Source organism: Ruditapes philippinarum, unplaced genomic scaffold (genome assembly GCF_026571515.1).
Source record: "Ruditapes philippinarum isolate M1 unplaced genomic scaffold, ASM2657151v2 ctg3062_1_1_1_1, whole genome shotgun sequence".
NCBI lineage: Eukaryota > Metazoa > Mollusca > Bivalvia > Venerida > Veneridae > Ruditapes > Ruditapes philippinarum.
Window position 1 is genome coordinate 451,812 of NW_026852595.1, and position 138,843 is coordinate 590,654.

The 138,843-nt window shown below is 32.7% G+C and overlaps 7 protein-coding genes across 13 annotated transcripts in view; 3 read left to right on the plus strand and 4 right to left on the minus strand.

Annotated features, from left to right (window-relative positions):
* Positions 1-1,022, minus strand: part of LOC132718264 (brain-specific homeobox/POU domain protein 3-like) — a 23,232-nt gene extending 22,210 nt beyond the window's left edge. The window contains exon 1 of the mRNA XM_060701947.1: positions 859-1,022. Within this exon, the coding sequence (XP_060557930.1) occupies positions 859-888 (30 nt within the window). The 5' untranslated portion in view covers positions 889-1,022. The remainder of the gene's footprint in view (positions 1-858) is intronic.
* Positions 1,023-23,026: 22,004 nt separating this feature from the next.
* On the minus strand, positions 23,027-28,393 carry LOC132718273 (uncharacterized). The gene is made up of 3 exons (XM_060701959.1): positions 28,240-28,393; positions 26,852-27,023; positions 23,027-26,416 (listed from the first exon to the last, which is right to left on the minus strand). Exons 2-3 carry the CDS (start codon positions 26,963-26,965, stop codon positions 25,505-25,507), a joined length of 1,026 nt encoding a protein of 341 aa, XP_060557942.1. The 5' UTR covers positions 26,966-27,023; positions 28,240-28,393; the 3' UTR covers positions 23,027-25,504.
* An 853-nt stretch (positions 28,394-29,246) lies between these two features.
* Positions 29,247-51,806, minus strand: LOC132718280 (motile sperm domain-containing protein 2-like). 3 transcript variants are annotated; one of them, XM_060701984.1, is made up of 18 exons: positions 51,712-51,806; positions 51,568-51,622; positions 49,917-50,075; positions 49,252-49,338; positions 48,102-48,256; positions 47,602-47,662; positions 47,106-47,144; positions 46,450-46,574; positions 45,560-45,658; positions 45,106-45,123; positions 41,204-41,275; positions 40,106-40,236; positions 39,254-39,353; positions 38,573-38,669; positions 38,164-38,287; positions 37,764-37,863; positions 36,680-36,832; positions 29,247-36,039 (listed from the first exon to the last, which is right to left on the minus strand). In XM_060701984.1, exons 1-18 carry the CDS (start codon positions 51,733-51,735, stop codon positions 36,022-36,024), a joined length of 1,617 nt encoding a protein of 538 aa, XP_060557967.1. In that variant the 5' UTR covers positions 51,736-51,806; the 3' UTR covers positions 29,247-36,021. The 3 variants fall into 3 exon arrangements, with proteins under 3 accessions (XP_060557967.1, XP_060557953.1, XP_060557960.1); XM_060701970.1 differs by lacking the exon at positions 29,247-36,039 and having other exon boundaries at positions 36,417-36,832; XM_060701977.1 differs by lacking the exons at positions 29,247-36,039; positions 45,106-45,123 and having other exon boundaries at positions 36,417-36,832.
* On the plus strand, positions 51,803-68,075 carry LOC132718301 (aminoacyl tRNA synthase complex-interacting multifunctional protein 1-like). Of its 2 annotated transcripts, none has more exons than XM_060701997.1 (7): positions 51,803-51,833; positions 56,154-56,268; positions 57,262-57,375; positions 62,864-63,037; positions 63,851-64,059; positions 65,169-65,337; positions 67,845-68,075. In XM_060701997.1, the coding sequence occupies exons 2-7, from the start codon at positions 56,163-56,165 to the stop codon at positions 68,009-68,011; spliced, it is 939 nt and encodes a 312-aa protein (XP_060557980.1). In that variant the 5' UTR covers positions 51,803-51,833; positions 56,154-56,162; the 3' UTR covers positions 68,012-68,075. The 2 variants fall into 2 exon arrangements, with proteins under 2 accessions (XP_060557980.1, XP_060557988.1); XM_060702005.1 differs by having other exon boundaries at positions 63,854-64,059.
* A 10,152-nt stretch (positions 68,076-78,227) lies between these two features.
* LOC132718310 (ceramide phosphoethanolamine synthase-like) lies at positions 78,228-87,472 on the plus strand. Of its 3 annotated transcripts, none has more exons than XM_060702030.1 (5): positions 78,228-78,498; positions 81,310-82,632; positions 84,376-84,498; positions 85,722-85,802; positions 86,381-87,472. In XM_060702030.1, the coding sequence occupies exons 2-5, from the start codon at positions 81,820-81,822 to the stop codon at positions 86,402-86,404; spliced, it is 1,041 nt and encodes a 346-aa protein (XP_060558013.1). In that variant the 5' UTR covers positions 78,228-78,498; positions 81,310-81,819; the 3' UTR covers positions 86,405-87,472. The 3 variants fall into 3 exon arrangements, with proteins under 3 accessions (XP_060558013.1, XP_060558006.1, XP_060558000.1); XM_060702023.1 differs by having other exon boundaries at positions 78,228-78,494; XM_060702017.1 differs by lacking the exon at positions 78,228-78,498 and adding an exon at positions 79,443-79,766.
* A 12,578-nt stretch (positions 87,473-100,050) lies between these two features.
* Positions 100,051-117,852, minus strand: LOC132718335 (GDP-fucose transporter 1-like). Its single transcript, XM_060702040.1, has 6 exons — positions 117,560-117,852; positions 115,451-115,511; positions 107,754-107,894; positions 104,831-104,947; positions 104,330-104,438; positions 100,051-103,703 (listed from the first exon to the last, which is right to left on the minus strand). The coding sequence occupies exons 1-6, from the start codon at positions 117,649-117,651 to the stop codon at positions 103,180-103,182; spliced, it is 1,044 nt and encodes a 347-aa protein (XP_060558023.1). The 5' UTR covers positions 117,652-117,852; the 3' UTR covers positions 100,051-103,179.
* A 135-nt stretch (positions 117,853-117,987) lies between these two features.
* Positions 117,988-135,558, plus strand: LOC132718347 (dolichol-phosphate mannosyltransferase subunit 3-like). Of its 2 annotated transcripts, none has more exons than XM_060702054.1 (5): positions 117,988-118,116; positions 125,599-125,718; positions 126,470-126,499; positions 128,875-128,952; positions 130,584-135,558. In XM_060702054.1, the coding sequence occupies exons 1-5, from the start codon at positions 118,114-118,116 to the stop codon at positions 130,635-130,637; spliced, it is 285 nt and encodes a 94-aa protein (XP_060558037.1). In that variant the 5' UTR covers positions 117,988-118,113; the 3' UTR covers positions 130,638-135,558. The 2 variants fall into 2 exon arrangements, with proteins under 2 accessions (XP_060558037.1, XP_060558030.1); XM_060702047.1 differs by lacking the exon at positions 117,988-118,116 and adding an exon at positions 124,495-124,616.
* Positions 135,559-138,843: the final 3,285 nt, after the last annotated feature.

The following is a 138,843-nucleotide window of genomic DNA, read 5'->3' on the forward strand; positions in this document are numbered from 1 at the left end:
TATACAGTTAAGAAATTAAACAACACGGATGTATTTGGTCTTTTTTAATTTATCAAAATTGACGCGCGGATAAAGTTATATCTATAGATTTAATTAAATGATATGAATAAAAATTATTTCAATTTTTTTAATTAATTGACGAAACGATGAAGTATTAAGTATAACTTCATCAGGAAATTTGTATACCGAAATCGAAATACAACCAGTATATATTGAAAATTCTTAACAGTTAAAACAAAACCTACCGGTATTTATATTTTGTAATATTTTCCAATTTTATCAAGACTTAGTCAGAAATAAAACACAAGTTATCACATAAAAGTATTAAAGTATCAAAGTTCCATTTATATTTTAAAAAGAAAAATAAACTATGTTAATGTCCAGACTAAAAAACACTAAATGGATTGTTTTCTATTATTTTCAAACTAAACGTGTTTATTTACTAAGTGTTTACCATACTGAGCTAAAATAATCTTATTTTAATTTAACTAATTAAGATACTAAAAATAACTTTAGATATAGAATTAATAGATTCAGTTCATCTCCTTAATGTACTATTAACATACAGTTTAAATATTTACCGGATTAATGGGAGAGAGAAGCTATTTAGAATTTATTACACCGTAAGAATGTATAAATAAATAAATGAATTATTCTTTCAGGTCTGCCGTGGTAACAGTGTGAGACAGAAATCAAAATTTCATAGAATCATTCATAAAAAATGAGAACGTCTTACTGCAAGCCCAGCAGAAGAATTCTACTCATTAATTAAGCAGAAATTTACTTAACCCGCGATTAATAATTAAAAATGACCGGATGGATAATAAAAATACGAAACTACGACACTGCATTTCTTACCTGGTGATGATATAGACCGTACGAAGACATTTATTTAAATTTTAGCACTAATTCCAAAATGTTTCAAGCAAAAAATACTAAATACAGTAACCCTACATTTACTTATAGGTCGACAGAAAAGCGGAAATATGGTATATAATGGCCGTGGTTCGTGGTACCAAGATATTCTCCGACATTAATAATATTACACTTTTCCAAATCAATCAGATGTCTTCGGAGCCTGATTGGAGGAAAATTAGCATTATGCCTGCAAAAGGGCGTCTCGGTTACCTTAGCAATCACGAGATCAAAGACCACGCGCGATCTCATTCGGGACGTTTCGCACCTGTTCGCAGAAACATGCTACCTGGGCCGATAAATGTACAATACCTGTTGGGTAGTAGTGGAAATTGTTGCTTTAAATTAAATCTAACGGTAAAAGAAAGGAAGACGGCCATTTCTGTGACATATGTTATTCGGACAAATATCGCACCATTAGATCTCGGTATCGGAAATACAATATTACACATGGTCTATGTGAACCTGTGCTATAATTGCTCGCTTATTTTATTACAGGAAATTGATCAAGTCTTATAGATAATCTGTTCATCAAGAAAAGTAAAGGACCTGCCTCTTAGATGATAACATTTCAAGTTTTTTAACTGCTAATGAGATTTTTGTACAACAAAGCCTATGTAACTTTTAATGTTTGTAAAGAAAACGACTGGATTTCAGTCAGAAAAAAGTTAGATCTTGATTTTTCAATTACCAGGTTACTTTAAGTTTTCCTTTTTCAGTCACATAAATGTACAAATAATTAGAAATGTTATTTGTCTGCGTAAGAAATCATTTTTTTTTCTTGTTATTATTATTATTATTATTATTATTATTATTATTATTATTATTATTATTTTATTTTATTTTATTTTATTTAACTTAGGTTTGTTATTATAAGAGTTATGTTATTTCTTTCTAAAAAAAATATATATCCTGTTCAATAATTTATTGCTTGAGATTTATCTTTAAAGCACATTACTTTATCTATCTATTTAAACTTCGACAAAATATTATTATTATGTCCCAGATATATATAAACATAGTATTAAGGTATCGTATGTGCCAACCAAAACGAAATTGTTGCTCAAATATAATATATCTTTTTTCTACATTACAGTGCATAAAGTAATAAAATTGATTCAAAAATTATTAATTTTACTTCGAAAAAGAATACATCCAAAATACCTGTTGACAGAAATACTGTATACTCGTACATGTATTTCCTTAAAAGCAAATAGTTCACGCACGAAATATTTGCTAACAGTTAAAACCCTACTAAAATAGCAATATAATAATTTGTTCCAGAACATTTTATTCTGTTTCCATACAATTTTCACATATGTCAAATGTCAAAGACTTTCTATGCTTCAACACTTCGAAGAATTAACCATAAGATAGCCGAAACAATATAATTTCCATGTTCATAAATTTTATGAAATATTTTCATAAGATATAGATGTCCTCTTTTTACAAATATTTGCAAAACTTATTGTCGTAATTTTTTACTTAGATCGGTTTAGTTGGTTTAAACATATTTATTTAAGCTGGAATGAGAAACAAATTTTTACAACTTATATTAATCGCATTCGAGTCCGCTTCCTGGAACCAACCAGCGCTGGTGTCATATGAAGAAACATGGTTGTGACCTTATAAGGGCTCGAACCCATGATCCATAGGTTGAGAGGCTGACACCTTAACAGCTAGGCCACCGCTCTACTTAAGTTAGTCATGCCAGTGTGATTACATACACACGTACCTGGTCATGCTGACGCTTCATTGGGCTGTTAACTAATGACCTAATGGTTGTCCTTCTGCTTAATTTACGGCATAAAAGGGCCTTCTGTATATGAATGTAACTCATTGTAATGAATACGGAAAATTTTATTGATATGTTAAGGAAATAATCACAAAATTTGAAATACACACTCACATTCTTTAAAATTAGGTGTTTCTCTCTATTTTGTTAAGATGATATTTTTATGTTTATGCTATGCCTCTTTATGTACTGTATGGATGTTTATGTCATACACTGTTCGTTATTGTGCATGTTTTATGTCCTCATGGTCTTTAAAGCCTTTTGGAATAAAATAAAATAAAATGTCTACTGTCTACTGTTTATATTCTATAGCTCATATTGTCGTGTGTCTACATGAATTAAATTCTGGAAAAAAAAACTTTGAAACTTTGTATGCTATGTTACTATGATACACTATTTCAGAAACCGGACTTGCGGCGGGAAGGTGCGCGGACCCGGACTATCCACATAAGGCTACTGAGCCTTCAACTTAGATAAACAATAACTTCAATTTTTTTAAATAGAAAGAGAAAGACATCAATTTTAATGTAAGTCAATTTATAATTCACCCGCTTACCAATTTATTAAAAAACAACAGTTATAATTATGTTTCAATTATATGACAGTGTGGTATAAATCTTCATGCTTGCTAAATTAATCATAAATAAGGAAAGTTTAAATCATTATGATCCAATAAATTACATTCTTAAACATATAACTATTCTAAAAACTAGATTAACTTTTAATTTGAATACGCTTGTTACATCGATTTTCATTGGACAGTCGTGACGTTTATATATCTTATATACACGTCTGGTACACATTTGTGAATTTAAAAGTCAAAAAGGCATTTAAGGGGGAATATAGTTAATCCGTTATGAAGACCTTTGACAGGTTATGCGACCTTTAAAAAACGTGTTACATAACACTTGCATAGCTGTTCGGTTCATATTTGTAAATGCGTTATATTTTTCTTTGGATATATCTACTTGCATTTATTAATGAAACATCATTTAAAACAAAGTCCATATGGCTTTACTTGTTGATTAATAGATGAGATGAACGCAACAGATACTGGCCAAGTAACGGGACGCTCAAAAAAGTTACAAATCACAATTCGGATTTTTTCATCTTTGCGCTTTTTACAGGAAAACAAAATAATAATCATTTTTTTACAAAAATAACCTTTGTAGAGTGAAATCATTTCTGCATATTTTGATCTCAAATTTTGCTTCTATTTTGCTTATGTTTGTATGTAAAATTTCCAAAGAAACAGTTTCTTTTTGCAACTGAGTATAATTATATATGATTGACATTTGTGTTAATAAAATATTAAATTGTGAATTAACTAAGTAATTTAGCGATTGATACACCTTTATAATTTATACAAGCAGTTCAATCACCTACTCTCATGTATCAATGATTCGTTTATCATTAAAATAAGTACTAACACAATCACAATAAATCTACTGCACAAGGGATTCGAGAAACTAGGTAATTGTGTCGCTTCAAAATCACCTTTTTTCACTTAAATATCATCATGGGAAAATGGGCATATATTATATGTTAATGTTCAAACGGTACAGATCATATTATCGAGATATCACGTTGAGTGATCCAATATTTTATAGAGTAAATCATGACATTGTTTAAAGTTTCCCTCATATATAAAATGGACAGGCACCATAAGTTCAGAAATGTCAAGAGAAGATCAAAGATTATCTTATACTCTTAATCAGAAACTTAAGAGTTGATGCGATCGTCGTATTGTCGGTTTTGAGATCCGTCACCTATTGTTCTAAAAGATATTCCTCGACCACTAATGCAATAATATTCAAAGATAAATTTTATTTTCACTACATAATTTTGTTGTTGGGAAACGTTATGAATAAAATAAAACATATTGCTTTATTATATATTTTTTCATAAATATCATTAGTTATGTCCCTAAGCTTAAGCAATTCAACCATCACCTTTCAAACAATCTATTTATCATCATATGCCTCAAACAGATTATTCAACTGGGCAAGCAGTGAGGGCCACAATACCGTCAACAAAACCGACGTAAGGTGTTCTTTACACCGAATATCTGATTTGTCTATTCTTATAATTAAGTGTTGTCAGTGAACTATTTGGAACACAATGTGCACCCTTCCAACCTTTAATCTCATTTTCTTCTGCGTAGAAAGATAAGAAAAAAACTTTTAAAGATGTCGAGACGAAGACATGAATAACATAAAAATTACGGAAGATGCCAAAAACGAAGACAAGAAAAAATGATAAATTTCAGAAAAAAAATCCCATATATAAATCACCAGTGGCAGTTATGATATGAACTCTTTATCTTGGTGACAAATAGAAAACCAGCTAAGAAATAAGTTGATGGTAGAAAAATAATAAGAAGATGAATATCTTTGTAAAGTTGAAAAAATAAGTGACAAATCAGTAAGAGTAAATGATCATATCTGCAACAAGGACCTGCAACAGATACAGAGTCAAAACTCACAGACATAGGTTAAAGCAACTAAAACAGAATTTTCTTGTCTTCACCATATTGATAGAATTACTATAAAATATCAATCTTTGAAACCTTACATAAAAATGTATATTGTTCTTTAAAGCGAATTATTTGACATTATAAAGTCTACATAAAAAATCACTTGATTTTTGTTTTGTTTTAAAGGAGAAAAAATTGGCTGCTATACGTCGTCACCTTATCATAAATCATTAGCAGATGGCAATGTAAAAAAAAAACTAACTGGAATACATGTACATGTATTTCCTTATACTGGATATGAAAGGTTAAAGAAATTAAAGAAAACTTTAAATTTTATCTCAATCTTCAGCATGTTATCAACGGCAATAACGAGTTAACTCCTGTTAACTTTAATAGAAGTTAACCCTTTATTGCTCTCTAGTGATGGTATGTGCTACCACATATTGAAATCAATATGGCAATTCTATACACATGATAAATTGCCGAATATTCCTTTTTCGACCGACTGTCTTAATGAGTTTAAATAAAATATTAGTGGAGGTTAAGACAACATTACATCTGTTCGTGCCGAGTCGTATGTTTTTGCCGGTTTTAGTCGGTGATATACATGCAAATACCGTTGTTGTCAATATCATATATTTCTATAACGGTATTTATAAAATGATGAGTACGAAATAAATGGGCCAGTATTGCTGTGGACACAATTGTTCTTCTGAGGAGAGTCAAACAATACTAATGCTTCTTTAAGAGAGAGAACATGTGATGATTCTATAATGCCCTTCCTACCCACCATTCCAGCTCAAATTGAAGCGTCAAGCGAATTACTGACACTGTTTGAATGTAATTGTTGTTTAATGATACTTATTTTATTGTTTTGCTTGTTTAGGTCATGAGGCGTAGAAACAAGAAATATGTTTTTTGCCTGACCTTGGGTGTTATAATCTTCAAAGCAACACCAGGGGTCAAAACCATCGCAGCTGCTGAAGCTAAGAAAAGCATAGCCTTCCGTTATTAAGTCCCATTAAGTCGCCTCTTATGATCACGTAGGGATAAACGATGGCTGCAATTCTGATGCCTCAACCATTAAAGAGACTGTTTGAATGTAATAGTTGTGTAATGGTACGTTTTTGTTTGTTTTGTTTGTGAAGGTCATGTGGCGTAGAAACATGAAATATGTTTCTAGCTAACGTCGGGTGTTACAATCTTTTAAGTCAAAACCATCCAAGCTGCTGGAGCTAAGAATTCATTGACTTCAGTTATTCAATCCAATTTAGTCGCCTCTGAAAATCATGGAGTGATAAACGGTGTGCCCAAACCTTTAAAGACAACCCCTCAGCCACAAGGGGGATTCAACTTTTGGTGGATTATTTTACAGCAAATATGTTATAGAATTTTTAAATTATTTATCACATGCCCATGATGTGCACAGAGCTTAATTGCCTAATACTCTGAATAGAAAGAAATACTTACACCCGACCGAATCTTTTTATGTTTCTAAATGTGTTATTCATTTTCATTCATGTCAATTGACTCCTTGTTAAAAGCAATTTTGTTTCATTTCTGATGCCATTGGACAGTTCTAAAGCATGATTTCATTACCTGCGCTTTTTGATATAAACAAATTATATTAAGAAAAACGGAAAAGTTCGTAAGAACTGTAATGACAAAAATAAAAACGTAACAGATGTCTTCAGTTGTGTTTATGTGTATTTTGGATCTAATTATCACCTTGAGAAAGTAACGGGCCATTTACCGTTGTAAAAATATTGGATTGTCAGGGACTCTAACAATTATTTGGATCTGTTTAATGACTCAAGAAAGGAAAATGCCAAATGGTAGAGTCGCATCTTGATTAAAGGTGCTTTAATTACTGTCGACTGTCTTAAACCAGTGTAATTATGACTTCAAAAAAGACGCAGTGAATTTTGCGATTAGTTTCTTGGGAAAAGATATCAAACTGTCCTTTGTTTTGATTAATTTTGGTTTAATCTGGGCCACATGTGCCCAGGTTAGGATAGATCAATGCTTGATTATTGCCAATCACGCAACGACTTTAAGCGTTCTATTGGGACGCCGATGTTAAGATTTTATTTATGTACAGTAGAGTTCGGATAGTACAAGATGTTCGTTTTTTTTCTCTAAGAAGTCACGGGATTCTTAAACAATTTTTTCCTATCAAATGCTAAATCGCAGCAGAAAATCTGTTGTTTTTTTCGGGTAGCACGAACTGTTTTGTTTTCCTTCAGTTTAAAGCTTAGCAAGGTTTCGTGCATTTGGTATTCACAAATCTACATAGTATCTAAAGAACATAGTCATAATGTTAAAAATACATAGATTTCAAAACTATTCTACATTACTTCATCACGAAATAGATATAGCGTAAATGACAACGCATCATTGACCCTAGTTTCAAGTATTTGGCATGTATAGAATGAACAGCTTTTGGACTGCATAACGAACAATGACTAAAAATAAATCTAACTGTTGAATATATATAATCCACGAAAATAAAAACAGGGTTACAGGCACGCATTGTGTGCGTGGTATTCTGGAATATCTAAAGAAAATATAGTTCTCTCTTTTTATTTGCAAAAAAATAAGAGATATCTATTTATATATATATAAAAAAGAAATTCGTTAAAAAATACAAGTTTTAAAACTAGAAAAACATGTACAATCATATTTTGACAATATTTTTTTAAGCTTAATGTGTTTAGAAATTTCTTGCAAATTAAATACATGTATTTCTCTTTTGTCGTCAATCTTGTGATAAAAAAAAATCATTAGAGTTACTTCTACCTATTTATGCCAATAAGCTTACATTATTGGTTCAATCTTTCTATGAAATGACCACGGAAATAGGACATAGAAATTTTGTAAGTTTCTTTATCAATATGTCCGAATAATGGAGTGACTCTATAATAATTATTAAGTTTACTTTATGAAATACCGTTTGGCTGATAAACCCATGAGATCAACATTTAATCATACACATGACAAGACAAATTGTATAAAAATAATTGTGTCATCGTCATACAAACACATTAGAGAATGTTTGAATAAAATTACTATTTAAACCTACTTAATCACAGAATGCGACAGAAAATGTTTCAGTGTCAAAAAATAAGCTTATTTTGAATAGGACTTTTAAATTTACATAAAACCTTTATAAAAAGAGAGACAAAATATATAAAATGTTAAATTATGATAATGATAGTAAAGATAATATGTCCATTTTGCAGAGACCGTATTGCTTAGAATGCAGGCATATGACGTTTCTGTGGATGTATTGTATATTATAATTTGCACTTACATGTACATTTATTTATCTACAAGATAATTTAGAACCTAACCTGAAAAATTATGAGTGTCAGTCGACATGGTGTTAAAATATGAGTGATATTCCTATAATTCGATATACCTTAGTTTTATTTGTGGAAAAAATGTATTTTGAGCTAAACCTAAAATGAAAGTTTACTAAACTATGAAATTTATAACAAAAAATAAATAAATAAATAATAATTTGTTTAATTTGTTTAGAAGTTTAGACGTACCATGATAATCATATAAAGTAGATTTAGCACGGCACTTTTTTTACTAGTTTTTTAAGTGCATTAGGTCAGTGATTAACTGCAAAGGACAAATATTGTGTACGCATTGATCAGGTAAAAACCACGTACATACTATATTGTTCTTTTAAAATTCAATTTTAGTTTCCACAACCTCTACTGAAGCTCGAACCTATGAATCTTCAACCCATATTTCATTCGATTATATGTGGTTTATGCAGAATTAACTTTAGTATGATATCAATATTGAAATGTATGATAAATTGAATTTTATTGATTCAGCGATGTCGTTTGGTAAATGAGACATCAGATGGGAGGAACCGTCCTGTTCAATATGCAAATTATTCACGTGACAGGAAAGTTAAAACGCTAATTGTTTAAAAAAAAATCCCTACGTCATGCCACGGTTTTTTACCGACTAATAGCACTCGAGTTTTAATTGAACGCATTAAAAGCACAGCCACGCAGTAAATACAACAAATTTGTTAGGTAGCGGTAAAAATTCCTATGGGACTTTGACGGGTTTATGATACTTATGGGTACCACTTCATAATTCGACACCGTGGCTATACCTTTATGTTCATAGTTAGCTGTGTTATTGTATGTTTTATAGTAAAAAGCTAGTTATCATCCAGGTACAAATCCCTAGGGTCTACATAACGGTGAAAACGCATGAAATTATAATGAAAATAGTTAATAAACTATTGTAGAATGTAAAAATTGATGGGCCATGCAATCCGATTCTGGGTTCGCCCGTCATTTCGGTTTGAAATATTCATGAAAATACCAAAGCATGTTTGAAAACGATACGTGTCATTGCATTTACGTCGAGTATTTTACCTTATCAGTAAAAGGCAATTTTGCAGGTTAATATTTTATTTATAATTCTAAATTGGCATCAGGAGTGACATGCATTAGGTGTTCTCTATATCATTTTTGGATTCCATGGCATGGCAGAGATCCGGCACAGATTAGACGTAATATTTTCTCGGAATCAATTGATAATGTTATAAAATGATGTATTAATATTTCTAATTAAAAAATTAGTCTCAATATTTTCCCATTCATTTCTCGCATTCGAATATCTAATTCTATCAAATCAAATAGGTCTCAATTAATTAGAATCAAATATGATTAGTTGTTTTTTGTTGTTGTTTTTTAATTATTAAATTAGAAATTTTTGAAGGAAAAAAAAAACACACACAATAGTAGCTGCAGCTGTCTTAATGTATTTTCTGGAGTGTTTTTTAAAGTTGCTGTCCTTTATGTGTATTTACTCCGGATATTGTGTCTGATTTCAACTTTGTTTCAATCATGTACCTGCTGTTATTAACAGTTACACTACATTACATTACTCAATTCAGTTTATATCACCATCACTTGGCCTACAACATTCCATTCGCTATAAGGCCGGCAGGATATAAAATTTAACATTACATTAAAGGCACATTATGCGTCAGAAATCTGCATTATTTCAATTCTCTTAAAATATCAAACATGTGTTAACATTGTTTTAATAGTGATTACAATGATTTAGAGCATATCAGATGTCTTACAATTGAAAAAGAAGCACAGAATGTGTAGTAATGTGTTATAATTATAGAAAATGTAAACAAAGTAGTATTTTGGCTTCCATACATGTATAGAATACTTCACTGTTATTATACTAACTGCCAGCAGGGGAAAAGCAACAGATAGTTCAACTATGTGGCAAATAGGTAACTTTTTGAAACTGTAACAAGATACCAAAAAAAAGTTTCTGATTAATAAATATGATTTCATTTCTGGGGCATACACAAAGAAATTGCCGCAAATAACTAAACATAATCAAATTCATATATGGTGTAATTCGCTTCTTAAATGCCTTACAAGTAACCATGTATTTGGTGGCAATTCTTTCAACCCATGCGACCAATGCAGACAGATCAGCAGGCACACATAAATAGTATATCAATTGCCCAAATTCATATTCAGAATATAGCCGTATTAAACAAACTAATAAAAAAACAAATGTCAGACAAAGTCATAAAAATCATACAATTATAACTGATATTCTTTTTGTTGTGTCTTTATAATGCATTTATTTAATGTTATTTTTTATATAATCTATGCAGCAATTTTGGCGAATAAATAAAGATACTTGAACTTTGTACATGTATAATCAACATAAGCATCCCGGCAATAGATTCTTATTTAATTATAGTTATAGAACAGAACAGAACTTTTTTCAGACTTGTACAAAGTACATCATCGTACAAAGTATAAGCATTCAAAAAAGGCATATTCCATAACCATGTCATAGTAAAATGTCACAATCCATGTGTTTATACTGTACACTTTCAATAATTTTCATATAATTAGATAAATCAATCAGTGTATCGGCCAATTGTTTATATCTTACTGTTCCTGATTAAAATGTTTCACTTTATTTTTCTTAACATATTTTTTCTGCATAGTACTTAAAGCTACATGCCTCTAGATGAGTCAAAATATTTCAATAAAATCAAACTTGAGAAAAATGTACTAAGATGTAAGGAAAAGTTAAAAGTTTCAAGATTCAAGTAATATTTTACAATTTTACATATTATATGTGATTATTGACTCATTTTTTAGTATTTGCAACTATAGTTTTACTGCGTTACTAACGCAGTAAAGGTTATTTATATATTTTTACCACTTTTTGGTAATTTACGTGGAGTTTGTAAGTTCCATTGATAATGCGTAAATTGCTTCCTTTTCGTTACTTCGCAATACTACACATTCAAATACATTTTAAAAAAATAAATCATAAAAATAGCATGAGTCTGGAGGCGTGCTGCTTTAAAGGGTATAAATGGCTATGTTTAATAAAATATTTACATAAAATTCAAAAACGCTAAAATTATATGTTCCATTATCTTACAGTCGATTCTCGAAAGAGTTTTAACATAGAATGGTTCTGTTAATTAACACATGGGTATTGTACGTAAACAGAATAAAAAATATTAGGTAACAAAATATTATGCCGCAGTTTTAGTTTTACATGTTTGGTAATGATTTCGTGCATGTGTCATTGCTTTTGAGGAAATATACCAACACATTTTTTATTTTTTTAATCTTAATTGTTGTTCAAAACTAAAACATTTTTTTTCTATTTTGTAGGCAGCAGTGATATAGCTTCATACACTAATCAGTGCCATTCAGAAATAAAGTATATGTTCTGTTTATATTTCAATAGTTCTTCAAACCAAATAGAAATTTCACGAATGCTGACAATTTATCAACATTATAATGAGAAAAGTAGTGTTAAATAATATACTAGTAATTCAAAATTATTATATAAAAACGCTGCTTTTAAGAACTAACGAACCTATTCCAAAAATTCTATTCTCGTGCATGTGGTGGATAGACAAAACCCCTCGACCTTCGATTGATTGTTATGAAAAGAATGGCAAATAGCCACTCGTTGAAAATTGTGAAATGACCAAAATCCCCTTCTTGATTAGTTTAAACCCCTATATCAAAAATTGCAAAATGACCATTACCCAATGATAGGTGGACAAATGCCTTTCGACCTAAGATAGCAAAATAATCAAAAGCCCCTCGATTAGGTAGGGGGGGGGGTAAGATTCCCTAAATCAAAAAGCGATTAAAGTGATAGTATTGCACTGCTTGTGCCTCAAATTCTCAATTTTAGAAATGTGTGCAAAAACTTGAGACTTAATGACTTTAAATAAAGTCATGTGGCAATATGGAGTTATTGGTGCTAAACAGTTTGATACTAATTAGTGACAGTAGAAGATGCGAGTCTTACCATGATTATTATGTTTCTTTTTCCTGCTTTTAAAGTCTTTGTTATGTTTTATCATTTCAACAACTGCGGTAATTCAGTACCAAATATTATAGCAATGGCATAAACTTTTTACAATTATTACAATAACATAATACCATTTTTGTAATCGAAGGGTTTTTAGTCATCATGCTTTATTTTGCTGCGTGGTTTTTGGCCACCAATCGAGGGGCGATTAGTGAATATAAGAGACCAACTTCCAGGAACATTTGAATTGAAATATATGCCTTGTATATTTCACACTGAATATAATTATCTACTTTTAATAATAAATAAAATATCTCTTTCATTTTTTGATAAAGTTGTTTTGTACATGTGTGCAAAAATAAAAGACAAATTCTGCAACTGAACTTACCTTCTGCTTTGTTCATATTAAGTACTTTTGTTCAGCAGTATAACAAAATATCTTCTTGCTGAAGTCATGCTTCTGTATGCATGTTAATCTGTCAAAAAACCTGAAAATACAAAAAACAAATAAGCATAAACATATTAAGGATCTAAAGGAATTCGGTCATGTTGAAGCTATTAACGATTTTCATGTACAACAGCTACTTTCGTTGCTTTTACATGTCCAGAAGACAACAGTTGCTTCTTGTACAGTCATAATATATCTAAAAGATTTCGTCTGATGGTCAACTTTCATGTTTGAGTGAGTAAGTAATAAGTAAGTATTACTAAGTAAAGTAAAGTAAAGTTAAGTAAGTTAGTAAATTAAGTTAGTAAAGTACAGTAAGTAATTGAATGAATGAATGAATGAATGAATGAATGAATGAAATGAATGAAATGAATGAATGAATGAATGAATGAATGAATGAAAGGAAGGAAGGAAGGAAGGAAGAAGGAAGGAAGGAAGGAAGGAAGGAAGGAAGGAAGGACGGAAGCAAGCAAGAAAGCAAGAAAGCAAGCAAAGCAAGGAAGCAAGATAGGAAGAAAGGAATCAAGAAAGGAAGATAGGAAGGAAGGAATCAAGAAAGGAAGGAAGGAAGGAAGGAAGGAAGGAAGGAATGAAGGAAGGAATGAAGGAAGAAAGCAAGCAAGAAAGGAAGGAATCAAGAAAGGAAGATAGGAAGGAAGGAATCAAGAAAGGAAGATAGGAAGGAAGGAATCAAGAAAGGAAGATAGGAAGGAAGGAATAAAGAAAGAAAGGAAGGAAGGAAGGAAGCAAGCAAGCAAGAAAGGAAGGAAGGAAGGAAGGAATCAAGAAAGGAAAATAGGAAGGAAGGAATCAAGAAAGGAAGGATGGAAGGAAGGAATCAAGAAAGGAAGGAAGGAAGGAATCAAGAAAGGAAGGAAGGAAGGAATCAAGAAAGAAAGGAAGGAAGGAATCAAGAAAGGAAGGAAGGAATCAAGAAAGGAAGGAAGGAATCAAGAAAAAGAAAAAAAGGAGGAATGAAGGAAGGAAATAGCAAATAAGCAAGCCAGCCCGTCCGTCCGTCCGTCAATTAGTCAGTCGGTAAATTAGTAATTTCATGTATACACTCGTAATATCGTAATATGAGCATAGTTTCATCACGGTATGTATCCAGATTATCAAGGCTTTATAATAATGCCGGTCTCTGATGATGAGGATGATGATGATGATAATAGGTTTAAAGTCTAGTCTAGTCTCATCATCATCATCATTTTTATTATTAATATTTTATTATTATTGTTGTTGTTGTTGTTGTTATTATTATTATTATTATTATTATTATTATAATCATCATCATCATCATCATCATCATCATCATCATCATCATCATCATCATCATCATCATCATCATCATCATCATCATCATCATCATTTTGTTTGTTTGTAATATTCATTCAATGATCAAATATGGAGAGAGTTTATAACTAAAGATGTTTCTTGTATTTAACGCATATTTTCTTAATAAGAGAAGGAAAGAAAAAATTCCATAACAAAATATTCATGCACATGATCTCCTTGTGGTCAACTTGGCTGCGTGCCTCCAGATGAACGAAAGTATTTTAAGAAAATCAAATTTGAGAGAAAAAAGTGCTGAGATTTAAAGAAAAAAGTAAAACAAAATCTCAAGAGAAAATTAATAATTATCACGTTATGTGCGGTTTATTACCAACTTTGTAGTATTTTTCACCATATTTCTACTGCGCTAGTAACGCATTAAAAGCTATTTTAAGTTCTTTTTGGTAATTTACATTGGTTGTAAATGTTGTTTGCAATTTGAAAATAATTTTCTTTGTTCACTTCACAATATTCTACTTTTTAAAACATTTTCAAAATTTAAATGAAAATTAGCGGGAATCAGGAGGCATGCTGCTTTCTGTTCTGTAATCAATAAGTACGTGTTTTGTTTATCCGGTATCGATTAATTACCCCAAATCTTTGCGACTTTCTTTTTTGGAACAAAAAATACAGTTACGTCAGCAATCAAATTTGTGTGAAAATGAATAGTTAAATTATATTTCAAATTAACATTTCATATTTTAGGGTTTTGTATAATTTAATGATAAGTATGATAATATTCAAATGTTTAATATTTATTTACGCGTTTCGCTAAAAATCTTTATGATAAATTTAACGAAAGTTTTGTTGTTTTGTTTTGTTGTTTTTGTTCTGTTTAGTCACGTAGACGGCAGATACAAATCTGAATTCATATTTATTATTTAATTTCAAGTATAAAATGAAACTAAGCCAATCTGTGTAGGATAACCGCATCTACTGTATTTCTCGGAAAGTGTTACCTTAATTTGTGAGGTGTATTGGATGATTGTAAAAAATGCGCTTTTATTCTTTAATAAAACTTACTGGTCTTTTGAAATGTTCAGTTATGAAAACAGATACCCTTATTGTTCATTGTTTATATGTCTTCTTACTAGTATATTGCAAAAAGGAAATGTCGAATTCAGGAAAAAAAAAAATTTAACAGTTCATCTGTGACCATAAAATGATTATCCGTTAACCTAAAATGTAACATTTTTTAAACAATGAATTTCTTGTTTGGATATTTTCAACAATTATATCATCACGACTCATCAAAACTCACAAAACTCAATAGAAACGAAAGAAATACATTTATACTATTTATCAAAAGCGCAATTGCTTAAGAGTGGTCAAGCTATGAAACGACATTTGAATGATGTAATTTTCAATTTTATTATATAAAAATACTTAAGTTAGCCTTGTCGTAAAAAAGGACCTCGCGCTCGCGTGCCTAAATACGTTACAAAATTACGAAGTTTATATTACCTGTAATCAAATTGAAAACAAAAAATGCTGGAAAAAGATAATGTCCGAGTGAAAAAAATAGTGTCCATAACTATCAACCACAATGTATCAAACTTATTTACGAAATGACTAGGGCATTTGAAGCTGGTTACTAAGGTAGCGTTAAATACTGAAAATTTTATTAGATCTGCCTATATTTTATTCAAGAATTCTCGACTATCTTTCGTTAGACACTGTTAATTCATCGGCTAAGCCTTGTTAAAATTCTCTATCCTCATGTTAATATAATGATCAAGTTTATAAAATTTTGATTCGTTTTCTTTTATTCTGTTTCCATTCAAGTAACAAGAACAAAACAAGGGTAACGGGTCCTTTGGCCGGGACAACAAAGCAAGTGTTGAAACAAAAACTGTTTTTGTTTATTTATTTATAAATATACACTGAAAATTGTCCTTAAATAATAGATGTGTTTTTGTTTTGTTTTTTATTTCAACGAGTCAAATACCACGTATCAGTATATAATCAGTTAGATACATGTATCAACTTCATGTGTGTTGTTTTTTTTATAATGATACTTTTGTTAAAATATGAATCATTCCATGCATTTTCAGGGAATTCTTGGTGAAATTCTTGGAAGATAAAAAGAAAAGTCTTATTTTGAAATTTCATTTTAACTGTACAATTTAAGTTCACAAGTAATCATGACCGCCTACCTAAACTCAAAGGAAAAGGAAACTTTTACAAATTTGAGAGAAAATAGAATTTCGTGGAAAACTATTAGGCTTTTTCTTTTGACGGGAATTGACTTTGTTCTTGAAGCTTTTGAAGGTAAAATCTATAAATTACACGGTGTGTCAGAATATATGCTTTCTACTTGTATAAGTACCCCGGATGTCAGGTAAACAAACCATTATCTCCTGGTTACCTGAGATCCCCTGAGACTTCCCATTAAACCAAGCAACACCGTAAAAGGCTTCGAATCTACCTGTCTATCGAAAACACGAAGGAAAACCCTTCAATTATTCATATCCACCGACATATTGTGATCGTGGAAAGTCTCTGAAGACAATAAATAGAGCCAATATATATTCCGCGCAACCATTCTTCGTCTCACGTTTGTTATTTGGCTACCCGTTTGCGACTCACTGCGCATGAATATTGGATGAGTAAAATGGAGGATTGTTTTATTGGCAAATTATCTAGTGAAAGACTTCCAGCTGACGAGATTTCAACAATTAAAACCCGTTATTTCCAATTAGTAATGATTTGAACACTTTATAATAGGTATTATACCGGTTGATGAAGCTAATTTTCCCCGGAATATACGCAATATACGCAAGTCACGTGACTAGACCTAGTTTATTGGCGGCTAGAATTGAGGAAATTGAAGAGAAATTGCCATAAGAAGTTTTTTTGGTGTTCTACTCCATACTCTTGATGACTTTAAGAATACATAAACCATTCAATATTAGCATTTCATGATGTTAACACTTGATTGCAATACGATAACATTTCATACAGACATTTTATAAAAAATAGTAAAACAGTTGTAGGGTGGATTATTTTTCCTTTTGCGATTGAACAACTCTGATGTTTTCGTTTGATAAAAAATCTAGAAAGAAAATCAGATCACTAATTCATATGCTTCAAGCTATATCAAATTTCAAGACTAATGTTCTAAGTGGGTGTGTTTTTTATTCAATATAGGGTGCGGTTTGGTAAAGATTGAAATAAACCTGAAGTTTTTAGACGAGTAGGAACCTGAAGTAAGAGCCTAAAGTGTTGTTATAGTACTTTCCACTTTAAAATACTAGATAAAAAAAACAAATGACTAGTAGAAACAACTTTTTTTCAAAATTTCAAGAAAGGTATGTGCTATTATAATGAGCAGTTGTATTAAAGAATTTATCACAAACAAGACTATACAAATAAACAACTACTCGTATATCTGAAAAAGTCTTGGATGTGAATGGTACTGTATACATAATTTAACTCTAAATATATTGCGTCTTTTATGTGACCTGATTTTGAAAGTACAAGCGACACTTTAGCAGCGTTTCACCAGTTGCTTGATAATTTAAACGAATTCGGACTGGTCTGGCTTGTTGGACAGGAGTCGTCAGGTTGGTTCATACTGGTCGGCATCACTCATGTTTAACAAGTCAATAAATTCTATTAGGGATCGAGAAAACAAACGCACAAGAAGCGGTCGGATATTGTTTCTAGTAAATAATAATAATAATAATCGTAAAATGTTATAATTTGATCGTGAATAAAAGAAACTCCGCCAGTATTCCCCAAACATCTTGATCTGTAGCCGAACTGGTCAAATAACCATCGTGTATAGGTCAGTTCGGACAAGTCTGTCAATTTGAAGAGGAGTAGTATGTGGTGTGGTCTATACCGCCGAGTATCAGTCGAGATGACGCCAAAGTAAACATGAACAAGAAAGCATCTTGAAGGAATCATGCTTGGAGATATGAACGGACAAAATTCGTGTGGATGTCGCACAGCAGTTGTGGTTGCTTGTGTGTTGGCCGTGTAAGGCCGTGTTGGAGTCGAGTAACGTTTTCAGAAATAGTCTTTGATGAAATAAGCAGGCGACATTCTGCTTTCTACATGCTCAGAATATTGCCTCGTCATGTGTCATAGTTCAACGGTTCTGAGTGTTTCGGTGAAAGCTACCTTAAACACTTGGAGTCATGGGTGAAAATTACCTTTTATGGAACGATATCCTATTCATCCCCGAAAATATATTTCAAGTGATATCAAAAATCAATCTTTTACCTGCTGGTGTAATCAAGCAGACGTGTTCTGTAAGTCTGAATTTGGAATTATCTGGTAGTAGTAGAAAATTAATGAAAAGATGATTTAACTGAGCAGCCGACAGTACACAATTGACTCTTTGTTGAGGTTATGGATTGGCTGTCTCAAATATCGTTCATGTATGCGTGTGTATATCTGTCAAAATTATAGCCTTCCGTAATTTATATTTATGTATTCATTGACCATCTTTTGCAAGAATGTGAATGAAGTTCCCAAAAACGAAGCTGAAGCATCAAAAATCTCTTTAGTTTTAAAAAGTGTCAGAGGCATACGAGGCAATACTTTATGCTACACCATTTGTGGTACAATTTGACAATGACAGCGTTCCATATATGTTTCCTAAAGCCTGATCTTGTTTTGTAATTAAACGACAATATTTACTCTCAACTAAAACATAAATTAATCGCGACAGAACGACTGCAGGCAAATGCGTTATCAAACTTTTAATTTGTATATTCTACGCTCGTAGGGTCTCCGAAGTAATTTATCATTAAGAAGTAGATGGTCCCGTGGGGGCGGGCAAATCAAATCAAGCTCTTCCCGATCGCATCTATACCTATTAAATAAAACGCAGAGAAACGTAGGAAATCACGTTTTATCATTTAATTATATTTGTATTTTTTACACACGGTGTCTCTATTTGCCTATAGCGCAGGGGCAAATATTCATCAAAAGATTCGGATTATAGCTGAATCACTCAATTCTGATTATAGCTTTAAGTGAAGTATTCCGAATGACTTTCATCGTGTTTTCCCTACCTTGGGAATTCTGTTGAAATGGAAAATCATTTCCTGCAAATAACACTTGTACATCAACGATATCTTTGAACTGTAGCGACAAAAGGTGGCCCGGGTATACTTTATGATTATACGCCTTTGGAGTTTTGCACAGATAAGAGTTTGAAATGAGAAAATACGGATAAGTGAAGGATAAGTGGTAGTAATTAGTACTTTAATTATCATTAAAAGCTGTTTTGAAACTCAATTTGTTTTAGAAAAATGCATAGATATATTATTCATGCAATGCCATTTACGTTTTCCAAGTGTACATTCATGCTCTAAAGTCTTGAATAAAATCTCGAGATTATGTCCTTTTAACCGGTGTCTTCAAAAAGATTCTTTTGGCGACGTATTGGAGAAAGAAATAAAGGAATGTCATAATTCACAAAGGTAGTTCAAAACATAACGATAAAATAAAGGAAGATATGCCTTAATCATTCATTCAAACTTATATTACCGTCCTTTAAGTCTCAATAAGTAAGTGAAAATGCAATTATCTATTCCCCTTTCACATCAACTTGGCGTTTTTACGGCGACCTTTACCGGTATATAATATTGTCGGAAAACGCTGTACTAGGAACCCTGGGTGCCCTTTTACCGACAAAGGCGGTCGTAAGTGCGACCAACTCTTAGCTACGACTGGCCTGTAGGACCATGTGATAAAACGGCATCCCGGTGATTTGTTGCAACAAAAATAGCATCTGCCTGCACTACAACACCTTTCAAACTGGAATTTTCTACTCTTGAAAAATGCATAAACCTTACAAAAGATTTTACTTGGTCTTCAGAAATTGAGCACATTCAAGATAAATGTTCTTTCTGTTTAAATTTTCGTATTGATGTATATTAGTCTTTATAATGCAAAGCCTTTGAAGTGGTTTTCTTTTCAAATTGTTCATCATGTTACATTGTGAGCTTTGTATTTATATGAAAATGGGCTTTTACTTTGGACCCTCTCAGTGAAAATCAAACATGTCTGACAGTGCCCAATCGCCTTAAGTCGTTCCAGACTCTACCCTTTGGCGACCCTGAGGCGTTTGCACTGCGTCCTAGGTCACCCTGCGAACACAATAAGGTCGAAAGTCCGGTGTAACAGGGGAATTTGTTAATCTGACCATAGAGCCACGAAAATTACTAACTTTAGCCTTTTAACAACTAGGCACATTGTAGACAGATTTATTTGACTGCTTTTATAAATGACAACCATGCTGCAACAAAAAAGCAAGAAACGAAGTGCTCATAATATGATTTATTCCGATCTACCGTTATTATGTTAAATACTATAAAAGAGCTGATGATATTTAAAATATCTCTAAAATATTGGTACAAAATCTCAATGACTTACAACATTTATCTCTAAATTCGAGGCCAGAATTGTTCATTACAAAATTTTAGAAGGGTATATAGGAATTTAAAAAAAACGACAACAAATGTCCTGTACACATAGTTTACAATTTTTTTATTTTTGGAAAAGCACCGAAAGATTTGACAATGTGATAATTTCCCTGTCGACAATGTAGTTTCCTGACACAAATTGGTTTAAGGCACGGTTTCTCCCAACAACCACTGCTATTAAATAAGCAATTGAAGCACCACTGCTGATACTAGAAGATGGAATTCCCACACTTCTACTAATTTGGTTTTGGCCACACCTAGAGAAATAGTTAACAAATTAGTACTGGTTAATTGCCCGCCGGTGGATAATTGAGGCACATTTGGGAATACTTACTGGATCTACATCAAAACAGAAATTGACAACAAAAACCCATTTCACTTTCATATTTCGAAGACGTAGATAATAAATTTAATTTGTGCAGATAATTAAATTAATTCCTATAAGTTTACAGACATGGACATAAATATCATTGATTTCGATCATTGATTTTTCCAAATCCTGAACTAAATTTACAATTTTCTAATTAAATTAAACGTGTTATATGTAATCCCCATCCCCAGAGGGACCCCCTCACAAGCTGAAACCAGAAACACGGGAATGTCACGTTGTTACAACTTACATACTTGTAAGTTTTATTGTTTTATCAACAACATAATAATACAAAGAAGCTGACATTCGTTTTAAGACGAACAATCTCAATTACATTTGTACTTGTATCGAAATTGACGTCATGTGTTTATTCATGATTTCGAGAACAAACATGGCTGCAAAAAAGCATGCCTATTAAAAACTGAGTCTATTTCTTCCAGTTTAATTGTTTCAAAATACTTCAAACAATTTGTTTGTAACAAAAATCAACAATTTGTTTTACTTCCACGAACAACTTCCTCAAATACCTATCTGTAAAGGATTGTTTTATTGCAAAAATAGCTTTCTCGGTAAATCCGGATTACAATGAAGGCAAAACAAATACGGTGGCAATCAGTTAACATGCAAGAAATAACATAAGTAGATCTAAACTTTAGTCAGATAACTCCGAATACAGCTCCTCATCTACCTTTCGAGCACTATTCGGTGGAAAACGTCAACTATGTGCTCTGTACGGCAACAACTATGCATCCTTGAAGATCCAATATGCGTATGACAATTGGTAAGTTTTATTAAATACTTGTAGGTTGAACTAACAACATTTGCAACTTATTGTATATAACGTTTACTGTTTACACTATGCTGCATTATCCCCACTACAATCGGTACGGGGTATTGAAATGACGTTGTATGTCAGTCCGTTCGTCCGTCCGAAGTCGTGTTAGAAACGGTTGTCCAATTTTCAAAATTCTGGCAGGAATAAGGCCACACAGTTTCAATCAATCAATCAAAAACCATTGTCCTTTGTTATCTATAAAATCCTTATTGATGATTACATTCTAATGAAACTTATGAAAGTTATACTAATTAGAAAATGTTGCTCATTAAATATTATAAAACTGTTAACATGCATTTGAGTTATTGTTGTTACTTTTTAGCCGTAGTTTACCAATGGTTTATTAAATTTTAATGAAACGAAATTAATGCCGACTTTTTTCATTAGATTACGCAAATTACATTGTACACAGTTTACACTGTTTTGATAACATATACAGCATATGTTGAGCTTATTTGCATTTTAACAACGTGTACATCTTGCGATGAGAAGTATTTTCTTGTTGACGACGTAAGATGAGCTTTATTTGCTCGATGATAATGCTTACAGTTGATGTTGAAGGCTTACATAGCTTATGTTCACGTTTAACAACGTGCACATCTTACGCTTAACTTTAAAATGCTAACTCACAATGTATACAGCATAAAATGAGCCTCATTTGCTCTTTGTCAACGTATTCAGCTTATTGTGAAATTCATTTGTACAAACAGTTTGACAACGTTTTACGCCGAGCTTTATAAGCTGGCTGATAACGTTGACATCTTACAGAGCTTTATTTGCTCATTCAAAACACATGCATCTTATGTTGAGATTTATTTCCAGTTGACAACGCGCATATAGATTACTTTGTATTGGCAATGTATACACTTTACGAAAGTTTACGTAAACCATTCTTTTGATTCTGAAAATGGTATTTCGTGATAATCTATGAGTTCACAACTGGAATTGTAACAGAAACAGTAACCTTGGGATACAGTAGCTGTACTGAAGGTACATATACAGCTTACAGTGAGCAGTATTAGATGTAAGTTGTATATGATTTAATTAAAGCCTATATTTATAGCTGACACCAGAGTTTCAAGTTGCTGTCAGATAATAATTTTAATGATATAATAACAAATGCTTCAGTTTGTTTATGCAAAATAATATACATTTGTAATACCAAAACAACTAGGTTTTCGCTCTTAGTTCCTTTCTACAAATTAAACATACCAATATAGACACGCACGAAAACGTTATTTTATGGTTTGGACGAAGATAAATTACTTTTATGGATTGACTCTAGTGTCAGTGCGCTGTTTGGTTAAAGGGAGGCTATACATGCAAAATATCTCGAAAACTCAACAAATTTACTTCCCTTGAATGCCTACTTGTTTTCCGATTGTTACAAAAAAGTTCGATAGTAAAGTATTCAACATCTTTCACAAAAAGAAACAATACGTTTTGTTGTATATATTTTTTAAAAAGTTTATTCTATAGCTTTATCCCGTCAACAGCAAATTTATTGATATAAAATCCTTGTTAGGTAAAATTGCTCGTGTCCCAAATCCTAGTGCACGTGGTAGGGTCACATTGCGTTGATTCTGTCTGATTGTTTCATTTAAATCTTGGGACAGATTTATTAAACTGGGATAATTATATCTATAAGCAATACAAATGAGGAGAGGCGGTAAGATCTTATGAGAAAATAAAATGAAGGACTCGTGAGTTCTATTTTTTAAGTGGCTGATATTTTCCTTGACAATATCGGATGAAGACACAATATCTTCAGCCGATAATCTAAAATACAACACACTGAACGCTAGTGAAGAAGTTGCTAGTTACTTGCTGTTGCATTGACACAATTACAAGTAATTATGAGCAAAGGGAGGCCAATGCGAACAAGTTGTATTAGAAATTGAAGTAAGTTACTTCATTTGAACAAGATTGGCGAACAAATCGATATGGTGTAAATGATCTTTAAAGCTTCATGTCTCCAGATAAGTAAAGTAATTTCAAGAAAAACAACTTTGAGAAAAAAAATTTATACCTAACAAAGATTTATAGAAAAGTAAAATGATACACAATTCAAGTAATGATTTACTTGTTTCAACGCAATTGATTTTGCAGTATTTATTGCCATATTTCTACTGCGTGACTAACGCAGTAGGAGCTTATTTTGCACCTTTATTTGGTAATTTACTTGGATTTAACGAGCAATGTGTAAATAACTTTCTTTGTTCACTTAACAATATTTCATATCTTAATACATTTTCAAAATTTTCATAAAAATCAGCATGAATCTGAAAACGTTGAATCCTAAAATAGATAATCACTCTGATTTGCTATAACAATTTTATCACAGTTAAAGCTATCATTACATTTAATTACTAGACTTTTCCTGGACAAATTAACTTGATTTTCTCTGGATGCGCATTTATAAAGTGGGTACATACAGTATATGGAAAACTTAGATCTGCTCAGCCTGAATACCATTAGAATGTTTTATTTTAACTTGTACCATACTAATAAAAAAAGAAAGAACAATATTAGTAACTGTATGTGAAGTGTCTGTTATTTGAATTTAGATACGATGAACAAAAATAACGCTACATGTGAACAATAACTTATTCTAACGAATAATCTAAAATCCCGAATTTGATTTAAATACAATTAGTTTATACAAAATTTATTTTAGTTCCATTATGTAGGGAGCCCTAAGCTTATAGACACACACTCGAATCTATTATTGGAACCAGCCAGGTCTAGTTTCATCCTCAAGGAAAAAACGGCTAACTGTATATGTCATATACACGCTAGAGTCAATTCGTATTAGTATGGCATGTCCTCAGTTAATAAAATAATAATGAAAGAAAAAATATCACAATATCAAATTGTATATACTTATATTTAGTTCTTTTCAAAGGCATTTGTAGGAAGAGACAAAGAGAAGTAAACTTCTTTCTCTTATTTGAACTGCACATGTCTTAAACGACCGTTTACTTGTTTCACATACTAGTACTTGATGAAGTGTACCAAAACGACCACTTCTTTTCGCCAGGCAGGGGGATAAACAAACAGCCATTAGATTGTCAGTCAAATTATCTAAAACAATATGACAGTCTTTAGCATCCTTCACGAAGGACCAATGTTTCACAGTCCGTTTTACAGTTAATGTATATATACCCTTTAAAAGTAATACAAAAAGTATTTATTTACTGTTTTTTTTTTCTTCCTTAATCAATTCAATTATGACTGGAAATATTGAGTGTTACAACTGTGCCGCAACTTAATTAACTAGTTCGCCTATATTGTCTGTATTGAAAGATTTATATTTTTGTTTTATTTCTATTAGTTTCTTTTGGTTCCGACCTATGCTCTTCTAATTATTGTACCTAATTCAACCCATCTTTACTGTCTATGCTGACTCTTTCCCTCTTTCACTTTGCTGGCTATTTTGCCCACTAAAGTTAAAATTTTAATACTGTACGGTTTTCTCGCGCACACTTTCGCGTAACTTTCTGTTGATGTTTACTCCATTCTCCTTTATTTGTATATATCAGCATGTGGGGCTATGTCAAAAATACTAACGGGCCCACGTATACTTACTCTATTTACGAAATATGTATGGACCCAATGGTGGTCAGTAAAAGAGTAAAAATACGGTTGCCTTTTCAGCCCTTTAAGTTTCAATGAAACACACGCCTGTTTCTGAATATATGACATGCTCTCAAATAACTTGTAGCAACGCTCTTTCATGTATGGAAATTTCGTTGGGTCAATTGTCGGAAAAAAGTATTCCGCCGGTGCGAGATAAACGCCGTCGTCGTCAGTTGGCTTGAGTTTAGAGTTGTCCACATAATCATGGTAAACAAACGTGGCGTAATGTGGTCCCGTACTATCAAGAACATTCCACATGTGTGCAAATTTAGGAAGAGTTTCCAGGAACTTTTTCATGAGCGGATGTCCTGATCTACATGCCATGAAGGCGTTAATCACGAGATGTTCAAAGTTTGAATCAATCATTGGATGCTCATACGGTTCTTGTGGCAGAATACACGAGTATTTTGTTACGATGCTATTTAAAGACGATAAACTTTCCATATCAAGGTCAACATACACGCCACCATACTCGTGTAATATGACGTAGCGCATTGCGTCTGCGCGGCGGATGTTCTCTAAATACATGTCATACGCCGGAAGTAAGTGTGAGTATTTATCGGAAATGAGTTTTCTGGCACTTTCATCAGTCCAAAACATGTACTTCCAGTCAGGATGATTCTTAGTCCATGTTTTTACCCATTCTATATAGTGATGCGGAACATCTGTTGTTTTCCACGTTTGGTGAATAATCTTTTCCATTCGTGCTGGTCCGTCCGTCGGAAATTCCTCCGCCACTGTTATTCCGAGGTCTGGGAATTGTTTCAAATCTAATTTCTCAAAGCCAGGAATCTCGATCTGAAAAAAAATGAATTAAGATGCTTTTTATATTCAGTTATTTAGTATAAAATGTGCATATTTCGAAGATACGTGTATATGTATTTCAAGTTTAAAATGAAACAGTTTAATAGTATTATGTTAATAATGCATGTAACATTAAGATTCATAGCAATGTTGTGAGTATGCATAAATTTATTATGAAAATAAAAAAATGCAAAAAGTGAAAGAAAATTGAAGTTATTTTTTCTCCTTATCAAAATAATAAATTCAGATACATGTGAACAAGATTTGCTGAAAAAGTGTTTGCACAAAGTAGACTTACATTTATAGCTTTAAAACATACAACTGAAAACAGCAAATGTCGAAAATAGAGATATTAGATAAAAGAGCATTTAAATCTCAGTTTTTTAAAGAAAATATTAAAGAGATTATTAAATTTTAACAATATGATACCTCATTAGATGATCCCCGGAACTTGAAACAGGCAAATATCAAGATCACTGCCCCGACAAAAAGCAAGATTCGCACCCGGTTCCTTGCTGATGAAGACCGCAACATCATGACCATACAACCTCACCACGTCCAACTCAAGGACTCACAGGAACAACATAACCTGTACTCTTCCCTACAAATTAAACCAACAATGAATTATACTGAATTTAACGTGCTATTCATAAATGAAGTTTCATCAAAACTTTCTGTGATTTGTACACTTTTGAACTTGATTATATAATTTTCTATTTGAACTCTGATATTACCTTTCTTGTTTGAAATCTGTCCATATTGTGTTTGAGTTTCATTTATAGACAATTTAATTTGAAACCGGTGTTTATAACAAGAAGTATGAACAGTTAATAAATAAAAAGCTTCAATTGTTGATAGTGAATTTTTAAACTGCATGGTTAACGGCTAAGTTACATTCGTTGTTTTTTTTCTACTTTTAAAGGATTAAAGATAACTTTAATTCAAGTTTGAACAGGACTTTTACATATGTCCTACTAATGTTTTCTAATTCTTTTTTTTCCCATAATATCTCATGGAATTCATTTTTCCCTTCATATTTTAATAAATAGCTTGATATTGTAAATGGTTGTGAATGAGGCTATTGTGAACTTTTCATATATGATATAAACAAGAAGTAATAGTTCATTTAATGATAAGGTACAATATGCAAACAGGGAGATAACTTTATCTCTCTTATAAAGAGGTGGGTTTTCAATATTCAAATTAACCTCTGTTATCAGCGATGACTAATTCCACATATTGACGAGTGGAAATAGTGACATAATGACAAGAATATTTAACTTCTATATTCTATGTCGTTGTTTTTAGATATTACAGTCTACAGTCAATGAATTCAAATTGCTTTAGGTATTCGTAAATACCCCAACAATGTAACCCCACTTTCGATATATGTGCCACCAAAAAGCTACAGACTAATTCATAGATAATGCAGAGAAACTTCGCGTTTTATATAGTATACATGTATATCTCCGTCACTTCTCCAAACTCCAATATCACTTGATTTCAATGACCAATGAATGTCGTAAGTAATAAACATATTACTCAAATTAAGTTGACAATTCGAATCCCACCAGTTACCCCGGATTTCTTCATACATGACTAAGATATCCAGTTATCTGGCTAAACTAATTGAAGAACTGCACGGAGATGCACTGAGGTCTTCTTCCCACGGTACAGTAGGGAAGTCTATGTGACCTTTACCGTGTCAGCGTGACTTAAAACACAGTAACAACAACAGCATCAAAACTTTGTTAAAATTATCTGATTAACCACGATTTAACGTTATAGCAATAAAAATATAAATAATTCATAATTACCATTAATGACTCACTGTAATCCATATTTTACTCATTCTTTAATATTCACAATCCCATCTATCAAACTATTTCCTTGTTTTAAACATAGTTTAAACATAGCAATTACGTTCCGTAACATCTGACGGCCTTTGATTGAGAGTTTTGTTTGAACAGAACTGATAAGCGCTTTAAGTTTAGCTAGATAAGGGGATATAACACGACACAAGGCAAATATAAATATTTCATTACAAATATGCTAAACAAACGTTATATATTGAGGATATCTAAATTCTAAACTTTGAATGAAAGTGATGGAGAGTGTTGTAGGGGTAGAGGAATAGTGGTGTATGTGTTGGTTGGAATCCTAAGCCGGAGGTGATGGGCTAAAATCTCTTATGTGGTGTGGTTTTCACACAATGTCAACCCTCTACACTGGCTCGAGTATTGGTTATGACACACAGAAAGGAATCAACTGGCTTTAAGCACATATCTAGGTTCCCTTAATGGGATTTAACATGAAAACAAAACAAACGAAAGGACACAGTGACCGCAAAGTACAGCGCCACAGAGTAACGCATTTTGTCATAAAGTTACAAGATAAGACAGATGAATAACTACGCAAACTTATGTGATAGTACAGAATGACATTTAAACTTTAGTTTGATTCCTATCAATGAAAGGCGATTTTATAAAATTAACTCGTACCCCGCTTAATATCATTAATGGGCGTGTCCATCTTTCAATCAGGACTAAACCATTCAACATATTTTAGGGAAATTTTACAAAATATGTACCGTCAGGATAGCGACAGTGCAGTCCATTTTAGGCGGCACAAATATGCGGGGTGATCTTGGTAAGCACATGTCGCATGGGGTAAAAAAATGTTTCCCCCCCCCCCCCCCCCCGCAGCTAGCCAAGAGTCAATTAAACACATCAGAGAGAAAATACAGTCATTTTTAGTCCATTTATGAGAGAATAGTACAAAACTTACCTTACAATAAACACTCGGTGAGAATATAATAAAACTCTTATTAGCAATTCATATCTTTATTATTTAAAATTATAACAATGACAATAATTTTAGTACCATATAAATCACATATAGCATAACAAAGCATATTCAGTTATCAATAAAAAAGGCACTGTTTTATATAATAAGCCAAATTGTTTCATTTTATGAACGTGACTGTCATGTAATATTACACCAAGTACTCCGGAATCTACCCTCCAAATCTATTCCAATTTACTGAAAGTTCATCAAAATGTTAAGCGACTCAAATCATGCTTCTCGCTGTAACTCCTTCCTTTCTAAAATATCACATGCTAATCAAACAGGAATAAAATGTAAAATTCATCACTAAAAAACCACTCTTTAATTCAATTAAATTAATCATAATAGAATTAATATACAAAATAAGATTACAAACTCTGTTAGAAATATATAACAAATTATTTGATAACTTTAGGTTCCTTGATAAATTCCTTTTAGTCGACTTATTTCATAAAATAAAACAGAATTTTATCAATTATCTGCATTAAACATACTGCAAATTAATTTTCAGCTACCTAAGTTGACTAAATTTTTTTTTTACTAACCTGTATACTTGTAAGGTATAAAAATATGCTAGATTAAAGAAAGCGTTTTTTATAAACTTTCTAAAAATGTATGGGAAGCATTTTTTTATTCTCTCTACCCTTTAATAACAATGCCATTAATGAACAAAATGAAAACCAACCCCAAAAAAAGTAAAATGTGCAAGCAAGTCAAGAAAATTTTGGCCGCGTCATGACAAAACCAACATAATGCGTTTGCGACCAGCATGGATCCAGACCAGCCTGAGCATCCGCGCCGTCTGATCAGGATCCATGCTGTTCGCTCTCAGTTTCTCTACTTGTAATAGGGTTTGTAAGCGAACAGCATAGATCCTGATCAGTTTTACTTGTAAAAGGGTTGGAGGATCCTGATCAGACTACCTGATGCGCAGGCTGGTCTGGATCCATGCTGGTCGCAAACCCATTATGTTGGTTTTGTCATGACGCAGCTCAATTTTGTTTAATATACATGTACAACCTTGCAATAAAAAAACACAACAGAGGGTCTTTCTGTTAACATTTCTTATCTATTAGATTTTTTCATATGATAAGGCTCAGTAGTTTTACTCAGGCGCCCACTTGTGCCTGAAATAAAACACATAGGGATTTCCACCACCAGTAAAGCTGGAAAAAACGCCAAATAACCATAACAGTGCTGGTGCAACTTGAAATCCAACCAAAGCCAAAAAATATATTCTATTGAATGTCATAACCTCATATAATACAACAAAAAAAACATTTCATAATAAATTTAAACAAAAAAAAATGTCATGACATGGTAACAATGTTATGTAATGTGGCTTGCTTTAAACTTTCTATCTTAACATCAAACACAAATGTTCCCAGTATACAAAAATCAGGTATTGTGGGGGTAAGGTCTTATAATCAAAAAGAGCTTTTGGTAGGAAAGAGTGCTCAACTATTCTTGTGCTTGATAGTGTAACAAGAGCCTGGAAAATGTAGATTTTCTAAGTTAAACAAAGGCCACATAATACCATCAAAATCCATGTTAGAGTAATGGTGCCTCAAATAATGACCTCCAATTACACTCTCAAATAAGTGTGTGAAGTTTCAACCTATCCCTTCAGTGGGGATACTGTCTTGCATGAAAAAATTAAACCAAAGTTTGATGCTGACACTGACACCTGGCTGAGTACTATATCTCTCCTTATTCTTCGAAAAGTTGTGCTTTTATTATTATCCTTCTTTCCTCAATATGTATTTCTAGCTACACATTCACATGTTCACATTAACAAAGACATTCAGTCACTCTCTCTAAATATATAGAATCATAATAGTGTAATACACCTACATTCAAAAGCATATTTCATATAACAAATTTACAAACATGTACCATTTTAACATCACAATATGTATAGATTGGAAAACAAGCATAGCAGCATAGCATTCATGTAAATTCCTTTCAATATGACCTTATAACACATGTCCTACAACAACACAAAATTTCTACTAGAACGGAGAAATGCTTAAAACATATGGTTCAGTCCGGTGGCGAGGGTAAACAAACCAAACACACACACACAAACACTTTTTTACAGTTAATGGAGAAAAAATTTTAAGGTTATTTATCAAAACTTTACAGTACATATCATCATCCAATTCTGTACTGATTTGAAAATACCCATTTTTAATACCCATGCCTAAAGCACAAAGCATTGCAACTTTGTTTATTTGAACATACTGGCAAAAAATTGACATAATATTTAATTAAAATGTAACAATCTTTGTACTTATCTTTTATAATGGAAGATGGTTTTATTAATATATATAGCCCATCTTTTACTGTCTTGTTTCTTTTTTATATACACATAGTCCATAGCAGTATAAAATAGTACCCATGTTATACAATCATATATGATGGCCATTGGGCATCTATTTTGTCAGTCTAAATAAAGTAACATATAATTATATATCATATTATCTTCATCATTCAAGTCATTTTATTACATTTATAATACTTCTGTGTGGACAAGCATGGATACAAAACAATTCCAGGCAACAGTAGAAAAACAAGATATGTTTGTAAAACATGTATGCCCCCTATCAGCAGCCAATTAGTCATGTGATAAGGTTATTATGCATGACTTCTGACCCAGTGATCAAACAATTAATAAGGGTTATAAAGTATCTACTGGTCATGACCTTGACCTTTGACCCCTTGACCAAAAACTCAATAGGGGTCATCTGCTGGTCACGACCAATCATCAAACAAAGTTTGAAGTTCCTAGGCCTAGGCGTTTTTAGTAAATTGATCAGAAACCGTTTTTACCTACAAGGTCAATGTGACCTTGACCTTTGACCCCTTGACCCCAAAATCAATAGGGGTCATCTGCTGGTCATGACCAATCACCATGCCAAGTTTGAAGTTCTTAGGCCTAAGGGTTCTCTTATTATTGATCGGAAACCGTTTTAACATACAAGGTCAATGTGACCTTGACCTTTGACCCCAAAATCAATAGGGGTCATCTGCTGGTCATGACCAATCACCATGCCAAGTTTGAAGTTTCTAGGCCGAAGCGTTCTTTAGTTATTGATCAGAAACCGTTTTTACTTACAAGGTCATTGTGACCTTGACCTTTGACCCCTTGATCCCAAAATCAATAGGAGTAATCTGCTGGTCATGACAAATCACCATACCAAGTTTGAAGTTCCTAGGCCTAAGGGTTCTTTTGTTATTGATCAGAAACCGTTTTTAATTAAAAGGTCAATGTGACCTTGACCTTTGACCCCTTGACCCCAAAATCTATACGGGTCATCTACTGATCATGACCAATCACCATACCAAGTTTGAAGTTCCTAGGCCTTAAGGTTCTTTAGTTATTGATCGGAAACCGTTTTTACCTACAAGGTCAATGTGACCTTGACCTTTGACCCCTTGACCCCAAAATCAATAGGGGTCATCTACTGATCATGACCAATCACCATACCAAGTTTGATGTTCCTAAGCCTTAAGGTTCTTTAGGTATTGATCGGAAACCGTTTTTACCTACAAGGTCAATGTGACCTTGACCTTTGACCCCTTGACCCCAAAATCAATAGGGGTCATCTACTGATCATGACCAATCACCATACTAAGTTTGAAGTTCCTAGGCCTTAAGGTTCTTTAGTTATTGATCAGAAACCGTTTTTTGCTTACAAGGTCAATGTGACCTTGACCTTTGACCCCTTGACCCCAAAATCAATAGGGGTCATCTACTGATCATGACCAATCACCATACCAAGTTTGAAGTTCCTAGGCCTTAAGGTTCTTAAGTTATTGATCGGAAACCGTTTTTGCTTACAAGGTCAATGTGACCTTGACCTTTGACCCCTTGACCCCAAAATCAATAGGGGTCATCAACTGGTCATGACTAATCACCATACCAAGTTTGAAGTTCCTAGGCCTTAAGGTTCTTTAGTTATTGATCAGAAACTGTTTTTGCATTCAAGGTCAATGTGACCTTGACCTTTGACCCCTTGACTCCAAAATCAATAGGGGTCATCTACTGGTCATGACCAATCACCATACCAAGTTTGAAGTTCCTAGGCCTTAAGGTTCTTTAGTTATTGATCGGAAACCGTTTTTTGCTTTCAAGGTCAATGTGACCTTGACCTTTGACCCCTTGACCCCAAAATCAATAGGGGTCATCTACTGGTCATGACCAATCACCATACCAAGTTTGAAGTTCCTAGGCCTTAAGGTTCTTTAGTTATTGATCGGAAACCGTTTTTGCTTTCAAGGTCAATGTGACCTTGACCTTTGACCCCTTGACCCCAAAATCAATAGGGGTCATCTACTGGTCATGACCAATCACCATACTAAGTTTGAAGTTCCTAGGCCTTAAGGTTCTTTAGTTATTGATCGGAAACCGTTTTTGCATTCAAGGTCAATGTGACCTTGACCTTTGACCCTTTGACCCCAAAATCAATAGGGGTCATCAACTGGTCATGACCAATCACCATACCAAGTTTGAAGTTCCTAGGCCTTAAGGTTCTTTAGTTATTGATCGGAAACCGTTTTTGCTTTCAAGGTCAATGTGACCTTGACCTTTGACCCCTTGACCCCAAAATCAATAGGGGTCATCTACTGGTCATGACCAATCACCATACCAAGTTTGAAGTTCCTAGGCCTAAGGGTTCTTTAGTTATCACTCGGAAACCATTTGGTCTACGGACCGACGGACCGACAAGTGCAAAGCAATATACCCCCTTTTTTTCAAAATGGGGGCATAATTATTAAGGATATATCACATCATTCAATTCCTGCACAACTGCAACTATAACAGAATATTTAATTCTTATTCTTGCATAAAAATGGGAACAAAGGTATACATAAACAGAGAAAGAAAAACATACATAAATAGATAAGAGAATAGGATAAGATTCTCATGACCACATACCGTTGTTGCACAGTTTTCAATATGTTCGACTCCGGGTGCATTGTAAAAATTGTCACATGACATCACACTAGCACATGGAAAGCATGGCACAAGCAACGGTTTCTTAATACAAATAGGGAAACGCTGAAACACCGATGTAGACGTATATTTATATGCAAGAATAAGGCTACTGCACCTTTTTTCGTGCATTAACAGCTGCAGAAGCCCTCAGACATAATAAATCCACCGACCTGTGGGCTCAGACTTTAAATGCATCCTCTACAGATGTTAATGTTTGTAAAAAAGTGCATTAATCCCCTCTTATTGTACATTTCTTATTCCACATATAACTTCCTGAATCTTACATAGTACCTATTTTTTTTACTTTGAATGAACTAACTTTGTTAATAGCTCAGTTTAATATATATGAAAACATATTCAAATCACTAAAAAATGTTACACTGAAGAAAAATGTGGCTATTATAATCATATGTGTATAATAAATACTGTAATCAATAAAATTTTTGTCTGCTTTCATATCAAGGAACTATTTATACAATCATTATTATACAAAAATTAGAATTTAAAAGATACGCCATTGTTTCATAGACCACATATTACTATTCTATTAATGATCAATGTTTTTCAAAATAGATTTGCAATCTTGTATTGATTTCTTAACAAATAAAACTAAAACATCAAAACAAACATATATACACAACATTAATACTGCTACGAGATGAATGCGGATGCAATAATATTTCAACCATATTTAGACAAAAGCTTACATCTTTATAATCACATTCTCTGACTATGTCACCATAAACATGGACATACAAATTTCACTTTTGCAATATTACAACACTTGAATTATTTTTCAATAATTAACATAAGTTATATAATACAACGATTTGAAACTCTGATACACAATCACATGAAGTATAATACACTTTTCATTTAGTAACTGAAAATTGGTTTTAAACATATATCATTGTAAAACGTGATTAAAGGAACTCCACTGAGGTTCAAAAGTATAAAATTTGAATTTCTTACACTCAGCTGGGACACTAAAAACAGAAAACTATGCAAACGATAATTAAGAAATATAATAAGAAATACATTGAAAATCGTTTTGTTTTTTTTGCTATTCTCAGCCAGATTTGAGTGAAAAGCATTGCAACACTTTCCTTTTTTTAGTTATTTTTCACAAATAAAATAATTATTCTGGAAAAACAAAGAGAGGGAATGACCAGAAATTATTGCACACAAGTTATTTGTCTAGACCTACATCAAATGGAACATTAATCTTGAAAAAAAATATTTCCAGGCACATTATGTTCAACCATATTTAGACAAAAGCTTACATCTTTATAATCACATTCCCTGACTATGTCCTCATAAACATGGACTTACAAATTTCACATTTGCAATATTACAGCACTTGAATTATTTTTCAATAATTAACATTATTATTAAGGCTCATTATTAATTGAGCCTTTCTTTACATTGTTTTGATAAATGTGAGTATCACTATAAATATCTTTTAAATAAACAAAAAGATAAAGAACAATCACATAAAAATATTTTTATATCTTGTCTCTAGGAATTTTGATTGAATTTATAAGCTTTTGTTCTTTTTAATACAGTATACATATATTTCTAAATTTCATAGAAAATAAATTCTTTGATTTGTGCCGCTGTTTTCAATTATCATATGCAGGACTTCAAACAAATTTGTTCCTTTATATCGTCCTTCACCACCGGTGCTTCTTCTGTGTCATTTATGTCATTTATGCTTTTAATGTATATAATGTACATCAATGGAGTCCCTTTAACAGCTTATGGCACACTGTAGTAAATATATAGAATCTCATGCCTTGTATATATATCAGGAAGTCCAGTTTAGATTATATACATGAAGTCTATTTATCACCATATACATACATGTGCATATTTATTGACAAAGTTGTATCAACTTGTAAAAATTTGGATAAATTTCTCATCTTTAGATTCTAGTATTGTGGCGTATTATATTTTTGATGTTCTTATATTACTTATAAAAAGGCATCCAAATGACAAGACCAACATCATCCTGTCTACTGATGCAGAAAATAACAAAAAAAATCTCAAATTTGTCAACACCTATGACACATTTATATGACACAGTAAGTGTTGAGGTGTATTTTTCCTATATTTCTAATGTATGATAAATCAAGAATTCAGCCATTGAGCCTTTCTTTACATTGTATTGACAAATGCACATATCACTAAACATCTCTTTTAAATCAACAAATAGATAAAGAACAATCACATAAAAATATTTTTATATCTTGTCTCTAGACATTTTGATTGAATTTATAAGCTTTTGTTCTTTTCAATACAGTATACATGTATTTTTCAAATTTCTTAGAAAATAAATTCTTTGATTTATGTCGCTGTTTCAATTATCATAGGCAGGAATCAGAACAAAATTGTTCCTTAATACCCACCTTCGTCTGTGCTCCTTGTGTATCATTTATGTACCACATGTATAATGTTACTATAGCAACCACTAACAACACGGTCAATAAGATCACATGGGTAACTATTAAATATTTAACTGTCTTTTGTAGATGATTATTGCACTCAACTAGACTGTCAACCTGTAAAATTAAGTATTAAGACAAATATACTTTTGTTAAAAAATTTTAACTGTGCAATCTTAAAGAAGTACATCATTTAAAACATATGCATTATTTTTCAAATAAAGATTTGTAAAATCTCATACCCTAGTGACTGATTTATGTCATGTGGTTTTATCATACTGAAATATACAACTGTTTCATTAAACTTTTCAATCTAGCACCACCCCACCCTTCCCCTCTACCTTTCACTATATAGCTAACTAAGCAATCCTTTAATTAACTTTTGTTCTTATCTTTATTACATTAAAAATTTTACATCACAAGATCAACTTTGAGTACAGCCACATTTTACAAACTTTCAATGTAAGAAGTTCAGAACAAACTCTTCTTCTCCAAACTTCCTATTTTGCTAAAATACATGTACTTCAAGTTGCACAATGAAAATATTACAGTCAATCTGTATATAATATTATTTGTCAAACTGTGCTCTTTATTTCATGTGTCCACTGATTGGTAACAGAATCTCAAAAGTAACACATCACAATATTATTGACAAAAACTTCAGAGCTACTTCAAAGCTTTAAAGAATATCTTAACATACAAAAGCAACAACAGTTGTCTGTAAGACAGCCCACTCTACAATTCTCAGCGCTTCACAGTTTGACAAGGGGCATAACTTTGTAAATGGAAACTTAAAAGTTATAGTACTTGTGGGTACCATGTTGGATATTCACAGAGAACAGGTGTCTGAAGTTTTAATCCCTTGCCTTCAATAGTTTTTGAGATTATACCAACTTACATGTAAAACATAAACCCAAGAGTAATGGCGACACATACATCGCGGGGAGTACAATAGCTCTCCTTATTCTTTAAATAGTCAAGCTAAAAAACACACAAGCTCTGGCCAGTAAAATTTGACTTTAGAATGGCTGCTATATAAGAAACAAACCTTTTTAGATAGCTCAGTAACAGCTTGTTTGGTTGGTCCTCCTCTTGATTCAGCACCAAAGATACCCGTATCTTTACCAATAGTTGCTATACATCGCAATCTGTCAATCACAATATTAACACACATTTAAATTAGGGGACTGGAGGTTAACATTTTTACATTTTTTCCTGTAATAGTCAACTGTTACTCAGAAAATTTTTTATGTTTTAATCAAGTTGTAATTTTTTTATTTACCATGCCTTACTATTTCCATGTGCAGTATCTTAAAGAAACGATTACCAAAAACATGACATGGCATCTTACACTTTAATATTTACTGACATTCTTATTTTTCTTCTCTAAAATGCCATGATAAAGTTATAAATGACATACTTATTCAAGAGAATTACCTTCAACTTACCTATGTTCCATTATGGAATCTTTTTGAACAGATTTCCATAGTTCTGAAAATGATCTGTTTGATTCATTGGTCACTTCCATTGCCATAATAAGAAATTTGTCTTTTTGTACAGTGTTTTGGTATCCTGAAAGTTAATTAAAAATACTAGGTTCAATTCATATTATCATAAACAAGTTACAATTTATGAAAATGTTCAATCATTCTACTTTTCTGAGTCAAAGAAGAAGACAAAACAAATTTACAATGTATTAACTTGCCTCAACAGTATTCAGGTCTAACGATAAAAGTCAAACTTTTAAGTCATTACTTAGCCATCCAAATATCTCCCAAGATTCTGCCTATCTATCAATTATTTTCACAAACCTTATTAAAAAATGCATTAAAAAAACCCCAGGAGAATGTGACTTACCCTGCTGTAGATGAATGTACACTTCAATTTCTGTCCCTGACTTGATGAAGCCAGAACTTGGTCTCACTCGATATTTCTCTGGTGATGTGGTTTTTACCTAAATACAGAGCAAAAAGTGCATTTTTAAAGTCATCTAATTGAATCTGATAAATTATCCTTCGTATTTTATTTACTGGGTTTTGAAATATGCTGGTGCAACTTAATGAATGTAAAGAATACTGGACCTGCGTGTTGACTTTTTGCACTTTTCTTGACCAGGTTTGGAATTGAATCAGGCCAGTAGCATTTTATGGTTTTTCATTGTCAAATACTAAAATTAAGTTGACAACTGTATAAAGTCTGCCCAGACTGCACAGATGTAGACTGACTCGTCTATAAGGTTGGATTTTAAGTCATCCAAATATGGTCAATATCATATGACAACTTTTTCAACTATACTAGTGAACTAAGACCTCAAGCGCCTCTCTGAGCATTATTTCATGCACAATCTATCACTGAGTAGAACCACAGCCTTTCTGTAAGCTGGTTGGAAAGCAGCCTCATATGAAAGAATCAAAAGTCCTTACTTAACTTATTGTTTGTTTGTTTGGGTTTTACGTCACATCGACACAGTATAGGTCATAAATTACTTTTATGCACAGTGGGTGGTGTAAAGAGGTCTTTATGTTTTAGAAATATTACCTTGTAAGCTATGGAATAAGGCAGAGTATTTTTGAGTGTAATTATATCACAGGGTTCCTTCACTCCTTCCTCTATCAAAAACTCAAGCTCTTCTGCAGGACTGAAAAACACAGAAAAATAATAACTGATGAAATTATATCCCTTTCAAAAGTCAAAATATTGTTGATTTTGTTGATATTGTTGTTATCAATCTCATCTATCTCACTTGTTCTGTATAACAAATATTATCTAGTCACAGACATTAAAGTGTATAAAGCTATACATTCACTGTTTGTGATTGTAATATTATTGTATAAGTTTTGATAAAAATTACATTATCCTAGAATGAAAGAAATTTATCAGAATATTTTATTGAAATTAAGTGGGCCATCCATGAAATAATTGCCAAAACTGTGGAATATTTTGTTCCAGAACATCTAACTCTTACATACAATATTTATGTATAGTAAATTACATAGACAATCTATGAAGCAAATCTTTTACGAAACAGCCATATGAGTATGAATACAATATAATTTTACTGTTTTTAAATTTTCATAAAATATTAATTAGATATAGCTTTATACACTTCAACATATCATTACTACATTGTACTACATATGAAAATTAAGACTGGACTCTCATCAAATTTCAGTACCTTAATACATCAGATTTCTTAGTCACTCCTATGAACAATGAATTGCTTAAGACAAATAAACAATACCTGTCTCATTATAAACTTAAACACAGTTTTGATGACAAAATTATATGACCATATACCTTATCTTAAAGTTCATAATCAACTTGAAAACTGAAGGAACAAAAAACTGATATTTCTATATAGATTATTCTGTAAAATTTTAGTATATTAACCTGATGGTAAGAAGCCTGCCTATGTAAGAGTTGTCTTCCCTATTTCCTTGCCTTTTATGCTTAGATGGTGGACCAAGTCTCTGACGTAGTATACTATTTGACGCATTTGTATTACTGTTGTTGTTACCATTCTGAAATATTATATAACAAGCTATATATCCATGTTTCTTGAAATTAATAATATACAGACATGACATGATAATATGAAAAACATAATAATGTCACAAACACTTAATATAATACCACATATAATTATTATCTTATGTAATATTTACTATTATAAATAAACAAAATAAAGGTTAGATTCAGATGAGCAAAATATGAGATTTAAGAATTTTCCATAGCCTAAAACAAGTATTTTCAAATTAATAGGGTGAACCTTGTAACAGAAAGAGCTAGTTATATTAAAAGGCCTTTGTCACCCAGTTCATTCATAAGATTTAAAGGTATATAGACATAAACCTTACACCAGCTTCTTATTATTCATTAAATTACCTCACTTTGCTCACTTAAAAAATATTATAAAATAGAGAGTTAAAACTATTTTTCAGGTTTTCTGTTACAACATTTATCTACAGCATCCTCCTAATCAGCACCTTAAGTTCAAATACATGTTTATTGTAGTTATATTATCAATGTAAAACTGCAAGGCTTAAATTCAATAAAGACTCAATCACTATATGATATGTTATTAAGGGGAGCGGAGGCCTAGTGGTTAAGGTGTCTGCCTCCTAACCCAGAGATCATGGGTTCGAGCCCTGATCGGGTCACAACCATGTTTCTTCAAATGACACCAGTACTGGTTGGTTCCCAGAAGTGGACTCAAAAGTGATTACTGTAAGTTTTAATGACTTGTATTGCAATCATGCTTAAACAAATATGTACTTTGAATTTCATAATAATCCATTTGTTGTTTATGGAATGACAGAAGCAAAATATGAAAACCGAGTTGCTAACCAGCATAGTACAGTGTCTTGAAAGGCTGGCCTTGCTCTAATGTATGCCATAGGTCAGTTATTTTAACCAAAAGCCCTTGAACAGTACAATGTAAGATGCTATCTGTTACTAATAAAAGATAGGATATACTGTTTAACATACCAGTTTCTCTGTACTGAGGCTATCACTACTTAAGCTTCTGTATACTTTATTATCTTCTTCAGCAAATGTCACCTGAATATGTAAAATGGAAATTTACCTTTCCTTTTCTTTGTCAGACAAAACATGTTATAGACACTAACAATGTTCACGACCCAATGTTCAGGAAAGGTAACATTTGTTTACCTATTATGTGTAAATAATTTTTTCTTGTCAGTCAAAATAAAGCAAGGCGAAAATTTTACTATCTCATTAACGTTTTGCTATTTAAACATTTGCTCAGAAAACAAGAAACATGATATGGTATAATCTATCAATTCTTTGTAAAACAAGATATGTTTGTAAAACATGTATGCCCCCTATCAGCAGCCAATAAGTCATGTGATAACGTTATTATGCATGACTTCTGACCCAGTGGTCAAACAATTAATAAGGGTTATCAAGTATCTACTGGTCATGACCTTAACCTTTCACCCCTTGACCCAAAACTCAATAGGGGTCATCTGCTGGTCACGACCAATCATCATACAAAGTTTGAAGTTCCTAGGCCTAAGCGTTTTTAGTTAATTGATCGGAATTTGTTTTTACCTTCAAGTTCAATGTGACCTTGACCTTTGAACCCTTGACCCCAAAATCAATAGGTCATCTGCTGGTCATGACCAATCACCATACCAAGTTTGAAGTTCCTAGGCCTAAGGGTTCTTTAGTTATTGATCGGAAACTGTTTTAACATACAAGGTCAATGTGAACTTGACCTTTGACCCCAAAATCAATAGGGGTCATCTGCTGGTCATGACCAATCACCATGCCAAGTTTGAAGTTCCTAGGCCGAAGCGTTCTTTAGTTATTGATCAGAAACCGTTTTCACTTACAATGTCAAAGTGACCTAGACCTTTGACCCCTTGATCCCAAAATCAATAGGGGTTATTTGCTGGTCATGACAATTCACCATACCAAGTTTGAAGTTCCTAAGCCTAAGCGTTCTTAAGTTATTGATCAGAAACCGTTTTTACTTACAAGGACAATGTGACCTTGACCTTTGACCCCTTGACCCAAAACTCAATAGGGGTCATCTGCTGGTCACGACCAATCACCATACAAAGTTTGAAGTTCCTAGGCCTAAGCGTTTTTAGTTAATTGATAGGAAACCGTTTTTACCTACAAGGTCAATGTGACCTTGACCTTTGACCCCTTGACCCCAAAATCAATAGGTCATCTGCTGGTCATGAGTAATCACCATACCAAATTTGAAGTTCCTAGGCCTAAGGGTTCTTAAGTTATTGATTTGAAAGCATTTTTACCTACAAGGTCAATGTGACCTTGCCCTTTGACCCCTAAACCCCAATATCAATAGGGGTCATCTGCTGGTCATGACCAATCACCATACCAAGTTTGAAGTTCCTAGGCCTAAGGGTTCTTTCGTTATTGATCGGAAACCGTATTTACCTACAAGGTCAATGTGACCTTGACCTTTGACCCCTTGACCCCAAAATCAATAGGGGTCATCTTCTGATCATGACAAATCACCATACCAAGTTTGAAGTTCCTAGGCCTTGAAGTTCTTTAGCTATTGATCGGAAACCGTTTTTGATTACAAGGTCAATGTGACCTTGACCTTTGACCCCTTGACCCTAAAATCAATAGGGGTCATCTTCTGATCATGACCAATCACCATACCAAGTTTGAAGTTCCTAGGCCTTAAAGTTCTTTAGTTATTGATCGGAAACTGTTTTTGCTTACAAGGTCAATGTGACCTTGACCTTTGACCCCTTGACCCCAAAATCAATAGAGGTCATCTACTGATCATGACCAATCACCATACCAAGTTTGAAGTTCCTAGGCCTTAAAGTTCTTTAGTTATTGATCGGAAACCATTTTTGCTTACAAGGTCAATGTGACCTTGACCTTTGACCCCTTGACCCCAAAATCAATAGGGGTCATCTACTGGTCATGACCAATCACCATACCAAGTTTGAAGTTCCTAGGCCTTAAGGTTCTTTAGTTATTGATCGGAAACCATTTTTGCTTACAAGGTCAATGTGACCTTGACCTTTGACCCCTTGACCCCAAAATCAATAGGGGTCATCTACTGGTCATGACCAATCACCATACCAAGTTTGAAGTTCCTAGGCCTAAGGGTTCTTTAGTTATCACTCGGAAACCATTTGGTCTACGGACCGACGGACCGACGGACCAACGGACCGACGGACCGACAAGTGCAAAGCAATATACCCCCTTTTCTTCGAAATGGGGGCATAAAAAGATCAAGACAAGTAAAAAGGATCGCTGGATGTTAAAATTCTAATTATTTTATATGGTATAAAACAAAACGATTTTGATCTTTCTCAGTTATGTTGTTGTAGTATAGATGTGAATTTTAACATGGGTGTCAAGTAGATTATTGAATTATCATCATTTTCTTATTAAACTGCTTCCAACTGGATATCTGATTCTATATTATCCTTTAATTATTTTGATCTTTCATTCCTTTTCCTAATTGCTCTAAATCTACCTGACTTTGTATGAACATGTTTGTCAGTAGTAAATTTAACTCTTAGCCTATTTCTACCCATGTGACCAGTGCAGACCAAGATCAACAGGCACATTCTTGCCATCTAATCATGGTCTGTACTTGTCACTATTCAGTCAGTACCAAGTTTAAAATATCCCTAAAACTAAGACTGGTTTTGTCCAAAATAAAACATTTTCAAGTTCTTTAACATGTTTAAGGTTGGTAAGGGTTAAATGAGTCTTGGTAAGCAAGAATTAAGCTTTAAACGGTAAACTTTAAGGGTAATAAAAGTTTGTGATCTGTGTTTCTTGCTATCGACTTCAACAGCAGATGCATACACCAGCTTCCATTATCTAAAATGATCAGTTACATTAAGTCTCGGACAAATGCATGATTGCAAAAATTACAATTCCATGTATATACTGTAGTGTGAGGTCTATGATGTAATGTAATGTATATTGTTCAAGTTGTACCTAAATACATTTCATGTGTGGCAGGTCTTTGTGCTGAAATTGTGCAAGCCAAACATTATACACATATTAGGTTTTGATAATATCATTAGTTTCAGACACAGTCCACAAACTAAAATAATATGATACATTTTATAGTGTCTCTTTACAGGTATAAAGTTTCTGTTAAAGTTGTGTATAAAATTTTTTTTAATGTTATAGTTGTGTTAAAAAAAACATTTAAGACAGTTTCTGAACTTTATAATATAACAAACAAAACAGTATTCTGCAAAAAACTGGTTCTATTTCAACTTGTAAATAAAGTTTCAATTCATCTATTGTCAAGAAATACACAACTAGGATAATTGGGAAAAAGTGCCATTAAACTAAGATATGGTGGAGTTTGTGCATGTTCTTTTTTTTTTCTTCAACATCAACTTTAACATCAAATAATAAAAACATTCAAAGAAAGGTGACTGTATTGTCTTAATAAAAGTCCTTATAAAGTAAAAAAATAGAATTCAAGGCTTGATAGATGTGGGGTAGTGCAGTATTAACCATTTTACATCAAAATAGCTATTGTAAGGGTATTTTAGCTATATCGGTAACTTTTAATTGTCCAAAGTATCTGTACAAATTTTAATGGATACATTTTCTATGTTTAAAGCAATTCATAAACTATCTTTTAATATACCACTTTTGATAAAACCCTAAACAAGTTCACGCAGCTACAACAAAATGTCAAATCGACTATGTTTTTTAATACAATAAATAAACAACTGAATCTCACATATTAGATCACACAATACGACTTCAGAGAAAAATAGCTGCTGTATTAAAAAAAATTGTGCAGATAGGTTAACAAATAAATGTAAACAGCAGTTAGAAGTTTAACAGCATGAGAATACAGTCAAGAAACATGTGGATATACCAACAAAACTTACCCCTTTACTACTACTGGACTGAAATGAAGGAACCAGCTCATTACACCTTGCTTAAGTCTTTACCTAAATTTGATTAACAAACTTACCCTGCTTTTAAAAAGATTTTAATATTCATACAATTTTAGTCTACTCAGGCACTACACTGGTGGTACAGGACCACCAAAGTTCGGAAAATTAAATGTATCATGAAAAATTAAACATCTTTCAACACTTTACAAGCTTGAGCAACATGCAATCTTTACAATATGCAATATTCACAGCAGAAATTATTAGAATCAATGATAATGAAGGACCAGAAAAACATCATACTTTGATGAAGGGTACTTCAAATGTTTTTTATGGCACTAACTGCTTTTATGAGCAAATCATTATGAAACACTACAGATATATCACTTGAGATAACAAAATATAATACTGGAATCTACAGCTATAAATTACTGGTAAAATGTCTTACCTTCTTTTTACCAGGAGTTTCACTATCAGGTTCATCTAACTCATCACCACCACCACCAACATCAAAACAGGGAGGTTCATACTTATACACAAATGGGTCCTGAAATTATAACAGGTTATGGACAATCCATAAAAAATAATCGAATATAGATAACAATGCTAAAATTTCAAACATTCAAATAATGGTTTTAGTCCTTGGGATTTAAAACAAATATAATTTTTTCAGATTGGGTTGTAAGTCACACCACTGACACTACATTTTTTCTATCTCTACTGCAGATGTCCCTCCAGCTGGAGTAGGGCTCCACAGTAAAAACCCAATGTGAACATCATATATAATTAATATATAGAAAACATTTCATTAACATATAGAGAACGTTTTATTGAAGGCCAAGATAACATTTTACACTTTCAACAAGGACAAGAGATGGTAAATTACCAATTCAAATAAAAAGCAGAATTTTTCAATAAATATCAAAGTCAAAACAAATCTGATGAAAATTTAAACGTATGACCTTGATGAAAAAGATCATTTAGAGTATGTTTGAAAACAAATGTCTTTTTACCCTTTTCCTACCCTTTGATCTTCTTCACTAAATGTTACAACTAAATATACAAGGGTTTAATAATAAAAATGTACCAATCAAATTTGATACATGTGCAAAACAATTAAGTAATGCATGAATTATTCCAGTACATTGTCAATCAATACTACTGCACTATTTTTCAAATAAAAATGTACATATACCACTCAATTCCTAGTGAATTATTTATTTTCAAAATCATTATTACATTAGATATCTCCATTAATTATAAGTACTGTTTAGTCAATTAAAACTTAATTAATTTAGTTTTACATATGTATTTAGCCAATCAAAATGCTGAACTTACTGTTCCGCCCATATGACCTAGTAACTGATCCTTGTTGATGTATTCCTGTACATTTGTCTTTGTAACAAACTTGATTCTCTTTACAGACTCAGCATTTAGCATCTGCTTTATAAGCTTCCATGCAGCTGTCAAATATAGACTATAATACTGTATAAATGGTTAAGTTAGCAATGCGGAAATATTGGATAATTTCGCGAATTGAAGAGAATTGCTAAAATTTCCTCTAGCATAAATATCAACTAACATGTTTTCAATTTTCATGCTACTCTGAAATAGGCAATTTGCTAATATTTCCTCAAGGGAAAAGTCTGGAATTTTATATTCAACTTTTCCACACATGATCTTTTTGTAAAAGGAAATGTATATTGAATGTAAATGACTCCTGCTATAGAAGGAAATAAAGCCCTGCAAGATTCAATCAACAAGGTATTTGTTGTTTTTTACTAATTTTTTATTTAGTTCGGACTCAAAGTCACATAAACCCTGTTTATGTTATACAGCAACAATTCCAGAATTACACATGAAGGAAAACTCCAACTATCAATCTTTGCATTATTTTATACACTGGCTGGAAAGTGGACAGAAACACTGGCCTGCAGTAGGTTATTAACAAAAACAGCAGTTACATAGAAATTAATACTAGTAAAATGGCTTACCACTAAATAACCAAGGCATCTCATACACCAGCATATATTCTGTAAATGAACAAGAAATGTTTGAAAATATGAAAATCCTAGTCAATCTAGTCATGTAGGCTCGGTGTTTGTGTTTTTGTGTTTGCCTATTTCTGTTTCGACCATTAATTATGAAAAACATGAATAACAGTAAGAGCTGTCAGTGGGACAGTGTGCTCAATTATTCTAAATGCTTGATAGCAAAACAAGGACCTGAATAATGTACAATTTTCCAAGTTCAAAAAGGACCATAGGCATAACTGTTCTGTCATTTTCTATGTTACAAATATGGGCAATACACAGTAAACTCCTTTTAACATTTTTAAATCCAATTCCCTTCAGTAGTTTTGGAGATACCAATTTGCACACAAACACTTAACCAAATCGTAAGGCCAACTTCTTAGTGAGTACAATAGTTCTTCCAATTCTTCGAATAGTCAAGCTAAAAATTGTTTACATTGTATGTAATATGAGTTACCTAGAAGCTTTGGGTAATATAACTTGAAACTGTTGATAATGTGTTTCACAAACTCCATATCCTGTAAATACAAACATTGTCATACATAATTCTTAACTTCCTTCTATTTGAACTGAAAACAATTTATGAGAGAAAATATTGACACTCATGGCAAGTAAAGAATGCATTGCTAATTTTCTTTTAATTTATATTCTGTTTTCTTAATTGCATATACAGTTGTGTTAATATTATGTCTACAGTGCACTAACTAAGTGTACAAACTTTTGCTGGAATGTCACAATATCTTTGTATTAAACATGCACATGTATTTTTCATAAATAGTTGATTTTTCTTTAAAATCTAATGTGAAAGCAGTTGTCTCAAAAAATACATTACCAAATAAACAACCTGCTTAACAATCTGGATGGAAGTTTTGAAATGCAAAAAAAACATGACTGCATTTGATATAGCTGAACCTGTCTAATGCTGTCATTTGATATGACAGCATGTATTTCACTTACTATCTGAGCCATACCAGCACCGTCTAGATCAAAGAGTAGAACAATGCTTGATTCAGGGTCTTTAAGATACTGTTTCTCCAAATGATAGGCAAACCATTTCTTTATTGTAGGTAATAACTGTGGATCTTTTACATGCTGTTTCACTTGTATATATACTGAAATAAAATAGTTATGTTTAATTTAATTTAATTTTTATTTTAGTGTTAGTATTGCTAATGAAATATATTGTGTAGTATGGTAGAAATCCATTATGACTTTGCTGTGGATTTTGCTGGTCGAGTGCATCAAGGTGCACCTACCTGTCATGTTTAAAGGTTGTGAATGGAAGGATTTGTTTTATGGCCATATGCGTTTCATTTTTTGGGTCAAACTTTTAGTTTTATGATAAACAAACAGACAGACAGAAACAATAAACCTTCTAGATCTCAGGGTTTTCACTGGCTATTATCTTTTTTGTCTCTTGGGTGGGTGTTGTAGGGAGTTCCCTCCCAGTTATCCAAATTTTTTAATTTCTCACTTTATAAGACACAATTAATCATGGAACTTCAACTCTTATGAACATTGGTGTTAGCCATTTTAAACAGAAATCTAACATTTTGTCTTTTATTTTCTGAATCTTCATATGTTTATTAACAATGGATAACAATAAATTTATATAAAATTAAAATAAGGAGGTGTTTAAACACAATATATATGTGGTCAAACTTCTTTAGCAAATTATCTTGGTAAATCCTCATCAAAACATAAATGAAACAACATATTTATTATCATACACACTGCTTAACTCTCTAAAGTGGAAACCTCAAGATCTACCCATGCTGGTGCATAACAAGTGCTGTACGTAGGACAGCGTGCTCGACTATTCTCAGTGCTAGATAGTAATGGGGCATAACATTGTAAAATAAGCTTGATACAGTGACCTGCTCCTGTATACAGGTTGGGGTCATGATGGTGAATAAGTGTGCAAAGTTTCAATGGACTTTGGAAATATATGAGGTGGGATGCTAACTTTAACATAAGTGGTTACACCAACACTCTGTGGACTAGTATAGCTCATCTAATTCTTCAAATAGTCAAGCTGAAAACCTGTATAAACCCTCCATTACACTGAAATAACTTTTCCATAAATTAATCACTATAAACAACTTACATATTGGGATTCCATCTTTGTCATGGTTATGATAATACATTGCACCTGTTTCCCACATTTCTTGAGGAAAATTGTCTTCTTTGAGATCTATTGACAAAAAAAATATGATTATAGTTGTTTTTTCCTACTAATATTCAAATAAAAATTCTTAATAAGCTTCAATACAATATGGTTACATAATTGGTAAAGCCCATTTAACCATGTAAAGATTTTGTTTCAAACTTATCTTAAAAAGTAAGCTTTAGTAAACAGAACAGATAACAAGAAATATGCAAAAGTTCAAAACTTTAACAAAGAAATCAAAAACAGCGACTCTGACGGAATGAAAATTTCTCTGATACAAAAGAGCAAATTTATGTTAAGAAGCATTGCCTGTGAAACTCTGCAAATCTCTGATTGAAAAACAAGTGACTCCCAAATAAAAAAGATTGATTCTGAATGCTTCAGATTTAATTAAACATACTACCAGGGGGGGGTGATCATGGGGCCCTTTTTTTACTGGGTTTCCTAAGGGCCCCTCCCCTTTTTGCTTAAAATACTTTTTAAAATTTTTTTTGGGGGGGAAAGGGGCAAAATCAAAACCTGACTTGACTGTATCTTATGTTCCTTAGAAGACATGACACGTAAAGTAAATAACCCTACAGAAATAGTATAAAACAACAAACCATTGACGCCATATTCGAGACGAAACTTGAGTGACTCGTGGAGATGATTGGCTGCCTCTTGTAGTGTTTCATATGTTCTGATAAAAGAGGCAACATATGCATCATCTTCATTGAATTTCTTTACGTCTCTGTCATCATAATGCCCAGCTTCTATATCTCCTACACACATTATTTAAAGAAAATTAATTATGCATTTTCAAACATATCAGTGGAAATTATCCTCATCATCAAGTTACCCGCTTTTGAGAACGTAAAAGATAATTTAAATTTAAGATCAAATAAATAAAAACAAGAGCTGTCATTTAGACAGTAAAACTATCTTCAGTGCATGTTAGTCAAACAAAAGTCGGGATACTGTAAGAATTGAGGAAGAGGTAGATATCATTCACAAACATACAGTTCATGACAAATTTAAAACAGAAAGAACAACCTTAACTTCAAAAATGTTGAAAATAGTTATGAATAAGAAAAAACGCCTGGACATATGCTGTCTCCATCTTACAACACGTAGGACATTTAGAAATTATATACTCACAGTTTACCCTATTGCGCTATAATGGTCAGTATAACTTATGCATAGAAACCAGATGAATTAAATCATATCTTACTGCTTAAATCTCACGGAATTTACCGAACATTTATCGAATATTAATATATTCTGTGCATTGACCGTATAATCAGTATGGAACTGACAGGTTAATAAAATCAAACAATAATCATCAAGTATATAATAGGTAAAAACAACAACCCTGAATTGATATTAACAAAAATGGCCCACAAGACTGAACATTTTGATGATAGGTTGAATACCACCATTTCATTCAAATCTATTTAACGGTACAAATACTTGCATTTACCTATTATTTAAGGTGTCAAAGAAACACTTTGTTTATATATTAAAAATTTTATACTTGTTATTAAATCATAAGAGCTTTCCACATCATAGGTAGCACCCAATTTCATATTACAGAACTTCAACGACTGTTGTACATAATGGTAAACAAATTAATACAAAATTAGGCAAAGGTTATCAACAGAGAAGTCTGTCAAAAAATCATTCATTTTTTTCCGTTTTAAAGATGCCATTCGATATTTCTTGCCCCGCTTCCGTTTTCAGGCGGAACACTCAACGATTATTAATCCGAAAAGTTGTGATTGTTCAGTTATCAGAATACACTGCCTATTGTCACTGCGATACATTGAACTGGCAGCACCAAACTAGAACTGACACTGAAAATTTCAATGATAGGTATAGAATTCTATATATTCTTTCATTGTTTTTTATTTGATTTCATTTTAATATACACATGTAGTCTATAGCTGGACAAGTGAAAGCCCGGGTCCCAGTCTTTGACTTCCCCATATAAATTATTCGTCAAAACGTTGCAAGGATATTATTGTCTAATAAACTGATAAATTAATTCAAAATTATTATCAACACAAATTTAATTTGATTTGCATTTATTTTTGAGGTTTATTCATAAATGTTACTGGACTTTCATAACTGCACTCTAAATGTTTTCAACTTATTGATAACAAATTTTATTGTTAAACTGTCAGTGACACTTGTTACGTTATAAAGTGAAACCTCACGTGATACAATAACAATAGCAAGATAAACATGAACAAGGAAAAGAAACATTTTTTATACCTGAATGCTTAGAAAGAAACAAATCTCGAAGTTTCTTTGACTTTTCTTCGACAGTCTGAAAATAATAAAAAATGAAACATAAACAAAATATTTAAATAGAAGGCACAATTATGACATGAAGACTAAAATAAGCTATATAATGACCTCATCCTTGCCTCCCTCAGCCATGTTGTTTGGCGTCTGCTCTTACTTCCGTGTTTCGTGAGAATAGAAAGAGCGTTTAAATCACTTACAGCGGCATTTCACAGAAAAAGACACTAAAAGAGGTACAGGTTTGAATTTATGAAATTGCGAATCTAGTTGCACATTGTTACTTGGTGGTTATAATATTTCTGATTCATAATTATTTCTGGAAATAACAGACATGTATATTGTAATGTATTTTCGCGATTGTCAAATTATGTGGTCGACATTCAACTGTATTAATTTTTCCATAGTCTTGCATTATAAGAAATGAAATTACCACCGAACCAACATAAAGATTTAGTATTCATGCCAAAGATGTGATTTTTCTTCAAGAATTACAAAATTTACACTAGTCCAATATAACACAGGGACCCAGCACAGTGTTGGGATAGTGTAAAAAGTATATACTCAACATCACTAATTCCGCGTCATCACTTACCTCGCGGTAATGGCATATTTTCATGTGGCCAGTGTTAAAATTGGTCAGAATTGACATATTTTATTCAAACACCTTAACAACAAAGTTTTTGTGCAAAATAATTTAAATCTATAGATTTTTACGTAAAACTGAGCAACATTTTACAAACTTCTGCAAAAAACAACAATAGTCCATTAAATTTCTGCATACGTCTGAAACAATCATCATTTTCTAAATGTTCTTGTTTGTTAAAAAAATAAATTTTGAGTTACAATGTAAAGATTATTTTAAAATTTAAAATTATGCAAAATAACATAAAGAAATTATAACTGAAACATGAAAAAACTGAAATAAAACACCATTACCGCGAGTTAAATGATGACATACTATTTTCAAAATGGCCTACACACGGTCTACATCTGACAAATTAAAACTAATTTAGATTGAATATATTGTTGTTTCCTTGTGTCATATAGCAGAAAAATGACTAAATGATACAGTTTATGACAATTTTTGTAGTGTGAGTTTATTGTTTGCGTTTTTTACTGTTTTAAAGTGTTAAGTACCGTGACCTAAGAGGAGCACAGTATAATTCTAGAAAAAAGTATAGCCCGGGGTTCTATGATATCACGGTACTTAATGTTTATTAACCAGGTTTTCAACAAAAACCGGGTTATTGTAATGCCGAAGTCGGTGGGCAGACAGGTGGGCAGGCGTCAACTTTTGGTTTCTGCTCAATAACTTTAGTTTGCTTTGGCATATTGACACCACACTTGGTGTGTAGGTAGCTTTTATCAAGAGGCAGCTTGGGATTGCTACCCAGGTGTCTGTGATCAAGGTCAAGGTCACAGTTGCTAAAAATAAAAATTCAGTTTACACTCAATAACTTGAGTTTGCTTTGGCCTATTGACACCAAACTTGGTGTATGGATAGCTTATATCAAGAGGCAGCTTGGGATTGCTACCCAGGTGTCTGTAATCAAGGTCAAGGTCACTGTTACTAAAATAGAAATTCAGTTTCCGCTCAATAACTTGAGTTTGCTTTGGCCTATTGACACCAAACTTGGTGTATGGATACATGTAGCTTATATCAAGAGGCAGCTTGGGATTGCTACCCAGGTGTCTGTGATCAAGGTCAATGTCACTGTTACTAAAGATAGAAATTCAGTTTCCGCTCAATAACTTGAGTTTGCTTTGGCCTATTGACAGCAAACTTAGTGTATGGATAGCTTATATATAGAGGCAGCTTGGGATTGCTACCCAGGTGTTTGTGATCAAGGTCAAGGTCACTGTTACTAAAAATAGAAATTCAGTTTCCGCCCAATAACTTGAGTTTGCCAGGCTTCGCGAAAGTTGCCGGACCGTCGGACATGTCTGGCAAAAATCAGACCGGTCCGATATTGTTTTTCCAAGTTCCGGACCTTATATCCGGTACGAATACCGGGATATATCCAAGACCGATCAAGACCGAGTTTTCTCCCTTGAATAAAAAAATGTAAAACTAGTTTTGATTCGCCGTTTCATTATAAGTGTCCAATCAAAATCTAGATACATACGATTTTCAATGACCTTGTACTCGGAAGAAAATGTTGGTGTTACTGGGGGGGGGGGGCAAAAAAAGCCGTTCTGGGGGGGGGGGGCCAAAAAAGCCGTTGAATCACGCTTATATAAGGGAAAAGGTTAAGAGAATAAAATTGTGTTGCAAATCTTTAAAAGTTGCTATGTCTTTAAAAAAAACACAAAGGTATTACCATATACATATATTTGGAAAAAAATTCGGTCAGACAAATATTCTTTCGGTCAGACAAGACTTGAAAAATTGTCTGACCGATTGTCAGGCAAATTTTTCAGCAGTTTCGCGAAGCCTGGTTTGCTTTGGCTTATTGACACCAAACCTGGTGTATGGATAGCTTATATCAAGAGGCAGCTTGGGATTGCTATCCAAGTGTCTATGATCAAGGTCACTGTTACTACAAATAGAAATTCAATTTCCGCTCAATAACTTGAGTTTGCTTTGGCCTATTGACACCAAGATAGCTGATATCAAGAGGCAGCTTGGGATTGCTACCAAGGTGTCTGTGATCAAGGTCAAGGTCACTGTTACTAAAAATAGAAATTCAGTTTCTGCTCAATAACTTGAGTTTGCTTTGGCCTATTGACACCAAACTTCATGAATGGGTAGCTTATATCAAGAGGCAGCTTGGGATTGCTACCCAGGTGTCTGTGATCAAGGTTAATGTATTTAGTTTTCACGATCTAACTTGAGTTTGCTTTGACCTTTTGACACCAAACTTGCTGAGTGGCAGCTTTGGATTGCCAATTAGATATCTGGGAGTAAGGTCAAGGTCATTTGCTTACAATAGAATTTTCAGCTTCTACTCAATAACTTCAGTGCACTTTGACCTATTGATTGCTGTCACATCAAAACTTGGTTGTTGAAAACCTGGTTTTCGTCGCATTGCGGCGCTTCTTGTTGGAAAATATTCAAATATAAATATCATACATGAATAAGATTTTCCTTCTTTTTAATCAGTGAACCATTTCCAAAACTGCTTGTCAAAAAATTATTTCAAAAGATCCAATTAAAATGACATTTTTAAAACTATTTCCAATGTCTGCCATTTTGGGTAATTTCAGAGGAGGTTACTATGGTATCACGGTAGTCCCCAAAAATGCAAGTATCGAAGGATAGATGGGTCAAAATCTTCAAGTTATGTTGTGAAAACTTCCAACAGTTAACTTGCTATAAAATTCAAACTGTATGAACAGATGATATGTCAGTACTATATGTGATTATAACATATTTATATTGACTGTGTAAAATCATTTAAGGAAAATAGAAGTAAAATATGACAATTTAATAAAATATTTTTCTTGTCACAAATACATTCATTATTTACAAAATTGAATTTATTGGCAGATGAAAATGAGTTGAATTTGCCAGTTTTAAAAATATTAGCATCATTGTGTGTTGCTTTTATTAGCAGTCACAGAAAATATAAATACCGTGATATCATAGAACCCATGATATCATAGGAACCGAGTATATACTATATATTTAATATATAGACAAGGGGTTTAACTCACCAAATCGGCCAAATGCCAATATCCAGTATAAGTCAAAATTGCAGTCATTTTTATGTAAATCATATAAAGCTATATATCAAATTGCAGCTAAATGACATCACTAGATGTTGACAATAACATTACTGTCCCGACTTAAACCGTTTTTGAACAACAAACTGATATTTTGGATAGAATATCGTATTTTTGCTAGGTCGGACATGACCGTGTAACCTGTCCCCACTCGATTTTCTAGGTGTAAAAACGCAATTCCAAACCATGTCATTGTACCAGCCAACGTCATGCTAAATGTATATTATAGTGATTGCTCATTGACCCTCAGGAATTTAACTAGAGGGTACAATTTTGTTAAAATCATGGGAATTTGGCCTTGTAGTCTGTAAAACTTAGTCAAAATGACCTTCAGGATTTTCATGGCTAGTGAACACCCTGCAAAAGTTTATCAGATTTTCTTTCAACAAAAAAACTAAAACAATGTAGTTATCAATTTTAAATCAAATACAAAAATCAGTCTATAGTTGGCTAATCAACATAATCGTTAAGTGAAGCTTTTTATAGATTGATCCAAAATTTTTGAACGATGCATGGGCACATATTTCGGTCAAAAATATTTCAACGCTTGCATTTAAATTAGCCAATCAGATTTTGCGCGCTGTGTGATGGCCATTTGTTTATCTGCTGTGTAAGGAATTTAATTAAATAAAACAATTCAATCATGATTTTTAGCATGTGACAGTTTAATTAATTTGTTAAAAGGTATTTATATTTTACTTTTATTCATGAATAGGTCAAAAATAATGTATTTATACGCTGGCTTTTTTTCCATTCTACAAGATTTTCTTGCAATTGGTAATTGTGGTGGAAGAAATTTATAAAAACTATTTTTCTTCTGCTTACAGAGTGCAGGGATGTCGTCTGCTGCAGTTGTCCAGAAACTGGTTCAGAGAGCAAAACAGGCAGAGGAAATCATTGCTCAACTTAAAGCGCAAATAGAAAATGTTAAACAAGTTGCTGGTATGAAATACTAATCCTTCTACGTATACAAGCCTTTTTGTGCCCATTTAAGGAACAGTTGTTTGAAAAGGGAAATATTTAAGGCACAAAATTTAACGAAATTAATATTATAATGGTTAAAGTTTTACATGAAATCTATGATTTTACATTATATCAGCATTTTTATCTCAGTTAATTGGAAAGAGGCCTTAGCCTCTGGATTTTGGGAAGATTTTTTCACTAAAATTGCTTATTTGGGAAGTTAAAAAGCTGGTGTAAGTTAAAAAAAAATTGAAAATTTCATGATTTCAAAGAAAATTTCCATAGGGGAAGAGGCATTTTATAGGCCTCTGTTATATAAAGTGAAATATCACTGTATGTATATGTTCCTTATTTGTTTAGTGTTACTTTAACTTTGGCCCGATTATTTAATAAGTTAATAACTTACTATAAAACAAGAAAAGTAAATGTTTAAAAAAAGCCCATAAAGGTGTAAGAATAATAATCAGGCACACATTGTTATAAATAGTGGACCAGTTAACTAGTATTGTGTAATCTATTGCATTACATTGATTTGTTATGAAAAAAACAATATAAAACAAAGTTACTCTTTGTTTTTGGAATGATATAAAGAACTCTTACTACAAACTATTAATAACACCTTTATTTTAATATGACTTAAAAGTTAATATTCATAAAAACTAAGAGAGCTAGTATTTATCAAGCAATGATAAATATAGTTGGTTGTACATTTACAACATTATAGTGCTTGTAAAAGTTGAAATTTTGTGATCGTATATTTTGATCAAGTATTAAAGAAATATGGCTGTACATGGGTATTGTACCATGGTATGTTTGGACAGGCACTGCATCAAATTGTAACATTATGTTGACACAACAATATCAAAATATATTACTGTAATCACTATGTAATTAATCCAAGTACATGTTAATTAGTTTAATTTATCTGTTTAATCTTACTAGATGTATTTATATCAAGTTTCTGTATTACAGCTATTAGTGTAAGCAAGCCGGAGGAGAAAAGACTGAGAGAAGAAAATGAAAAACTTAAAGTTAAAATAGACACACTGAAAACAGCACTGATAATGTGTGAAATTAAAAATGGAGGTATAATATTTTAACACTGCAATCTTAGCATATTAAAAAATATTAATGACAGTTGATATAAGGTGGCGAGATAGCTCAATTGGTTAGACCACTGACTGTCACTCCTGAGGTTCCGGGTTCGATCCTGAGTAACACCCTTGGGATTTTTCAGAAACACTTTCAGTGTTTCCCACCTAACTAGAGGTTTACTGGTACGAAACCCAGGTAATCCTCGTATGTATCAGTGCTATACACTGGGCATGTAAAAAGAACTGTTACAGGGTTAAATATTTTTTGTAGAAAGAAACAAACTTTGGGCGTAGGTTTGATGTTTTTTTAATGAATTTAAGTAAAAATGGTTTAAAAATATAATTTATTAATAATTATACATTTTACAAATACAATACATGGAAAAACAAAATACAATGAAATAACAATATATACACAATTGACGCGGAATAAGAAAATACAAAAATACACAAATAAGATTACAATTAATATGTTAATTTTAATACAATTTTTTACCACAGCGTTTGTAATTAAACTATTTTAATATAAATTGAAATAGGTAAAGTAAATGTATATTTATATAAATGTTAAGTTTTTACTATGTTTGACTTGTAAGAGATGACTGTAAAGAGTGAGCGGGACAGGAAAAGCAAACAGTGCGCAGAAGTAAAGAATATTTAAAAGAACCAATGGATATTTTTTTTACATAGAATTATACATAACAAACACAACAATTGGATAAGTTACAAGAAAGAAAGAGTGACCAGTGTTTACGATATTGCACGGGTGAGATTGACAATGTACATTATTGACGGAAATTGTTGATTTTTACCGATTTAATACCGGAAGTTAAACTTATACGATAAAACCTAAACGAAACCGAATAAAAACGCGCGTGCACGATGTTTCCGCTTAAACAAAACTATGGAAAGCCACGACTGCCATTACCATATAATTTTAATTTGTGACATTCTTCCCTGGTAGGAGAAAATGGCTTTTGACATTTTTTTACACTAATTAATTTACAGAATTTATTAACAAGTTAAAATACATTTAAATTTATACTACCTAACCTATTTTAGTAAATTTAAGTAAATTTTAGCAATATTTATTTAATAATTAAACTGAAATTAATTTTAAATTTTAAGGCAAAATTTTTTTAAAACAATTACTGAAGTAAAGATTTTGAACATTTGAAAAGTTTTTAATTAATAAACAATTGCGAAAATAATACATTTGCTGAAAATTAAAATATTAACAATTATTTGCTGAAAATGAAAATATTAACAATTATTTTTTAATTTGCATTAACCTATAATAAAACACATTTAAAAACATACTTTATTTTATTAATGTATACTGAAATAGATATATAAGAATAACATGACTTTAAGAGTAATGGTACATTAAAGGCACATATTGACAATTAGCATGTTAAAGGTACAACACTAAATTTGTTAACATTAAAGGTACTGCGCCATATTTTTTGAAAAGATAAATATAACATTTTTAGACACAAAATTTAGATAAAATATTAAAAAGAAATGCATTTAATATGAATTATTAACCTTAACATTTTGAAATGCAATATACATATTTTATTTACTTGTACTTTTTTGAAAATTTGAAATGTAAATTGCACACACAGAAATAATAATGATTTTTAGCTCGACTTTTCTATGAAAAGGGGAGCTATCCTACTCGCCCCGGCGTCGGCGTCGGCGTCGGCGTCACACCTTGGTTAAGTTTTTCGTACCACCCCACTTTATTTCAGAAGTATTACAAGTATGGCTTTGAAACTTACCATACTTGTTCACCATCATAACCTCCATCTACAGACAAGAGTACATAACTCTGTCAAGGTTTTTGACAGAATTATGGCCCTTTTTTGACTTAGAAAGTGTATTGAGCTTGGTTAAGTTTTTTGTACCACCTCACTTTATTTCAAAACCATTGGACGGTATTGCTTTGAAACTGACCATACTTGTTTACCATCACGACCTTCATCAACAGACAAGAGGACATAACTCTGTCAAGGTTTTTGACAGAATTATGCCCCTTTTTGACTTAGAAAATACATTGAATATGGGTAAAATCCACTTATTGCCTTAACCCTTTGAGATATTGCTTTGAAACTTTTAATGCTATTTCACATCATTACCCCCATCTGTACGCAAGAGAAGGTAACTCTGTCAAGGATTTGTTTTAAAAATTAAGGCCTTTTATCGACTTAGAATCTTGGTTAAGTTTTTAGTACCAGTCCACTTTTTGACTGAACTGTTTGAGATATTAATTTGAAAGTTGGAATACTTGTTTACAATCATGATTCCCAAACATGTCCAGGAGAAGGTAATTCTGTCAAAGATTTTATTTGAATTATGGCCCTTAACTGTCAATGTTTTGTATTACTGCAAAAACTTTTTTTATTGGCAAGCAATAAAAAAGTCGAGCGCGCTGTCTTACGGACAGCTCTTGTTGATATAGATTTTATGTTTAAACCTGAAACTTTATAACTATTTTGTAATGTAAAACACAGAAATTAAGTTTAGTAAACAAAACACATATAAATTAAAACTGAAATACAATATTTTAATAATTTATATGGAAAACTAAAAGTTATATTTATTATGTGACATTTTTTTTTGATTTGCAAAAGATTGAGGATACAAAATGTTATGATTTTGAAAATTAACATTTGCTGTAATGGGTTTAACCCACTTACCATACCTTTTTGGTGGTTTTTTAACCCTTGATGACCTTTGAACAATACTGGGGTTATTTGTAACAAGAGAAAAATTGTTACTATTAGAAACATTAGTATTTAAATTACTATTTGATAAAATAGCATTATTATGGGAACTACTAAATTGGTTTTTACCTGAAAAATTAGAATATAGGTTATTAACAGAAAAATTATTTTTAAAATGTAAATTTGGAGAAACATGTTGACTTTTTAAATTTTGAGAAAATAATGACATTTTTTTACCAGTAGATGACAACTGATTTTTACAAACAACATGTGTATTGTTGGTTGGCTGCACCGGTTTTAGTACACGGGGTTTGGATGCTGGTTTTTTATGTGGAGGAATGTATTTAGGAGTTTTACTTTTTGTGCTGCAGTTTGAATTTGACTTTTGCTTTGGTACAACTTTTATAGTTTGTTTTTTTTTGTTTGGTTTGGCTTTTGGCTTAGAAACCTGCTTTTTACTTTGTGTTTTATTGTAAGTGTACGGTATAGACATTAGAGGAAGAAGGAGGTTTTTATGTAGGGTTTTTTTTTTTTTTTTGCCAGCTTTTTTTTTTAGTTTGTAGACTGGAATGTTTTTATTGGGGATGCCTACTATGATGTAAGGTTTTTTTTTTTACTTGTTATTGTGGCCACCAGTGTTACAGGGTTAAATATTTTTTGTAGAAAGAAACAAACTTTGGGCGTAGGTTTGATGTTTTTTTTAATGAATTTAAGTAAAAATGGTTTAAAAATATAATAGATTAATAATTATACATTTTACAAATACAATACATAAAAAAACAAAAATACAATAAAATAACAATATATACACAATTAACGCAAAATAAAAAAATACAAAAATACACAAATAAAATTACAATTAATATGTTAATTTTAATACAATTTTTTACCACAGCGTTTGTAATTAAACTATTTTAATATAAATTAAAATAGGTAAAGTAAATGTATATTTATATAAATGTTAAGTTTTTACTATGTTTAACTTGTAAAAAATAACTGTAAAAAGTAAGCAAAACAAAAAAAGCAAACAGTGCGCAAAAGTAAAAAATATTTAAAAAAACCAATAAATATTTTTTTTACATAAAATTATACATAACAAACACAACAATTAAATAAGTTACAAAAAAAAAAAAGTAACCAGTGTTTACAATATTGCACGGGTAAAATTAACAATGTACATTATTAACAAAAATTGTTAATTTTTACCAATTTAATACCAAAAGTTAAACTTATACAATAAAACCTAAACAAAACCAAATAAAAACGCGCGTGCACAATGTTTCCGCTTAAACAAAACTATAAAAAGCCACGGCTGCCATTACCATATAATTTTAATTTGTAACAGAACCAAGGCATCTATTCAATAAGAGCTAGGGACTGGTTCCCAGATTTCCTTGTATCTCATAGCTGTCTCTAGTGTCTGCTTAGGTAAGGACCCTACTGGAAATAAGTGCTTGCACTTTCATAGGTAATCCTTGACTGCCCGGTCTAAAGAAAATCATTCAATCAATCAATCATATTACCAGAATTAGCTGGTTGGAAGCAATGTGTTCTGAATCTCAAATTCTTGAAAGTGTTTTGGTCCTTATGTGGTTCTTGCTTTTTACCAGATGATGCAGTTGCTTATCCCTTATCACTCTACACTGTTGGCTAACAAACCTAATTTTTAGCTCACCTTAGCACAGAGTGCTCATAGGTGAGCTTTTTTGATGGCAGTGTGTCCGTCTTACATTGTTGTCCACACTTTCTTGAAACAAAATCTCCTAAACTACATAGACTTTGATCAAACTCTATAGCAAGGATCCTTAGAAGGTCTTCAGGAGCTCCTCAAAAAAAAATATAAATGGTTCCAGTCTGATGCACAAGTAGGTCACAGAAGCTAAAAAGGACTTTTTTTTTAAAAAAAGAGCCTTTCAAAAATCTTCTCAGAAACTACAATGCCCAGAGCCTAGATATTTAGCATGTAACATCACCTTGTGTTCCACTACAATACTTATAATTCATGCCCCTTGGGTCAAAAATGGTCTGTCTTAGTGGTCAAATAGTTTTTTAAACTAGGCTTTTCTAGGAAAATGAATTTAAGTCTTCTTTTATGATAATGCTATGCCAAAAGCTTTACATATTAAGCATGTAGTATTGCAAAGATGACCTCTACAAAATTTTCATAAGTCATGCCCCTGGGGTCCAAAATGGCCCAGCTCTGGGAGTCACTTGTTTAACAAATAATCAGCCTGGAGAAAAAAATCCATATCACCTCATTACTGGCTTTAACCTTTTCTAGCAATATATCTCAGTTGAGCTATCCATGGCCATCATGGTCCTCTTGTTTTATCTTGAAAATAGTTTCAAATCTCGAGCCTTATTTCCTTACAAAACAAAAATGTCCAGACATATTGTAAAAATAATGTTACTTTGACCATTCTGCAAGAGAATGATATATTTGTTTTGTTTAGAAATCTTTACACTAATATGAAATATAGGGCCGTCCGTTAAAGTTGATTTCAAACCACTTAACCCTCACTGCTGTGGGTTCGAATATTTAAGGTACTTTGTATTCTTTCATGTGAGGAAGCTACCCAGTTTGCCTACGGAATGATTGTGGTTCTACTCTGGTGCCCACTTGTGTGTGAAATAATAGCCAAAGTGGCACATAATATCTCCCCCCACTAGTGATTGTGCAAGTCTCTATATGACCTTTAAAATATTGGTGTGGCGAACAAAATTATAAAGGGAACCATTTTTTTACTGTAGTGAAACAGGTACCAATCCCAACAAAGAAACTGAAGATGGAACCAGCTGGTGGGGACAGTGCTTCACAGCCAGAAACTAAAACTGCAGAGGTTAAACCTCAGGTTGCCAAGGAAACCAAACCTAAACAAGAAAAGAAGGGAAAACAAGAAGATGCTAATAAAAAGAAGGGGGATGGTTAGTTGAATGATTTAGTGAATTAATGTGAATTATACTTTTGGAAACAACATGTACATTGTGAATTTGAAAATTGTTCACCCATTTTCAGGATTTTTTTCCCTGCTGAAAAGTCATAAATGATATTGTGAAAGATGTTAGTTGTGCCAAGTTCTTCATATTCTTTCGATGTGAGGAAGCTACCTGGCTTGCATACAGTAGGTAGATGGTTCCACTTAGGTGCATGCTCATGTCTTATGCATGTAAACATATATGAGGTGTTCCTCCACTAGTAAAGCTGAAATACCAACATATGACAGTTGGTTTTAATGTGACGTGATCCTATAAAGTAGAATACTTATTAAAGTTAAAGAGAGAAAGTTATTACAATACTTGATGTTTACTAGTATTTATCATAAAATGAAGGCGCAGGAGTGTTATAAAATCATTTAATAAAAACGATATTACACTTGTGTCATAACATTTTGACATGACTTAATTTTTGTTATATACAAACATAGCGTTAAAGCATGCTTATGTTTACGTTACACTGTAGGGGCATCATCTAAAACTGACTCTTTTTAACTTTAGACTGTATTTATTTTGGATACTTGATAAATAGAATATAATATTTGTGTACATTCAATATTCAATTTATTGAACTGGTTGAATAAAACAATATTATGCTGGCCAGAGGCTTGCATAATATGATTTTATACAACTTGTTCAATAAATTAAGTATTAAATCTACAGTCATTCAATATCCTCTGTATATTGAATACTCATTTGTAACATTATTGTTGACAAATGAATAATGTATGAAACATTTTATAGCAGATTCAGGTAAAGGGAAAAAGAAAGATGCAGCAGCCGATGCTGACAGACCAATAGATATTTCTCGCCTTGATCTGCGTGTTGGCAAGATTGTTGGCGTGAAGAAACATCCTGATGCTGACAGTTTGTATGTAGAAGATGTGGACCTTGGAGAGGGGCAGACTCGAACCATTGTGTCCGGCCTGGTGAAACATGTACCAATAGAAGAGGTTAGTTTGTAAAACTTAATACCAGGATGTGACCTATGCAAGATTTTGTTGATAGTAAAATTTCAATTGATATGTTAACACTTTCCTGTTAAATATTTCATACTCTTAAGTTATTTTCTAATATTGCCATATTGGAGATAATTTTACTAAAGAAAATAGTTATGATGATTGATAATAATAAAGATGAATTTGCTGAAAAGGCAAATTGACATGTGTTGAAATGACAATATATGCCAAATAAATTATATTTTAACTCACCTTAGCACAAAGGGCTCAGGGTGAGCTTTTGTGATAGCAAAGTGGCTATATTTGTTTACATTTTCTGTAATCAGCATCTTTTCCTATAACACCACAATGTGATTTTGACCACAAAATGATCCTTGGATAGCATTATTCGGAAATTACATAAGTAGCTTTAGTCACATGGAAAAGAAGATAACAAGAGTTAAAAAACAAAACTAAACCTAAAAAGGAAATTCTTTAAAAATATTCTCAGAAATTACAATGCATAGATATACATGTAAGAAATTTGGCATCTTTGGATCACCTAGTTTATGTAGGCGTTTTAAGGGAAACACATTTAAATCTTTTTGTTTGAAATTACATGTACAGTTCCTTAACTTTGTTCAACTACAATACCCAGATGTGTAGCATTTCCTAGCTCTTACCTGATTACTTTTTCCTGCCTTTAATAATAGTGACCTTTTCTAGCAATTTATCTTATGTTAGCAATCTACGTCATCATTGCCTTCTCTTTCTCAATTACAGATCTCTGAATATATTAATGTAAAGTGTGTGTCAGTTTAGTAAAACACATTGAAATTAATGGGAAAAAGTATCATTATTGTTGGTCTTTTTCATCCAGTGTCTTAATCCTATATTGTCATTTATCAATAGTTATCAATTTCATCCATCCTCTGTTATTTTTAGCTTTTATACTCAGGTGAGCGATATATGGACATCATGGCCCTCTTGTTTTCTTTCAGTGTCTTAATCCTGTATTGTCATTTTGTATTGGGAAATTGCTCAAATTAATAACCTAAATGATATTTAAAGATTTTTTGTTGTTTTTGCCTATAAGTTAGAACTAATTGATTTTATTTTGACAGATGCAGGATAGACTAGCAGTGTTTATGTGTAATTTGAAAGCTGCCAAGATGAGAGGAATCTTGTCACAGGGGATGATAATGTGTGCCAGCTGTCCTGAGAAAGTAGAAATACTTCTTCCACCACCCGGAGCTCAGATTGGAGATAGAGTATTTGCAAAAGATTACAAAGGTAATGTCCCTTCACATGTTATTTTAAAATTTTGACTATTAATAAGCAGAGTCACTTTTCTGTGTTGCCAGCAAGTGTAGTCAGTCTTGAAAGATGTTATAGTTTTTATACCCCCGCACAACAAAGTTGTAAGGGGGGTATACTGGAATCAGCTTGTCCGTCCGGCCGTCCGTCCGGCTGTCCGTCGGTTTTTTCTTGTCCGCCCAATAACTTAAGATTCCTTTGACCCTTAGTCTTCATATTTGGCATGGAGGTTAGTCATGACCAGTAGATGACCCCTATTGATTTTGAGGTTACTAGGTCAAAGGTCAAGGTCACAGGTGCCTTGACTTCAAAAAGCTTGTCCGCCCAATAACTTAAGATTCCTTTGACCTTCAGTCCTCATATTTGGCATGGAGGTTAGTCATGATTAGTAGATGACCCCTATTTATTTTGAGGTCACTAGGTAAAAGGTCAAGGTCACAGGGGCCTTGACTTCAAAAAGCTTGTCCGCCCAATAACTTAAGATTCCTTTGACCTTCAGTCCTCATATTTGGCATGGAGGTTAGTCATGATTAGTAGATGACCGCTATTGATTTTGAGGTCACTAGGTCAAAGGTCAAGGTACACAGGGGCCTTGACTTCAAAAAGCTTGTCCGCCCAATAACTTAAGATTCCTTTGACCTACAGTCCTCATATTTGGCATGGAGGTTAGTCATGATTAGTAGATGACCCCTTTTGATTTTGAGGTCACCATATTAAAGGTCAAGGTCACAGGGGCCTTGACTTCAAAAAGCTTGTCCGACCAATAACTTAAGATTCCTTTGACCCACAGTCTTCATATTTGCATGGAGGTTAGTCATGATTAGTAGATGACCCCTATTGATTTTGAGGTCACCAGGTTAAAGGTCAAGGTCACAGGGGCCTTGACTTCAAAAAGCTTGTCTGCCCAATAACTTAAGATTCCTTTGACCCACAGTCTTCGTATTTGGCATGGAGGTTAGTCATGATTAGAAGATGACCCCTTTTGACTTTGAGGTCACCAGGTCAAAGGTCAAGGTCACAGGGGCCTTGACTTCAAAAAGCTTGTCCGCCCTATAACTTAAGATTCCTTTGAACAACAGTCTTCATATTTGGCATGGAGGTTAGTCATGATTAGTAGACTAGTGACCCCTATTGATTTTGAGGTCACCAGGTCAACGGTCAAGGTCACAGAAGCATTGACTTCAAAAAGCTTATCCGCCCAAAAACTTAAGATTCCTTTGACCCACAGTCTTCATATTTGGAATGGATGTTGACCATGATTAGTAGATGACCCCTTTTGATTTTGAGGTCACTGGATCAAAGGTCAAGGTCAAAGGGACTTTGACTTTGACCACCCATTAACTTAAGATTCCTTTGACCCACAGTCTTCATATTTGGCATGGATGTTGATCATGACTATAAGGTGACCCCTATTGATTTTGAGGTCACTGGTCAAAGGTCAAGGTCACAGGGACCTTGACAAAAAAAAAAAGCTTTTCTTCTCAATTGCTAAAGAATGTCCTGTCGACAATGTATTGATTTTAACTTTTTCACATTTGAAGCATGTAGAATACATAACTTAGCAATGCAATGGCTTAGTAACCTCAGATTTCGCAGGGAGATTGTCCTTGAGCTCTAAATGGCCACTGTTGATTCTGACAAAGTGGTATGCGTGGGTATTCACGCCATGATAGTGGCAGTTCTAGTTTTGAAGGTTTTCGGTTTATCCAAGTTGCTAGTCCAAGCCTCTCTAAGGTTTTTCTCTCTCCTCCCGAAATGATTGAGAAAAGAAAATGGAGGAATCTGCTTCTGGACTATTCTACAAAAAATAAAATCACCAGCTTTTCATGGAGCTCATAGAGACTATGAAATTAACTGATTACAAAAAAGCGCAATCACTACTCAATGCGTACACATATAGTATATTTCTTCACTGTTACTTGGAAAGTCTCAAGGTGAATGATGTTGATTTGATTTGTCATCTAAATCTTTTTGTAAAATAAATACCATCCTGAAACGTAATCAGTCAGGGAGAATGAGTACCCTTAGAATCTATAAAAAGTGTCATGTGTCTCTGATCATACATACATAACTGCAACTTTGTTTAAGATAGATATTTTTAACGCAAGCATACAAGCATATTTACAAGTGAAAGTCTGTGAAACATCTTGTTGTTGGAACTTGCTGGCTTTTTGGATGTTGCCATTTTGGCATAGATTTCATGTTTTAGTAACAGATAGTACAAACAGCCAGTTCAAACACATGGAAACAGATGGAAACAGATGGGAAATTAGACCTTTCTTTTTTTGTAAAGCACATGTTCCTTAAAAGTGATTACCTTTTCAAAATATGACTGGCATAGATTTGAAAACACTTCTGTCTGGTGTTAAGATATCTAGGTGCTGTTTTTTTAATGTGCACTTGACAAATATATGCAACCCAAAATTATCATATGTGTAGTCAATGAGAACATGTATGTATATAATTAACATTTCTATATTTAGGTGAACCTGATGCCTTATTGAACCCAAAGAAGAAGATATGGGAGACAATAAAACCTGACCTTCAAACAGATGGGGACAAAGTTGCAGCATATAAGGGCTCACAACTATTTATTGATGGAAAGGGGCCAGTAGTTGCTCCAACAAGAGCCAATACACAGATATCATAGTGCTATAACATGATATATTATTTATAAACAGCAATGGTTAATAGAAAAATAAATATGAAATATTTTCATTCTAATTTCCTTTTGAACTACATGCATATGGAGTAGTTATAGTCATTTTTAGCTCATCTTTTTTTGAAGAAAAAAAAAGCTATTGCTACAGTCATTGACTGTTGCCATAATACTGTAATGTGAGTCATATTTATATGCTCCCAAAGAGCGCCATATAGCTATCGCACTGTCAGTCTGTCCATCCAATATTCTTGTCCACCCTTCATCTCCAAAACCGATGTTTGAATTATATTTCAGTGAAACTTCACAGGATTGTTTTTCACCATGCTTAGCTGTGCATAATATCTTTATTTTTCACCTAAATTTATTTTGGCATAGTTATGGCCCCTTAATGGTCAATTTTCAAGTAAAATAAGCTTGTCTGCGCTTTATCGCTAAAACTGATAGGGGGATTTCAGTGAAACTTCACAGGATTGATTGTCATCAAGCCTGGTTGTGCACAGAATTTTGGTTTTTCAGTAAATTAACTTTGTCCATCCTTCAACTCCAAAACACTTGGGAAATTTCAGTGAACATTTATAAAATTGTTTGCTTGGTGTCATGATTTTCCAAGTCTAGTTGTGCATTGTCCCATGATTTTGTGCATGATTTTTTTTTTTTTGCGCAGTTATGGGCCTTTGATGGTGAATTGTTTTTAGCAAACTTTGTTGAAATTATTTCTCCTACATTTCTAATGCAATAAGATTGTCTCTTGTTACAAGCTAACATCATTTGAATTGGTCAGTATTGGTCAAGGCTTCATGGTTTATATCATTTTTACCTTGACTTTTATATTATCTCTGTAACAATGTGCAACTCGTACACCTTTGAAGAAATCTCAACAAAACTTTCATAGAACTATGCTATTGACATGACAAGTTTTTGTTTATGGTCATTACCTTCATACTAACAAAGCTTTATTATTGAAATCTTTATTATAGTGCAAATTGATAAGTTTTATCTGTCCCTCACATTTCTAGGTCAAAAGGTCACTGTGACCTTTAATAAGAAGATAAAACTGGCTATTAAATCAAAGTGCATTGACCTAGGAACTTCAGATTTTTTTGTAAGTTCTACCTTCAACGTCCATTTTCTGGTCAAAAGGCAAATGAGACGGATCTTGTTTGACAGAGTACTTACACTTTATTGTTTTCAGTAAAATATGTTATATACAAAGATATACTTTTATGACTGCATGTCTTTCATTTTTCAAGGGGTTACAAATTTTCAACTAAACTTTCACAAAATTTTCCCCCAATGTGCCCGGTTCATTTTGTCAGAGCTTTGTAATTAAATCATTTTTGTGAAATATATAGGCCCATTTTTGTTATATGTACAATTTATACAAAAGAAAATATTATTCTGTTGTTACTTCATAAAATTACCACAGAATTATTTTCATTAAGTGCACTTGTGCATATTTTTTAGGTTTGCAAATTAAATCAGTTTTAGTTTGTCTGTTTTGAAGAAGAAGTATTGCTGTGTGTTGTCGTGGTCATTGATCGTGCAAAAACTTTAATGTAGACTATTATTTAAACATTTCAAGACATCTTAACATGAAACTTGGAATATTTGCTAATCAGGACAAGTTGCAGTTGTTAGACAAGGGCATTATTCTGAAAGCAATATTTTTGGAGCTATTCCCCTTCTTGACGCCTCATATGGTGCTCTAAGTCTTGTTTTGAGAAGTTATGACCATTTATTTATTTTTTTTAAATCCATTTATATTAATTAAATTATAGAGGAACACTTCTGTGCACAAGGCTTCAAACATTACTGAAGGGATTTGAACCTATTGCTAACCTGATTTGTGACATATTCTCAAAAAAGACATGCACTAACTTAATTAGTACCACATTAACCTTCACTTGTTTAACTCTTCACAACAAATTGTCACTGCTTGTGTAGTTGTATTATATTCTGTAAATACAAATTGGGGCGATTAGAAAAGAATTGGGTATATTTTCGTGTTACATAATGTGTTACATCATGCTTGCATAAAGTTTACTTTTCCAATCTTCGGATATCTTCCGAAACTCCTGTGATACATGTAATGTCCCGTGGGGATTTTTAAAAAATCCCGATATTACAACCCTGATCCCGATATTACAGATTAAATTCCCATAGTCGATCGTCTGTCAATGAAAAAAAATAACTTTAAAAAAATCAAACAGCACCTGTATATCATGCGTAAACCGCGCCTTAAACCTGTCTTATACCCCGGTCACATATTCACGGAATACGCCCACGGAAGAGCCACGGATTAATTCCGGCATCGTCCGTAGCTACCCGTACTGGTCAGTAGCTCTCCGTATTGTAACCGTAATCAATCGTAGTAGTCCTTGTATATCCGTAGCGATCCTTGACAATTTTTGAACATGCACAAAAAATTGCTACGGAAAAATCAACAGTAGCGTATCCCTACTAGTCCGTATTAATCCGCACTGGTCCGTACGAAAACCGTACTAGTCCGTACTGATTCGTAGTCCACCAACTTGTCAAGGATTTCCACGGTTTTGGTACGGAGAACTACGTATTTGTAGGTTACCCTACGTATAAGCTACGGTTTTTAATACGGATTAATACGGCATTGTCACGGAAAAGCCACGATCGTAATACGTTGTACTACGGGAGGGCAAGGATTAGCACGGTCTTATACGGTTTATTGCGTTGCAACACGAAACGGTACGGAATGGTACGGTCCACCACTGTTTAGTAACGGATGAATTAAGTATCATGTACTTTTTCAAGGGTATAAATACTACCTTCTTGTTAAAAACAGACATATTTGCGGAAACATTTAATAAATGATAATTGCTCTTTACTGGCTGCAACTTTATATTGAAATGGCTGAGAATGCGGAGGCAGTGGTCGAGCTGCTTGATGACATACATAGAAGTAAATTTATATTAATATCGTACTACAATTCATAAGTAAAAGAATAACATTTAATGTTACATATTTTACAAACATTGGATCGTGAAAATGGAGTAAATACGTACATAAAACGAAGTGTCTCATAAGCCTCGGAGGCTGGCCCTTGAGTGATAATAAGATTAATTAACAAGCTTTTTTACATATTTTTAAAACATAAACATCACGATAATTAATGTAATTGTAAGATGAACATCAAATCTTAAAATTAAAAGAGAAGCAGTATTGATCAACATTTTTCATTAATGATTACTAGTCCATATCTAATCAAGAAAGAGAAGACAGACGAGATGGTGGACTAGAGATGGGCTTTTACGAAGACCGCTTCAAGTTAAGTATGAGGCTCTCATGGCTGAACTTGTTGAGGATCCAGCGTCCTTCAAGAAATTCACTTTAATCGGACCTGATGTGTCTCGGGGGTCGGGCGCGATTAGGCCGAGTCCTCTCCGCCAAAATCATTGAACTCTGCCATTCGTTTTCTATGTGTTCTTTTCTTTTGAGGCATTTTGAAAATGAGCAAGCAAGAGGTTGTGGACGGATGTATTAGGTCCGTATAGATCCGTGGCAATTCGTTCTTCTCCGTATCAATACGTTCTTCTCCGTATCAGACCGTACTTATTCGTACTAACCCGTGCTTATACCGTAGCAGACCGTAGTGTATCCGTAGTGCGTCCGTCCTGATTCGTATCGCTCCGTATCAAACCGTGTTGGTCCGTAACAATCCGTGTCACTCCGGGAGCTTTTGGTGGTAAATCCGTCGGACTCCGTAATCATACCGTTGTTTGTCCATACTGGAACCGTAGCGGACAACGAAATTTCACATTTCCATAGTAATCCGTGAACGATTAGACCGTAGCTCTTCCGTGGCATTATCCGTGAATATGTGACCGGGGCATTACGACAACACATAAGTTATTGATATTATGCTTGATAGCTTGATATATGTGATCTCACATAAGTTATGTTTTCTCTCTCTTCTGAAATAAATGAGAAAATAAGTTGGAGAAATCTGCCTCTAGATTAGTCTAGAAAAAAATAAAATCGCCAGCAAGTCAACTCCATGTACACCGTGTACAGTAAAGACTGTCTTAGCGACCCCCTGTATATAGCGACGTTCTGTCTATAGTGACCATAGTTAGGTGCGCCGAACAGTATTTACTATATAAATGGTCTGTGTGTAGCGACTCCCTGTCTAGTCCGTACAACGACCATGATTTAGTCACCCGTTACGGTATTTGAGCCGTGAACAACGACTTTTGCAAGGATAACAAGGCTTGAACTAGGTGACGACTTTGGCGAACAAGTCGCCTTCGGATCAGCGACTTTGCCTAAAACAAACTTCAAAGAGATTTTGAAGTCGCCCGATTTTTATAATTTTCCGTCATACTTATTTACGCCGCTAGGTCTGTTAATAATTTTTTTGCCTCTCAATTACAACCAATTACCGTTAATCCGCTAATTAAGAACGCGTGTCAACATCAACAAAGTTCAATACACGCCGCAAGGCTTTATCTTTCTCATTACGTATTCATGCGATTGACAAATCAGAACGCGCGTTGTATCTACGGCAGTTTGCATTGACCAATCGGCAACACGCTAATACACTGTGGCTGTTTGTTGACAATTACACAAAATGGCGACAGATTCAATCAATTTTCGCCGATAGAATGATTAAAGACACCTGCATATACATAACTGCTGCGGTGTTTTGGCGAGGAAAGATAAACAATGCCAAACGTCTTAAAGGTGTGGTTATGTTTGAAACCTCGATTGTTATTTTTTTTCGGAGCACTTATCTGTAGAAATTATATGAAGATTTGTATCTAATGTTTTATTAAAACATTGAACTCCGTAAAGTAAACAGGCTGATTATACAAAATTAAATGTCTCTACAGTAACATCTCATTAGTATAATTGAAATTAAACATTTTTTACAAACAGATTTATCAATATAAATTACATTATAATGAATATGTAACTTTTAAATACTTATGTTATGGTGTACAATGTAGTTTATAATCTTAACCAATTATACATGCAATTTTAATACTCTCTTGTTTTTTATAAATGATATTTGATATGTTTAATATCAATAAAAAATATAATTAAACCCTTAGTATGGTACTATCCTGCTTTTCAACAAAATATTGGTATGATATGTTCATATATCTGAATTATATAGAGACTGTCCACAGTGACTCCCTGTCTATAATGACCTTTTTTCTTTTCTCCCATCGAAGGTCACTGTAAACAGTCTTTACTGTATATCCAGTAACGCCGGAATGTGAAAATAGTGCACGATTCGTGCAATTAGTAACGCAGAATTGTGCAATAAATGACGAGTATCTGACAGTATTTCCAACGCGGTAAGTAAGTTCATATACTGTGAACAGTTTAATAGGTAACAAATCTTGTCAGTATGTACTCATAAGATGTTTATTTTACTTTTAAGAAGAGACTGGGTAGCGACTATCAGTATTTCAAATGTCAAATTTGGGCATTATATGTATCTTCAAATGAAACAACGTATAGATTTTCTAAATTGCTTTATTCTTATACAATATTACAGACCAGCCAGGGGAGGTAACCAGTCAGTTGGGAATAACTTCATTTTTAAGCTGCTATTTTGATAAGTATTTATGAATATTTGTCAATCATAAACTCACTGTTATTTTCACCGAATATTGATTTATCATTTTACTTTTCTGATAAAATATGTTTGAAATCTGTTACACGATTGAACTTGAGTTTTATAAATCCCATGTGTTACCAATGCGCATACATCCACATGTGAATAAAACCAATCTAAGGATATCGCCGGCACAGTAAGTATCATTTTAATTATCAAATCCGCCATTGTCCTTTTAATCACGGATCTTGTAATATAAATCCGTGTTTTAATGTAAAAAACAACAATGTTGATTTGCTTTATTTTTGGTCGTATTGTTTTTTTATCTTGTTTTTTTTTCAGTGTAGAGGTTAACTATTAGTTCAGAGTTCCTGTATTCTCTTTACGATTTTTATTTTATGACAACAACTGTTGCACGTCTCGCACATGACTCCCCTTTCATTGATTTTGAAATCCGTATACTGATGCCGTTTTATAATGTTTTCTGTGAGGTAAGAGGCTATTTTCAGGTTTAATGGAAACGCATTACAATTTTGTGACATACTTGACTATTTAACATATGATCAAGGCATTAAACATACTCTGTAATTTAACATTTTGATCCTTATATACCATTTTGATTATAGCTAAATCTTAAAACCATTTGTTCTACAGTAAGGGTTCTCGGGTACCAGTTCTATGCACGTGCGTAAAGGTTTTCTACGATAATATATTTATCGACATTGTGACTAATGCCATATGTGCCGCGTCACGACAAAACCAACATAGTGGGTTTTCGACCAGCATGGATCCAGACCAGCCTGCGCATCCGCGCCATGCTGTTCGCTTACAAACCCTATTACCAGTAGAGAAACTGTTAGCGAACAGCATGTATATTGATCAGACTGCGCGGATGCGCAGGCTGGTCTGGATCCATGCTGGTCGCAAACCCACTATGTTGGTTTTGTCGTGACACGGCTCATATGTCTCCTGCCAATGATGAATATAGTTAAGTTGGCAGCGATCTGAGGAGGTATAGTAACTGTTAGTGTAGCGAATCGGATTTTTTTTTTCTTTTACAAGATATTTTGAATCCTTTTGGCTGAAACAGTGATATAATCTAATCTAAAAGTAACTGGTGCCAAGTCTTTCATGAACAAATTGTGGCCACAGTACTTCATCTAGTTTTCTTGGGGATTTGACATTCAATATTGGTGTCAGAAACAATAGAAAACAACATTAAAGAAAATAAAATTGAATATATCACAAAATTACAAAAAGACATTATTCACTAACTGCATGAAAGATCGTTTAAAAAATATTAAAATCTTCAAGTTAAACTACGTCTGGAACATTCAAAATAGATATTTCCTTTCACCGCAAGTACTGAATTTGTAAAACATTTTTTAAGCTGATAAAACATGAGCCAAATGATATTGTAGAATGATAAATAAAAGTGTGATTCTGATTAGCTAAGATTCTGGTTGCCTTAAATTTGATTACTTTAGATTTGGATTGCCTTAGATTCGGATTTGGCTACGCATATTTTATAGTTGTTCAAAATCTAGTAGCTCAGTCGTTACATGTGACTGTAGAACTATCAACACATTATACAAACTTTCAAATTGTATTTATATTTTGATACATGTATTTAAAGAAATTGAAATAACGTCTTTTTCACTCGGTCTTCTAGTAATGCACCCAAGTTTGCTGTGAAGTTCTGTATCAATGGGCTTTGTTGATGTAGGTTCGAGCACAGGGCATAAACAGACAGACATCCGGACACAGAGACATACACTGTAAATGCTCGCTAACAATTTTTTAGCTCAATTAAAAGTTCGTGGGTTTAACAATGTACACGTCACTATATTCATTCATTGTCCACTGTGCCTTCAGTGGTTCCGTATATAGGTTATGAGTTTCAATGTCCGCTGTGGTAGGTTCTGAGTTTCTATGTCCGCTGTCGTTTCAGTGGTCCCGTAGATTATGAGTTTCAATGTCCGCTGTGAGTTCAGTGGTCCCGTAGATTATGAGTTTCAATGTCCGCTGTGAGTTCAGTGGTCCCGTAGATTATGAGTTTCAATGTCCGTTGTGCGTTCAGTGGTCCCTTAGATTTATGAGTTTCAATGTCCGCTGTGAGTTCAGTGGTCCTTAGATTATGAGTTTCAATGTCCGTTGTGCGTTCAGTGGTCCCTTAGATTATGAGTTTCAATGGCCGCTGTGAGTTCAGTGGTCCTTAGATTATGAGTTTCAATGTCCGTTTGTGCGTTCAGTGGTCCCTTAGATTATGAGTTTTAATGTCCGCTGTGAGTTCAAGTGGTCCCTTAGATTATGAGTTTCAAATGTCCGTTGTGCGTTCAGTGGTCCCTTAGATTATGAGTTTCAATGGCCGCTGTGAGTTCAGTGGTCCCGTAGATTATGAGTTTCAATGTCCGTTGTGAGTTCAGTGGTCCCTTAGATTATGAGTTTCAATGCCAGCTGTGCGTTCAGTGGTCCCGTAGATTATTAGTTTCAATGTCCGCTGTGAGTTCAGTGGTCCCGTAGATTATGAGTTTCAATGTCCGTTGTGAGTTCAGTGGTCCCGTAGATTATGAGTTTCAATGTCCGCTGTGAGTTCAGTGGTCCCGTAGATTATGAGTTTCAATGTCCGCTGTGCGTTCAGTGGTCCCGTAGATTATGAGTTTTCAATGTCCGCTGTGCGTTCAGTGGTCCCTTAGATTATGAGTTTCAATGGCCGCTGTGCGTTCAGTGGTCCCGTAGATTATGAGTTTCAATGGCCGCTGTGAGTTCAGTGGTCCCGTAGATTATGAGTTTCAATGTCCGTTGTGAGTTCAGTGGCCCTTAGATTATGAGTTTCAATGCCAGCTGTGCGTTCAGTGGTCCCGTAGATTATTAGTTTCAATGGCCGCTGTGAGTTCAGTGGTCCCGTAGATTATGAGTTTCAATGTCCGCTGTGAGTTCAGTGGTTCCGTAGATTATTAGTTTCAATGGCCGCTGTGAGTTCAGTGGTCCCTTAGATTATTAGTTTCAATGGCCGCTGTGAGTTCAGTGGTCCCGTAGATTATGAGTTTCAATGTCCGCTGTGAGTTCAGTGGTCCCTTAGATTATGAGTTTCAATGGCCGCTGTGAGTTCAGTGGTCCCGTAGATTATGAGTTTCAATGTCCGTTGTGAGTTCAGTGGTCCCGTAGATTATGAGTTTTCAATGTCCGTTGTGAGTTCAGTGGTCCCTTAGATTATGAGTTTCAATGCCAGCTGTGCGTTCAGTGGTCCCGTAGATTATTAGTTTCAATGTCCGCTGTGAGTTCAGTGGTCCCGTAGATTATGAGTTTCAATGGCCGCTGTGAGTTCAGTGGTTCCGTAGATTATTAGTTTCAATGTCCGCTGTGAGTTCAGTGGTCCCTTAGATTATTAGTTTCAATGGCCGCTGTGAGTTCAGTGGTCCCGTAGATTATGAGTTTCAATGTCCGTTGTGAGTTCAGTGGTCCCGTAGATTATTTGTTTCAATGTCCGCTGTGAGTTCAGTGGTCCCGTAGATTATGAGTTTCAATGTCCGCTGTGAGTTCAGTGGTCCCGTAGATTATGAGTTTCAATGTCCGCTGTGAGTTCAGTGGTCCCTTAGATTATGAGTTTCAATGTCCGCTGTGAGTTCAGTGGTCCCGTAGATTATGAGTTTCAATGTCCGTTGTGCGTTCAGGGTCCCGTAGGTTATGAGTTTCAATGTCCGTTGTGCGTTCAGTGGTCCCGTAGATTATGATTTCCAATGTCCGTTGTGCGTTCAGTGGTCCGTAGGTTATGAGTTTCAATGGCCGCTGTGGTAGGTTATGAGTTTTCAATGTCCGCTGTGAGTTCAGTGTCCATTAGGGTATGAGTTTCAATGTCCGCTGTGAGTTCAGTGGTCCCGTAGATTATGAGTTTCAATGTCCACTGTGCGTTCAGTGGTCCCGTAGGTTATGAGTTTCAATGTCCGCTGTGCGTTCAGTGGTCCTGTAGGTTATGAGTTTCAATGTCCGCTGTGAGTTCATAGGTCCCTTAGGGTATGAGTTTCAATGTCCGCTGATGTAGGTTCTGAGTTTCTATGTCCGCTGTCGTTCAGTGGTCCTGTAGATTATGAGTTTCAATGTCCGTTGTGCGTTCAGTTGTCCCGTAGGTTATGAGTTTCAATGTCCGCTGTGAGTTCAGTGGTCCCTTAGGTTATGAGTTTCAATGTCCGCTGTGGTAGGTTTTGAGTTTTAATGTCCGCTGTGAGTTCAGTGGTCCCTTAGGTTATGAGTTTTAATGTCCGCTGTGAGTTCAGTGATCCCTTAGGTTATGAGTTTCAATGTCCGCTGTGCGTTCCGTGGTCCCGTAGGTTATGAGTTCGAATCCAATCATGGACGTTGCATTATTTCACGCGAATAAAACTGCACAGCTTGCTAATGGAACCCGGTAGCATTTTTATACTGAGTTTACATAATTATATAGCACGGAATAACGTATTTTTAATACCTTCATTTATAGCTAAATAGCTGTATCGCTGTTGAAAAGGCACATACAAACTTGTCAATCAATACCCTATTACGAGATGCAATTGAATATACAATACATTACATATGAATGACAAAACTACAATCGCGTGTTGTGTACAATTTACTCGCTGGCTGAAAACGGGAAATAGTTGATATAATTGCCTATAGTTGATACAATGTTTCGCTTGAGATGCTATTTGTAGATGACATATGTATTTTTATGAGCACACAGGCATTTATTATCACCATACATTATATGTATGTTCACCAGTTAACGTGAAGCATGTTAAATAGATAACGAAAGTAATGGTTTATGTGCGGACTTACTGTTTATATTGTGCATACTAGCTTAATATGATTAAGCAATTTTGAATAGGATGTGCAAACGTAGGTAAAATTCATTTATTTTCATCACGAATCAATTTTATTATTATGGCAAAACTATTCTTTTGTTTTTGATATCGTCTCGGACACATAAACATATTTAGACTACAGACACATGATCGTTCATTTTTCATTTTTTGTATAATGGGCGTTCACCAACATATATACGTAGGCCTACATTAATCATCGTATAATAATCTAATGCATGCTTAAATATCAACTCTTTGTTTTGTAACAGTAATAGAATTAAGGTTTTTTATTTTATTTATATACTGCTAATCCTGCCAAATATTTCTTACTATTCTTAATTGGTGATTAGGTAAAGGCAGTGTATGCGTATTTATTTATATATATTATTAATAGTGATATACGTGTATATAATATATATTTACACATTACAGCGTATTTATGATAATCCCACTATTTTATTATATGTATTACTCATCATAACATGTTTAACATGTGATTATATGATACCACTATTGATGAAAATACAGGAATGAGTGTAACTAGCTATATAAAGTACAAAATGCAAGCAAGGGTATATAAATTCTATAATTGGCTGGACTGTTTTGAATTTAAGTAAAGCTGGGTTATTCGTTTTTCAAAATTTAAACTGTGAAGTGCCGCGCATCACGCATCCATCAGGTATTCTACCACAAATTTAAGTGTTCACACAATTTTCATTTAAACAAATGCAACCACACATGCCTGTCAAAATTGCGAGTTAAAATACGTTTTTCGTAACGCGTTAACAGCCTATTACTATTTCTGAAGCCTATATAGTACAAATATATCACGTGTTCGGGAAATGATCGACATAATACTATCAATACTCGCGATTTATTCAAATGATACAATAAGAAAAAAGAAATTAACGCATATTTTAATTTTTCTTCAATTCATCTGGACAGAAATGTGGCACACACATAACGGTATCTTTTCAAAATCTTTATCAATCCCGACACGCACTATTTAACGAACCATGCAACAGATCGGCTGAGCTAACGTGAAACGTCGTACGATTCTGTTTTCGGACTACTTAACTTTTATCGCACTAACTTCGCTGATTATTGTAGCGTTTGGCAATTTTGGTATGATGTGAGCGACCTCCTTAAAGAAGGGCTGAGTGTTTTGTAAACAGAATATGTGATAACGTCGGAAAGAATTGAGATAAATTTTCTTTAACCAAAAAATACCCGTAATACAATAACAAAACTTTATCTTTTTGAATAGATGGATGCATTTAAACAAAGGCTTGTCGATGTTAGGAAGGTAAATGGTTTTTTTTTACTGGAGTCGGAGAAACGTTTTAATTACTTGCGGAACTTCTAGCTTTTGTATTTATTTATTAATTTATTTATTTATTAATTTATTTATTTATTTATTTATTTATTTATTTATTTATTTATTTATTGAAAATACAGTAATTGATATAATTTCTTTACGACTGCGCGTTTAATTTATGCAAATTAAGTACATGTATATGCAAATTAAGTATCAAACTCTAAAGTCTATAGTCTACATTATGTTTAGCATATTCCGGAAAGCATCCGACAAAACGATAAGGAAGAGTTCATATTAGTAATTGATTTTGTGTACATGTTTCTATTTAAATAAACTTGAGAATATTTGAGCCGTGTCACGACAAAACCAACATAGTGGGTTTGCGACCAGCATGGATCCAGACCAGCCTGCGCATCCGCGCAGTCTTATCAGGATCCATGCTGTTCGCTATCAGTTTCTCTACTTGTAATAGGGTTTGTAAGCGAACAGCATGGGTCCTGATCAGACTGGGCGGATGCGCAGGTTGGTCTGGATCCATGCTGGTCGCAAACGCACTATGTTGGTTTTGTCGTGACGCGGCTCATTTAATGAAAAGCGCGCACTCAGCAATGTTGAAAATTAAATTTTTGTAACGAGCTTAACTGGTTTGTTGGTTACACGCTTTCGAGCTTTTAAAGGAATTCGTTATCTACTTTAATGAGAAAAATCACGTGTCGGATGAAGCTAGTTTTACAACGGATGAGAAACCTGAGAATGCTTTAAGATCATCAAGTGTGCACATTGATTAAGAAAATATTTTAATTTCATAAAAAGGATACAACTTTGCTTTGATGCATATTATATATACGTTCGTATAAACATGAAATATTTAATTATTTATGTGGAAATTATGAAATGCACTTTACGAACAAATTGTTATATTAATCTGTTAATACATAACTTGCCTATTAGTCTTCTTCCGGCCTTAGTTAAATACAAACAATATTGTTTCTTATTATACTACAATTAACGGATACTATTTTGCTATTTAAATATTAATAGTGTTTAATTGTTTTGTTTTAAAGATGTATAACTAATATCTTCATACTTAACTTTTGTATAACTGAATTGATTGAGGTTTCGCTTTCTTGTCAAAATTTTTATGTTGAATTAAAACAACCAAACCCGGACATGGTCTAAAATTGGACTTTATAATCGCATATATAATAACAATGTACGTACCACAGTTATCACAATTATGGCGTGTTACAAGCACGTATAAAACCAACATTAATTATACACATGTAAAATAAAAACATAACTCAGCCTATTGTCAATGATGATAGATAGTTATTTTATTTGCATTTTACTTGCTATGCAAAGAGCTCATTTCTGACAGGTTAAATCCGCCTTTTAAACCCACGTGTTAGTTTAAAATCCTGTTCGTTTAATACATTTAAAAATGGTGGCAATATTTCATAAATTTGTGTAGGATGTATGAAAAAACTCAAGTGTTTTAATCATTTTTCAATGATTTTTTATTTTATTTCAGTTGATCTGACACTAAGTGTAGTGCAAGTGTTGTGGGCACGGTTGAATGGCCGTTCCATCGAGACAGTAAAATTCAACCATTCAACCAACAAATTGTATAGTTGCTCGTGAATAGAAATAGGATACATGTAGCTGGAGGAATATTAATTTAATTATCTAGTTGTAACAGTAAACGGACACAATTGATACCGTACATGTATATGAAGTACTGATTGTTGGCTGATTCACTACAAGTCGCCGAAATATCCACGTGATCTATAGTCATCTTTGGCGAATATTACGGTATTTCTTTCAATTGTAAAGCGAAAGTTCGGACAACGACAAAATACCGTTTTTGCTTTTTCTTTCAAGTTACTAGTATATGAACGTCCCGTTTGAAGATAAAGTGTTGTTTCTTCAATTCAGCTGGAATTAATAATGTTTTTTCTCAGCGGTGGATTATAGTGCTGTATGATAGTGTTTTAAACGTTTTAAAGCTGAAACTTGGTGAGACGATCACACAAAATCCAGGATGCAGCAAATTTACGCAGCAATCTCTCAGCATCAGAGGACGATATTTGGGGTGCTCGGACTTACAATCGCCTGTTATTACCTGCTTATGGATGGCGTGTTGTACAGCACACTTCAGTCAGTTGACTTAGTCAACCAGAAGCCCGCAAAACCCGGACAGTCATGGTCACCGTTCCATCCGCTTTCTATAAAACTTATTATGACGGACCCTACAACGCATTACGTCATCACACCATTGTCGGAAAACTTTAACAGAGTTACAAAATTTAGTCAAATATTTTATTTCATCACACCAAACATGATAACATTCACTCATTTAATTCTAGCGTTCATATCAGCAAAATTCGTCTTCTCAGAATCTCTACAAAATAGACGCATTGGAGTGTTACTGTTTGAGTTACGATCATTCTTGGATGCATTTGACGGAACAGTTTATCGAAGCCATGCTACCGTAAAAGCCTACAAGTCAGATCATAGTAATTTTGGATTTTGGTTTGATTGTACTGCAGACACTATAGGGGGTTTTGCATTGATGTTCGGTGCACTATTTTTCCTGTGGTGGAAATGTCCGCCTGGAACAGATTCCTCCGCGACAACGCTTCCATGGTCTGCAGACGACATCAATGATGCTAAAAACGATCTAGTCACAGAGAAACCGATTAAAAGAACTCAATTTGGTTACAGCAAACAATTCATATTTTTACGATGTCTTAGTTTTGGTATGCAAACTGGAGTGTCGTCTGCTATATGGGATCAGTTAACCATGCGAGTTGAAAAAGTGTTTCTTACAAAATTAGATGATCCAGAATTGGTGGTAAGTGAATTGACATTAATACATTGTTTACCTACTTTTAAACAATTTTACTGTACAGAATAATAATAACTACTTTAAAAACAGATATAATTTTGTTTTTCTAAGTTGATTCCTTTGACGGATAACATTTTGTTCTTTGAACTACACCAATCTGTCCTAAAAGTGTGTCTGTCCCTATACATAGATGATCGTTTTTTCCTCTCAAAATTATAAGGTGTCAGAATGCCTAATCTGAAAGAGTCTCAAGATGCTAAATACATTTTTATATTAATTCAAATATCCCAGTAAAATAAAATAAAGTATGCACAAAAGCATTATAAACATAATTTGTCATTGAATAAATCATAATTTCGTACCATAGATACGTATTTTCAGAAAAATATGGCTAAAATAAACATTGAAAGATAAAGCAAGGAAGATAAAGCAAGACTCGCGTCAACCATTGGCCTGTTGCTATAATGAACCTATTACCTTGACACACATACAATTTCATTTATAACTGCACAGTTATTTTGCGTATTCGGCGTTTTATTTTCATTGCTTTTACGGTTCTTTGATTTAACAATAAATCGCTGTTTTCATACCCTGTAATTTGAAATTTAACATGGTGTCAACAGAAAATAAACGAAGTTAAATTATTGAGTATAGGTTGGAAATTCACGTTTGGTCCGGGGGTTTCCACGCGCAACGTAAAACAAAATATACATGTAATTATATTTAAAATTATATGTTTTGACAAGCACTACTTGCTATATGATGGTTCTTTTATCAGATGAACACTTAACTAGATCGCCTAGAGCAGTGTCAAGCTCCGATCAAACGACAATTTAAAAATATTGTACTTCTATCTTAACAAAGGAGTGTATATCAAAGTTACACTTAACTATTTTCTTATCAATGAAGATAACTATGATACTTATGAATCTGACTACGTACATGACGATTCGAAATAAAATCACAGGTTTTGGGGCATATTTTTAAGCAGCGCTTGCAAATATTTTGTTATGTATTTCGTGAAGTCTCTGTATTTTTTATTGTATTGTACATGTCAAGTGATGTCGACACTTACTCAATATTATGTCGTTTAGACATGATGTACTTGAATAATATATACATAACTGTCAAGGTGATAAAACTGGTGTAACGTAAACACGCCATTCTACTTTCACTTCACAACTACAACATTAAAGCTCGTATGCGACGGAAACAGTTAAAGTAGCCAACTTCCTTCTAGAATGTGTATGTTTGCTGATTTCTTTCAGCTGTCGGTTTCATTTGTCGTCCGGTCGTTATTTATATCGTTTGATTTTTTTATCGTTTGCTAATTTCTTTCTTCTGATTTTATTAATTATTATTTTCAGCTTCTCTCTCTCTCTCGTCTGTTGATTTCTTTAAACCTGGTTTCTTTCGTCAAACGTCTGCTAGTTCCTTTCTTCCGCTTTTTTAAAATCGTCTACTGATTTCTTTTGTAAGAGCTTTTTTATCGTCACTAGTTATATTTTGCTATCCAGCTAGCTTACGGAACGTCGGTGGTTCTACTCAGGTGCCCGTTCGTGCCTGAAATAATGCACGGAAGGGCACCTGAGGTCTTCCTCCACCTGTAAAGCTGGAACGTCGCAATATGACCTATACTGTGTCGATGTGACGTAAAACCCAAAACAAACAAACAAACTACATGTAGTAATATTTTATCGTCTGCTTACATCTTTGTTTAGTTATGTCTTTCATCGTCTGTGATTTCAGACATTACAGTCACTGGCACTACACTCGACCACTACCTGGTTGATATTTTGGTTCTGGAGAATTATGTGCGGACAGTCATTACAACAAATGTTTCTTGTGGCAATTTTTACAGATAAAATCTGGGTAAATATAAATATTAACATGATGTACATGTATTCGGATTCCGTACAAGATATGCTGACCGGCTTTTCAAATTATATTATAGTTTATGTTTGCATTTACCCTTTTCAGTGACCACTTCGATTTAAAATTAGTTTTTTATATCTTCGGGTTTTTCTACGTACATACATTCATTTTATACTTCAAGAGATAACTTAGATATAACAAAAATCTCTTTCGCATCTATGATCTCCTAAAAAACAAATGGATCACCATTTTGAAAAAAAGACGACCAAAAAACCCAACAACAACCTCCTTTAACAACTTCGGATTTTACAGCACTTTCCAAATTTATGTTAATGAACCTATTTACATTGTTGTATATAAATTGGCGTAAATGGATGGATGTATGCATTTGGTTTACATAATTATTTTGCATAAGAATGATCGGTTAAGACAAAGCACACCATACCAGCACGATGATAACGTGTGAGATACGCATGCTTAATTTAAATCACAAAAATCGCGATTTTTTTCCTAGGCAAAAAGTTTTACCATGAACACAGTTTCGTTTTGTGGCGTGTCATCTTTTAATTTAACAAAATACACACTCAATAGGTGGAGAGCTGCTTTACTTAGCACCAATATCCATTTGTTGTTCTTTTTATTGCGCGATTAAGGTTTCGTATGCGTAATAATAACATATACATTGGCGAAGGCCATTGGTAATTTTATACGGGAGTTTACTCAACATATCAATGTTTTTTAATCATAGCACGTTATTTTTGTTGCTATATTTTACTGGGTCTTTTGGATCATTCTTTCCAATGCTTGTAACGTAGAGGATCGAACACATCTGAATCTGATGATAGTATGTGTGAGAGATGACGTGAGAGTTAACTTTATTTATTTGTTTCTGTTATCATTGTCTTTTGGGATCTCCACCTTTTTAAAAGGAATAAAACATTGTTTAGTGCAAATTGTCATAAATAAAAATAATTTTGCAGTGAAATAAAACGTGGCAAGAATAGCTAGATTCTTTAAAAAAAATCGAAATATAAAAGCTTGGGAACAACCTCTATATCAGACAGATTCAAAATGCGATTATCTTTTATTTTTCATCAAATTCAATGCATTTTTACTGCTAATATTTTGCAAATTAAGCTGTTCTTTTCGTTGCTAAAGAAACGAAAGCTCTGGAAATAATTTTCGCATGTGTATTAAATGCAACATTTGATTTTTTGCAGGAGTTTCTACGGTTTGTGCAATACGTTGGATTCGTTGTTATTGGTTTATTAGCAACACTCAGTTTTTATCATTTTACACAGGTATGTATGCTCTTTCAGGAAATAATTAACATTTGTCATCTGCCCATGCTCTATCAATCATGAACTGTTTCAGTTGTTACTGTGGTAGAACCACAAATATTCAGTAAAGATGGTGGAAAGTTTTATTACATGAAAGTCCCTGACCGAATTCGAACCCACAGGGTTAAAAAGGGAGTAAAAGCTAGCAATATAGCAGTATTTTAATTATATCATGCCTATAATATGAAATAACATCCATTGACGTCAAGGCCTATCTTTTCTATGAAATGATAATCATGGTCAAGCCTGGCGTGAAGTCCACCTACAAATATTTTTGTTGTTGTTGGAATGACTTGATTACAATTAATAAGTGTATACAGACGAAACATATATTTGTCTGAGTGTCTGATATTATGGCAAGATGCTTATAGTTTTATCTCAGTAATTTCTGAAGACTATTTGTATGAACATGCAATAAAGTAATGAATTATGAAACATGTTATATATTTATAATTACAGTCACATTATTCACTTCCGGTGAATGCATGCCTTATATTTACAAGAAAGATATAATTCTATATTCGTTACATTTGTTTCAGGTAAGCTTGAGTCTACATTTATGACAGAAGCTGCCAAATTAAAGATGAAAACTTGGAAGTCTTTCACAATAAACCCGGAAGGTTTCAACTATGCTTTAAGATACCATGTACATAATTGTATTAATGGTGTAAGATGACAATGAAAGCAATCGAAAATGTAATGAACTACACAATGTATAACTGTATACATGTATGTGCAGTATCAAACGAAGAAGTATAGGTTGGACTTGGAGAAGAAAATTTTTTTTTTTTGAAATATGGGGAAATAAATTTCTGTATACAATGGTGCTATCAACTATGCTTACTTAATAAGTTTTAGGACGCAGTTAACTCAAGTGCTTGACAACAGAATACATACAATTAAAACTCTGTAAGTGTTTCAACTGCATATATTTACCATGTTTTGGAATGAGGACTTGCAGGCAATACTTTATACGGATTCTGTAATTCACGGAAATGTTCTGTACTTTAAACAACTACTATAAGCCTCAGATTATTCGGTCTGAACTGTGTCTTCAATCGCAACTTTCCGATTCTTTCCGTCAGTCTTCGGATATTGATAATAGCCGAAGTGTTCCGATTGATGTGTCCAGAGTCTTTCAAATTTTTATTTGAAAGACCTTGCTGTGTCTTATCATTTAAAAAAATCGTTTGGATGAATTTGAGATATTTCAAATCATGTCAAACACGCTTTGTAGTTAAATATATTTGATAATGTACGTGACGGAGATGGGCGAATTTTCTTACAGCGTTCTTTGGGACGAGATATCATACACTATCTGTAGTTATTGTATACAAAGCAAAGTAAATAGCCAGAAGGAAGGATGGTGAAAACAGAATGTAAACAAGCTATACATGACACTTGTATAGGATTGTTTCGCATTTTCTACACACTTGACTGATATACATGGTTTTATTGCTATACATAATTTATGTGATATATGTATATCTATTTGTACAAGATAAATTTGAAGATGTTTGTTTTTTACGATGCCATTTTTATTGCCAAAATTTTTTTTCTCTCTCAAATTTTTATTACACTGTTATGTTTACTAGTTTCGTTGACTGGTCTAATAAAATCATATTTTGATACTTGTTTTTATTTTGTTGGACTACTTATAGCTTTTAAACAGTGAATTGTTGGTTGTAAACTTTTAAAGCAGAAAAAACATCTCTAAAAAAGGTAAAACTCCCATTAAGGTAATTGATCTGAAAGGTTTAAACTTCTAACATAATAATTTTAAACACATTACTTTTGAAGCGCATGCAGCATATTTAGTTCCTCGTTGCAATTTTCATAGAAAAAAAAAACAACAACAAAAAACAAATCATTTGCCTTGGTAGCCCTCCGTCAAGAGATAAAGCAATGCCGAACAATCTTATGGTTTGGTTTGCATCAACGCGTTCAACTGTTTCGGTTACTAAGATATTTTTAGAACCGTATGAACGCCATAACAGGAAAAAACGGCATATATAATACTATATACAAGGGTGAGTTAGACTAGCCGTTCCGTGCATTCTGACACTACACTGGTGGTGTTGGAAGTTCTCACTCCGGATCACGGCAGTAATTAAGCCACATTAAATTTACCAGTGCTCAGACCAGCCTTCACTTTCCCATGCAACTGATGGCTTCTGTACAGACCAGAGCAGAGGTACAGTGCGAATGGCCAAAAAAAAAGGATTTCATGATCAATCACAACGAAAGTGACTTGCACCGTCCGGGAATCGAACCCAGGTCGCCCAGAAGTCCAACGCTCTACCCATTGAGCTAACCGGACGGCACCCGATCACACCCTATACGGACTACTGTTTATTCCCTGCGGTCTGGAGACCGCAGGGTATTGGTACGCGTTTAACTTTTGAGGCATGGAAGAGCACGTGACCTGTTTTCGGTACATGGAGGAGCATGTGATCTATAAACCGTATATGATTTGTTAATCGACCTTTTCGTAGACCCAGCTATATACTGTTTGCCGGTACGTTACGGATTTACCTGTAGGGAATTAGTCCGAACTATACCTAATTGAGAACAAAAAACTATTACGTGATATTTCTGATTTTCTATAAATATTTTACCGTTTAAGGTGGAAAACCTTGAATGATGTGTTTGAAAATGATCAATGTTTCATTAATATCTATCTCAAATTTTACAAACAATAAATTGTTTATACTGAAAATCTACAAAATTAAAATATTCGTAGTGGCATCTGCCATAATAAATAGAGATATTTTCTGCGTAAACTTGTGTGTTTACTTTATTATTTTTTTTTTGCTCGGAATTATTCATAAAATGGTAGGCCTATTTAATCATTTTCTTAAAAAGAAATAATTGTTTTATGTTGGACCTTCTCCGGTCTTCAACGGTCACCTGTTTCCAAAAACCTTCTTCTATATTGATCGATTATTGTCAACTATATTCCTGATAAAAACGTTTATTTACCCCCCCCCCCAAATAATGTTGAAATATATTTATATCATTAAAATGTTCACCGCAGGAAACCATTTTACTTGTTATTTATAAAAACTTCTTTCTTAAAGAAATAATGGATTGTTCCGAATTCAAAATAGGACTAGTCGATTACAAAAATCAACATGGTGAATGTTAATGTTGTAAAATGATTATTCAAAACTGAAGTACCATAAACCCGGCCGGGACACCACATATAAAGTATGAAATAGATACAGTTGATAATAAAATCATAAATCTTACTTCAATATGTTTATTTACTATACTTCAATTCTTGTCTGAAGTAGGAATTGAACAAACACAATACAGATTTTACTTAGTTACATTTTAATGAATTTATATATATTATACATATATAGCAAGGTCTCATTTTTGTATTTTCTGATCGTAAGATCAGTAAATACATAGCTAACATCCACGGTCTAACACAAAATTTCCTTACAGTCCTAACAACGCAAAGTAGTTCTCACTCAAAACTGCTTAAAAACCAGCTATTTAAAAGAAAGAATAATTTTTAATGTAGGCATTTAACGAATTACAGTGCATTAAAAGTTTAGATTAGTCAATAGAAATATGAGGTTACAATCACAAATTTCGCGGATGAATATCTTTTTTACCCAATGAAAAATGTTCGGCTATTTCCGTAAAGCTTCGGATTATCATGAATATCATTTTAATCAATGAAAATGCTATTTTTAGCTATGTCGATTACCGAATACTCCAGAGCGTAGTACACAAATAAATCTGACTGTCGAGTAGTACATGTCGGACTGTTTTGGCGAGAAGATTTTCGCTAAATTATTTTCATCAGTGTTAAACAACAGGTTTATCTCGAAATTAATAAAGATTACAAACACGAAATGGAAATTCTCAATTTAGAATTACATAATGTATTCGTTTTTATTCAAGGTACATATGTATAACTTCGCCGTGGTGCAGAGGTAAGCGGTCTCGTTGAGGGTGTGAGAGGCCTATGGTTCAAATCCTAGTCGAGGCAATTCTATTTTTTTCATGAAAAATTCCATATGTATCAATCTCAAACTGTTATAGAAGGAAATCAAAACGCTGTCGCTGCGTAAGATGAATTAAAGTATATAAAAATAAACTTATACAGGAAAGTACATACAGATGGTCAGTATGATTTAGATTGCAAAGATCAGAAAATACCATAGAGCTGCAGCCCTTTGATTTTGTTTATCCTTTCCAGGTAATACTTAAACAAGAAATATCATCTTGGTGCTATCGTAAACATATACTAGCGTGAGCATAAACAAAACGTGTGCATTTTTTCACTCCTTTGAAGCGTTTGTTTTTTTTCTATGAAGGGAGAGAATTATTCGTCCATTATGACCTCAGAATTTTAGCTTGCATTCAAGTGGTGAAATGGATCTAGTACGGGGTTCTTCATAATACATTTGTTCCCCGCATTTCCTGATGCTGGGACAATTAACTCCAGGAATTATTATATGACCTTAATGTGTTCCCTATATTTCCTAGATATGGAACAAATACATTGTAACTCCAAGAAGTATTATATGACCTTGATTTGGATAACTACCCTTCCTACTGTATTCTCATGAATGAATTTCCTTTAACTCCAGCTTGAGGTTTATTCAAGTTCTGACAATTTTGACAAATGTACATCAAAACATTAAGCATGAAGATAAAGGAATACATGACTATCAAAATTTCAATTAAGAACTTGGCAGCCAAACAGTATAGATCCTACATAGTGAAGAAATGGTCATTCAAAATAGCACCAACTCATTTGGGATATGGACTGTTTTAAGCTGAATTGTGTTACTTTCAATTTGGAACAGTCCATTCAATTTTAAAGAAATTTCAATATCAAAATACAAAAGTTGAGCTACCAACAGTATAGAACCTCATCAGAACTGCTGGATGGTCATGTTGGCCTGTCTTTATACTTGTGGCATAAAGATCATCACTTCCGAGCCGTCCGCTATGCTCAATTTTTTATAGGTAGAGCGTTGGACTGTGAACCGGGTTCGATTCCCAGGCGGCGCAGATCACTTTCGTTGTGATTGATTATGAATTGATTTTATGGTTCATTCGATCTAGCATACACAGACAACTACTTTACAGCCTGCCCAGGAACGATGCGGTGACTGAACTGTGCTCTAGTAAATCGACGTGTAGATGGCAGAACAACTTGATAGCTGGGCAACAAAAATAAGGATATTTCAACACGGGCTTCATTATAAGTTAAATGATATAGACTCTGAATTATACTTGTTTATGCGTATCAATGAAATATATAGAGAAATATTGATGAAATAAAATGCTTATTTTCATTTTCCGTATTTCCAGTGTATATTTTTACACTGCAAAGAAAATAGTTTCCGTATTTTCTCTGATCTCTTGTGGGACTACCTTCTTCTAAATTCAGCCAATGCACATTTAAGTTGTTATGTCAAAAAATGTATATGTTGAACAAATAATTCTACTTTTCTTTTCTATAAATACAGGATTTATTTTCCACTCGTGGCTACCGTCACTCATGAAATATTTATGTTCATAACACTCGATGAAATTTATAGATAAAACTTAAAAATATCCTCTATATATTACATGTACATTTTATGCTAGCTAATTTTGAATACACTATATATAAGGATTTTTTATGTACATTAAAATCTGTATCACCCAGACCAAAGGAAAATGCATGTACAACATGGAAATTCCTCATATCAATTGAATATAGGAAATTTATTGCTCTATTGTCAAGTCTATCTTATCTGCTATTTTCATTCATGTTTATTTACAATACTTTTGCTTTGAAAGACGACATCGTGAACAGATGTTGAAAATAGCTTTTAAAACAGATGTTGATAGATTGCTGAACAAAATGTTATTGGAACATTAAATAAGCTTTTTTTTACTGCAGTCATTTTCACTTTTGATGATCAAAACAATATGCAAATAAGGTAGCTATATTTGTAGCTGTAACCTCATAAATTCGGAAAATAGCATTATTAAACAATTCAGCTTATCTTAAATGCACTTAGGTGTTTAGTATTTATTTACTGACATTAAATTTACAAGCAATATGTTACAATCATTGGGAATCAAAATGAAAACCCTTAATTGTTAAGTTTAAATACAAACATGACATGATGTGTGAACTATTTTAGGAAATGAAAATATACGACATATACTTAAGAAAAACATACGTCAAACTGACCACATAAATGCATTACAAACTATCCTGCTCAGAAGCCCACGAATGGGGCATGAATGAAAAGAAACTAAGGGGCACAACTATGAAAATTCTTTGTATGACATGAGAAGTTATCTCTCTTACTTGTTGTAAGGCGCGAGTAACAATATGATGAAGAAAGTTTCTATAAATCATTTTTAAAATGTTCAACTGTTTTCACACTGTACTTAAACAATTACCACAACAATGTATACATAGTTAATTATACCATGTAAATGAAAGTACAAGTAAAATGGTTTCCTGCGGGGACCACATTTTTAATGATATATTTAGATATTTCATTTAACTATTTTCAACATTGTTTGGGGGGGGGGGGGGGGGTAAATAAACGTTTGTATCAGTAATATAGTTAACAATAATCGATCAATATAGAAGAAGGTCTTTGGAAAGTGGTGACCGTTGAAGACCGGAGAAGGCCGAAGATAAAACAATTATTTCTTTTTAAGAAAATGATTAAATAGGCAAGCATGCAGCTACCATTTTATGAATAATTCCGAGCATTAAAAATTTAAACACACAAGTTTACGCAGAAAATATCTCTATTTATTATGGCAGATGCCACTTCGAATATTTTAATTTTGTAGATTTTCAGTATTTGTAAAATTTGAGATAGATTTTAAAGAAACATTGATAATTTTCAAACACATCATTCAAGTTTTTCCAAACTAAACGGTAAAATAATTATAGAAAAATTAGAAATATCACGTAATAGTTTTTTGTTCTGAATTATGTGTAATTCGGACTAATACCCTAGAGGTAAATCCGTAACGTATCGGCAAACGGTATTTAGCTAGGTTTTCGAAAAGATCAATTAACCAATCATGTACGGTTTACAGATCACATGCTCCTCCATGTACCGAAAACAGGTCACGTGCTCCTCCATGCCTCAAAAGTTAAACGCGTACCAATACCCTGCGGTCTCCAGACCGCAGGGAACAAGGTCTTTAACGTAAAAAGATTGACACATGACATGAAATTGTTCAACAGATAGGGTTAATCCCCTATTATGAAAGTTAAATATCTTAATAATTGAACTTGTCCATGTTTCAATCTGGACAGTCTGTGCGACTTTGAAAGTCAGAGGGGCTAATGTTAATGGACATTTTGATTTGCTGCACTTATGGACTGACTGCGCTTCAAAGACTCGCTGCATATCTTTATCTTGCTATACTTTTGTACTTGCTGCGCTTTTGTACTTGCTGCGCTTTGGACTTGCTGACCTTTTGGACTTGCTGCACTGTGTAGTTTGGCTGCGCTTCTTAAGACTTGCTGTGCTTTTGAACCGGCTGCGCTTCTTAGACATGCTTTGCAACTGTAAAGGAGACTTTCACTAAAATTTGGAATTTGGAACTTAACTGAAAAATGCTGACTCTGTTTGATTTAATCTGTACATAAGGGATAATGAATAATTGCAACATCCCTCACGCCCCCCCTGGCACCGGCTTCAGCGGTACTAAATTCTCAACACTTAATAGTGCTGGCATCAATGATCTTGTTTGTTGTGGGAAAACATAAATTTTCTAAAATTTCCTTTGTTACTGGAAAGCGGACCTCATGTACTCGGCATTAAATTGAAAAACACAATTTTCTGGAGGAATGAAGTGAGCAAATGGTCGGAAAGTTTGTTAACAAGTGCTCTCTGGTCTAGCTTTACACTTGTGGTAAAGGCTAATCTTTTTTCAGCCGGCAATTAACAGGTCAAGTTTTATTTGCAACAGAAGATTTAGATGTTGGTGTCAGTGACAGTCACATTTTAGTAGTTACTTCAATAAAAGAGCAGTGACAGGCCGATATATGAGCCGCGTCATGACAAACCAACATAATGGGTTTGCGACCAGCAAAATGGATCCATGCTGGTCGCAAACCCATTATGTTGGTTTTGTCGTTTAAATGGTTTGAAGATAATCTCATGCAGGCAAGCCCTGAGAAGTTTCAAGCTATATACATGATATATACATGCAAACAAACCTGTAAAAGTATTAACCAAACTATGTCCTCTACTAAACCTGGATGCAAACATTCTTATATACAAAAATATGATAAACATGATCAACAAGGAAAGGTGGCGTTCAATGAACGCAACCCCCACACAACTAAGTTTTTTTTAACTTTTGTCCTTTAGTCTGGCATTTTTGTAGCAAGAACAATGTAAACAAATTGGAAAAAAATGAAACTTGTTTTTAATGACTATAAGACCTGATAAAACTGACCAATATGTCATCACTCTGTATCAGTAGAATTAAACAACTTGCATTTGAAGTCTTTAAATATGTAAACAGCATTTCAACTTAGTATGTTCAAGAACTTGTTATTAATGAGCATTCATCTAATTATAATTTCAGATACCAAACTACATTAGATGTACCTAAAAAACAAAACAAAACTAAGTATGGTAAAAAAATCTGGAAACAAAGTTATCCCTAGGAAGCATTAATCACAACAATATTACAAGAGAATTGCAGACTCCGTTTTTATTGAGTCTGTACATGAAGGATACTGAATACGTGCAACATCCCTCACGCCCCCTAGCACTTTTCACTTTGAAGCTTTGTTTCATTTTACGCCTTTTCCCAACAGTATTTCAGTCATATAGGCGGGTAGTTTCCTAACCATCAATCCTGGAGAGTTACACCAGTACTTAAAACAACTTTCCTCCTTTGCTAAATTTCCCAAAAGACTCCCGGGATCGAACCCACCCCAAAGAGATTTAATGGTTTTAAAATTTATCGACCTAACCCCTCGCCCCGGAGGGGGGTCCATTTTTAAAAGCGGGGGTAAAATTTGAATGGGTTGACAAAAGGGTCTAGATATACTTTCTGCCCAAATTAATTCAAAAAACTTGTTAAAACATGGAGAAAGGGGGGGCAAGTGGGGGGCCTGTTTTTTTGTTGCATCAAAATTTTTTTCCCCAGTCATGTTCTGTTTCATTTTTTTCCTGTTTTGTTGAAAAAAATTAATTTTAGATTTTTTTCCCTTGGGAATTATTTACTATGTATTATATGATTTTTTAAAAACCCCTTGACCTTTGACCTAAAGCCCCAAAACAATGGGGTTTTTTGGGAAGTTTCCGGCCTTGCTTCTTTAGTTATTGATCACTATGGACCAATCGACACATGCAAAGCAATATACCTCCACTTCTTTGAAGGGGGCCATAATTACCATGAAAGAAACACAACTATTATTATCCTTTATTTTTTATTTCATAATCCCTCAATATGTATTTATAACATAAATATAAACACCTGGGCAGTCATCGTGAGAGTGTCTTAAAATATCACATATGCTATATGAAATATAGCGTAAATTCAAGACCAACATATTTTAAATTTACTCCATTCAAAACAATATAATAAATAACACATTTAATATTACATGATGCAATGCAGTATACAATGGTTTCAGTAAAAATATGGAAATAAATGCAGACATAAATAGAAAAGAAAGTCTTTAAAAATACATAGAAAACTGCTGAAAAGTTTAGGTAAAATTGTTCCTCCTTACATGCCTTTGATATACTTTCTGATTGTTTGTAGTAAAGATGAAGTTTTTTCTCTCATAATGTAAATAAACAAAGTCTGTCCGTCCGTGACACAGGGAGCTTAACTTTTCTCAGTGCTTGACAATAAGAATAGGGGCATAATTTCATAAAAAGGTAACTTCTGAGTTATAGGACCTATGCCCATGATGTTAAATAATCAAAGAGAACAAGTGTGTAAAGTTTTTACCCATTCCCTTCAATAGTTTTGAAGATACCACTTGCACAGAAAAACTTAACTAATGTGATGGTGATGTTGATCCGTGTTGAGTACAATAGCTCTCCCTATTCTTTGAATAGTCGAGCTAAAAACAAGAGGATTTAACAAATTAATTGTGCTAGAGATATGATTATTCAAGAAATGAAAAGTAACTCAACTGGCTTTAAGTTGACCTTGCATGTATTTAGACAACTTATTGGTAACCTTAGCCATTTAACCAGCATACTACATTGTAACATGTAACATATACATAATAAAAAAATATATATATAATTAATATATTATAAATTATTTACAGTATATTGTATAACTTTTCTTCAGCAAAAAAACATGGCACATTTCTTTTGATGACTTACTTAAAACCGAGCATATGCTGCCAAAAATTATTTACTTTTATCAAACTTTAACAACAATGCAGACATAAACAATATAACAAAATGGATTTATTTGTGAAGACATTATCTGCTAAAAACTTAATTCATTACCATCTATAATAAGCACTAATACATTTGCGTAAAATATCATTTTCACCTGGATTTCACAGTGACTACTTTTGTTTCTACATATCTAAAAAATATTTTTTTTTCTGATATCTTCAATTAAAGTAAAGAGAGGGTTCAAAATTAGAACCAAAAGGGAAAAGGTAAATAGAATAAGTCAATTGCTGATACGACTTCAATATAGGAAAAGTAAACAAATATGATATAGATCTAAAACACACTTCGTTAATCTACATAATAGTTAAAAACATGAATTTAAACAAAACAGCTGGCATAATTTTAATAACTGTAAACTTATAAATTAAGTAGAAGAAAGGACATTTTTACTTAAGTAAGCAGAAAAATACCCCGTTTTCCTTCTTTCTCTGTTACTTAACAAAAAAAAAGTAGAAAAACACGAAATTTACAGTAAAAAAGTAACAATATAATATAATATGAACCTTCTTTAGAGGGCTATAGTAACTGTACCTATAGGGAAACTGTTTTAGTCTTCATGATGCCATTTTTAGCAAGGCATTTATCTGTTTACAAACTGCTTTATTTACAAATACAATTGTTCCATAATTTCTTAAGAAAAAAAACTAGCTATAGCCCCTTTATCAAAATCATATCAGTCATATTGAAACCTAAATGGACCAAATTTATACACACACCTTGCATAACTTGTATTTAATTTAAGAAATAATACAGATATATACAAAAATGGATTTCATGTTTGTTATATGTAAATACTGATATTTTAACCTTTAATATTACAATACAATCCATCATGACACAGGCAGGAATGATGGTCAATGTCTGACACACTTATATCTTACAGTAAGCCAAAGAAACTTTAGAATTTAGTCACTGGCTAATGAGAATGACCAACATCAGAACAAGTGTTTATGGTATGGTATATGTTGGATTTTAATTACTTAGACAAATTAATTTGCTTAGACATATTAATCTCCTTGGAAGTTCTTTTTTTGTGCTTATGACAATAATAATGCTGACCAGTATAGCACTAGGACAACCTTTAAATCTGTGAAGTACCGTTGGCTACCCAATTACATCATTGCTGTGCTTACGGAAAATGCAGAAAATGTTGAAATCAGACAAAAAGCTACAAGATTGGCAGCGGTGAGTTTGGATGGTCATACCTAAAATCCAGAACGCCATTAACTTATTCATGAAATTTTCCAAATTCAAAGCAGGGCAAACAAGTTACACATTGTTAACAGGGTTAAGGTTAAATAAAAACAAAAAATAAAATATCTTCTGCTTTGTAAACTGCTTTCAAATAACAAAGTTACAATATTCTGTCCATGTTTCTACATTATATTTCTTTGTAATGCTTAAAACATATCATTTCAAGCTAAATGCTTGGTTTATTATACATGTAGAAGCATTATACATATCAACAAAAGAAAAAAAAAAACTCATAAAGTGTAGCTTTGTTCAAATTTCTTCAATACTCAAAAAGAAAATAAAAAGAGTATGAAGGCAATGTGCTTATACACTTATAGGTCAATTCAATATAAATTAATGCCAATCTACTGATATTTTTGATGGTCATAACTTTACAAAAACATACTTGTAAGAGTTGTCTTTCATTCGACTGAGTCTTGAATAAATTTAACATGCCATTTTTCAAGTAGAAATGAAAACAAAAATCTTAAATCAGGAATGAGAACAAAAATCCTAAACCACAGCATTCATGACTGTCTTACACAAAATTTAATACAGCCAATAATTTACATTTACGGTAATGAAATGTTGTTTCAAATAAAGCATTCATATATTTTCTAATTGCCTAATTCTATAAACTATTTCAGAATATAATTGCTACATGTATTAATACATAGAGGATATTTGTTTAGTTCAGTGTAAGATCGGAATATATTTTACCGAGTGAGCACCAAAAGGTATATTTCACGAGTGGCGCAGCCACAAGTGAAATATGAACTTTTGGTGTTCACAAGGTGAAAAATATTATGATCTTACACTAAAGTAAACAAATTTTCTTTTTATTACATGCAAATAAACGTTTTAAAAAGACATTAAACCTAATACTGAATGAAAAGCGCGCCAAATAATAAAACAACGTGACGTCATTTACGACGTCACGTCATTAAGCTGGTACCCAGTACTGTGCACGCTGGTATTTCACTGAAACAACGTTAGGGGCTTAAATTCAAAACAGTGAAATTATCAAAGTGGTAATTTCACTGTTTCAAACAGTGAAATTACCAGTTTTATATCACTGATATATTTCTATAAACCACCGAAAAGCATGTAATAAAAACTACAAATATGTGATATGGAATGTTTAAAACTGGATATATGTTAACACATAATGTGAGATTCAAATATTACTTGAACCAAATCTTATACATGATAAATGAATGTGAATAAGGACTGGCAGAAAAAAAATATATATATAGAAATTAGTGATCATTCAATACAGGGCTCTTCCATTGGCCAATTTGAATTTGAATCAACCAATTAAAAAAAGCAGTTTAGATACTGGTTTTTACACAAACTCTTATTAAACTAACTCATACGATTGTACTCAGCATGACCCTGTGATAACATGGAAGCTCTATCAAAATGGACTTTAGTGCCATTTCTTTTGTTATTTCCTTTTGTGTAAACATACTCCATGGCAACTTCTTTTATTGCTTTGGAATGAATCTAATGTTCTTTTTGTTGCGATATGACCCCCATAATATCTAGTTGCTCTCTCATATAACTTGTCCAAAACATCTGGGAAAAGTGGAGATCCCTCGTAAGCAAAGAAAACATCATTACATGAAAATTGCATAATCACTTTGAGTCTGTTTGTGAGGAATAATGGAAAAGTGCAACATCCCTCACATCCCCTAGCACCAGTTTAAGCAGTATTTAATTTTCAATACTTACATACTGGAATCAATGTTTGCAAGGACTAGAAGAATATAACAACACTAATGTGGGACAATTTTTGACAGTTACCACACCACACTTGACACCTGCTGTGGTGAAATACTCATATGCACAATGCAAGAACTATTCCAAACAAAATTACTCACAGTCCTTTACTTTACTTTTAATTATGATTACAATGTATTACCTATTGTTTTAGATCTTCATTTGAAAGAGTCATTTGATACTATTAGAATAGGGAATCACAGTATCTTGCATTTGCATCATATACTTGTAATACTGGTACTAACATTCTTCTGGACAAATAAACATTGTAGCTAACATGTCGGCATTTACATTTATAATAGCATGCAATCACAAATTGAAACATGTTTTTTTTGGTCAGCACTTGTCCTATATAGTTAATGTGTTGACTGCCTTGCAGCTTAATGAATATTTTTAAATGACAGTTTAATTATGAAGATGAAAATTGTAACATAAATTGCAATTTAAATCAAAATTTAATTGCCCATATTTACAAATAATAACTATTACATTGCACATAACTTTAACATTTTAAAAACACTAAAGTACAAAATAATGTTCGTCTTTATCTTGTCATTCTAACAATAACAAAAACAAGAAATTAAAAGAAATGAGCCGCGTCACGACAAAACCAACATGACCAGCATGGATCCAGACCAGCCTGCGCATCCGCGCAGTCTGATCAGGATCCATCCTGTTCGCTTACAAACCCTATAACAAGTAGAGAAACTGATAGCGAACAGCATGGATCCTGATCAGACTGCCCTGATGCGCAGGCTGGTCTGGATCCATGCTGGTCACAAACCCATTATATTGGTTTTGTCATGACGTGGCTCAAATCAGCCTTATCCATTAAACAGACATCTTGTTGTTTTTTAAATAGAAATGTCAAACTTTTTATAACAAATTCCATAAATATAAGTTGTAATTGTATAACATAACATTTTGATTACAATACGCTGATCTGAACATAATTTTTCATTGATTTTAAATGGTATAAAGCCATATCTTAAGAAATGTTTTAAAAAAATATATCAAAATAAACATTAAAATCATATTGGTTCCATAACCTTATGGTCGATTCTCATAAGAGTTGTTAATAGCTAGAATGTCTCTGTTATTTTACACACATAAATATTTATATGTTAACAGAATAAAGTGTTTCAGAACAAAATATTATTCTGCCATTTAAAAAGTAGGGTTTTATCTGTTTAGCAATTAGTTTGTGCATGTGCCATTTGCTTCTAAGGCAACTTATAACCATATTTTTTTCATAAAAGTATTTTCGAAGTATCATTTTTTAAAATTCAAACAATAATTTTTGCCACAGATATATAGCTTTACAAACTTTAACAAAATCTAACACCAAAGTTAATAAAAAACATAAGGTCACTTGTACTTATATAGCTTATCATTTGATTACTGATTCGCTGATCTGACAATTGTTTTATAAAAAATCTTCAACAAAACGATAATGTCTTTAATAAATACAAGATTGATTGTTTGATTTTATTACAGAATGCTGGTCAGAAATATATAAATGCATATTCTTCTGCAAACATTTTAACTGTTATTGTCCAACAACATTGACCTGGCACTCTTGCATTTGACCCCATAGTCGGTAAATTCCGTAAACGTTACTATCTATTGTAAATCCATATGAATGTATATAACCAGTTGTTAAATGATCTAAATTACAAATCCCTCTTAGCACAGTCGTAAAGTGCTGTCACTTCAAGAATATAGACGCACACTCGTAGGTTCGAATCCTGGTTCAGCCACTTACATATTTTTTTTCTTATTTTAAAATTGCTATTTCTCTCTCAACTCGTGCAAAACGTTTTAAGTTTTGGTTGTGTATGAATTTTAATTTGTATTATGGACGTGCTGTCCTTTTTATTAATTAAAGATAATGTAATGAAATAAAAAATAAAATTGTATAAAAACACTACTTAAAAGGTATCCTAAAACCCAGATGTAGTAAAACGATTTCAAATTAATTCTTGCAAATGAAATAAAAAAATGTATGTCCTCATAACGTGGTGCTGGTAAGGTATCGAACAAGGAAACTTCAGATCAGTAGTCTGGCATCTATACCAATACACCACAACTTATTGATGTGTGAAGTTAATAAAGATATCGATATATTCGTTAGATACCACTGTTTATCACCCGACCTTTACGGAAATTAATGAAGTGCCAGGTCAATACTGTTGGACAATACAAACCTAAAATTCCCTTAAAATAAGATTTCAATCAAGTTTTAAGACACAAAAATACATCAAAATACATCAAGCCCAACAAAACCAAAAACTTAAAAATTAACTTAAAATTTCCCTTTGTAATCACTAAATCTAATTTCTTTAATATAAACTTTGAACAAAAATTCATGATTTTTAAAGCATCTACTAAATAAAAAAAAACTAAGAAAAGCATTTTTTTATGCTTTGATTTCTTTTTTAACAGACAAAATAAATGTTAAGAAGTTGCTGTTTGTTTGTTTGATTGGATTTTTTTGTCACACCAACACAGCATAGATTATATGGCGACATTCCAGCTTAACTGGTGGAGGAAAACCTCAGGTGCCCTTCGGCGCATTATTTCATGCACAAAAGGGCACCTGAGTAGACCAACGGACATTCCACAAAAATTGCTGTAAAATAAGGTGATTTGTGTAGGAAAGCAACAGCACTTATCAATTTTTACAACCCAAGCAGAGTCTATTTACATTAATTGCATGACCTTTAACCTACTGAATGTCTTTAAATGGACTTGTCCAGCTTCTGTTTTGGGACTGTCCATTATCAATATTTGGGAAATCAGGATGAAAGTTTGAAGTTAATCATATATAGTATAAACCCTGGTCAGACTGCTAGAATTTTCATGCTGGCCTGGCTCTATACTAATGACAAGAGCTAATTATTCTAATTTTCAGCCAGGTAAAGGTTAACTTGAAATAGTTCTAATTTAAAATCTGCAATTTCTTATCTTAATTGTGAAATGATGTTAGGCAAGAAAATTTGGTGAAATATTGATACAAAATAATGAATTCATTATCTTTGCAATACAGTCTATATATTTTTGTCTAAAAGCCAAGTTATGTAGATATTTGACAGCTGTTAATAATATTGATATGGTATGACTTTTTAGGAAAAAAAATGAGTCTAAATAAGAAACTTAGAAAAGAACATGAAAAATGTACAAAAATTTTACAAAATAAAGTTCTGTTGTTACTATGGTCAACAAAAATTAATGGTTTACTTTTAACTCTCCCTACAACAGATCAAAATGCAAACACTTTTTTGCTGCAATTCAATTAAAATAATTGAACTGAAAAATATTTAAAGGCCCATTATGCCACAGAAATGCTTTTGTTCCTTTTTATTTCCAAAATGTTTTCTTTTTTGGGGTCTTTTTATAGTTTCCAAAATGTTACTCATTGGTCATTTACCTCTTGCCCTTTGGTAATTACAGTTATAGTGAGTTAGTATTTTGTATGGGATAGTAAACATTTTGCTACTTTTATGACAAATAATTTCCCAAACTGCACTTCATTCTTTGTGATTAAGCATCTTTTATGCTCTAAAACCTTTATAATTATGTTATAAAACTCATTTGCCCAATTCTTGAGAAGTATAAAATTATTCATTTTCTGAGGCATAATGTACCTTTAAAATATTAAATAGGATCAGAATCTAAAACTGTATTAAAACATAGCATAATATATAACAGTCATAAAATAAAAGCTAAAATAAGGAAAACATTTCTTAATCTAAGTTTATATATAATTTTTAGAATATTTTAATCCATTAACATTTATGTCATAATTTCCCTCTATGCATTTTTACCTTAGAAATTTACTAGTAAGATAAAAAAAAACATTATTCATTTTTAGTATGTAGTCATACATCTTCTTTTTGTTCGTTTTTGGCAGACACCGACATATCAATGTTGTGCTGTTTCTTCATTTCCCGCCTTTTAACTTCGGTGTATGCCCCTGAGCCACCAAGCACTGTTAGATTACTTAGCCACCATAGTCCTGAGCGCGATTCACTAAAGTAGACACATGCTATTACAGTCTGTACCGCAGCTTTAGCCGTACCCGATATATTGTGCGTTAGGGGTGATGTAAACTGAATCTGTAAACCTGTTATCGTGCCGATGGCAAATCCAAAAACACCGCTCATTGTCATTAAGAACCAAAAATGAGAACTCGTTAATTGATTAAATTTTACAACTTCTGTAAACTCGCCAAAAACAAGCATTAAAGGAAGGAAAAGAAATGTAGCATTTACGTTGTTATAGAGGGCAAGACGCCAGATATTATTGTCAACTAGTGGAAGAACCTTCTTTGTATATATGGCATTCAATGCTACACTCGCACTTGCACATATTCCAAATACTACACCTATCATCGACAGATATCCTGAAATAAAATAATAGATAACATTTTTAAATAATTATCTTCAATAAATAAATATATACCTGCCTATTTTTAGAAATGATACCACTGCTTTTAAATACATTGTATAATGAAAGCACTGATAATACCAGTACTTCAACAGTGATGTCAAATGCTATTAATTTAAGAGTGGTATTTGACCTAAAGAAATCTAATGATTTACAACTTTAAAAAATATTTTACCATTAACCTGCTTGAACCAAAACTGAATAGCCTTCAAAAAATTAGTATAGAGCATGGACTAGACTTTTTGCTGTTGGTAAGTCATCTTTTTAAAATTTTGATACTGGAATCCCTTTGTTCCAAATTCGACAGATTAAAGGTTCAAATGAGCCGTGTCACGACAAAACCAACATAATGGGTTTGCGACCAGCATGGATCCTGACAGACCAACCTGCGCATCCGTGCAGTCTGATCAGGATCCATGCTGTTCGCTATCAGTTTCTCTACTTGTTATAGGGTTTGTAAGCTAACAGCATGTATCCTGATCCGGATGCGCAGGCTGGTCTGGATCCATGCTGGTCGCAAACTCATTATGTTGGTTTTGTCATGACGCAGCTAAAATGTCTTCTGCTTCATAATTAACTTACCAGCTTCCCCTTCCTGATTGACACCCAATAAGAACCCAAAAATAATAACACCACAACATAATAACGCCTGAACTGATGTAGTCTGCTTCAACAGGAAATACGTAAATATCTGCAAGAAAAATAAAAGGAAAACATGATGAAAACAATTTCATGTATTAATTATAACATTATATTGAAACATATTACAAGAATTTTAGAAGCTAAAATTTACTGACAAAGACACTTGAAGCTTTTCTGTTCATAAATTCTGTCAAGTATTCTTCTTGTATAGAATTGGCATTCTGATATTCATTAAATGATATTAGTTGAGTTGCTGAACAACCTGCATAGTGCAGGAACAGAACAGAGCAATTTGCAAGTTGAATGCTTTAGGTAACAAAAAACTAAAATATGGAAGTCAACAGTATAAAGTCTAGTCAAGCAGCACATATGTGCTCTATACTAGTGACTGAAATATAAACTATGATAAAAATGTTAAACGTCTTCTTTTGAAATACTCACCACATTGAAGACTGTAGTTAGAGACCTGCCCACATTGTAAAAAGCCACGCCCACATTCTTTAAACACAGGTTGTTAAAAGTGATCATACAAACAAACACCACTGACAAGGGTAAAGTCTGCAGAAAGAAAAAATAAACAATAAAATAATGATAATAATCACATGTCTAAAACAATACAGCCTTATACTTTATAATATATGCTAACAGGGGTTGCTTAGCAACAGTAAGTCAAGATAGTCTGTACATCAGTGCAATCAGACCAGACAGATAGACCTTCTTTGTCTACAGCATTAGGACTTCAAAACCTGTACAAGTATCAATAAAGGGTTCCACAGTCAATGTATGGTAAGTTAATTACACAAATTTACATGTCAGGAGTTTAGTTACTATTAACTTTATCACACTGTTCATGTAACTATAAAGTTAACTAACAAGACTTTTTATTGAATTTGTAATACTCTATTATAAGTTTCAGGGATCACAATATCACAATATTAAATCAGAGCAGTCAACAGTATACAGTCTGATTAAATTACTAGAAATACAGGATGATCTGGCTCTATACTTACATGTATTATATATGCCTTAGCCTGTAATTGTGACGGCTTTCAGTGAAAAAAAAAACTCACATTGAAAAAACTAAAAAAACAAGCAACACCCCCACCCCAAATTAAAGTGTAGACTGTGTGGTGTTGGAAGTGCTATATAAAGTTAGAAGATTAAGTTAAATGAAGCAATACTGTGAATCAATTTGTTTGATGTATAACAGATGTAACTACTTGCATTTTTTATGAACTGGATAAAGTTATTTTGTAGTCTGCTTAACAATGTTTCTTAAACAAAAGGAATGTTACTTTGTTCATTTGAAACTTCAATATATATTTGTACAATGTGACATCAAAGCTGAAGTTTCCTATAAATTAAATACAATACCTTATAACAGCTCCCATAATATAGGATATATTAAATACAATACCTTATAACAGCTCCCATAATATAGGATATTTTAAATACAATACCTTATAACAGCTCCCATAATATAGGATATATTAAAAACAATATCATATAACAGCTCCCATATGTAGGATATATTAATACAATATCATGTAACAGCTCCCTTAGTAGGATATATTGAATACAATACCATATAACAGTTCCCTATGTAGGATATATTAATACAATATCATGTAACAGCTCCCTTAGTAGGATATATTGAATACAATACCATATAACTGCTCCCTATATAGGATATATCATTAGTTATGAAGATTTTTTTGACAAGTTAATTGGTCCTATATAAACGGTTGTTTGAAATATATAATAGCAGCTTGGATTATATTGTAAACAAACATTTAGAGATGGTCATATAACCTGTCAGGAATATTTTATAACCAATTTATAATACAGCAAACTTCCATTTCTTTTAGACATAAAAAGTGAGATTTTTTCATTAATTGACAACAGCCGTGTATATAAAACCATATGAATGTCACGATAATCCATTGAAATGTGACGACTTACAAACGTGCAGTATTATAATAAATACAACACCATACAATGTATAAGAGCTCCCTATATAAGATATATTAAATACAATATCTACATGTGTGTCAATTTAGGTAGTACTCTCACATTTATCATAATATAACTAAATGATCTAGAAACTTAACCTCTGAGATAGGGCTATTGAATTGTACCAATAATTTATCTTTTTATCATACAGAAAATATCAGCTAATTCTAATCTTCCTGGTAACATATGGCAGTTTAATTGAATCAATTTAATCCAATTCTGCTGTTTTGTGCAAAACGATATCAGATTTCCACAGAAAACATTTGTAATAAACTCCTCTTATCTAAAATGATATAAAAACAATATGTTAACAAAAGCTGCTATAAGAGAAAACTGGTTTGAATATTTCTATCCCAGATAGTGAAATGTTATATCAACAAAAAAATGAGGGCTATACAATATCATAATTATATAATATTGGTAAGAATTCTTAAATGTTGTTTATTGACATGCATTTATTTCATTACTTTTTGTCACACAAAGAAAACACAAGGCATAAAAGCTCACTGTCTTAATCACGATCATAAACTAGCCAAGAATAAGTACACTTATGATTACTCTAACTGAATACTTTCATTTATTTTCACACCTGATAATAAAACATAACCAATGCACTTTCAGTATTGCACAAAATAATGTCTTGATACAAATCATTATTGGATTCAATCTTATCAATTTAGCCTACTTTTAATTTCCAGAATCCAAAAAGTCCATATCAAATTCATATCACACCCCATATAGCTTCCTTTTCATTTCCAGAGTCCAAAAGATTCATATCAAAGCCATATCACACCCCATATAACCTTGTTTTAATTTTAAGAGTCCAAAATATTTTTATGAAATGCATATTGTACTCCATCTAGCCTCTTTTTCATTTTGAGACTCCAAAAATCCTTATTCTAATTGAAGTAATAAAGTCCTGTCAAAAAATGGTGGTGTGAAATAAAGGGGTCATTAAACATGGTTGAGAACAATACTAATTCTATTAAATTCCTACACAACTTTAAAATCGGTTTTAACTTGAGAAGCGCCATGTCCAATATAGTTTTGACATCTGTGTACTCGTCCAATAGAATTCAGTTATGTGCTCAACAATGTATAATAAACTCATAATTTTAAGTCATAATGCACAATACAATACAGATATTCATATCTCCCATATGGTATTTGTCTATAAAATACAAGCAAGATGTTTTCAGCAATTTACATGACAGAAAGAACATTGAAGGCTTTAAATATAGTGTTTTGATGATTCTCCCATTACACCGCATGAAAACAAATCACTTTAAATTTCATTGTTATACTGGTGATATAAGATCAATTTAACTTCAATTAAACTTCTATAACTTACAGCTCTGCAGAGTTTTGGGTCTATTGCCATGTCTGGAAATGAGATGATACTGGGGAAAAGCTTGGCCATGTAGCTCAACAAGAAACATAAGGCAACTGTCACTACACACTGGTACCAGGTTACAAACAATGGAGCATCCAACTGAAAAGGAAAAAGTTATTTTTTAAAAATATATTCAATTATAAGAAATTTCCATCCTACTTACAACTGATTTTTTTGACAATCAATGACATATATTAATGTATTTTGTAGCATTCATCTTTTTAAATTACAAGATGTAGTTTAAACTTGTTAACAACTAAACATAGAGCAGTTGCCCCATTTGATGTGCTGGCATCAAGTTCGTACCAGTATTAAAGTATCTTTTCAAGTCTAACAGATAAAATCTTGTTTGCTTCTAATTTTGTTTCTAAATATAGTTATGAAGCAAGCCTTAAAATCATCTTTGTTTCCCCTCCCGTGACCCATGCCAGTTTGCTTGGAAGGTTACAAGGTCAGGGTTCGAATTTAAGCTGGCATACTGGCAAAATGCCAGTTAAAATCTAATAATGCCAGTAAAAATTACTCTAACTGGCATTTATTTGCAAGTGACTGTTCATTTAGGACGTTTACATAACTGTTATCATCTGAGCTTATGATGATGCTTGGCAACTGCCCGCTGCAGAAACTGATCATGTTTACTGTACCAGACTCAGTTGTTTACCTAATAAACTAAAAAAATAAATTTTTAGTTGCTCTATTCATTTTTTCTTTGACTATATTTTGATGGACTATTTTTAACAGCCAAACACTATTTGTTAGAGCATCCAAGATGTTTAATCAGGGTCCAATGTAAATGCGTAGCACTCCTTTAAAGCTGAAATATTTATTTATTTTAAGTAGATCAGCACCTCTGAGTTTTCAGGCTGTTGGTGTAATCAAGTTCATTTTAAATATGCTAAAATTAATGAAGGTCCTAAGAAATTACATTACTTGAATAAGTTTATAACTGTACATTGTCACCAGTGGGTGTTCCTCTGGTTTACCTAATCTGATCCCTAAACAATTGTTTATCATTTATAAATTAATGTGTTGAAATGTTTTTGTTTCGTTACAAGAAGACATCTGTGTTTACCAATAATAAAAATGTTTCTGATATTCTATAGACATTCAAGCTTATTATCATTTGACATACCAATGTTCAAAATACATTGTCATTGTGTATTATAATAATAATACGTGATCATGGAAATGCCAGTTGATTACCCCATATTGCCAGTTAAACATTTGATCACTTGCAAAATTCTGCAAGTAGAAAATCTTGCTAAATTCTAACCCTGCAAGGTGGTTAAAAAATTATCTTTTTATATTATACATTTTTTCTTCTTCTCCAAAATACTTTTTTTCTTTCAAAGTTATACTGAGTTCAAAACAAATTATGATCGTTTAGCATCTGTTTAAAGATTAGAACAATATTTTCAGTTTTATTCAACATATATCCCAGTTTGTATATTTACAATTTAAAAACAACAACAATTGCGTCTGATATGATTCTCATTGGCACTAAGATTGCTAAAAAATATTTCTACATTGACATATATTATTAGCCATAAATTTTACAATTTGTATTGTATTTATACAGAGGAGAGAAGAGCTCAAGTCTACAAATAAAGATTTTGTTAATAAATTTACAATTTTTATTAAAAATATTATCTTCACTGACTAATTTATGATGGCATAAACAATTTTATTATACATGTATAACTGGATCAACTACTTTTTATAAATGATCTAATGAATAGTAGTGATTATAATACTGATTAAACTTTAAATAACAACTGTACATACAAATGTATGTCTAGAGTAACTTGAAAGAAAATAAACTAAATTTTAAAAGACTAAATTTCAACAGGTATATTTATGTTTGAAATAAGATATCTATTGATAAATGTTCATAAATATTATGGAGGGCGTTCGTTGCCAAAATTCCAGACATGTAAAGTGCTCCTTTTTAAGATAACTTGTGAAAATGCGAACTTGTATGCCTACCATTTTTTATTGTACCCGTGCATAGCACATAATATGCCTCCTAATTCAATCCTTTCATTGAAGGTTCCCGCCTTTATATAACAAGTTTACATATAGATTGTAAAAACTGACCTAACATCAAAAGCGACAACAAATTTACAAGTTCGTATCTTCCATTGAATGCAATACATATGTATGTTTGCACACTTATAGATCTGAAATATACAAATGAAATGTAAATCTTAAATACAGAAAATAGAGTTTAAAAAAAAAACGTGGTACCAGTTGTAGAACTACAAGAGTACGTTAACACAGTAACATGTTTAAAATGACAAAAGTAGATTCACAAAGTTAAACGATTTTAAGTCAAGCATAACACCCCGCCCCTCTCGGAGTATTTACGAACTTCTACGGACAGGTAAAAAACGGCGCCTCTCCCATATTTCTAAATAAAACTGAAGGACAACATACCGCATTTTTCATAACATATATTTGTTACATTTGTTACAAAAGTTTTGTCACTAGCAACAACACTTGAAAATTACTGATTTTACCATTTATTATGAAGATAACTTATGCATTAACTTATTATTTAACATCGTGTTTTCCTGAGAAACATCGGCGATTTGGAAATTTTTAGGGGAAACAATGACCAACTTCAAAGGTGTAATTTTATTGATAATCTAAAAAAACATCCAATATTTTTATTGGTACATGTATCATTAAAAATATATTTGGCACAAATTTCATTTTCAACAAAAACTATGCAAGTATTTGCAAAAATAGGATTTTAAAGCGGCCACCGAGATTTCCTTTCTGAAATCAAGAAAATACGTGATCGTACATGACAATATCGCGACCTGTGCTCCTGAACGCATGGAATCCAGGATTTTATCAAACATATTTGGGATGCCAATAATTGCTTTTGGTTTTATATTTGTAGTTGTTCATGGCCCTAAAATTATAATTGATTAATTATTTCATATATATAATGACCAATTTATCGATTTAACCTTTAGCTTGAAATGTTTTGTTTGTTTGTTTGTTTTGGGTTTTACGTCACATCGACACAGTATAGGTCATATCGCGACGTTCCAGCTTTACTGGTGGAGGAAGACCTCAGGTGCCCTTCCGTGCATTATTTCAGGCACGAACGGGCACCTGAGTAGAACCACCGACGTTCCGTAGAGCTTGAAATGTGATAGGGAGCCTACCGGGATTTTTCCGGACCACTGTTGTGACACGTGACGCGTTAAATGAATTATCTTCTTCTATTTATATTGCTACTGCGTTAGTATCGTAGTAGATAATGGAAAAGAATAAACCCGATATATTAACGCTTTTGTCTACATTGTTTCTTGAATTAAGGTGTCAGTGATAATAAATTTATACAATAAACCTAACTAGATCAGTATTTCCTGTTTACATGAAATTTTATTTCATTTTTTTCATTTTACCATATGGAGGTCAGTGGCTTTAATAAGTTTTTTTCAGTATAAATAAAAACATTTTGCACGTGTTCATTATCCCTCATGTACAGACTCAAACAAACCGAGTCTGCAATTCTTATGTAATTTTTGTTGTGAGTAATGCTTCCGAGGGATCACTTTGTTTCCAATTTTTTTATACTTTACAACAGCAGGTGTCAAGTGCCGTGTGGCAGCCGTAAAAAGTTGCCCCGTACTTCACTTCAGTGTTTTTATATTTTTCTGGTCCTTCGGGATCATTAATGCCAGCGCTATTAAGTGTTGAGAATTGAGTCCGCTCAAGCCGGTCCTAGGGGCGTGAGGGATGTTGCACTTGTTCATTATCTCTCATGTACAGACTCAATCAAACCGAATCTGCAATTCTTATGTAACTTTGTTGTGATTAATGCTTCCGAGGAGTCACTTTGTTTCCAGACTTTTTAATACATGTATACTTGTTCAAAGCTTATGGTCTTAACTTTCATTCAATATTCATTTTCTTTTTTGAATAAAGTATCTAAAGGAAGCGACGTGATTTTTCTTTCCGAATATATGAGTTGTGGTTTTAAGAGAGAAAAATAAACAACGATAAGTTTGAAACAAAATTTTAAATTCTTCTACGTAATTAATTTTTTTTTTTTAAGGCATTACTAGAAAGTTCATGAAGGATTCTTTTACTTGAGTCTAAAATTATCAAAAATGACCGAGAATAAAAAAGTAAGTAGTAGTAAGTAGTATGTTTCTCTTACTAAATTTCAGAGTGTATTTTGTTTTTTTTTACTTGGGACCATATGCCGTTTTTCATGGAATGGCACTTACATGTCACATTGAAGGTTCCATGATAATAGCGATATTAACACATCTGCGGATGTTTCAAAATTCAAAATTGTACCAGTTCATGTTGAATTTTGCTTAAGCCGGTGCTAGGGGGCATGGGCGGTAACTTGCTCTTTCCATTACCGTCCACGAACAGGCTCAATCAAACCGTGCCTGCAACATTCTCAATTTTGTCGTTTTGAGTGTTCTTTAGGGATTCTTATTTTCTCTATTTTACAGAAAGTAACATGATAAACTTTAAAACGAAAAGTTAATTCATTTTGATTCAATTCATTTTTATTTTTAGGCATTATATAATCATATATCATAAATCGTATGAAGCACACTTTTATTTCAATTCAAAATTTTCAAAATTGATAACGAAATAAAATAGGTTTGGAGGGAACGCCGTATTTTTCTTACCAATTCGAGATTTTCAGAGGAAAAACATGATAAATTTTGAAACAAAAATTTCAAAACATCTATTTAATTCATTTTTATTTCTGAGGCATTCATAGAAAATTATGGAGTAATCTTTCATTTGATACAAAAAATATTTGACTTTTTATAGAAATAAAAAAGAAGTTAGAATGGACGCCGTGTTTTCCTTCACTTTATTGAGAAATAGGAGAGTGGCGACGGGTATTATACTTGTCCAAACATTTCCGTAATAGAAGATCGTAAATACTCAGAGAGGGGCGGGGCGTCATGCATGACTTAAAATCGTTTAACTTTGTGAATCTACTTGGTCATTTTAAACATGTTACTGTGTTAACGTACTGTTGTAGTTCTACGACTGGAAACATGTTTTATTAAATTATATTTTCTGTAGTCGAGTTTTACATTTCATTTGTATTTTTCAGGTACAGATAGATATCTACAAGTGTGCAAACATGCTTATGTATTATATGCAATGGAAGATACGAACTTGTAAATGTGTTGTTGTTCTCCATGTTAGGTCAGTTGTTAAGATTTACATGTAAACTTGTTATTTAAAAGCGGGTGCCTTCGATTAAAAGATTGGATTAACAGGCATATCATTTGCTGTGCACGAATACAATAAAAAATGCTAGACATTCACTTTCGCATTTTCAAAAGTAGTTTTCAAAAGAAACACATTACATGTCTAGAATTTTGGCAACGATCGCCCTCCATAAAATATAGCTTTCACTGATACTAAACCCTTTATTCCCATCAACACTGTAACAGGATTTATGGTTAACAGGATTAAACCCCTTTCAGAATAGATCATAAATCAAATCTCAACATGATGTCACAATTTCTAAATATATCTTTAATTTAAATATGCAAAACAAGGTTTTAAAAAAACATGAAGACATTTCCTATTTCAGTGTAAAATGTATCTATTAATTTTTTTTGTATATTTTTTTTTTGCTGTTTAATGTTTCAAAGGCACACTAAGCCTAAGAAATAAGTACACTTTTTTTCTTTGGAAAGTGCAAACATATTTTTTTTTATACTTTTTAAAATGTATTTAGAGCATGTTTGGCCATTATCATGTTAAATAGTTTGTCAAGTGAAGTTTGAAGGCTCACTTGAAGGCTGCAAGTCAAATGGTTCTCTAGTTATTGAGTGGAAACAGTTTTCACATTCAAGGTTACAGTGTGACCTTGACCTTCATGTGTGGATGCCCAAAAATATGTGTCCCCTATTCAAAGGTCATCTTATGGAGTTTGAAGGCTGTGGGTCGAATGGTTCTCCAGTTATTGAACATAAATGTGAGACCTACCAGCAAAACAATGTTTAGTAACCCTCTTTTCAAAGAAAAAACAACAAAATAATAATGAAGTGTATTTTCATCAAATATACTATTTCTTTTCTATTGTAACAACAATAAATTTCCACCACAGACAGGGGGACCCACCATCTTTCCCTCATGAGTGAAAAGAAAACACTGGTATCATTACAGTCCAAGGTGTGCATATGTATGCCTTTGGGCCACGATATTACCGGTAATTAAATCAAATTGACACTTGAGTATTTGACATTCTCAATAAATTTTGACTTTAATGTTATTAGATTGATATTAAAGGTTCATTCATACTATATTTAGCCCTATTCATTGTAGTAAAATAGACTAAGACATTATTTTCAAGTTTCTTTTCGCTGGTTGAATGTTAACCCTCGCCATGTTCAAATTCAAGTTCAAGTGAACTGGTCTATAATGAAAGGTTACATGTTATACAGTAAATAGTTATGTTGATATCAGGCATAACATCAAAAGTATGAGATACATGATCTGATATTACTACATATATTTATATAGTAGATGATAAAGTGTTCTAGAACAAAATATTACTGCCCATCATATAAATGTTCTTACTAAACTTTCATCAACATTTCTTTTACTAGCAATATCTTTTTAAGAATATCCAAATAATGCATTTCTTTTGTTTTTACGGATATTTGACATACTTATTGAAAATGATTGTGCTCATTTACGATTGCAGACCAGTCCACTTTAAAATAAATTTCCTGTTACCATGGCAATGGGGGGACGTCTCAAAATTGCCAAAAATCACTATTTTGCATTGTTTTTTCCATCAAAACTGATTTCAAAGGGCTGCAACTTCTCAATGAATTGAGATAGAGTAAAAGGCTTTTCAGCGTCGGTTACTAGTTACCCTAAGATCGACCTGAGGCCATTTTTAGCCTGTCACATGTCCAAAATTTTCTTGGCGATGAGGGGGACTCTGCCCCCCTTCAAATCCCCAAAACAGAAGGGGGCACATCTCCCTGATGTAACATTTGGATGGGGGACGGCGCCGAAAAAGAGGTCACTGTTTGAGGCCTCATAAAGGGGGGGGGGGGCAAAAAGCCGTTGAAACACGCTTATATAAGGGAAAAGGTTAAACCATGTAAATAATGTTTAATTCAAGGAATCCCTACCCCATTCCTGCACTTGGCAAACTTTTTTAATGTTTTTTTTTGCCATTGTAAATATTTGCACCCTTGTCCATTCCACTATGAAATAGTAAACTGCTACAAATTTTGAAGTAGTGAACATTTGCCCCAAATAAGGGTCTGTTTGATTATATTCTTATAAGGCACAGAGAATTAATACACTATAGACTACATGTGTATATTTAAAAGGAAATCAAATAAAAAACAATTAAAAAATATATAGAATTCTATTACCTATCAATGAAATTTTCAGTGCCAGTTCCAGCTGGGCGCAGCCATTTTCAATGTAACTCAATGATAAAAGGTGAGGTATTCCAACAACGGACAATCGCAACTTTTCGGATTAATAATAATCATCGAGTGTTCCGAGTGAGAACGGAAGTGGTGCATGACATACCGAATGACACCTTTAAAAAGGAAAAATAGATGATTTTTAACTGACTTCCCCGTTCATAGGCTTTGCCTAATTTCATATTAACCTACCTTTAAATCATCACTGCTGAGGAGATATTTGTTTAGGAATACCATGGAAATAGATATAAACCTGAAAATAAACATCAATTTCATTACATTATTGTACAAGTGTCATGTTGATGGCAAAATAAAGAGAGTAAATCAATGAATGCTAGGAATGCTAGACATAACTGGTTTTCTAGTGGTTATGACAAATCAACAGAAAAATAATAATAGAACATTGTGAGATTGTTGGTTTAAATCCCGATACTAAGTGGTGAGATTCTCTATTAACTTCAATAATTCATAATAATGTTACAACACCAAAGGAGCACTCATCTGGTTCGTCCGGCTTGACTTTAAGCACATGTTCTAGTCCATAGTCTAGGCATTCATGGCAAAACAAACTAACTTGTATTTTGTAATATTGGGCCTGCTAGCAATCAATCTTCTTGGTATAAATGCAAGACTTAAGTGCTCTCAGAAGATTTTACCTGTTTAATCTTTTAAAGGGCTTGGCCAGAATTATTTTACTGTGGAAATGACATATTGAGAGAAATTAATTTGGAATTTGGCGGTGCATAGTACAGCAAGATGAAGTCTATTGACAAATATTTTCGAGGGTCAAGTCGTTGCACAGGGTCTGACATAGCCTGGGTTCCAGTCTGTCGATTTTTTATGTGCTTCTGTTTGGCAAATCGACAGCCTGGGGAAATACGATTTTCGATCGAAGCACCACCTAGTATACACCCCGAAAATTACGGGTGTTATTTAAAGAACGATAACTCATGCAACGACAATCTAGTTTCTAAAAATAGAAATGGAATTTCCACGAAGTGACCCGAAGCTCAACGAACAGTTACGGAGCCTCGCTTTCAAAACACCATTTCTGATTAAAAACTGACACTCGTTGACAAAGTTTATTGCATGATGAGTTAATTCAATCAACAGGTTTGATTAGTTAAATTGGATAAAGTTTGTGAGCATCAGAGAATGGGGCTGGACGCAATTTATAATAGTAAAATTGGCTTCAAATTTGCAACAATCATCATCTTCGCCTCGATTTAGTCATGTTATTTGTTGGTCACGTGCTAATCGGTATATTAATACGCGGAAAGTCTGAGCGAGGCCGAAGGCCCCACGAGGGCTGTAGCGCTCTTAGATAACATGTATGACGCGTATCAATTCAAATGAAATCAAATTAATAGTAAATGAAAATTTCGAAAAAAATATCCTATACCTAATAAGCTGTGAAAAAATCTTTAGTTAACTGGGCGCCGCCATTTTGAAATCCTTTTGAGCTAAATATAGATATCAGAGCGCTTTTAATGAGCGTCTACATAATTCAGACTATTGCTAGCGTCTGCTAAATAACACTTACGGTGAGAGAATGATTTGAAAAATCAGAAAGTAAAAATGCATTTAATTGATAAGAACTATAGTAACGATTATAAATATAAAAAGTTTGGATTTTCAAAACGCCGACGCGTGCGCAGTGGTCCCACTTTATGTTCGGAGATTTTCGGAATATTCTGAGCGCTCTGGTGATAGGTTGAACATCACCAATTTATTCATTTTGTTTACAGTACAAAATACCTGCAAGAAAGATCTGATTTACATGTACACTAAACATGTTATGCTCAAATCATAATTCATAAGAGCTTTCCGCGCCATAGGTAGCACCTAATTTCATATTACAATAATTAGGATTATCATTAGTCGATAATTACATAACAAACCCAGCAAGTTTCCCCAGGCGTTGATACTATCAAAACCAGAGATGTTGTGTTATCTATGACAATCGAGTATGAAATACAGCGTATGTTATGAAAAAGCAAAAAATATCAACGCCTGAATCTCAGGCTAGGTCTGACACCTAAGTGTCTATATATATGTAAATGTGTGCACTAAAAATGGGTCCCTAAAAATGTTGTAAAAATATTTTAATGTGCCAACCCTTAGATTCTGAGAATCTTGCTTCTAGAGGGGAGATATTGCCTATACCCAAAATAGCACAATATTTCAAATTATGTGTAGACTAGTACAATTAGTTGGACTAAATAAAAATGAAACTGTATTAGCTAGATCTATCACGTTAAAACTATTTCATTTAAAATGACGATTTAAATCATACCATACCAATATGCAAGAACAACAGCCGCAATTTTGAGCGACTTTGAAAGGAACGTCTCCATTTTCACTTCTGGTTCAGCTTTAGGAAGAGGTTCCATGCAAAAGTCTTGTGTTGACAGGTGGCAACGTGTAAACCTTTATGTCGTAAAATGTTTTAATTCAACTTTCATATCAGGTTAGCTTTCAAATGGTATATCTATTAAAGAAAATAAAAATTTCTCTTTGACATATAGATGTGAAATATTCTTGGTTTAAATAACTAATTTAGAATTAAGTATTTTTACGACTTCTTCGGGTTTTCCAATGTTTAGTAAATAAGTAAGAGTCAATTTTAAAACGAATATTTAAGCGGTTCCACACAAAATTTATGCAATGCTTTGCGGTGTTTTTCACATACTTTTACCTTTTATTAAAACTGATTGAAGAATTGATGTTATTTGATGACATTTTGCTACTTAGACCAAATCATACTTTAATAAATAATTAGATAAATTTCGGTCAAAAAATGTTTTTATTATAAATTTTGTAATGGTGGATATTTCCACGTTGAAAACAAAATAATGGTAACATTTGTAAATATAACTTTTATTTGTAATGATGTGTACATAATATTCACACATAAACAAGAAAATGAGGAAAACTATACATTTCAGTGTATATTGAGGCTATATTTTAAGTGTAATTCAAGAAATGTTTGATTGTCATAATATTTCGCGATCTAACAATAAACTTTGTTTACGAAATGTGGAGGTTACTTACCACGGAGGAAACGTACCACTGCATAAATGTACCATTTTTGGATGTTACATACGACATTGGTAGAAATGATTAATAATTTGAAATTAGGTAAAGCCTATGAACCGGGGGAAGTCGATTAAAAAAGTCGTTCATTTTTTTTATTTTACATTTTTCGTTTTAAAATTGTCTTTCGGTATTTCATGCACCACTTCCGTTTTCACCCATAATGACTCGAAGGTAATTAATAATATGAAATTAGGCAAAAGCTATGAAAGGGGAAGTCAGTTAAAATCGTTCATTTTTCCATCTTAAAGGTGTCATATGGTATTTCATGCACGGCTTCTGTTTTCACACTGAACACCCTAACGATTAATATGAAATTAGGTGCTACCTATCATCCTATGGCGCGGAAAGCTCTTATGATTTAAGCATAATATGTTTAGTGTACATGTTAACCAGATCTATCATGCAGTTTGTTAATATGAAAAAGGCAAAGCCGCAAAGCGAGCTCAATTTTTTTTATCGCAAGATAGTTTAAAATAATCGTTCATTTTTATTTTACATTTTCCGTTTTGAAATTGTCATTCGGTATTTTATACACAACTTCGGGCCAGCTCGTCGAGCTCGCTTATAAGTAAATGCGGGTATTTTGTACCGTAAACAGAAACGAATAAAATGGTGGTGTTCAACATTGGAAGAGGGACCACTGCGCATGCATCGGCGTTTGGAAAATCCCGTCCGGCATTTTCTGTTAATCTTTAATCACATAATTATGTTGTTTTTACGTTATTTTTAATGTCCAACTAGTAATGACACTGAATATTTTACTGATAGGTATAAGAATCTATATATTTTGGATTGTTTTTATTTTCCTTTTAAATATACACATGAAGTCTATAGCCGGGCAAGCCAAAGCCCTTCACAGCCCCAGCTTTTGAATTCACCATAATTAGGGGATAAAAAGGGATTTTCTAAAGGATGTGAATTTTTTTTCTTAATTGGTTATTATTCAAATTTGTGCATTAATTGATCTATTTTTTTTGTACAATGAGATTATAATTATTTATACAGAGAAAAATAAAGAACAAACCACAATTAATTTATATAATTAACATTTTTAAGTTTTATTTATATACGCTAAACAGAAATGAACATTCATGAGAACATTGAAAAAAACATTTTTATAACAATATTTCATAGTTTGTAATTTGTTTGTGATTTGTTTGATTACTAATTTCTGATAAGTAATATTGAAGTATTAATTCAGCTGTTAATTTACTTTTAATTATAATAAGCCTTATAAAAATCTGTATTTCTTAGAAATTACCAAACAGAACTGAAATTTTATTTCTTTGTTTAACTATTAAAGGCATAACAAGCTCATCATTATATTACATTTTCAAATACAACATAGAAATTACATTGAAATATTTATGGTACATATCCTCCAAAATATGTAAGTGGTACATAACCTTCATTCCTTCAAAAATGGAATTTTACCTCTAGTAATTTGTTTTATAGACAGACACACCTTTTACTTTTCTCAAGGTATATATAATATGAAAGTAGGCAAAACCTACGAACGAGGAAGTTGGATACAATTTTTGAGTTCATTTTTTATGTAACATTTTTTCGTTTTAAAGGTGTTGTTCAATATTTCTATCATAATCTCTGCACGGTTTCTGCTTTCAGTCAGAACACCTAAGCCATTATATCTCATCTGTAAAGTTGTGATTGTTCTGTTATCTGCTTACCTGGCCGATTATCATTGAGTTTCATTTAAATGGTGGCAAAATGAATGACAAAGAAATCTATATGTTGACTTTACACAATGTATTTGTATTGCTTTAAATATTCAGGTGTAGTTTATAGCCGGGCAAGTCAAAGGCCGGGACCTCATGGGCTTGGCCTTTGACTTCCCCTTAATACACAGAAAGTCCGAGCGGGGCCAAAGGCCCCGCGAGGGCTATAGCGCTCTTAGATAACATGTATGACGCGTATCAATTCAAATGAAATCAAATGTTTGAGGGGGTTTGAAGGGGGTGGAAGTCCCCCTGATCCCCAAGAAAACTTTGGACATGTGACAGGCTAAAAATGGCCTCAGGTCGATCTTAAGGTAACCAACGCTGAAAAGCCTTTTACTCTATCTCATTGCATTGAGAAGTTGCAGCACTTTGAAATCAGTTTTGATTGAAAAAAAAAATGCAAAATAGTGATTTTGAGACATCCCCCCATTGCCATGGTAACAGGAAATTTAAGCTTGAGCATGTTTTCACAGAAGTTATGGTTCAGTGAACATATGTGCCAAGTTTCATCAGTATTGAAGCATTTTTCCTAATTTTAATATTATAGCAGTTGGTACTTGTAACAGGAGGCTTTTCAATGAAAACGGCCATTTTTCACAATATGCTCATGGGGTAAAAGGTCCAATTAAGTTTTGAGAAAAGTAGCAATGGCCAACTTCAAAAACACTGGACAATAAACCGTTTTGTCTTCTGCAGCAACATACTTTGTATTAGCTTATATGGCAGGAAACATTGTTAACAAGTTTCTGGGCAAATTAACAAGTTTCAAGAGTTGAGATATAAAGGGACTCCACTGAGGTTTTTTGACATAATCGGACTGGAAATATTTTTCTGAGATTTGGGTGCCAGTTAATATAAGTTCTGGGTGCAAATTTTCAGGTCATACCTTCACCTTGCATTTCCACAATAATCAATTTTACTGTGCAAAATGTTCCAAAAAATAAAAAGCTTTTCGATTCTCAAATCTGGCCAAGAATTTTATGTAATTAAAAAAGTAAGACAGACTTTTTAACTGTAATTTGAATATATTCCTTTACCTTAATTTCTAAAATTTTTGAACTAGTTAAATGCAGGCTTTAGAAAGCATGATAGTTAATCTCAATAAATTCAGTATTGAACAACTATTTTATGGAAAATTTTTAATATGGGCTGTCCTTGCCAACCAATAACATGTGTAACAATCTTCTGTACAGTTCGTCTACATAAAAGTTCCCATGAAAACTTGATAGAATATATAGCATAAATTGACCTCAAGGTACTGATTGCTCAGCAAAGAGATCTCCAAAGAAACCGACTAAGCTTTTTTATCGCCCGAGCCGGGATTCGAACCAATTAACAGAGGAAAATAAAGGTTTATAAATAAAAACGAAATAACAAAATCTTCAGTTGATGAATTACCTAAATTACTACTGCTTTTAAGTATTTTGAAAGATATTTATATAAGATTTACTATTATATCGATTTAAGTTACTTAATTGTGCAGATATTATGAAAATTAAGCAAAAATATGAAATTCCTTTAATAAAGGGAGGTAATTGTCAACTGAGTTTATATAAATATCGGTTGTCTAAATATTGGTATTTAAAGCCGCGCCTTTGATCTTTTTTGTTCATTCTATTAGGTAAAAAAAGAAGTAAACAAATGAATTGTAATGTACAATTCACAACATTAATTAACAACATTAGAAGATATTTTTTATTAATTAATTTATTGACTAATAAACATATATGATATGTTTCCAAGGATAATACTTATAATAAAATTAGTCAAATCAGAGACACCGAGATAATTTTGGACCGGTGCTGTCTTAAGAAGTTTTCTAATACCAATGTATATAAGATATTCCTAGTTTAGTTTTTGAGTACCTTATAAACATATCATATGTTTATTAGTCAATAAATAAATTGATTAAAAAGATCTTCTAATGTTGTTAATTAATGTTGTTAATTGTGCATTACAATTCATTTGTTTACTTCTATTTTTTTTACCTAAAAGATCAAAGGCGCGGCTTTAAATACCAAGATTTAAATAACCGATATTTATAGTTGACAATTACCTCCCTTTATTAAAGGAATTTCATATTTTTGCTTAATTTTCATAATATCTGCACAATTAAATAACTTAAATCGATAAAATAGTAAATTTTATATAAATATCTTTCAAAATACTTAAAAGCAGTAGTAATTTAGGTAATTTATTAACTGAAGGTTTTGTTATTTCGTTTTTATTTATAAACATTAATTTTTGTCTGTGATTGGTTCGAATCCCGGCTCGGGCGATGTAAAGCTTAGTCGGTTTCTTTTGAGATCTCTTTGCTGAGCAATCAGCACCTTGAGGTCAATTTATAACTTATATTCTAACATGTCTGCATTGGACCCTTCATGTAAACGAACTGTACAGAAGATTGTTACACATGTTGTTGGTTTGTGAGAGCCCATATTAAGAATTTTACATAAAAAAAGTGGTTCAATACTGAATTTATTGAGATTAACTATAATTATATCATGCTTGCTAAAGGCTGCATACTGTTATTATCCCCCGCCGATGAAATCGGGAGGGGGATATAGTTTTGGCGTTGTCCGTCCATCCGTCCGTCCGAATTTCGTTTCCGGAGTAGTTCTCTGCAACTACTGGCTGGAATTCAACGAAACTTTATGGGAATCATCAATATCAAGAGGAGATGCGCATATCGTCAGCTTGTTCCGGTCCGACCCTTAAACTCAGAGTTATGGCCCTTGATTAGTTATGTAGTATGCATATAGAGTAAAAATCGTTTCCGGAGTAGTTCTCTGCAACTACTGGCTGGAATTCAACGAAACTTTATGGGAATCATCAATATCAAGAGGAGATGCGCATATCGTCGGCTTGTTCCGGTCAGACACTTTAACTCAGAGTTATGGCCCTTGATTAGTTATGTAGTATGCATATAGAGTAAAAATCGTTTCCGCACTACTTCTCTGCAACTACTGGCTGGAATTCAACGAAACTTTATGGGAATCATCAATACCAAGAGGAGATGCGCATATCGTCGGCTTGTTCCGGTCAGACACTTTAACTCAGAGTTATGGCCCTTGATTAGTTATGCAGTATGCATATGGAGTAAAAATCGTTTCCGCGCTACTTCTCTGCAACTACTGGCTGGAATTCAACGAAACTTTATGGGAACCTTCAATACCAAGAGGAGATGCGCATATCGTCGGCTTGTTCGGGTCAGACACTTTAACTCAGAGTTATGGCCCTTGATTAGTTATGCAATATGCATATGGAGTAAAAATCGTTTCCGGAGTAGTTCTCTGCAACTACTGGCTGGAATTCAACGAAACTTTATGGGAATCATCAATATCAAGAGGAGATGCGCATATCGTCGGCTTGTTCCGGTCAGACCCTTTAACTCAGAGTTATGGCCCTTGATTAGTTATGCAGTATGCATATAGAGTAAAAATCGTTTCCGCACTACTTCTCTGCAACTACTGGCTGGAATTCAATGAAACTTTATGGGAACCTTCAATACCAAGTGGAGGTGTGCATATCGTCGGCTTGTTCCGGTCAGACACTTTAACTCAGAGTTATGGCCCTTGATTAGTTATGCAGTATCCATATAGAAAAATATTTGTTTCCTCACTACTTCTCTGCTACTACTGGCTGGAATTCAATGAAACTTTATGGGATACTAAGAGGAGATGTGCATATAGTCGCCTTGTTCCAGTCAGATACTTATAACTCAGATTTATGGCCCTTGATAAGTTATGTAGTATGCATACATCTCATTGGCATTTCCAGATTTTACTATTTAACACAAAGTTATGGCTCTGTTATTGCCCTGAATATTTATCAAGTTCAAAGAATATTACTGTTTATGCCATGATTAATATATAAATAAAGCCTTATGTCTTCAGTTGTTGTGTTAATAATAACCAGTACTCGGCGGGGGATATAAATTCAACGAATTTGCTTGTTCTATTTAACTTGTTCAATGATTTTCGAAATTAAGGGAAAGGAATATAATATATTCAAATTACAGTTTAAAAAGTCTGTCTTACATTTTTTATTACACAAAATTCTTGACCAGATTTAAGAATTGCAAAGCTTTCATTTTTTGGGTCATTTTGCACAGTAAAATTGATTATTGTGGAAATGCAAGGTGAAGGAATGACCTGACAATTTGCATCCAGAACTTATATTAATTGGCACCCAAGTCTCAGAAAAATATTTCCAGTCTGATCGTGTCAGAAAAACGTCAGTTGAGTCCCTTTAAATAAGCATGTTTAAACTACAAGTGACACAACATTTTTAACCGCACCTCTAGAAACATGTTAATTTGCACAGAAAGTTGCTAACAATATTTCCAGCCTTGATCCCATAGTCATATTTAGTTACTGCAGAAGACAAAACTATTTAGTGTTGAGTGTCATTTTGACATTGGTTGCTACTTTTCTCAAAACTTAATTGGACATCAGCCAACTATGTTTTGTTGTCACGCTGGAGATAGAATGGAATATTTTCGGTTCAACCTTGGTCTGGTAAATAGTTTCTATTATTCACAATGTTCCTATATGTTTTCTTAAATTATAGGCAAGTATTCTATATCTTACTCAAATAACATTATTACTACAATGAAAGATTTACTGATGTGGTGTTACATATGTCTGAGTATATCACATAATTATAGTATTGCATAATTTCATACCTGGATAATAAGTCAAGTGTATCAAAAGATTTAAAACATAATAAATATTAACTTAAATTTGTTCTATACAACTGAATCTAGCTTTATCTGAGAAACATGGCATACCATTAAATATAAAATATTAGGTTATGAAGCTAGTCACCTTATGCCCCCACTATTTTGCCTTGTGATGTACCAGTAGCCATAGTAAGATCCTTATAATTTAAAGCTGGTATTGACTTAACATAAAGTCAGTGAAAAATTGTTATTTAACTTGTAGCCTGCATACAGCAACTCAAAATATCTATGCCTGGTCAGCCGGCACATAATTTATTCCGTGTTGTCTGGTCATAGACTACACTGTTTGTAATTCAGTCAGTACATTTACGTGTAATTTACCCTTAAAATGATGAATGGTTTTGTCCAGATTGAATAAAGAAATGGACAAATCTATTTAAGATACATGTATTTACATTAGTAAAGGTTAATAATCTTTATTATAGATCTATCTTGTGGTTACAGAATGTTTCATAATATTAACACATTTGTGTAAAGAAAAACTGTGTATTAGTCTAATTTGTAAATCAAATTGTATGCAGTAAATTACAATGTTTTAAATTAGTTTTACTGGCTTAATTTTAAATTTGTATTTTAAATAACTGGATATGATATGGTAATTTTAGCACTTTTTTTCATATAAAATTACACATTTGAGAATATTTTTCAGTTAATATATCAATTTGAAAAAAAAAAGAAAAAGAGATCAAAGATATGAAAATTTATTTTACCACAAAAAAAAAGATTTTTAATAAATTGAATTTTCTTGATACTTTCAGTTGCCGAAGTTGTTTCAATGGTTATTTGTTGGCGGGACATTTGTTGCACTATGGATTGGTCTTCTCCTAGGATACATAGACTCCGATATAAATGATTCAACAAAAGACATCATTCTCTTTGTAAGATTTTGTTTTAAAGATGCTTTATTTATTTGTTTATAAACCCTTTCTTTTAAGTCCGAATTCAAGTTGTCTCCCTTGGATGACATCATTGGGGGATTCGGTGGACATTGCCGATACGTTTAAGAACATTAATATAGGGATATAATGATATGAATCCTTACTCTTGTAAGATGGGCAGATTGTATGTATATGGAAGAAAAGAGAGGTTCCGGTTGATTGAGCTCGCATGTTGTGAACAAGAGTTACCAGAAGAAGAATACTAAGCTTTTGTTCTTTGTCAAGATCAGCTGGCACATCTAGGCTGGTCTGCACTGTTTGCCATTCAGACAATTTGAAAAAAAACGAATCTGTAAATATTATGAATGGTTTTGTCTATATTGAAAGATGGACAAGGCCGTTAAAGATATTACTTGATGTAAAGGTGTCTCAGCACCTGTTTGTTAAGTTATATCGACTTTGTCCTGTTGAAGTGAAAGAATGATAGTTCAATGTTCTTTTTTTTTCAAGTTAGATGAGAAAATACAATGTTACCTGTATAATAATTATTTTGTACATGTGTTTTGCCAATAGTTAACAGCTTTTTCAACAGGAAACTTTTTAATGAGATAAAACTTTTTGAATAGATTTGTTTCTTATTATTTTGCACTCGTATTATGAGCGAATAATTTCTATCTGAAAAATAACATTTAATATATCATTTAATTTTACAAATTCTGTAGTAATGATAAATATCTATGTTATGTTTCAGTTACCAGTGTTTGTGATAGTTGCCTTTGCGGTAAGTTTTAGATACATGTGTTCCATTTTTGCTATTAATGATTTTATTAGCTTATCAATATTGTATCTATTTAATCAATATATGATGATATATACCATGAAATATCAATGTAAGGTACAGTAGGGGATGGCTCTCTGACCCCACTGCACCAATCACGGGGAAAATAAATGGGCAACTTATGTTGCTGAAAAATTTAAAATAGAAGAAAAAAGTTTAAACTTTTAGATATTTTTCCTAAAATTGAGAAACATAGGAGTCTGTTGGAATTTTAAAAAAAAGTGGGGATAATATTTCTAACCCTGAGCATGGTGTGTGATAAGCCTGTGTCACCAGTATAGAACCAGGCCAGTCTGCACATCCGTATAGTCTGACAAGGCTCTATACTGTTGAATGACCAATTTCAAATTTTCATCTTGATATCCCATATAATTGATAATGGGCAGTTCCAAAATGAAATCTGGAAAAGTCCGTTTGAGACAATCAGCAGTGTAATGGTGAAAGATTTTTAAAATCTTTTTTTTTTTTGAGAAATTTATGATTGACATGGTAACCATGTTTTGTATTCACTGATATGGAGTAATTTAGTGAAATGTCTGCAGGCACTGAATTTTTATGTTTACATCATAAAATTATTAAAATTACATTTACTTCCTTATTGAATATAATAAAAAAAATTATTTTGTACTAGCTATTAATTCAAAAGTTTAATTATACATGTACAATGTAGTTCTATTTTTCACTTACAAGTATTGTGATTTCTTAAAAGTAGGTTGTGATATCTATGTGAACTGGTATCAAGAAAAATGAATTGAAGAAAAGTCTGAATTAACTTGTAGATTAAAACATTAACAATAAAGATAATATGTGAGTGGTAAAATTTTTTCTATACGTAATACATGTATTATTTGGGGGGTAGGGGGGAATTTGAAGAAATGAAATATAAACTCCAACTCCTGTCAATTTAAACATAATTGCACTATTTCTGTTAGCATTCAAGTATAGGCTAAAGACTTACCTACCAAAATTAAAATATATAATTTGATGTATAAATAATTTGATGATAACTGTTATGTTGTATACACTATCATAGTAATGTATTACTACATTATGTATTGCACTTTTATCTTCTTGTTACGTTTTTGATAGTCAGTTCTACCAAGTAGAAAATATAAATTCATAGTAAGTTTTTATTGAACTTGATAAAATAACACATATTAGGCATCCTCTTTCTGCCTTTATTTGTTATGTTTCAGCATTTTTGCTGTAACAAAGACGGAAATAATAAAGGCAAAACTTGTATGTTTGCCTTTTTGGACTTTAGATTATATCATCTACACCAAACACTGTACTAGTAATATATCTTGTTCTAGTTTTTTAGCTCACCTGTCACAAAGTGACAGGGTGAGCTATTGTGATCGCTTTTCGTCCGGCATCCGTCCGTCCGTAAACTTTTACTTTAAATGACATCTCCTCATAAACCACTAAGCCAATTTCATCCAAACTTCACAGAAATGTTCCTTTGGTGGTCACCTTTGAAAATTGTTCAAAGAATTTAATTCCATGCAGAACTCTGGTTGCCATGGCAACCAAAAGAAAAAAACTTTAAAAATCTTCTTTTAAAGAACCCAAAGAGCTAGAGCTTAGATATTTGGCATGAAACATCTTCTAGTGAGTGTCTACCAAGTTTGTTCAAATAAAAGCCCTGGAGTCAAAATTGGCCCGGCCCCAGGGGGTCATTGATTTTCCCTATATGCATATAGTAAAAACTTAAAAAATCTTCTTTTAAAGAACCCAAAGAGCTAGAGCTAAGATATTTAGCATGAAACATGTTCTAATGGATGTCTACCAAGTTTGTTCAAATAAGAGCCCTGGGGTCAAAATTGGCCCCGCCCTGGGGGTCATTGATTTTCCTTATATGTGTATAGCAAAAACTTAAAAAATCTTCTTTGATAAAAACCCAAATAGCTAGAGTTTAGATATTAAGCATGAAACATCTTCTAGTAAGTGTCTACAAAGTTTGTTCAAATAAAAGCCCTGGGGTCAAAATTGGCCCCACCCCGGGGGTCATTAATTTTCCTTATATGTGTATAGCTAAAACTTAAAAATCTTCTTCGAAAAATCCGAATATCTAGAGTTCAGATATTAAGCATGAAACATTTTCTAGTAAGTGTCTACAAAGATTGTTCAAATAAAAGCCCTTGGGTCCAAACTGGCCCTGCCCCAGGTGTGTCATTGTTTTTAACTATATGTGTAAAGAAAAACTTGACCAGCTAGATCTTAGATGTTTAGCATGAAGCATCTTCTAATGTAGGGCTGGGGCGAGTATCCGAGTACTATCATGGCCCTCTTGTATAAATGTATTTTAAATTTTACAGATGTATTCCGTGGTTGTCATAGCTTACAGAGTGGCAACATTCAATGACTGTTTACAAGACTCAATAGATCTTAAACAAGTAGGTATCTTATTTCCAATGCTCTAAATATCATTGCTTTCCATTGGCCATACCATTGTACATAATTATTATACATTATGTATGTTTAAAGAATTCATACACTATGTATATTTAAAGAATTCATACATATACATTATGTATATTTTAATGAATTCAATATCAATGTCATTATTATGATAAGTCAGGTAACAGTTGAGATTCTGGTCAGACTGCACAGATATCATCATACTGCTGGCAAAGATAGTTCATTATTGCAGTTATCTGTAGGAAAACTAAAAGTGATATCTGCACATCGAAGACACTGGAATATGATTGATATTTAACAATTGGCAGTTTTTTACCAGGTTTTCTGACAGAAAGTACTGGTTATTAGAGTAATGAATGTCAGCATTTTCTTGTGTACACAACTCCTACATTTCTCATCAGATTTCAACCATACTTTCACAGAAGTGTTAGGACAAATTACTGGTGTTTAGTGATTTGATATCTTTTTTACCTAATTATGTCCCTCTGTTTTTTCACATATGTAACTTGGACATAACACCCTGTAGACAATACATTAAAAAAGTTTTAACTGAATTTGACCATAAGGTCAGACTATTAAAGCTACATTAAATAAATATGTAAAAATATTTTTACCGTCGGCCTAAAAACCAAGCATTCTACAGTTTCATTAACCTTTTTAACAGTATCGTTGTAAATCTCATCAAATATTGTTCATAAATTAGGATTTTAAATGGAAAACCCCACGGTAACACTAAAGTTCGTATACGAATTTTAACATGCAAATGAAGACTATAATCAGCTCGTGTATCGCTACGTCACGGTGTTATAGTTGCTATCCGGAACACAGCAAATATAAGATTTTCTTGTGCAAACACACTTTTACCGTTTAAGCTTCATGGTGCACTAGGCCTGTGGTTCAGAAAAAATAATCATCTCATAAAAAAGATTAAATTTTTATGAAAATATCCGTTACAATGCGAAAATATACCGTTAAAATAGGACTGCCACTTAAAGTCATGTTTGTTGATTTAATATTGATGTACGGATGATCTGAAGGCGGAGTTTCTCATGCAAACAGAAATTGTACTTCCCATTTCGCCACAATGAGGTTGCACATTTGTATGCTCATTAAACTCATTTTGGTTGTCTGGACACCAAAATAAGATCTGGAGTCGATATGAAACCCAATTTATTAATGAAATGTCGCTATTTCTTTTTTTAAGAAATTTATTTAATGTAACTTTAAATTTTGCAAACATATTTAGTTATTAATGAATATGTTTCTTTTGTGTTAATATATATAAGTAATAGAGGAATATTCTTATGTGCACAAAGCTTCTGACATTTCTGAAAGAATTAACCAAATTATTGGTGAAAAACCTGAATTTTTTGACAATTCCTTTGGCTTATTGTAAAGCTTATTTCCTTCATTTGCAACATCCCATTTATAGTATATTTTTATACAGCTTTAAATAGGTCTGCTCCATGTTAAAGAATCAAGGGTTGCATTTTTAGACAATAAATACTGACAATTTGGAGAACTTTCTACCAGTTGCCAGCATGTTGTATTTATATTCCTACGTTATCATGTATGTCTTTATAGTTTAAATGATTTATCTTTATAGGATATAGAGGATGCCAAAAAGGATCTAAAGTCAAAGGGATTCAAGTTTGATTGACAGCTTGGGCAATGAGTCATCATTAAACAAGTCATCAATTCAGGAACAGATCTGTTTGTTTAAAATTAATATCATCATAGCATCATGTGTAATGTGATGTTCTCTCTTGTCGCAAGTTTACTTTTATGTATTAATTTACCATACTGTATAGGTAAAATAAAACAAGTATTAGATTGAAATAGATAAAATTTTTACTGAAGTTATATACACTTTTCTAGTGCCTGTATACCGTACATTATGTGACCACTTATAGAAAATTATTGAAATGTTAGAATATGTTGAGCTGTTAAGATTTACTTTGCAGTTGTGCAAAAACTTTAATGTAGCCCATTATTCAAACATTTTAAAAGTTATCAACATGAAACTTGGAATTCTTGCTAATCAGTACCAGGTGCAGTTGTAAGGCAAGGGAGTTATGTCCCTTTTGACAAAGAATTTTTAACAGACGAGCATTAACACCACATGTAGTGCTTTTGTAGAGATATACATGTACATGAAAATAAGAGACATTTTAAGTTTCTATGTTGTACTATATACTTGTTATAATTATTCTGCTAAGGAATTTTAGTTTTGTTTTTCATTTAAGCATAAGATTACACATTATTTATTTAGTGAGAAAAAATAAATTCTAATATACCTCCAAATAGAATCCTTTCATTAATTTAGTCAATCAGATTTTAGATATAGATATTATGGTAAAATCATGGTATATTTTGGCATTTTTTGGTCTTTCTCCACCAGATAAGTTGAAAAATCACCATATAACCTTTATAGTGTTGGTGCAACATAAAAGAAAATATAAAAAATTACTATACTCATGAATTCCAAATATCATAAATGATGTAATAAATCATGTTTATTTATTTACATAGACAAGTACAAGTGTATATTGTATATTTTTGTAATGCTCTCATGTCAAAGTCAGCACAGCGATGTTTAATTGTTATGTATGAAATAATTGTGATATTTTCTACAAATTTGTGTTTAAGTATGCTATGTTTATGCAGATAGTTTTGTGTTTTGGTGAGTCTATATTTTGAGCGAAGACTTTTCAATTTGTTTTGTTTATTTATTTTTGTTAAAACATGTGTTCCATAAAGTATACGCATTATTTTTTAATATTAATTAATTAACATTAATTAACTATTCCTGTACTGTTAAGGTCTAGATTTATCTTTAGTTTACATGCAGCAATAGTGACTTGTCTATGCCACCAGGATAGAGCCTAGCCAGCCTGTACATCCCCACAGCCTGACTAGATTTTATACTAGTGGTTTACTTTAATGGACAGTTCAAAGTAATGATAAAAATCAGTAACATAAGGGTTTAGCATTTTATGCTCAAGATAAAAAATATAGATTACACAAAGGGTTGTCAAAGAATATATGGCATTTATTTTTAGTCAATGTGAAATCTAGCATGTAGCTGATGTTATTTTGTATATGAATTTATTAATAAATATAGATATATACTTTAGTCTGACTGATAAATGTTTGTACAAGATCCTTTTTTGATTGAAGTGTTTTTTCTTTCTCCTAAGAAATCCATACATTAATAAACACATAAAGTTGTCTAGTAATTATATCCATGTACTTGTTTGATAACTTGTAAAATTTTACTCTTGGAAATGAATTTTTATTAGTTCTTTTGAAACAAAGCATGCAAATTTACGGTTTAAAAATATGGCCTATACATACTTCGGATTAACAAGAAATGAACATTTTAAGTTGAACAGCATTTATTTACTTGTTTGCTAATATCATGAAATTACGTGACATGATGGTGTGGGTGCCAAAATAGTGTGTGCCATTATCATTATAATAATGTATCATAATTATATTGAGAGAATGTTGAACTTAGTTAAGATATTTAGTTCTCTACGTCTGGTAAGTAGACAAAATGCAAGGCCTGTTCCAACAGTATAGTGGTCAGCAAGCAGGCACATTCATGCAATCTGGTCATTCTTTATACATTAATAGTCAACTGTTTAATTCAGTATTAGTGTTAGTCATGCTTGCATATCTATGAAGTTTGAACACAGTATATGTCTGGCATCTCATGTAGTATTTTGAGATTGAAATTCTTTGAATTAAAACATGAACATTCCAAAATTCAATGCTTAAACATTTTAAAATAAAGGACAAATTACATCTGACATTTTAATGACATAATCCTTTCATTGTGCAATCGGAAAACATTAATATTACTTGTTTAAAAAATTGCCCACAGAGATTAATGCATTCTACATTCGAATACTTATCTTTTCTTCACAGAAACCTGCTGTATTTCAATTAAATTTTCAACATATGTCATTATTCCTCAAACTGTAATAACAAATAAAAGATGTTAATGTAAAAGTACACCAAGAAAAGCCTGAAACATTAAAAAGATTAAAAACATTAGGAAAGACCCACGTTTCCAGAGTTCCGAAGTATCTATATTGCACTGCATGTATTTGATTGTAGGCATTTTTTAGGAATAATGGATTATTTTGTACATTTCATAATTTCTTAACTGCAGTATTAAATGTTGTTTGTAATGCAAGGTAAAAATTAAAAAGAAACAGAGAACATCATTCCTGTACGGTGGCACAAAGGTGACGTGTGTGTTTTTATTTATCTCGTGGCCACGAGATACTATGTCGTGGCCACGAGTTACTAAGTCGTGACTAAAATCTTTAAAATAAAGATCAAATAAATATGCAATTCTAACTGTTCATTTCTACATATTTAATTATGTTTAATTAAATTCTTTATTCAGTTTTTAAAGTTTGACAGTGTAATAGCAATATTCAATATAATATTTTATCACATACCCGTGCCGATTTTGTGATTCTGTGAAAATGGTATTGCACAGCAGTGAATATATTTTTACATGACATCATTTCTGTTATACAAACATAGCTTAAAGATTGGCTAACTGTTAGAAGGCAATTAATGAATTAATTGAACTCGTTGAATAAAATAATATTTTGCTTCCCAGAGGCTTGCATAATATAATTTTATTCCAATATTTTATCTCATTGTTTACCCTGATACCTGTTGAATGTCATATTTTGCTTGTTGTTTTTATTTATTCAATGTGATGTATTGATTTGTTGGCAACATTGAATGTATGTGTAAATCATGTAAATTCTGATAATTTATCTTTTGAACATAATGTTAATTGTTTTCATCTGTCAGCACAGGTAATCAATATGTCTTACCTTCATCTGGTGAATCATCACATGTGATAATTACACGTGATAATTATATAATCAATTATTGTATACATTTTTTGATGAAATATTATCAATTTATTGTTTATATTTTTTGACTGGATATGTTACAATCCATTATTTTTCCAATGGCCGTGCTAATTAAGTTTGGTTGAATCAAATGACATTGAAGATATAATCATCTTTCTTCTAAATTTATATACAAAATGTAGCCCGGGGTTCTATGATATCACGGTACTTAACGTTTATCGGGAAATATTCAAATATAAATATCATACATGAATGAGATTTTTCTTCTATCTTATTTATAAGTGAACCTTTTCCAGAACTGTTTGTCAAAAAATTATTTCAAAAGAACCAATTTAAATGACCTTTTTAAACTATTTCCAATGTCGGCCATATTGGTTAAATTCAGAGGAGGTTAATATGGTATCACGGTAATCCCCAAAAAATCAAGTATGGAAGGATAGATTGGTTAAAACTTTCAAGTTAAGTTGTGAAAAACCTCCAACAGTTATCTTGCTATAAAATTCAAACTATATGAACAGAAGATATGTCAGAATATGTGATTAAAACATATTTTTATTGACTGTGTAAAAACATTTAAGGGAAATAGGAGTCAAATATGAAGATTTTATAAAATAGTTTTCTTTCCATGAATATATTTGTTATTCATAAAATTTAATTTATTGGCAGATGAAAATAAATTTAGTTAGCCAGTTTAAAAAATATTAGCATCATTGTGTGTTGCTTTTACTAGCAGTCAAAGAAAATGTAAATACTCTGATTAGTGATATCATAGATCCCGTGATATCATAGGAACTGAGTATATCAATATAATTGTTGTACAGATTAAGAGTTTAACCAAGTACCTGTTCTTGATCTGATGTGATGAGTAGTAATTCCTTATACATGTACATGAAGTCGGTGAAATTTTATCATATACATGTATCCAGGTTTAAGGTTTATAAAATATAGACTTTGTTTAAACCCTTATAGGAAACTAAATAAGTCTGACTTTTTCCAGGCATAAGAGAATTGTAAGCCCACCTCAAACATATTTTTATAGACATTTCAGTATGCTGTTGATTGTATTCATTATTGATTGAATCGAAGAAGCGATATTGTAAAATACTCAGTTGTAATTATTAGTGCAAATAGTTGATACATTTATCTTATGTTAAGATTTTTTGACATCACAGAATACAGAGAGGTTCAATGATTGAAATTATTCTGGTATAGCTAATTTGAACTTTTTATAGCTCAGTAAAAAAAACTTGATTGGGAATTTAAGTCGCCACTTTGTCATTCCTTTCTGCCAACATCCAACATTTTAACCATTTCTCCAAGTACTTTCATTCACCAATGTCTCACAAACTTGGTATGTTGGTACAATCAATTTAATTCTTCCCTTGGGTTGGGATTTCTATTAATTTGGTCAAGGTAATTCAGGCATCAGAATTTTTTTAAGATTTTGTTTAATACTACATTATTGATTTGTGAAAATTAAGCCTCTCTGTTGAACATCCTGGCCCTTTTTTAGATGATTGAAAAATGGCACTTTTCTTAGTTAAGTAACATTATGAATGTTGCTTGTTTATGGTGTACACATTTTACATTTAAGATGTTGTCAAGTATAATTTAGTTACTATTTATAAATGTGTTTTATTAATGGTGCAGGAAAAGAAATAAAAATATGAAAAACTAGAACTATCACTAAATGTGATTAATACCCCCACAAGTCTGCTTCGGAAATGAGGATGTTACTAGTAACAGAATACCTTGTAAAAGAATTGAAACATAGAGTTATGGTTGTGGGCAATTAAAGATAATTGTGGTTCATGTATGTTGCATTTCCTTTCAATGTGGTTGGCCATTGATGAAGTTTAATTGAATTACTCTGTAATAAGTCCAGAAAGACAAAGAAAAAGAACAAAGGGCAATAACTCTATAGAAGATAGAGTTATAGTTCTTGTGCACTGCACTTCCTCTTATTGTGCTTGACCATTGTATGAAGTTGTTTTGAATTCCAACCAGTACGTTTTAAGTTATGCTCTGGACAAGGAAAAGTATCAAAGGGCAGTAACTCTGTATTTTGTCAAAATGGAGTTATGGCTCTTGTGCACTGCACTTCCTTTGAATGTCCTTGACAACAGTGTATGAAGTTGTACTGAATTCCAAACAGTAGTTTTCAAGTTATGCTCTGGACAAGGAAAAGTAACAAAGGGCAATAACTCTGTAATTAGTCAAGATGGAGTTATGGTTCTTGTGCACTGCACTTCCCCTTATTGTGCTTGACCATTGTATGAAGTTGTTTTGAATTCCAACCAGTAGTTTTAAAGTCATGCTCTGGACAAGGAAAAGAAACAAAGGGCAGTAACTCTGTAATAAGTCAAAATGGAGTTATGGTTCTTGTGCACTGCACTTCCACTCAATGTGCTGGACCATTGTATGAAGTTATAATGAATTCCAACAATTAGTCTTCAAGTTATGGTACGGACAAAAGAAAGCAATGGAAAAGTAATAAAGGGCAATAACTCTGTAATTACTTTAGATAGAGTTATGGTTCTTATGCACTGCACTTCCTCTCAATGTGCTTGACAATTGTATGTAGTTATATTAAATTCCAACCATTAGTCTTCAAGTTATGCTCCGGACAAAAAAAAGAAGGCAATTGAAAAGCAACAAAGGGCAATAACTCTGTAATTACTTTAAATAGAGTTATGGTTCTTGTGCACTGCACTTCCCCTTATTGTGTTTGACAATTGTATGAAGTTGTTTTGAATTCCAACCAGTAGTTTTCAAGTTATGCCACGGACAAGGAAAAGTAACAAAGGGCAATAACTCTGTAATTAGTCAAGATAGAGTTATGTTTCTTATGCACTGCACTTCCTCTCAATGTGCTTGACCATTGTATGTAGTTATATTGAATTCCAACCATTAGTCTTCAAGTTATGCTCCGGACAAGGAAAATTATGCAACAGACAAAAAAAAAAGCAATGGAAAAGCAACAAAGGGCAATAACTCTGTAATTACTTTAGATAGAGTTATGGTTCTTGTGCACTGCACTTCCCCTTATTGTGTTTCACAATTGTATGAAGTTGTTTTGAATTCCAACCAGTAGTTTTCAAGTTATGCCCCGGACAAGGAAAAGTAACAAAGGGCAATAACTCTGTAATTAGTCAAGATAGAGTTATGGTTCTTGTGCACTGCACTTCCTCTCAATGTGCTTGACCATTGTATGTAGTTATATTGAATTCCAACCATTAGTTTTCAAGTTATGCTCCGGACAAGGAAAATGCAACGGACGTCTGGACCGACCGACCGACCACTGGGTGACTCCTATATACCCCCCCAAACTTCGTTTTTGGGGGTATAATAAACAAAATAGTTCTTGTCATCATTTTGCCATAAATTAAAAAAGTCATAATATCTCCACGTAAAGAACTCGTACAGAAATCTGTCATCTCTAGCCGCCAAATTGTGGTCTGCTTAAATGAATTCAAAGCTTGTTAGACATGATGTTGTATTTGCAATTATTTAAGCACTTGAAAATATATTATTTTCATCATTGAGTAAAAAATTTTCATCACAGGAATTGATTGAAATCCATGGAATTCTTACTGAATATGTCTAATTTGAATAAAATAATAAACAAACTATGTATGGGAAGCTGTGCACCCTATTACAGGTGAAGTAAAGTTGATCTTCTCTTTAAAAAAAAACCTGCTATTTTTAATGACACTATATGTTCATATTGTGACCACCAATAGTGTGGTGGATTTAAACATACTTAGTTTGTGCTGGGACATACAATAACAAATTGTATGTCCCAGGTTTGCAATGGTTTGAGTGAAGTCAAATTATGTTTATTTATTTATACAAAAAGATTGTGTAGCAATTATCAGTATTTTCTAGTATCAATTTGACCATAGTACATGTATATCTTTAATCCCTGCTACAGGAATATGAAAACCTTAAAAAAAGATTTATTTCATAAAATAATGCTCTTTACAGATCAGCTGATTCATTTTACATTAATATATTGTATGCAAATTGTATCCAAAGTCATTATGACACTTGTATTATTATTACTTTTAACCGTAATACCATTTCCCTGTTGTGTAATAAAAGATGTCTGGTCTGTAAAAACGAATAAACATCGCATTAAGGATAGAAATCTAAATAAATACAAAAGCTTGTTCTTTTTTTCCAATGGGTTTTATTGCTACAAAATAAATAACAAAAAAACATTAACAACATAATTTGTATCAAGAACACATCCAGTAATATCATTATCTATGTTGCATAACATTTGGTTAGTTCTGATGTTAAATCTGTGTTTTTTGGTTGCCTAGTAACAAAGTTTTACAAATCCTTGCCGACAAAGTAGAATTGATAAGGATTCAGACAAAGGCTGTTACATCTGTAAATTGTTTATAACCCATAAAGTAAGGGATCAGTGTAACATAATCTTTCAATCTCCTAAAACATCCCAAATGTGACAATGCATTTTCAAGAATGGTTTTTGTTCATATGATGTATCACATACAGAAATCTCTTGGATATTATTATCTTGCTATTCATCTGTGTACAAAATGACATTAAAAAAAAGCATTAACCATTATACCATAACAGTTTCAAGTACATTTGTTTGCAGAATGAATAAAAATGATTTAGAAAGTAGAAATTTAATAATTAAGAGTATGTTATGGTGTTTTTATATGCTATTATGCCAAAATAATTTTATTAGTCAATTAAAGATAAAAAAACCCAAGAGTGACTTCAGGTATATATTACGATAATACCAAACTATTACCAAACAATTACTCAAGATTAATTTTAATTCATTAGTGTTTATAATTCTCAAGTTATTACCTTTATTATATGTCAATGATATTATCAAATATCTTGCATTATTGTTCACTAATAAAAGACAGTTTTGTTCAAATGTAAGAACTAATAAAGAATTACTATTATTCTAATGGC

Excerpts from the sequence above, each read along its gene's own strand:
- LOC132718280 (XM_060701970.1), bottom strand. The coding sequence starts at position 51,735 with ATGGCTGAGGGAGGCAAGGATGAG. Across the intron at positions 48,257-49,251 it reads CAAAGATGGAATCCCAATAT|TATATATACAAGTGAAACAG; the intron begins GTAAGTTGTTTA and ends ATTTTATTTCAG. Across the intron at positions 38,288-38,572 it reads GTACATTCATCTACAGCAGG|GATACCAAAACACTGTACAA; the intron begins GTAAGTCACATT and ends ATTAACTTTCAG.
- LOC132718273 (XM_060701959.1), bottom strand. The coding sequence starts at position 26,965 with ATGGTCATGATGTTGCGGTCTTCATCAGCAAGGAACCGGGTGCGAATC. Across the intron at positions 26,417-26,851 it reads TCCGGGGATCATCTAATGAG|ATCGAGATTCCTGGCTTTGA; the intron begins GTATCATATTGT and ends ATTTTTTTTCAG.
- LOC132718335 (XM_060702040.1), bottom strand. The coding sequence starts at position 117,651 with ATGGAACCTCTTCCTAAAGCTGAACCAGAAGTGAAAATGGAGACGTTC. Across the intron at positions 115,512-117,559 it reads GCTGTTGTTCTTGCATATTG|GTTTATATCTATTTCCATGG; the intron begins GTATGGTATGAT and ends GTTTATTTTCAG. Across the intron at positions 107,895-115,450 it reads TCAGCAGTGATGATTTAAAG|TTGGATGCTCCATTGTTTGT; the intron begins GTAGGTTAATAT and ends TTTCCTTTTCAG.
- LOC132718347 (XM_060702047.1), top strand. The coding sequence starts at position 124,560 with ATGTTTTGTTGTCACGCTGGAGATAGAATGGAATATTTTCGGTTCAAC. Across the intron at positions 124,617-125,598 it reads TTCGGTTCAACCTTGGTCTG|TTGCCGAAGTTGTTTCAATG; the intron begins GTAAATAGTTTC and ends TGATACTTTCAG. Across the intron at positions 125,719-126,469 it reads CAAAAGACATCATTCTCTTT|TTACCAGTGTTTGTGATAGT; the intron begins GTAAGATTTTGT and ends GTTATGTTTCAG.
- LOC132718301 (XM_060701997.1), top strand. The coding sequence starts at position 56,163 with ATGTCGTCTGCTGCAGTTGTCCAGAAACTGGTTCAGAGAGCAAAACAG. Across the intron at positions 56,269-57,261 it reads AAATGTTAAACAAGTTGCTG|CTATTAGTGTAAGCAAGCCG; the intron begins GTATGAAATACT and ends TCTGTATTACAG. Across the intron at positions 57,376-62,863 it reads GTGTGAAATTAAAAATGGAG|TGAAACAGGTACCAATCCCA; the intron begins GTATAATATTTT and ends TTTTTACTGTAG.
- LOC132718310 (XM_060702030.1), top strand. The coding sequence starts at position 81,820 with ATGCAGCAAATTTACGCAGCAATCTCTCAGCATCAGAGGACGATATTT. Across the intron at positions 84,499-85,721 it reads TTTTTACAGATAAAATCTGG|GAGTTTCTACGGTTTGTGCA; the intron begins GTAAATATAAAT and ends GATTTTTTGCAG. Across the intron at positions 85,803-86,380 it reads GTTTTTATCATTTTACACAG|GTAAGCTTGAGTCTACATTT; the intron begins GTATGTATGCTC and ends CATTTGTTTCAG.